The sequence below is a fragment of the Andrographis paniculata genome, unplaced genomic scaffold (assembly GCF_009805555.1).
Source record: "Andrographis paniculata isolate CXL003 unplaced genomic scaffold, ASM980555v1 Contig32END, whole genome shotgun sequence".
Taxonomy (NCBI): domain Eukaryota; kingdom Viridiplantae; phylum Streptophyta; class Magnoliopsida; order Lamiales; family Acanthaceae; genus Andrographis; species Andrographis paniculata.
This window is the reverse complement of record NW_026137565.1, coordinates 1976303-2120481: the sequence shown is the minus strand read 5'-3', so window position 1 is coordinate 2120481 and position 144179 is coordinate 1976303. Positions and strand designations below refer to the sequence as shown.

General features: G+C 33.5%; 5 protein-coding genes, 3 long non-coding RNA genes and 1 pseudogene across 16 annotated transcripts; 3 read left to right on the top strand and 6 right to left on the bottom strand.

Annotated features, from left to right (window-relative positions):
• Positions 1-1282: 1282 nt before the first annotated feature.
• LOC127248114 (zinc transporter 5-like) lies at positions 1283-3977 on the bottom strand. The gene is made up of 2 exons (XM_051270299.1): positions 3289-3977; positions 1283-1880 (listed from the first exon to the last, which is right to left on the bottom strand). Exons 1-2 carry the CDS (start codon positions 3877-3879, stop codon positions 1425-1427), a joined length of 1047 nt encoding a protein of 348 aa, XP_051126256.1. The 5' UTR covers positions 3880-3977; the 3' UTR covers positions 1283-1424.
• A 29360-nt stretch (positions 3978-33337) lies between these two features.
• LOC127247851 (uncharacterized) lies at positions 33338-42281 on the top strand. Of its 3 annotated transcripts, XR_007837938.1 has the most exons (6): positions 33338-33518; positions 35877-35987; positions 40389-40693; positions 40764-40902; positions 41836-41934; positions 42033-42281. It is a non-coding gene; the product is annotated as an uncharacterized LOC127247851 (long non-coding RNA). The 3 variants fall into 3 exon arrangements; XR_007837936.1 differs by lacking the exons at positions 41836-41934; positions 42033-42281 and having other exon boundaries at positions 40764-40982; XR_007837937.1 differs by lacking the exons at positions 35877-35987; positions 41836-41934; positions 42033-42281 and having other exon boundaries at positions 40764-40982.
• A 3087-nt stretch (positions 42282-45368) lies between these two features.
• LOC127247087 (choline-phosphate cytidylyltransferase 2) lies at positions 45369-49656 on the bottom strand. Its single transcript, XM_051268792.1, has 8 exons — positions 49369-49656; positions 48885-48998; positions 48450-48545; positions 47835-47877; positions 47556-47711; positions 47384-47464; positions 46729-46839; positions 45369-45705 (listed from the first exon to the last, which is right to left on the bottom strand). Exons 1-8 carry the CDS (start codon positions 49542-49544, stop codon positions 45508-45510), a joined length of 975 nt encoding a protein of 324 aa, XP_051124749.1. The 5' UTR covers positions 49545-49656; the 3' UTR covers positions 45369-45507.
• A 10466-nt stretch (positions 49657-60122) lies between these two features.
• On the top strand, positions 60123-68115 carry LOC127247534 (cytochrome P450 97B2, chloroplastic). 4 transcript variants are annotated; one of them, XM_051269413.1, is made up of 15 exons: positions 60123-60284; positions 60375-60538; positions 61623-61824; positions 62173-62280; positions 62788-62872; positions 63288-63526; positions 63721-63894; positions 64171-64218; positions 64344-64403; positions 64524-64610; positions 65027-65115; positions 66112-66203; positions 66546-66607; positions 66758-66904; positions 67607-68115. In XM_051269413.1, exons 2-15 carry the CDS (start codon positions 60402-60404, stop codon positions 67838-67840), a joined length of 1764 nt encoding a protein of 587 aa, XP_051125370.1. In that variant the 5' UTR covers positions 60123-60284; positions 60375-60401; the 3' UTR covers positions 67841-68115. The 4 variants fall into 4 exon arrangements, with proteins under 4 accessions (XP_051125370.1, XP_051125369.1, XP_051125368.1 ...); XM_051269412.1 differs by having other exon boundaries at positions 60371-60538; XM_051269411.1 differs by having other exon boundaries at positions 60123-60538.
• A 3182-nt stretch (positions 68116-71297) lies between these two features.
• On the bottom strand, positions 71298-84755 carry LOC127247352 (uncharacterized; annotated as a pseudogene).
• Positions 84756-95790: 11035 nt separating this feature from the next.
• On the bottom strand, positions 95791-99126 carry LOC127247536 (uncharacterized). The gene is made up of 2 exons (XR_007837889.1): positions 97340-99126; positions 95791-97243 (listed from the first exon to the last, which is right to left on the bottom strand). It is a non-coding gene; the product is annotated as an uncharacterized LOC127247536 (long non-coding RNA).
• Positions 99127-115925: 16799 nt separating this feature from the next.
• On the top strand, positions 115926-122963 carry LOC127247281 (protein FAR-RED ELONGATED HYPOCOTYL 3). 4 transcript variants are annotated; one of them, XM_051269072.1, is made up of 9 exons: positions 115926-116169; positions 118602-120821; positions 120898-120954; positions 121650-121718; positions 121803-121871; positions 121972-122034; positions 122132-122179; positions 122263-122336; positions 122664-122963. In XM_051269072.1, the coding sequence occupies exons 2-8, from the start codon at positions 118650-118652 to the stop codon at positions 122317-122319; spliced, it is 2535 nt and encodes an 844-aa protein (XP_051125029.1). In that variant the 5' UTR covers positions 115926-116169; positions 118602-118649; the 3' UTR covers positions 122320-122336; positions 122664-122963. The 4 variants fall into 4 exon arrangements, with proteins under 4 accessions (XP_051125029.1, XP_051125026.1, XP_051125028.1 ...); XM_051269069.1 differs by having other exon boundaries at positions 115927-116169; positions 121966-122034; XM_051269071.1 differs by having other exon boundaries at positions 115927-116169; positions 121966-122034; positions 122263-122340.
• Positions 122964-123906: 943 nt separating this feature from the next.
• Positions 123907-124451, bottom strand: LOC127247815 (uncharacterized). Its single transcript, XR_007837933.1, has 2 exons — positions 124329-124451; positions 123907-124244 (listed from the first exon to the last, which is right to left on the bottom strand). It is a non-coding gene; the product is annotated as an uncharacterized LOC127247815 (long non-coding RNA).
• A 1639-nt stretch (positions 124452-126090) lies between these two features.
• LOC127247675 (glutamate--tRNA ligase, chloroplastic/mitochondrial) lies at positions 126091-134759 on the bottom strand. The gene is made up of 12 exons (XM_051269634.1): positions 134192-134759; positions 133943-134064; positions 133034-133216; positions 131423-131541; positions 131293-131341; positions 131050-131151; positions 130792-130894; positions 130631-130694; positions 130312-130426; positions 129622-129722; positions 127184-127340; positions 126091-126823 (listed from the first exon to the last, which is right to left on the bottom strand). Exons 1-12 carry the CDS (start codon positions 134544-134546, stop codon positions 126575-126577), a joined length of 1719 nt encoding a protein of 572 aa, XP_051125591.1. The 5' UTR covers positions 134547-134759; the 3' UTR covers positions 126091-126574.
• Positions 134760-144179: the final 9420 nt, after the last annotated feature.

Here is a 144179-nt window from a genome sequence, read left to right as displayed (position 1 = left end):
AGTGAATCATTGATGAAATAAAGATATACTAATGATTCTGTTTACCCTTGTGTTTTTATAAAAATGGTACGGATTTGTAATCATAGTTGTTATGTCCACATAAACATCTATGATTACAAATTTTGTATATGCAAAAGGGATACCCTTTGGATATAATAGGCTGAAGAGCTCCAAGAATCCATTGAATACTTAAAGCAGGAATTTGAAATCAAGGATTTCGGAAAAATGAAATTCTGTCTTGGTCTACAAATTGAACATTTATAAAATAGAATTTTGATCCATCAATTTGCATATACTTAAAAGATATTGAAATGGTTTATAATGGATAAAACACATTCATTAAGTATTTCAATAATCGTTAGAACTCTCGACCTATTAAGGATCCGTTAAACCGAAATAAGAGAGCGATGAAACACTTGGTCCTGAAATACTATAGTTAAATGCTATTGGTGCACTAATGTATCTGGCCAACAGTACAAGACCAGACATAGCATTTGTTGTAAATTTATTGGCCAAATTTAGTCCAATGCCAACACAACGACATTAGAAAGGAATCAAACATATTTTTCGTTGTCTCAAATGAACTATCGATCTTGGCCTATTATATCCAAAGGGATCTCGACATAAATTGATCGGATATGCAGATATTGGGTATTTTTCTGACCAGCATAAACCAAGTCTCAAACTGACTATATATTTACTTATGGAGGTACAATGGTATCCTGAAGATCCACTAAACAAAAATTAATTGTCACATCTTCAAATCATGCAAAAATAATAGCAATTCATGAGCCTAGTTGAGAGTATGTTAAGCTGAGATAAATGTTTCACCCCCATTTTACAGAATTGTGGTTTGATATATGAACATAATAATCATTCTACTATTTTATATGAAGATAATGCAGTTTGTATGCTCAACTAAAGTGAAGATATATCAAGGGAAATAGAACTAAACATATTTTACTAAAATTTTTCTTTACACATGATTTTTAGAAAAATGGTGAAATAGATGTGCAGCAAATTCAATCGGATCAGAATATATTCAAAAAATTGGTGAAGAACATCAGGATATATTGACAAGAGACCTAATGACGAGTATTATGAATGAGTCATCTTAATATTATGAGTCATACATTATAGGTGTCATAACCATATAAATTATATTCATGCAAATTGACATGTAATGTGTGCCATATATATTTTTCTTAGTATTATATGTCATGATGATTCATCATTTTCTTCCTATTTATAAGACTATTTTTTAGGACGGAAGGAGTGTATCTTTTAAAACAAATAATAATAAGCATTTGCACCAAAAATAAATACAATGCAAGCTTCTAAAAAAAATAATCCAAAAAGAAAAAAAAAAAAAAAAATTCTGGAATTCCATGGGCATCATTGATCACACATACATGACAACGACATCACGCCCACTTGGCTAACAAAGACATGCAGCCGGCGCCGATCAAAAGGGATACATTCGAACAGAACTGCAGCTTCCCGTTGGCCTGCATTTTGAGGCTCATGAAATCGGCCGATAGAAGATCCACCAACGCCATGTATATTAGTATCCCCGCCGACGCCGAGTTGAACAGCCCTTGCACTATCAACGCCGTCGGGCTCGTCTCGCTGTAGCTGTTGGTTATCCCGATCCCGATGGCGATCCCCGTTGGTGTTGTGCCCGCGAAGAATAGGGCCATGATGGCCACGGTGCGGGCGTTGAACTTCGCTTGAGTGATGCATCCCCCGAGGCCGATACCCTCGAAGAATTGGTGGAATGTTAGCGCCGCGATCAGTGGCCGGATCGTCTTAGGGCTCTCCGAAGCTCCCAATGCTATCCCGATTATCACCGAATGCACGATGATTCCCAGTTCCAGTACCTGTCGTCATAAGTATTTGTTTGCCCAATCAATTTCTTCCTTTCGACACGATTAGTATATACATATATATGATGAGTGGTATTTTTATTCTTTTACGATAAGTCAACATTTAATAAAAAAATATTATTTTTTATATTATCAACGAAATTTTATCACTTATATAAAATATACCTTAAGTACTAAACAAATAAATATATAAAATTAAGTAATGTGTTGAACAACACATAGTATGCTATCGGTGACAGTATCAAGACCGACATCGTGATATACTTTTATACAGTATATTTTAATTATAAACAACCAACACAGTGTTTTATTTAATAACATGTGTTATTTGTGTATATTAAGAAAATTTCTCTGCTAAAGTTAGTATAAGGATTATACTGCTGCTTATTTTATCTAATAAAATATATAAAAATAATAAAATCTATTTCAAGCAAATAATATTCTAATTTTCAGAAACACTTCCATTTGCAGATAAATGATAATAGAATAATAGAAAATAAAATTGAAGAAATAAATTAATTGTTTTATTTATTAAACTAGAGAACTCGATTTTAAAAAGGATAAACAAAAAATTAATTATCATTTATTTATGCATATATGTATATATATATACATAAAATATTAAAAAATTAATAATTTAAAAATATATGGTAATCAATAATAATAATAATAAGAGGAAGTCTATCATAAAACTCTATTATTTATGGGTTGAACCCTCTTATCCACAGAGGATAATGACAACGCCGACGGAGACGGAAGAGAAAATTTTAGGGTAAAAAATAATAAAAATGATTGTTTTTTTTTTTTTTTTTATGAAAAATGAAAATAATTTGAGATAAATTATAAATTTTTTTCTATTATTTCATTCTCTCAAAAATTCAATTATCTTCATTTCTACTTATATGAAAGAAAATAAAAAATAGAGACTAGTAATAAATTATTTCTTAATTTCACAATTTTTAATAAGTAAAAATAAAAAGTGTTTAAAATCTTTAATATTATGCAAAAATATTATATTTTTACTTGAATAAAAATACTTTAATGGAAAAATTGTTTAAAAAATAAACATAATATAACAATTTATAAGTAATATTTAATGTAAAAGAGACATGCATTTAATGGATTAAATGCGAAAGTGATTTTTTCTTTTTATTTTTTTTTTATTTTTTATTTTTTATTTTGAATTAAAAACCACACACAAACAATATTTTAAATAGAAGAAAAAAATATCAATTATTGCTACCCCTAAAACGAAAATATATAGGCATTTTCATTTTCGGGTATCGGCTGCAGGTTTCCATATCATAATTAAAAATAAGATAATAAAAATAATAATAATAACACGATTATGATTAATTATAAAATTTAATTAAAATGAGTGGAGACTGTTTGTATGCCGTACCTGAGAGATCACACGGTGGCGAAGCAGTTCAGATCCCTCAACATCCAAATCCAACGGCCCATGGGAGTGCGCGTGTGTGGCGTGCGTATGGACTTGAACTCCCGGGACTTCCACATCCCCGGAAGTCGCCTTAACGCGGGACCTCCGCCGGTAATACGACGTCGCATAGGTGTCGACCATCAGCGTCCCGATCGCCGCCAGCATCGCGACGAATCCGGCGAACGGAAAATCGCCCCACGGGCTGCCGGCGATGCACGGCGACGTCAGACTGTCGAAGGCGTCGGGGAGGACGTGGATGAACCCCGTCGACAGGATCACGCCGGCGGCGAACGCCTTCACCACGAAGAAGAAGCTCCGCTCGGGGCTGAGCGCCGGCACCACCTTCGACGCCACCGGAAGAAGAACTCCGACGGCGCTCGCCGCGAGGATCGCGGCGATGGCGGCGAGCTTGTATCTGAGCGCCAGGGATTTGTTCACTACGCCGTCGTCATCAGCGTCGCAGGTGCATTCCCCCGAAGCGACGGCGGGTAGGAAGAGGAGGACTGCGGCGGCGGCGGCGGCGGAGGCGGAGGCGCGGTTGAGAATCGTCATCGGCGTGGAGATCAATTTTGGGGGTTGAGAAGCGAGAGAGAGTATTTAATGAGGGAAGTTATTAAGTGAATGAAGACAGAATGACAACACTCTCCTAATTAACTTAAGTTTTATCACTTCATACTCGTTCTACTTCTTTTTATATTTACATTTCTCAATTCATAATAATAATTAATAACCAAAAATTGTTTTAAAATTCTAAACCCAAAAAACAATCTTAGTATAAAAATAATATGATTAAATTGCACAAAATCTATCTTTGATTTCATAAAATTATGGACATAATTTCATAAACTCTACGTCTACAGTCGTACTTGGTATTCGATCTAAATGCGTCCAAACTGCGAATAAACTTTAGAATCTCAATTTCTAAACGCGGCGTTTAGAGATTGAGATTCTAAAATTTATTCGCAGTTTGGGTACATTTAGGTCAAATAGCCTTAAATAAGGACCGTCGAGGGGGTTAGACACAGAGTTTATAAAACTACGAGGGAGTTTGACACAATTTTAAATATATGAAGGATTAGACGCAATTTCGTGAAACCACAAATAAATTTAGTGCAATTTAACCGAATAATATTATTAATTATTATTTAATGCTGTAAACAACTTATAACAAACTATTATTTGAAAACACAAAAACACAAATAGATAATATATGAATGAGTCATCATATAACATATCTTATGGCTGTAGATAAATTTTGCAATGTATTTATATATATACACACATATATAAGCAACCAACATATTTTTATTTATGATTTTCTTTTTTATATTAATTAAGAGTGAGTGTTGTATTTGCATATTAAAAAATAAATAACAGTAACAAATCATAATTTCTACTATTCAATCAAATTGAAAATAAATGGGAACCCTGAACTATAGGCTATCGATCGAAATGGTGTGACACATTTTAATGCTAAAAATAAAATAAGAATGGAGTACAATTTAAATAAATATAAAAATAATTTTGATATACTTATTTTTTTTCAAATCAAACCAAAAATATTTTTAATAACATTGTTATTATTTTAGATAACACATCGTTGAAAATTTAAAATGGATGGTGAAAAAATGTCGACATACTGAAGACTTTGTTATGAATTTATGATAATCTATTTACGATTTGAATATCCTTAGCAAATCAAATATTTTATTAAAACCAAGTCAACCTTAAAAAATGCGTGCAGGATTGTAGCGGATAAAATGTTAGTTGAAACGATAATTTCAATTTATTTTTTCATCTCATTTATTTGTCATTTTTTTAAAGCACACTCATTACAATGCTATATAAATTTATTTAATATTGTACTTGTTAATAAAAAATTTAGGTAAAATTGTTCATAACTCCCTTGTGGTTTCGAAACTCAGCCTAAATTCCTCATCTATTTTTAAAATTGCATGACGTCCCCTTATACTTTAAAAAATGTTGCATGAAACCACTTTGTGGTTTCGAAACTCAGCATAAATCTCCATTTTACTTTAAAAACTTGCATGATGCTCACTTATACTTTCAAAAATATTGTATAAAACCCCATGCTATGTAAAACATACAGATAGAAAATCATCTTCTTATCACACGAGGAAAGTTTTATGGTGGTGGAGTTTCATGCAACGTTTTTTTAAATATAAGGGGATATCATGCAATTTTTAAAGTACAGAACGATTTTACGCTGAATTTCGAAACCACAGTAAAATTATAAACAATTTTACCAAAAATTTACCTAAAAACTATGCTGAAAGATTTTGAAATTGGGCCAGGCCCGGTTGAAAAACCGGGCTATGTCTAACCCGACTTGATTCATCAAAATAATTTTAAGATTATATATGTTATAAATATATTAATCATATATAATAAAATAGAAGTTAATAATAAATTTAATATTCCAATTTTAAATATCAATAATAATTATTCATAATTATATTTACTTATATTAGTATAATTTATTATTAATAAAAAATTATGCAAAATATAATTAAAATTTATTTTTAAAAAATAATCCCTCTATTCCAAACAAGGTGCAACATTTGTTTTTGGCACGGATTTTTAGGTGTATAGTATTAAGTAGGATAATTTAGAAATTAGGTGATGTGATAGAGAGAAAAATATATATTTTATTTTTTTATTTGGACGATGTGAGGGGATAAAGTGTGAGGTAGAGATTAAATATAATTAATTACTTCTTATTTTGGAAATGTTGCCGGGTGTTTGGGACATATAAAAAAGGAAATATTGCAGGGTGTTTGGGACGAAGGGAGTACTAGACTAAGCAGCTCGACAAAATTTGAAACCAAGTTGTGTCCGAGCTCAGGTGGTCAGACTCGATCTAAAACCGGGCTGGCCTATCTTGCGAGAAATCGTAAACGGATCGGATTAGTCCAGGACTAGCATATTTAATTATGTATAAATATATTATTTATTTATATTATATAAAATTTTATTTTTTTTGATAAATTGACATTTATATTAAATATAATTTTTAAAAGTTCAAAATCTATTTTTGATTGAATATATATTAGATCATAATCTAATTTATAATTGAACAAAATTGCATTAGTAAAACTCAACTTTCATCAAGAACTACAACTTCCAACCATATGCATTTCTTTCTCTTATTGTTTAAATAAAAATTCATCAATTATACAAATGTATAAAGTATATTTACATTTGTTTGAAATATTTGGGTGTGTTTGTTTTATGTTTTGTTTGATTTTTTTTTTTTTTTTTTAATGTAAAGTATAGAAATGATATAGATAATATAAAAACGTACATAGTATATTAATTTTTTTTTTAGAGAAATACTCTCTCCGTTTTATAACAAAGTATCCATATTCCCATTTTAGTCTGTCTCATGACAAAATATCAATTTTTGTTAGTAACTGTATTATCTACCTAACATTACAAATACCCTTACAATTTACAATATATTACACAAGTATCATTACATTTATATCACACAATACTAATAAGGTTATTTTAGTCATTTCTACTTTATTCATACTACATTCAAATATAATATTAATATTTCTAAGACTTCGTTTAAAAAACAAATGAATACAAAGTTATGGAATGAAAGGGAGTATCTTGCAATTTTTTCAGAAAGAAAACAAGCCCATTAATAGAAAATAAATACTTTAATAATATAAAAATAATATTTTATAATTAAATTATTACTTTTTTGTAAATATGTAATATTCGATCCATTTCTAAGGTGGATATTTATTTTTGCTACACATTTAAAAACATGTAAATTTAAATGTGAATATAGAAGAGTATTATTAAAGTGTATGTATACATTGGTAGTTGAGATATTTATTGGATAACTCATGGTTTGATTATTATTATTATTTTTTTTATTATTATTTTTTCATGGTTTGATTATTTGTTCGAGCAATGTTGACTGGGTCACGCTTAGAGAACATGTAAATAGTACCAAAATCTGACAATAATTATTTGTTTGGTTGGGAGTGACAAATAATTTCGAAAGTTTTCAGCTTTATTTATCCAATAAATTTAAAAAATTTTGGGATTATTTTTCCTTTTTAAAAGTATAACATCATATATAGTATTTTTTTTTTTTTTTTTTTTTATCACAAAATCAACACTTTTAAAATTCTCTTATCTAAACAATGCCTTCTTTTCTTTTTAAATCAAGAAATTTAATCAATGAATACAGCTGTTCATAGTTGGTAGTTCGTAGATGCCAAATAGTATATCCACATTTAGTTGACTTTTTATTCTTATTTCGTAATTTTCAATTAATAATTTTATTTAATTTTTTTTTTTTTTTATGATCGGAGAATCCGCAGTCGCTACCCGAAAATACGCACCGAAATAAATATAATAATAAATAAATATAATATATTTTTTTTCCAAGGTCACACACCGCGAAACTATTGACTTGAAAATAATAATAGTTGAAACATTAAGCTGAAATTGTATACAACTTTTCACATCGGAAGTCATACTCATTTGATAGGGTATGAGTTTTAAGGAGAATAATAAAAATATATTTTTTTTATAATAAAATAATAGAAAATTAGTTTTTTTCAATATATTATATATATATATATATATTTTAGATAATAGAAGAAATATTTTCTTTTACAATGGTAAAGATTAACATATGTATATGTATTTATATAGCATACAAATCATTTAAATAAATAAGATAAATATCATAATTATAATATTTTTAAACATATATATATATTTTAATATTCATCTCAAACTTAAAAAATAATATCAAATTAGCTTGATCTTATCAAAAGACATTGAAATTAATTTAATCAATATCATCTGCTAAGTCATAATTGGGACATTGCTCCCAACAGAATTCAAAAGAAATATTTTTAACGTAATTAAGGTGGTAATTGAAATATGACTATCAATAAGCAGTTAGTCAAAAGAAGAAGTAAGATTTTCTATAGAGTTTTTTTTTTTTTTTTTTTTTTTTTTTTTTTTTTATATATTTTTATTTTTTATAGAGTTAAAGTAAGAAGGATTTATAAAAAGGGTTTGAATGCAGTTACAATCAACAGCGAATCGAAATATTATCAAAGGAGTTGCTCAATTTTCAAAATTTTCAAATAATACAGTTTAATATGGTTAATTCTCTTAAAATCGCTAGTCTCCAATCCTAATTTTGTTCCATACAACTCATTACATATCGTTGATTACCCCTATTTATAATTTTAATTTGTAAAATTACTTTTATATCATTTTTATATCTTATTTATGTATTTATATTAAATACCTTAGATAAAAATCTCAAATCAATTTAGGGCCAAATGTACCCAGCGACTGTACTCAAATCATTCCACCCAGCGCGACGGCGACAACAATTGAGAAATCGACTTCTCACTTCTCTCCGACGGCGAAGACGATCACGGCAAATGAAAATTGAAAGTGCAGTTTGAACTTCATTTCAACTTATTTATATTCTTCGGGATGGATGATGAATCTCCCCCAAACCAATGCGGGCACCAACACCAATCCAAACGATCACAATCGTGCACACATATCACACGTCAAAGTCGAGTCCATACTCAAGTGACTTATAATATTGATTTAGGTTCAACATCGAGATAAAAAGTTTGATTTTATTTTGACAGTATTAATCGAATTTATTATTATTATTATATTTATGTAAAGTGAGAAATTTGAGCAATTTTAAAGATTCATTATATATTTTTCTAATAAAATACAATTTATCTTTTTTAAAAGTTATTTTGCTTGATATCCATACGAGGGCATTGCAATTCATATTACTTACTCTATGTTCCAAAGTAAACTAAATTGCAGGTAAGAGTGAACATTCGGATTTTCGGTTCGGATTTTGTCAAATTCGAACCGATCCGAAAATTTGAAATTTTTGAAAAAATCAATCCGAATCGAACCGAAATTCGAACTAAAAAATTCGAACCAAACCGAAAAATCCGAAATTTTAAATATTTTTAATTATTTTTTAATTTGTAAATTTCTTTTATATTTTATTATTATTTTATAATATTAAATATATATAATATATAAAAGTAAATATATTAAAATATAATTAATAATTTTGAGTTTTTTAGATTAAAATATAATATTTTCTAATAAAATATTAAATATATATAATAAAAAAATATATTAAAATATTATATTTCGGATTTCGGATTGGTTCGGATTTTAAGTATACCGATCCGATCCGATCCAAAAATCCGAAATTTTTCAAAAATTCAATCCAAACCAATCCCAAAATCCAAAAAATTCGAACCAAATTTTAAATTTCAGTTTGGTTTGGATCAAATTTTCGGATATTTTGCTCACCCCTAATTGCAGGTTTAATTAAAAATTCATTTTAATTGCTTTTATTTAGGCTAAAAATTAGTAGTATGTTCTTTCGTTATTTTTAGAAAAAATATGTGTAATTAAAGGATATAGAGGATAATGTGATTTATTTCCGATTTAATAATAAATTATGTATCCTTATTCTCATGTTGGTTTACTGGAGTTAATTTAATTTTTTAAAATAAAATCTTATTTTGATTTGATTTTCAAATTAAAATTTTTGAATGAATTGGAATCCTTTTATAATTTTACATGTTGCTTCTATACAAATTTTATTACATTTTATTTCTCTTTATTCATTTATACTTTTTTATGTTATTTTTATTATTTTGATGTAATACAATTTTATGTTGTAGAAAATATATTAAGATTCTTATTTTTAAAATTTGTTATTGATTTATATGATTAGTTTTTATTAAAAGAGAGCATTTCTCGGTGTTTAACTATTTTCTTTTGGAAAAAAATAAGTTCTTTGAAAAAGATTATGAAAGAAGTGCATTTTGCTACCATTCGCCAAACCTCATTTAAGCATTTTATGGACATGCCAAAAGACACTATTATGTGGGATCATGTTGAGACGTTAGTGACTCAATTTGATGGGTCAACACAAAAGTTCACATTTGGTAGGAATATTGTTGTACAATTTTCATGTGAAGAGTTTTCAGTCACAATAGGACTTAATTCTAGAGGTCTACATGTAGCTGATAATATCCTATCAACATCTGAATTACTTACAAGCTTGTTCAATGGAAATGTAAGTAACGTCAAATGCAAAATCATTGTTGAACATATGAGGAGTGTTTTAAAAGAAAAAAGTAGTGAATAAAATATTTGAAAATTTGTTTCTTTGTTTATTTTGTTTGTGTTTTGTTGTGTTCTATTTTCAACTGTAAATTACTCGGTTCCTCCATTTTTGCTTCGGCATATTGACAATTTGGATTCCATTGGAGAGTATGCTTTAGAACTGTATATGATTTTTTTAAATACACTATTCATCCCATCTTTCTCCCCAAAAACATCAAATCAAACACCTATTTTTCATTTTTTATATTATACTAAAAATCAATTTTACATTCAAAATATCACATCAACGCCTATTTATATCACATCATACAACTATTCAAATTCAAATTTTTTATTATTCAAATCCCAACTTAAAATCCAAACCCCCAAACAAACATTGCATAGTTAGACTAATGGTATATGCTTTATTTTTTCTAATATTTTTTTAAATTCATAATTTAAATTTCACAATTAGGTAACATTTTAAAAATTAATATTGTAGGGATTGATTTATGAAAGAATTCTCTCTCTAGTAAGACCATGTGATGTACCTATTGTTCCCCAATTCATGAGGTGGATCGAGATAAAGTCTATTGGAGATGGTGAAAGAATTTTGAAGTTACCTGAACAAGTTAAGCAATGGGATATTATTGAATTCACAGTCAGAAAAAGTAGAGGAATCATTGATTAGACCACTGCAACTTGCACAAGAGGTAGTATTTATATTTTATTTAATTTACAATGTAATGTTCTAATATGCATATTTTTATAGGATGCTTACGAGGAATGCATGAGACTAAGAAATGAAGTAATAAAAAATAAGACATTGATTGAGAAGCTTCACACGCTACTACATAAATTCGAGGAGATATGTTGTTGTAGTGAATCGAATAAGGGAAGTGAGGATGAGCGAATTGAAAAGGTTAGGCATGGTGATTCAAAGAAAATAGCTACTGATGAAATAAAAGTTGTTGGACATGAAAATAAAAAGAAAATGACTATTGATGATGTGAAAGTTGTTGAGGGGTTACGGTGCTGTTTGTACTTTTTAAGAAAGAAAATATACTTTCTAAGATTAAAATTTGTACTTTTTTTATTACATTTTTAATACTTTATGGTAAAGCAACAAGTACTTCTACATAAATGTTTATAATACATACTATCTATAAGGTATTGTATAAAAACATTATTATGTCATTTTCCAATTAATTTTTATATGAATAAAAATATAAAATATAAAACATCACAAATACATATAACAAATAGCATATCAAAGAGTCAGTAACATTGATCTAGTGTATAAGTTTCAAAAAGAATCGACAATTTCATTTGGTTCTTTCACAAAACAACTTTCAGAAAATATCCTTAATGAAATTACCATATCACTAATGCAGTGGATGGTGTTTGCATGTTGTTTTGTTATAATCAGACCTTCCACAGTTTTTGCACTTTTGAGATTGAATATCTACCTGTGATGGTATTCTTTTGCTTATTTGACGCCCAGGTTGAGGACAAACATATACGGCATTAAATATGCATTAAAAAAAGATTATTACTCTATTCTTCTCAGAACAGTTGACGTGTTTGGTTAATTATACGACATTTAAGAAAGTGGAGTCTAAACAGTTAATGATAGTGAACTATGATATTGTTTTATTATTGTTGAGAGGTGTTACCCAACAAAGTAAAGTAAAATCCGAAATAAACAAGATTTCAAATTTGATGCTATGTGCCTGAGATTGGGTAATGCCTCAGCACTGATACAAGCAATAGTTTACTTAGGATACAAAAGGAAACAAAAGATAATAAAACAAATTACTGATTGTGGGTTTTCCAGTGATTCCTTCTTCGTTCCAATGAAAATCCATGATATATGCATTTTGAGCAAGCGTAGTTTTTTGGGCGGTTTCATTTTGGTTCTCGCAGTTTTCCTTTGGTTTGTATAGTAACCGTTTGAAAACCTCAACTGCCCCAACTGCATAGGTAGAAATCGTTCTTTGAGTGTCCGAATATTAACCACTTCCGGACCCACCGTATTGCAGGGCTAGTGTTCGATTGGCCCTTGACCTACAATCCCAGTGGGCTACTAGCCCAAATGAACCAGAGCGCTGACCCATCAGACTGTCGACTTTCTAAACCTCTTGGGTTTCGACTAGTTGGCCACTTAGCGGGCTCATGGGCCCAAACCCTAATTTTCATGGCTCAACAACTTGCCGTCTCCAAGTGATTTCAGGGTTATGTCCTACAGGATAGAGGAACGTGGCCATTGACATGACAACTACCATCTTCCCCAGAATGGTAGAGGCATCATTATCACAACAGGGTTTTAGACAAAAACCCCTCAATTAGCCATATGCCCTTTCTTCCTCGTGCTCTCATCTGAGAATTTCTCCTATATTTTCTCTGCAAGTTTCTCTTTGTACTTTGCTTCATTCCTTCGTTAATCAGTGCTCATACTGCCATGGAGACCACAACCATCATTCCGTTTGATGAATCTGCTCCACAACTCACTTTGAATCTGTCTTCCATTACCACTCATGTAGTCGCCAACGAAGCCCTCAGGCTGAATCTCCTTCAGCACAACCGCCGTCTCGCCATTCATGCTGGGGCTTTTAACGCCACCCGTCTCTGGGACGGAATCAAAACCAACCTCCTAGACCTAAAAGATGAATTCCGCACCTGGTATGGAAAGGTGGAGAAGAGCTTCGGGAACCAATGGAAACAACAGGGCCTAGATAAAGCTATCTTGTTGTCCTGCCAAGGCTTCAACATCCAAGATACGATCATCCTGGCAATGACCGCATTACGGGATCCGGAGGTCAGTGCCTTCATGCTGCCCTCGGCGCCTATCGGCCCAACTCTGATGGACGTCTCCATGATGGCCCACATCCCAATTGTAGGGGAGGATCCAGTAGTTGGGACCCTCACTGGTCAGTAACCAGCAACCGACCATCCGGGGTGGAAGATAAAGATTTCCCCCCATACAACAAGCTCGTGGCCTGAGGACCCTATATGGAGATGCACTGTGGGGCGAAAGACACCCTGGTGACCGAAGAAGAGCATGTCGTATTTCTGCTCTACTAGCTCTGCAGGTACGTAGCCCTTCTGAATTTAGTGTTTTGACCTTGCTTTGCACAATTTTCTCAAGTGATTCTATTTTCCGGACCCCACAGATATGTAATCTGCCAGTCCTCCAAATCCATCACCTACACCCATACCAATATCGCCATCCATCTATCCCAGGGCCGATTCCTCTCCGTCAATACCCTATTCCTCACCAGCCTCTTTGAGGACCTTTCCAAACCTGCCCGAAACTGTCCGGTTCCGTCAAACTTGACACAATTTTTCCGGTCCAGTTTCATTTTTAGAAATTTTGTTCTGTTTATACTTCTATCCCCCATTTTTTGGCCGGCCACCCCGCATTCTCGATTCTGATACATCGTTCGGCCAGTACCTACTCTTCTTTTGCTCCGACCGCAACGGCCACAAGGACCCCGAGTCCACTCTCAGAGCCATTTCAACCCTACCGATTCAAATTATTATCCTTACTTTCACTTTACTTCCTTCGCCACTCCACCATTTTATGTTCCTGCTTCTGTCCCTTTTCCATACCCGTTTCCCTCTGATTTGCCGCACCCTACCTTTAAATACTTTTAGGAAGCGTCCTTAAAACCCCGATCCCTTTTCGCTGGTAATAAGATAGAAAAAATAAAAAAGCATATATTGTCTTTCCTTACTATCTGCACTACTTAGTCCGTCAGTTCGGCTGTTGCCAAGGTCTCCCGGACTTGGCCTTCACTCCCCATCTAATCCGAACTCATGCCTAAAACGTCGTAGCCGAATATGCCATCAGACCGTATACCGTCAACTTACCACCTACCTCACCAAACACATCTACACCCCCTCCCGTGATTGCCCTGATATAGTCCAAGCTTTTCGGGGATAATGGTCGGACTTGGTCTGGCCTGTGGTTGGAAAACCTGTGGCCGATTGTCTTCGCCTCATGTTCCCCCCTCAAAAGGCTCAGTCGGGCTCTTAGATGATCCTACTCCCTCAACACTTAATTGGGCAAGTCGCATTAGGACCCCTGCGAGCGAAGCGGACAAAGACCGGGGAGGCCAGTTGCTCCCGAAAAAAGGCGAAGACCGCAGCGCCTGAGCCCCAACCAGTCAACTCAGAAGAAAGCCGAAAGGTCAGAGAGGAGTACATGGTCTCCTTGCCAGTTGACCTGACCCTCTTTCCAGAGTTCGCACACTCTCCACACACTTAGCCATGGCAGGTAAACCATCTTCTTACCCCTTATTTCAAAATTTTCAAATAAGTAACAAAATACATACTTGGTCTCTGACAAACTGCCAGCCGCCGCAAATCCAGCCACCACTCAACCGTCCTGGCAGCAGTCGGGCCACATCTGGCCCCGGCGGGCGAGCCAAACCCAACCCCGTCGGCCAAAGAGCCAGATGCCCCTAAAGTATGTTACAGCCATTCAATTACACTTAGTGGCTTAATGCCACCATGCCTTAATCTGTTTTTTTTTTTTTTTTTTTTTTTTTATCACGAGATCAAAATATCCGAGGGGAGACCCAACCAGCTGACTTGCCCGTGACCGGCCATGAGGCGGGAGCCATGGTCGTGAGGCAACCATCTCCCATAAAAGCTCCCGAACCCCCCGCGGATAACCTGGCTCGGGTCCCGTCTCAGGTACCGCACACTTCACATGATTGTTTTTACCGTTTCCACCCAAGTTTCCTAAATGCCTGACCTCTATCCAAGTAATTGAAGTTTCTAAAGAGGGTTCCGGAATGGTCGACCAATCGATGGTCGGCCGAAGTGTGAAGGCACCGATCCGAAGACCAGTGTCACCGGTGAGTTCCGACACCTTTGCCTCACCAATCCCCACCAAGGGTCCCGGATGAAGAGTCGTTTGTCGTAAGTAGCCGTGCTACCTTCTTAGTTTTATGTACCATTTGATATTTTTACGAATCAATTGCAAGAATCTAACACTTCTGCCCCAGACGACGATGTGGTAGGACCGACCCAGCCAAACCCTGTGCAAGCTCCAATTCGGAAAGAGGTTGCGGTCACTCCCAAAGATTTGGCAAAGACCTTGACGGAAGCTACCCGACCACTAGCTCCTCCAGTCCAACGCATAACCCTAGCACCATCGGCCCTGACGGCCACCCTGGGCCAGGTAAACAACCCACCAATTTTTAAATAAAAGAATTCCATTGTCCAGACTAACTTTGAACCTGTTTTGCAGGACCAAGGGTTTTTGACTCCCCACTCCACTGTCTGTCTCATTTCAGTGATTCGGCAGGCGCTTGTAGCGGTATCGAGAAGACCTCTTAGCAGTGTGACCGAGGCTCAAATAAATGCAGTAATGGATGGCCTCATCGGTCTGCTAGGCAGCCAATCTATTGATTCCTCTGCCTATCAGGTCCTCGATCGGATACTCGAACGCCTATTTGAAATCGTTGTGGACCTGGAATATCTCTATTCGGCGGCAATTCAAGCCCTTCTACCATCCGCCCAGAGCACGATTGATTAAACTTTGGCGGACGTGGATTCGGCGCTAAGTTGGTCGCAGCAATGCGTGGACACCCTCCAGCTCTCCAAGAAATAATTCTCCACAGATATAAAGAGGAATAAGCGAGAGATCGAGTGTTTGCATATCTTGGTTTAGCATTCCTGATCTACGTGCAGTTCATGCCTGGGAACCTCAAATCAATGTTGATGGGTAGTGGTTTCCGATTCCGGTTCCACTTATTTGATGCCTGAGGTTTGCGCATAGATTTATGTCGTACTAATGCTCCATGATTGACCTTGATTTCAAATGTTCAGTCTGAATGGTCCTATTTTTCGGCTACTTTTGTTGGGACTTCGACCATTCACTCTACATTCTTTCTTTCAACCATGCCGACCGTAGCTATAGTCACTTTCGGGAAAGGTTGTTGCTCAACCCCCAGAGTGACATACTTAAATCTATCTTTTCGGATAGTCTGTTGTATTTCTTTTCGAAAGTGGGTGCACTGGTTAGTATTATGGGTGAACGAATTGTGCCATTTGTAGTATGGTCGCCCATTGATCTTTTTTTTTTGTAGCTAACCGCTGCGCTTTCGGAATCCGGACCTGTCTGTCAGCCACAGTATATAAAAAATATCATCTACCTTAGAAGTAGCGAATATAGGATGATCTTTGTTTGGCTCTGTCCCAGGCGTAGTGACGTGAACATCCAAAAGCCTCCCAAACCACTTGGACCAATTACCCGAAGCCGAGCTCGTAAACTTCAAGATCAATTTTCTGGCTTAATACAAGAGCTCGAGATGAAGAATATAAACAAAGATGAAGCATGGAGACCTATCAGCCCAAGCTTAACAGTTATACAAATCAAAATAATTTAAGACATGTGATGATGTCATTGCTTACATCATAGCATTGACATCATCGCTTACATCGCTTTTTGGGAATGTACTACACAATTAAGTACAATCTTGGAAATATATTCTTTTGGGAATGTATTGCCATTATTGTGATATTGGTAATATGCTTTTGGGAACGTGTAGCAATTATGTATATTGGAATATGTTCTCTATGGGAATGTGTTACCAATTTAATTATAGTAAATGCTTTGTTCCCTTTCCATTTGGCCTATAAATAGGCTCTTGTATCCATTCCCATATCAACTTTGGTCATAATATATTTTTTTCCTTTGAAAACTTGTGTTTTTCATTGTATTTATTTCAAAATGTGAGTGAGTGATTCCTTGTACATTATTTTCAAATCGGGTCTTTGGAATTATCCATTGGTTCGTGGCTTCTAAATTCTTGCAGAGGAATTAAGCCTAACAATTTGTTCTCTTTACATAGTTAGGATTTTGGGTCCAAGATTGAATTATTGAGGTTCTTAATCAACTAGGTTGGGTATCAAATTTCTGTCCTATCTTATCTATTTCCTTTCTCGAATTTCTTATATTGATTAAGGTTATTTTTCTTCAACTTGGAAAAAATATACGAACCCACACGGGTTATGTCAATTTGGTATCAGAGCTAGTTAACTCGAGTTTCTACACTTGAGTGTTATTCTTTCTTCTAAAAAAACAAAAAAACAAAGAAACGACAAAAAAAAATTATAAAAGCTTGTGCAAATCAAAAATCTCTTGTTTGTTTGTTCTATTATATCATCATAAGTATTTTCTTTTATTTTTTCTTTTTTATTTCTCAATTTCATTCGAGTTCTTTGTAGTTGCTTTCACTCTTTTGATTTTTTTGGTTACATATTTTGAAATATTTCACCGATCTAATTTTTGCTTTGTGCAAGACGGAGAGGTACAATACGTGAGGAGTGAAACACGAGAGTTGTGAGGGCATATTTTCTAACTAATCTATACATATATTTCCATATTATTTTTCCGAATGGCAAGAGAGGAGGACACACGAATTCAAAATATAGATGTTCAAAACCTCTTGAATTTGGTGATGAACTAAGTGAAGGAGTTACACCATTCTACACTCGAGGTGCTTAATGATCGCATGGATAACTTGGAGTTTAACCAATAGTGGCAAGGAACTCCACATGGTTCTGAAGCCATTGACGAGAAAGGTGTTCGTGAAGGGGGAGTTAGAAATAACGCCTTTTGAGAGAAGTACCAGCTCCGCGACGTAACCTCCGTGAACCAAAGAGGTACGAGCGTGACTATAAGGATAAAGAAGAAGACTTCAATAATGAACTCCCACGACGGGGACCGCATAAACCCCGAAGAAGGTATGATGATGAGGTTGCACCACCTATTAAGTTCCAAATTCCGCCATTCAATGGAAAATATAATCCCAAGGCGTTTCTAGAATGGGAGCGTAAGATGGAGTTGATTTTTTACGTGCAACAACTTTTAGAGCAACAAAAGTTACGTGTTGCTGTGATGGAGTTTTCTGACTATGCTTTATCATGGTGGGACCAGACCAGCCTCTCACGACATAGACACAGAGAGCCTCCCGTGCGCACTTGGAATGAGTTGCGAGGACTCATACGGAGAAAATTTGTGCCGCCACATCATCACCGTGAAGTACTGAGGAAATTAGAAAGTTCGAAGTAAGGATCAAGAACGGTGGATGAATACCATAATGAGTTAGAGATGTTGCTGAAGCAAGTTGATGTTGACGATGATCCTGAATGTATTATGACCCGTTTCTTCAATGGGCTTAATCAAGAAATTTCTGATAGTTTGGAGATGTATCATTACGTGGATTCTGAGGATATGGTACACCAAGCCATCAAATTGGAGAGACAATTGAAAAAAAAAGAAAGGTGCATATACATCAAAGGACGCTGTAGTCGACAAATGTGTCAAAGCCACTAACTTCCTCAACAAGCAAGGGGAAGGGATCCACCGTTCCTGCATCATCACAATGAAATGGTAAATATCTTCTCCAAATAATGGATCCGCTACTCGCACTCGTGAGTTATTTTGTTTTAAGTGTCAAGGATGAGGACATTTTGCCAATCAATGTCCTAACAAGAGGACTATGATCATCACGTCCACCGGAGATTATGTATCCGAATCCAAGGAGGACATGGAGGAGACCGAAGAGATCAATTCGGAGGAAGATGAGTCCATAACCGCTAGTGGACTGTCGTTGGTGACCTTGCAAGCTCTCAGTACCTTGCCCAAAAGTGTCGAGGACACAGAGCAACTGGATAACTTATTCAATGGGAGATGCAAGGTGGGAGAAAAGGTATGTAGCTTGATCATTGATGGAGGTAGTTGCATTAATGTTATGAGTGACCTTGCAGTAACGAAGTTGGGTTTGAAAACCCTTGTCCATCCGAAGACGTATAAGTTACAGTGGTTGAACAACTGTGGCGAGATCAACGTTCTTAAATAAGTGGATTTGGAGTTTGAGATTCAAGGCTACAAAGAAAAAGTGAGATGTGACGTAGCCCCGATGCAAGCTTGTCATGTGTTACTAGGACGTCATTGGCAATTTGACAAGATGGTACTTCATGATGGATATCGTAATAGGTACACTTTCTCCCATCTTGGGAAACCTATTACTTTGAAGCCATTGAGTCCGAGAGAGGTCAACAAGGATCAAAAGTATTTATACAAACAATATGCGGTGGAACAAAGCGAGAAAAGAGCTCAAAAGAATGACAAGAAAGTTCTTGTAAGCAAAGATGATGAGAAAAGTGCATTTCAAACACCCTTGACCCACATAAAATTGTTGAGCAGCTTTCTTTTAAAAAATCTTCCAATCCCTCTTCTTCAAAAGCCAAATACTCAAATTCCAAAAACACGAGTGGTGTGAGTAAGGGAGATGCCGACAGATCTTCTATACACGAGAATGTGATGACTAACTTATTTGTTAGTAGGAAGGAGATCAACCAACTAGAAAAATGGAGTACATTGTTAATATTCACTAAGCCTTCAGATTTGTCTCATCAAGATACTAATGTTCTTCCTTCTAGCATTGCTAACTTGTTGCAGGATTATGAAGATGTGTTTCCCGAAGAAGTACCTTGTGGGTTGCCTTCAATTCAAGGAATTGAGCATCAAATTTACTTTATCCCAGGATCTTCTCTTCCGAATCGACCAGCATCTAAAGCCAATCCGGATGAGATAAACGAAATCAAAAAGCAAGTTGATGAGTTGTTGAGAAAATGATGGGTTCGCGAGAGTCTCAGTCCTTGTGCAGTGCCCATACTTTTGGTGCCAAAGAAAGATGGAGGATGGAGGATGTGCATTGACTGTCGTGCTGTCAATGCAATTACGGAAAAGATGGGATTAGCGTGGATAAAAACAAAGTGAAGACAATTCAAGAATAGCCTACACCGACGAACGTGAAGGATGTTCGGAGCTTCCATGGCCTTGCAAGCTTCTACCGACGATTTGTGTGAAACTTCAGCACCATTTCCGCCCCACTAACTGCCATCACGAAAAAGGATGATAAGTTTGAATGGGAAAGTATTCAACAAGATGCTTTTGATACATTGAAACAAAAAGCTCACACAAGCACCTATCCTTGTTTTACCCAATTTTTCAAAATCTTTCGAAGTTGAATGTGATGTTTCTTGTGTAGGGGTTGGAGCTGTTCTAACTCAAGATAAAAGACCCATGGCCTACTTTAGTGGATGGTGCAGCCCTCAACTACTCTAAATACGACAAGGAACTTTATTCCTTGGTTCCTGTTTTCCAAACATGGCAACATTACTTGCGCCTACATGAGTTTGTTGTCCATACCGACCACGAGTCCTTGAAGCACATCAAATCCCAAAAAGAGTTGAGTCCAAGACACATTCAGTGGATCTCTTTCATCAATACCTTCCCCTACATTGTCTTGTACGAGAAAGGTAAAGATAATGTGGTAGCCGATGCACTCTCCCGAAGGTACACTCTTGTTGCTACCATTGAATCTAAATTGTTAGGATTTTTCATACTTGAAAGAGTTATACGCGAATGATTTGGATTTTTCTGAAATTTTTGCTAGGGGTCTTAAGCATGCTTACGATAAGTATCATTTGCATAATGGGTACATAATGTATGAAAATCGTTTGCGCATTCCAAGATGTTCACTAAGGCATTTATTGATTTTTGAGGCATATTCAGGAGGATTAATGGGTCATTTTGGGATTTCAAAGATCTTGAACTTGTTAAAAGAACATTTTTTTTGGCCAAAAATGAAAGTTGATGTAAAGAAGGCTATTCAAAAAATGCATCATTTGTTTATCTTCCAAGTCAACTTCTCAACCTCATGGTTTGTATACACCCCTCCCAATTCCTGAATCCCCTTGGGTAGATATTTCTATGGATTTCATCTTAGGATTGCCTAGAAGTAGAGGTGGAAAAGACTATTTTTGTGGTTGTTGATTGATTTTCAAAGATGGCTCATTTTATACCATGCACTAAAAGCTCTGATGCCTCACATGTAGCAAATTTGTTTCTCAAAGAATTTCTTAGATTGTGTGGTTTTTTGAAAACCATTGTTTCTGATCGTGACTCAATATTTCTAAGTTACTTTTGGAGAACCTTGTAGGCTAAATTGGGCACAAAATTGCTATTTTCAACTTCACCTCACCTACAAACGGACGGACAAACTGAATCCGTGAATAGAACTATAGGTAGTTTACTGCGTACCTTAGTTCAAGAGCACTTGAAATCTTGGGAAGAATGCTTACCATATGCTGAGTTTGCTTACAATCGTACCATCTATAGGGCTACAAATTGTTCACAATTTGAAATTGTGTATGGCTTTAACGCACTGACACCTCTTGATCTTATGCCATTTCCTCGCAATGAGCAAACCAATCTTGATGGTAGGAAGAAAGCGGAATTTGTGCGGCAATTTCATGATGAAGTCCGCACAAGACTCCAAAGGACGGCTGAGCAATACACAAAGCAAGCAAACAAAGGTAATAAGAAAGTTCAACTCCATCCGGGTGATTAGGTTTGGTTGCACTTGCGTAATGAACACTTTCCTGAGATAAGAAAGTCGAAGTTAACACCACGTGAAGATGGTCCATTCCGTGTTTTGGAGAAAGTGAATTACAACGCTTATCGCATCGAACTCCCAAGTAAGTATCAAGTCCATGGTACCTTTAATGTTGCTGATTTGACTTTGTTGATGTAGGAGACGATGATGTTGTTCCGGAGAAAAAAAAACCTCTTCAAGAAGGGGGGGATGACGTGAACGTCCAAAAGCCTCCCGAACCACTTGGACCAATTACCCGACGTCGAGCTCGTAAACTTCAAGATCAATTCTCCGGTTTAGTACAAGAGCTCGAGACGAAGAATATAAACAAAGATGAAGCATGGAGATCTATCGGCTGAAGCTTTACAATTATACAAATCAAAATAATTTAAGACATGTGATGATGTCATTGCTTACATCATAACATTGACATCATTGCTTACATCATTTTTGGGGAATGTACTACACCATTAATTACAATCTTTGAAATATATTCTTTTGGGAATGTGTTACCATTATTGTGATATTGGTAATATACTTTTGGGAACATGTAGCAATTGTGTATATTGGAATATGTTCTCTATGGGAATATGTTGCCAATTTAATTGTAGTAAGTGCTTTATCCCCCTTCCATTTGACCTATAAATAAGCTCTTGTATCCATTCCCATATCAACTTTGGTCATAATATATTTTTCTTCTTTTAAAAACTTGTTTTTTTCATTGTGTTTACTTTCAAAGTGTGAGTGAGTGATTCCTTGCACATTGTTTTTAAGCCTAACGATTTGTTCCTTTTCCATAATTTGGATTTTGGGTCCAAGAATGAATTTTTGAAGTTCTTAATCAACTAGGTTGGGTATCAAATTTCTGCTCTATCTTATCTATTTCCTTTCTCAAATTTCTTATATTGATTAAGGTTATTCTTCTTCAACCTTGGAAAAATATACGAATCCACGCGGGTTACGTCACGTAGGCTTTAATTTGGAATAGACGTACGGTTTTCCTATAACAATTTCGGCTGCCATTTTCTCTATTCCCTCGCAGTCGGCTGTCTCAGGGATGTACTCGTCCGCTCCCATACTAGCCATTTTGTTGGAATTTTTCTCTCCTTAGATTTTGGTATTTTTCCCTAAATAAAGTTTCCAAACGTGTCCTGCCTTAGATGCAAGTTGTGCCAAATCTCGAATATCGTGGACCGTCAGAGCCTCTCTCAACTTGGTATGCATGTTGTGAACTACCAAATTTGTCATCTTCCTCTCGTCAATGATGGTCGGGCACTTCCGTTTCATCAACCGAATGCATTTTATGAATTGGGACGCACACTATTCGGTCATCTGCTTTGTTTCCAATAAATTTGTTAGTGATACTGTTGAAATAGGATTGAAAAAAACCTGGTATGAAAAACAGCTTCCAAGCCTTCCCAAGTTTGGATTTGTCAAGGCGGCAAATTAGAAAACCATGAAAATGTTGTCCTTATCAGCGAAAGCCCGAATAGTTGTAGCTTATAATATGGATTGTTACCGACCTCGCCAAGTTGAGCCGTAAAACGACCCACGTGCGCAATTGTAGAAAAATTATTTTCTCCCGAAAAGACGTTAAAATCGGGGGATCAGTAATTCCTTGAAGGGGAATGTTCGTCGACAATTCTCTCCGAAAAAAGTCTTTGATACGTTGGACAGTTTGTCATCTCAGGATTCATCCCAAAATGCACCATGAGAACATGGGCGACATCTTAAGGGTCAACCCTATGTGGTGGATTGTCATGTATAGGGAAAGGTCAATCATTGCTCCTAGTGAGATATTATTCGGGTAGGTGAGAGGTGACTTCCCCCTATCAATTCTGCTTGGGACAACAACGCTTGGAATCGTGCTTTCAATATAAAATGTTCTTGCAAAATTTGCTTGAAGTCGAGAGAAGAACATTTCTGATGATGCGGGAACCAATTGGAATGTAACTCATGAAAACGCTTGATCCAACATAATTTTCGACTAGTCGGTCACTTTGCGGGCCCATGAGCCAAAACCCTAATTTTCGTTTTCGTGGCTAAACAATTATTTCTTTTATGTGAGTGATGTTGTTAGTAATTTTAAAATAAAAATTAGTATGAAGTATAAGATTAAAGAAATTTAAAATATATATTTAAAAAATTACATCTAAATAAAATATATACATATATAATTTTGTAGAGAATAAAATTTTACATAATATCAATAAATAAAAATATATTTATTTATAATTAGCATAAACTAATTTTATATAATTTTTTAAAATATAAATAAAAATATTTGTTTATTGAGGAGATAAATAAAATAAAAGAGTTGACTTGTCTTATGTAATATATAATATTATATGTTATAAAGTTAATTAAATTGATTTATATTTATTAAATATATTTTATATTGATATAATTTACTAAAAGTAAAAACGTATCAACAATTATAAGACAAATTAAAATAAAAAATACATAAAATATTATATAAAAAAAGCAAACATACATTTCTCCCCCACCCTCCCGTCTCTCTAATTATTGATATATTATCTATATAATTCTCTATAACTTTTATATATATATATATTCAAACCATTCACAAACATTCACAAAACAAATAAACCTGATAAATATACTAAAAAGACACAAATCTACTAAATTCAATTCTCAAATTTAAAATATATTTTTCATTTCATTATCAATCATTAATTATGAAAATAACGGACGACCCATCATTCAAAAAATTAAATTTAAAATTAAATTCCCATCATTGATTATATAATTTTAATGAGTTGGATGTCTCCAAAAAAGTCTTTCTAAGTAACATTGTTGTCCATGTCATTAATTCAACGTGGGCCAAATGTGACAACTTTTTCTAATTGATTTTTGAAAAGGAAATTTTTATTGCAGAAGCGGACACTACACGTTGAAACATCACTTGGAAAATAAAAATAAGGGGACAAAATTGAATATATATATATATATACAGTGAATTATTTAACATAGCAGACACTTAAAAGAATTATTTAAAATAAATAAATATTATATATAATAATAAGAACTAAAATTATAATAAAATAACACGTATGTTAATTTTTGTAAGTAAATATAAATTATTAATATAAAGTAAATCAAAATCAAAACCAATCAATCTTACAAAGCTAAATAATTATTTACTTGGTGTTTAGAAAATAGTTTATTAAAAAACTTTTAACTTATTAAATAACTTTTAAGTATTTGACCAATTTGTGATATCGCTTAGTGGAATATATATGAATCGGAGAAGATGTGATATCTGCAAAATTGAATAAAAATTAAATCGATTGAATAAACTACTCATATCAACAATGTGTATATTTTATTTCGGAGATCCTGTTAAAACAATTCTAGAATCATACATAGACAGAAGAAGTATATTTTATTCCGTATTCCAATATAAATCAAATGTTGGTACATACTAATATCACGTTATATATATATATATATCAATTTTTATTATATAAATTCAATTTCGATACAGTATACCGTATATTGTAATATAAAAAAATTCATATTCTTAGCATACCAAAATTTACGATATGGTTTGATACTATAGAAGAAATTATACTCCCTCCGTCCGGAAAATTTAGTTCATTTGGGCTTGGCACGCAAATTTAAAAAAATAAATATTATATTGAAAAAGTAGAAAAATAAAAAGATAGTTCGGTGTATTTTTGGAAATTTAATAAAAAATTAAAGAGAATGGAAAGATAATTGAATAAAGTGAGTAATATTTATTATAAATAAGTACTCCCTCCGTCCTAAGCACCCTGCAACATTTCATTTTTAGTACGTCCCAAACACCCTGTAACATTTCCAAAATATGAAATAATTAATTATACTTAATCTCTACCCCCACACTTTATCCCCTCACATTATCCAAATAAAAAAATAAAATATATATTTCTCTCTTCATCACATCACCTAATTTCTAAATTATCCCACTTAATACTACCCACCTAAAAACTTGTGCTAAAATCAAATGTTTCCCCATGTTTGGGACGAAGGAAGTATTAAATGAAGAGAATAATTAGATATTAATTTTTTAACTTTTATAAATATACTAATGAAATAAATTTAAAGGATATGACAAAAAGAAAAAGAAAATAAATTTGAAAAAAAAAAATAATAATATACTAAAAATATATTTCCTCTGACTTTGTTAAAAAAGTTACATTTGCTTTTTCATATAGATATTAAGAATTATATTTTAATAATAATTTTGTAGAATTTTGAATTAAATGATAAATTTATCCTTGTGAATCATTTGTAATAGTATATTTGTATAAATAAATCATTAAAAGATATTAATAATTAGTAAAGTAGGTAATTACTAAATAAAGAAAAATAGAAAATAATATTTTTTATATTTATTTGATATAGTATAAAAAATATATACTGTATCTTTGATATTTCTTTTCTTACTCCTAATATGTCTAATTAAATTTTTGTTGAGCGAGAAAAAATTAATGTATAGAATTTTAGCCTATAAATTGGACTAATGTATAGTCCAATGGGCCTGATAATCGTGGTAGGGTCCTAAATAGGTTCGGATCGAGAGAAATTGTAAATTAAGTGAGTGGTGGATACAGAGGTTGGACAAAATGAAGTCGGACGAAGAAGGATGAGATGGTCTACACGAAATACGGTCTACACGAAATCGGGTAAGATGAAGTCAGGCGAAGAAGGATGAGGCGGCCTATACGAAGTCGCGTAAGATGAAGTCGGGCGAAGAAATGCTGATACGGAGGTCGGACAAGTGGAAGACGGGCAAGAGGAGACGGAGCAGCAGGTGTGCAGGTTGGACGAAAAACAGTTTTAAGACGGTTGAGAGAGGTTACAACCGGCGGGCGGACGTGAAGGCACGACCTGGTTGTGGCGGTTGACATAGGTTTTTGAATAGGTTGTTTCATGACCTAAAGAAACCATTTTTAATCGACATCAAATTCAGTGAATTGCTTTTGGAGATCACCATTTTACTTTTAGAGTCTGTAGCATTTATTTTTCTTACTTTATTTATGTATCTTACGGTGTTTAAGGATTCTTATTCTCAGGCATTTATTTTATCAAATTCGAAGATAATTTCTATTTTCAAATTTTACCTTTTATTGTTGAAAATCGGCATCTAACAATTTTATTATATATATATATTTATTATATTTTTATATAGTACAATAATAATAAAATTAATAAATTTACCATTTTATAAGAAATGTCGTAAGAAAAACAGTAAGTACAAGAAAGGGTATAAATATAATTTCAAATAAATAAAAAAAGTTAATATATATAAACAGTTTATTGTATACATACAACTATACACAATTGTTTGTGTGCTTGTTCTTTTTCTTTTCTGTATGTCATTGTTCTTTTTTGGGGGTCAAATTTGACAAATAGCTTCTTGAAGAGTTTTTAGCTTATTGAATCGTTTTTAGCTGTTTGACCAGTCAAAAAGCTAATTTAGGTGTTTGGTAAATTAGTTTTCTAGAATAGCTTTTTTGACTCAAAAAACTAATTTCTAAAAAACTAACTTACCTAGCGTTTTGAAATAGCTTTTTCTGTAAATTGTTTTTTATTCCTTATATGCCCTTAAAATTTTATTATGCATTTTACACAAATAAATATATTTTGATTATTTATTAATTATATTAGAATATTTTATTATATTATAGTTTTACTTTTATAAATTTACAATAATTAATTTTTATATAAAAATTATTTTAATTGTAAAATATATAAATTTATTAAAATCAACATAAAATAGAAAATATAAATATTAATAATTTATTTTTATAGGAAAATTACATTATATAAATTTTATACAAAAAATAAATTAAATTTATTGAAAATTATAAATATAATGAACTAATTGATAACTAACATAATAAATATATACACAAAAAATTTATTATTTTATATTTTGCATTATTTTCAATAGAAAAAACTATTTATATATTTTAATAAAAAATATATTATTTTTTTAAATCTGTAATAAAAATAAATACTTTTATAACACTTTTACAATTTTCAATAACTAATAACAAAAAATTTTAAACATTCTAAACTCAAAAGAACATAATTGAATATATTAGAAACAAAAATAAAATAGAAATGTCTTCAATTGTCATTTTACGTATAAACAACTAATATCAAACCGTTGTTTTACCAAATATTTTAATACAAATAGCTAATCAAATCAGCTAGTCAAACCAGCTAATTGAATAAGCTAACAGCTATCAGCTAATTGAATCAGCTAACGACTATCAGCTATCAGCTAATTGCCAAACACGCCCTAAATCAAATATTTATTTTAAAATAAAAAATTATATTTGAAATTTTTTATTTAAAAAATATAAAAGAAAAATAAAAACACACAATCTTTTTAGTTAATATATATATATATATTAAATTTTAAATATTATTTTTAATAAATCTAGTCCAGTTAAACACAACTCGATCTTCATTGGCTCGGGCACGATTTATTTTATTGACATGCCAGGCCAGATATGATCCAAAAATCTAAAACTCATTTTTATTTATTTATTTATTTATTATTTATTATTATTTTTTTTAGGGTTTAATGTCCGATTCGGATTAGATTTCGAAATGGTAGCTCTAAACGACAGGGCGACAGACATTACAATAACTTTGGAGTTATTGTAATGCTTTCACAAATATTTATTCCGCGTTTAATGCTTTCACATTAATTATTTAATATGTCGACAAGACCCTTTTTTATTTATTTAAATATTTATAAAAAATAAATTTTTTTATTAAAAAATTACTTAAAACATCCCAAAAGAAATGTGTGTTCACTTTTTTGATTAATATATTTTTTTTATATTAGATACGAAAAATCGTGAAGATAATATAAAAAATAATATTTTATGTGAATTATTAATTTTTGTAGGTAAATAAAAAAATATATAATATCTGTGTAATATTTATAAAAAAATTGTGTCATTAAAAAAGAGAAAAATACAATAAATATATCGCAACTATGACGGATTGTCACCCTTGTCTTTTAATTATCACTCTAAAAAAATATATCTCACATGTGTTACATTTTTGCAATTTTTTTTTTCCGTAGCACAATTTCATTCGCACCGACACCCGCAGGACATGTGTCACGGAGATTGTATCCGACTCGCGACTAGAGGATGAAAATTGCAAAAAAGTAAAACATGTAAAATATGTTTTGCCGGAGTGACAATCAAAAGACTAAAGTAATAATAATTATCCAATTTTGAGTTTAAAAATTAGTTTACATTTTTTTAGCGTTTTGGTTTTTTTGGGTTCTAAACAACTTTAGACTAATAAAAAATTCGTTGATTGGTTCGTATACTTGTTTTGGATGAACCGTGCGAATTTTATTCAATTTCGTGTGTAAAAGTTGATGTATATTTATTTAGAGTACACGGTTTTTAACGCCTAAAATGTACTCGGGTTGACAAAAAAATTATTGATTGGTTCATTTGGTTGTTTCGGATAAATCATACAAATTTCATCTAAATGCAAGTCTAAAAATAGGTTTATGTTTCGTTTGGATATTTTAGATAAATCATGTAAGTTTCGTTCAATTAAGATTCTAAAAATAAATTTATATATTTTTGCGTTTAGGATATTTAGGACCCTAAACAACCTCGAATAGACAAAATATATCGTTGGTTGATTCATTTGGTTGTTTCGGATGAAAAGTTCGAATATTCCCCAGTTCCAAGTCTAAATATGGTTTTACGCTTTTTTAGCGTTTACAATATTTAGGGCTCTAAACGACTTCGGATGAACAAAAAAATATCATTGTTTGGTTTGTTTAGTAATTTCGGATTAACCGTACGAATTTTGTATAATTATGAGTTTGAAAATGGATATACATTTTTTTTAGCATCTAGGGTTTTTGGGCTCTGAATGACCTCAAATGAACAAAACAATATCATTAGTTGGTCGTTTCAAATTAATCGTACGAGTCTTGTATAATCCCGAGTCTAAAAGCAATTATCACACTTGTCTTTCAATCGTCACTCTTATCAAAATATATCCTACAAGTTAATTTTTTCGCGATTTTTGTCATCCGTAGCACAATTCCACTTTGCGCGCGTTAGTGTATCCGTTGTGATCTTCAAGCGCAATCAGAGGACAAAAATCACAAAAAAGTAACATATTGAATATATTATGTCAATGTGACAATTAAAATGCAAAAGTGATAATTAACCATAGATACGTAATTTTATTACAACTTTTCCTGTTAAAAGATAAGTTGGATGAACAACTGTCACAATCATTGGCACATGAAATAAAATTAAAAAAAAAATAATAGAACATAGAATCACATAAAAAGAGTAATAATTTAAAATATGTTAATAAAAAAAGTCTATAGTAAAAATCTATTACAAATTTACACAAACTAGTAGCGAGCTGTTAATTATTTGATTTTTTTTTTTAATAATGATAAAACAATTTTTATTTTATTTTCTATATATTATATATACTATTAATACAATTATTAAATTTTATTATTGTTACTAAAATTAATAAATACTCCTTCGGGTTGTAAGTCTTTAGATTATAGGTGGATTTGCAAGAAGAATATGTAATCAGATTGGACAATCAATAAGTTTAATGTTCGATTGATTATCCAAAGTTTTAGACAAAGGCAAGGAATCAAATACTTTGATATTTATGCTCCAGTAGCTCGTATGACTATTATCATGTTCTTAATTGTTTTGGTATCTATACACACTTTAGTTATCCATCAAATAAATATTAAAACTGCATTCCTAAATAGAGATTTAGGATAAGAGATTTACATAAAACAATTAGAAGGTTTCGTTGCTTCAGTAAACAAGTATTTGATTTGTAAGCTTATTCAATCATTGTATGATTTGAAACAAGACCAAAACAATAACATCAAAAGTTTGATGAAGTGCACGTCTCGTGGATCTATATTGTATCAAGAGGAAAAATCTGTATAGTAGGTTTGATAACAACACAAATAGAGTGATAATTTTTCTTTATGTTGATAATCTGTTAATATTTGGAACGAATCAAGCTCAAATGAAAAAAAAAAAAAAAAAAAAAAACTAAAAGGTTTCTATCATTCAAGTTCTCGATGAAATACATGAGAGAGGAAAATATAATTCACTGAATTAAAATTAACATAGAATCTAAAAAGATTGTGCTTACACAATCACACTATATCAAGAACATTTTCAAGAAGTTTAGCATGGAGAATTGTTTCTCGTTTAGTACTCCATTTGATCCAAATGTGAAGCGTGTTCCCAACGAGGGAATACCTATCTCGAATCTTGAGTATGCAAGTGTCATTGAATGCTTGATGTACACTACAACAAACATCATACCAAATATTGCATACGCAGTCGGAAGGTTGAGTAGGTACTCTAGCAAACCTAGTACTCACCGTTGACATGCTCTTAGAAAGACATTTAAGTACCTGCAAATCGAATGCAGACTATGGTTTATCATATAAAGGATTTCCCTTGGCATTGAAATGATATTTAGATGATAGTTGGACAAACCATGCTGAAGATTCTTCGTCAATTAAAAGTTAGGTGTTAGTTTTAAAGAGGGGTGCCATTTGTTGGGCTTCCAAAAAACAAACATCTATAGTTGAACTATAGAATATTAATTTATCGCATTAACCACAACTGGTAAGGAAGTAGAATGACTTCGTTACTTAATTTATGAGATTCTATTGTGGCAAAAAAACTAATACCACCAATTTTGGTTCACTGGGACAGTAAGGATACTATGTCCAAAGATTAGAGTGAGAATTATAACCGCAAATCTTGGCATATGGGTGTGAGACACAATATGACTAGAGACTTAGTTTACAAATTGTCAATTAGGATGTGATTAAATTTCACCTAAATCCATTTTATGTAAAACACCCAATTCATTCTTAATACAATACTAAGAGCAAAATTCAATGCGGAAAGCTTACGTATAATATATTGAAACGCATACATTTACATAAATTACCAGTAAAACTCTGTGTAAAAAAAAAAAAAATGTAAAATAATATGAGTGTTATATATATTTAATTATATACATTTATTATATTATATATTTTATAGTCAAATTTAGTTAATTAAACTATATATATAATTATATAATTATAATTATAATACTCCCTTCATCCTGATCAGATAGACCGTATTTTAGGCAGTGTAAATGAGTAAGTTATTAATAATAAGTTAATTAATTTTTTATATGAGTATTATTGTTATGATTTAAATATTTTTAACATTATATTTCAATAAAATATATACAATATGAATATTATTTCACAGGTAATAAAATTTATATAATACAAAAAAAATAAAAGATATATTTATTTATTTAGATATAGATTAAAATATTTGTTTATCGATGAAAGATAAAAATAAAGGAGTTTTAAGTGGTCCATGTATACAAAATTAGAAATGTAATTAAATTAGTTTATATTTATTAAATATATTTAAAATAATAAATTTATGAATCATCTTTTATGGAACGAATCAAAATAAAAATGAGTAACTGTAGTGGAACATAAAAACCGTAAAGGAACATAAGAACTGTAAAGTTCTATAAAAATTAAATAAAATTAGTTTCAATCTAATAGTTGAACTAATCCAATAAAAACTCAATTTTAATTAATAAAACAAATTTATATTTATTCTGTTTATTTAGTAATAGTTACTTATCTTGCAATTTACATCTCATAAATAAATTGTCTCAAAGATTGTTTTGTTAATAAATTATTCAATTTTTTGCGTAATTTTATTTTTATGTATATGATATATATAATGGTAAAATCATTTTCTTTTCTTTTGGCACAAATACAATTCCCTCCTGTTTTCTTTACCAAACATACTGTTACTCACAATTAAAAATTTGAGCTTTTGTAAAGGGTTAATGTACCGTAACAAATTATTGTGTCACACAAAGTCATATTGTTACCATTTATATTGACACAGAAAAAAAAAAAAAAAAAGTCAACTTTTTTTGTCTTATAAAAATATATTCGTAACAAATACAATTTTGACGAAAAATCGTCTTATATATATTTTTTACGAAGACACACTGTAACAAAAAGTATCAATATTATAAATTAAAAAATTATTAAAATTCAATCTAAAATTATTTACCAAAAAAATAAGTACATTGCTTTCCATTACACTATCAAAGCTTATTTACAATAATTTTTAAAAATCAAAATAAATCCAATTTAAAAATTATTTACAAAAAATAAAAAAAAATTGAAAAGCGTGAAAACGCTTTATATGACTTACCTATAGGTTAATATATACAATCAAAACACTTAGAAATTTTAAGTAACATTCTTAATTGACGAAATTACAGAGTAGCCTCCGATCCGAGCTGTCATTGCCTTCACCAATTCTCCGCCATCGCCTCCATCCTCGCTCCGCCGTCGTTGGTGGAAGGTAGCCCAAAAATCATCATTAACTGGCAACATTCACCACCTAGGTTCGAAGACGGTCATTCGCGCTGCATTTTAGGGCACAAAATCGACGGGTGAGTTAAAACGATTAGTAAACCTAAGGTATTTGTGTGTTTGAGGTTTTTCTTTTTAGTGTTTTATACTTATCTAGTTGACGCTCATTTGTTCGATTAAGTTTTTGCAACATAATTTTTTGGGTTTAAAACCTAGGTTTCCCATCGACGGCTTAAAATTCAATTTTGTGGCTTTTGGATAACATTATGGTTGAAATTATCTGTTGGTAATACAAAAATCAAATGGGTAGAAAGAAGTGGTATCAGGGCTTTAGATTTTCCCGAGAAGTGGAAATATTACCTAATATTTGCCATTTGTACATGCCTTGTCTTTCCAGTCTTGTAACTCTGAAGTCTCCTAGATTTATAACTTGTTTTTTTGATTGAACTTATTTCATTTCTAGATTAAACAATTTGAAGTTTATGTAATATTCTATGATTTACTTATAAATAGTGCCAAATTAATGCATCAATGGTTTTATTATTATATTAGAGCTTTAGGTTTTCTTAGAGGTTTTTATCCCCTTCTATTTATATTGGTAATGCACTAAATTCTAGTCTCTTGCATTTTTGAAACTGCATTTTAAGATGAAAGTAGTAAACTAAACTATTTTGTTGAACGTAATCTACTCTGCAAAACCTAATTTGAGTGCCTAAATGCCATTTTGCTTATGATAATAACTATTGTGAGAGATTTCATTGGCAGTGTGTGAATCATCAATGACAGATCTCTTACACTCAAGAATTTATGTTGTCTTTTTTCTCCTCCCTGGTGCACTTTATTGCCCAGGTCTGTACTTATCATTATCTTAACATATTTTACTGGCATGCCACTAGTCATCTGGATGCATTAACGCCCCCATTAGAATCGACTTATGGACCTAAGCAACCAAACAAAGGGCAACCTCTAAATGCAGGAAATATCAGATTCTGAATTTACACAGCTGAATTGGTTCACACCGTGAACAACATAAGAGTGAATACTCAATTTTGTATTCTAAACAAACACTGGTATCAAAGTAATTTTGCATTTTCTTTGAAGTATTGCCGAAGCTTGATTCTTCATATTGGATGTTTAGTTGTTGCCAACATAGCTAAAATAGCAATTTTATGGTTCATTATCATGAAATAAGAAGTTTAGATTTCATCATGCTTGATGTGCATTTGTATTTAACTACACTTGGTTACTAATAAATGTGATTGAATCAATCAAATTAGATGTTGAATGGTGTGTTAGCCTACTACATAGAATATATGCTTCATTTTGAAGTATTTGGAACTTGAATATGACTTAGTAAAGCTGTGATAATAAGAAGTCAGACATAATCATATATTATGTGAATAGATTGTTGATTGGTAAATTAACAGGAAACTGAGCTACTACGTTCTTGGGAAAGAACAAAAACCATAGTTGATTAAACGTCAAGTATTATGAAGTGAAGGTGTATGTTTGGTTAATATAGTTTTGTATTAGAATGTTAACCTATGAAATGGTGGCTCATGGTCAAATTTTTCTATTTTATCATTTGGTTTGGGCATCAAATTAAGAGTTGTTCTTTGATTGATCACTTTTTGAAGAATTGAGACTAATGGTGGGAAATTCGGAGATGTACATGAGGAATACTAGGAGTAGTGTTTATTCACTTATTTCAGTGGGGTGATTTAGTTATCTAAGATAAATTACTAATAGGACACTACACACTCATTGTAAATTTTTTTATTCTTACTCTATGTTTAAAATTTATTTACTTTCTCAAATTTATATCTGACTTGCAATTAATTGAATGATTGAGCCAACCAACTAAGAGAGCAAGTACGCTAAATGGCTTGAAATATTTGAACTTGTGATAGTAAATTTGTGTTATTTCAAGTGGAGGGTTATATACACAGCCACATACATGCCAACATAACTTATGTCCGATACAATCTGTTTACAATGTCATAGGCAACTGGGAAACATTATGCTTTAGTTAAAGAAAAAAATAGCCGAATGAGGTTTAGAATGTTGGTCTTATTCTCCTATGCTAGCTCAATTTTATTTTCTCGATCAAGTAACATGTTTGGTTTCAATGTGCAAGTATATAGGACTATAATTGAATTATAGCATCTTTGAGTCCACTATGTGTTTCTTGTTATATATATGTTAATTATGGATATATTTTATAGGATAGTTCAATATATTTCACTAACTGGTTGTTTAATAAGAAAGAGAAAAAATGTGTTGTAACCTTCGTTGTCATTGTATTGGTGGTTTTGATAGTTCATTTGCCTCTTATTTTTTAAAATTGATTTGTCCTATGCTTTTGAGCTTTTGTTTTCTGCAAGTAGTAGATATTTACTTCCTTATGCATTCGCACTATATTTTCTATTCTCCAATAGGAATGGTCTAGCATGGCGAACAATTTGAGCGTGAAGGTGCATAGGGGCTGATATTGTCTTTGGAGATCACTTACGGCTAGAGGACCATCATTTTACCTGTGTCTGCTTATGGTTAACAACTTATCTAAGTTATTCATTCTTCTTATTTTATGGCCTTTAAAAATGTTAATTGAAGTTCATAACAATTTGAGTATTATAGCGGTACAACACCATGCTTAAGACTTATAAAAGATACAGATTTGGAGTTAACTTTCTCTTCGGAGAGATCGAACAAACTTGATTCCGCTATAATTTTTGGTTTGGTGGGGCTGTCTAATGCAAAGTGGTATTTCTCATCATAATGCATTTGTACATATTTTTTGTTCCCAATCCCCACGTGGCTATGTTTCTTATTTGGTTGCTACTACATTACACACTATACATTGTATTACATTACCGGTTGTTTTATTCTAGAACATTATGAACTTTTTAAGGAACATGCAAGTTTTCTTGAAAGGATAGGAATCTTCATGTCCATAAATAGTTGAAAGTGGAAACAGATAAGTCAAATTATTGTAGCATTTGCAATATATATATATATAACTAGCACATAATGCGTTGTCATTTACCGCTAACTATGTTGGTGGCTAGTTGATTGAATTCTTTCCAAAATTGTTTATTAGATGGATAGGACTTGGATAAAAGAAACCAATTACACTTCCAACAAATACTTAGACGGAGTGATCCAATTCTTAAGCTATGCTTTCAATGGAAAAACTTTAGGATCACTTGTACACTGCCTTTGTAAGATTTGTGGCAATCGTCTAAGTTATAGTCATAGGGAGATCTTGCTCCACTATATCAGGAACGGGTTTAACACATCTTACAAGGTGTGGACTTGGCATGGGGATACGGGGGGTGAGACGACCACTAGAAACTTAGTTGACGATGTGATGACTTCTTAACGGGAAGATGAACTAGACCTGCTTCTGCAGTAGTGTTAGAAGATCTGCAAAACAACCTAATACCGGGGTGTAAGAAATTGGGTAGGTTATCATTTATTGCACGCCTATGCATTTGAAGGTTTTGTGTTAATGGTCAAATAAATCATTTGAACTCCTGCTAACCTTGTTAAGGGATGCTCTACCCGATAATGTGGTGTTGCCGAAGAACTACTACGAGGCTAACAAAATAATAGAAGATTTGGGGTTTACTTGTAAGACTATAGATGCATGCATGAACAATTGTATGTTGTTCACCAGAGAGGATACAGATCTTCAGGCTTGCGTTATATGCTGTGAAAGGAGGTATGTCGAAGGTACCTACCTCCACCATGTCAGTGACAAAGATGAGGTACTTTCCGTTAATTCCCCGATTGTAGCGAATGTTCTTATCCTAAAAACCAATAGCATCGATGTGGTGGTACGCTGAATCTTGTGTTGATGGTGGCGTTTTGCGGCACCTAGCTGATAGTTTTGCATGGAAAAGGTTCGATCTTCAAAATCCTTTAGTTTTCGGTGACATTCGAAACATATGATTGGGGTTGGCATCCGATAGCTTCAACCCTTTCGGTAACATGAGTGTTAGTTATAGCATATGGCCAGTGGTGCTCGTGATCTATAATCTACCACCATGGCTATGCATGAAAAAACCATCATTCCTTATTTATACAATAAATGATGATCCTAAAGGGCCAGACAATCGGATCCACATGTCTCTGTAGCCCTTTGTGCCTCAATTGAATGAATTATGGGACATTGGTGTGAGAATGTTTGGTGTAGTAAGTGAAGAGTATTTCCAAATGCGTGCCACCTTATTATGGACAATTAGTGATTTTCCAGCTTATGCTATGTTATCTGGATGGCCAACATGTTGGGGAAATGCATGCCCTAACTGTGGTGTGCGGACGCACTCTACTTATTTAAAGAATGGGCACAAATTTTGCTACTGTGGCCATAGGCGTTTTCTGCCCGACGGGTATAGGATGTGACGTGATCGACATTCCTTTGATGGAACAATGAACTTCGAGGCCCGTATCACATGCATAACAGTTGCTGAGTTACGTGATCAGTTGAGGGATGTTTTTACTGTCTACCTTAAGGAGGATTTGGTTACACAACACGCGGCATAACAATCTAAAAAATAATGTTGGGGTGACCAAAGAGAAACATCGACATGGAAGGAAAAAAAACATATTTTCAAATTACCATATTGGGCTGATCATGATATACGATATAATCTTGACTTGATGCATATTGAAAAGAACGTTTGTGAAAATTTCTTGTATACTTTGTTGGGCACTAAGGGGAAGACAAAGGACAAACTTAGTGTGAGAAAGGACTTCCAATTGATGAATATACGGAATTTCTTGCATCCACTGTCCAAGGCTAATGGTAGAGTTTATTTACCGGTAGCTGCATACCAAGTCGTATTCTAAGAAAAAAAAACCTTGCTATCAGTTTTAAAAAATTTGAGACCTCCGGATGGTTTCAGTTCTAATTTATCTCGTTGATTCAGACTTGAACAACAAACAATATGGGGTTTGAAGAGCCATGATTGCCACATTCTCATGCAGCGAATCCTTGGTGTTGCAGCCCGACGGTATATTGTGCACTTCCTAACCCATTTTTTTTGTACTATTGATACTATAGTTGTATGACTTTGTGGTGACAAATACTTTCTATTCTTGTAAGGCTTTGCCCAAAGACATTGTTGTATTGTTGATGGAACTATGTGCCTTCTTCAATTTAAAGTGTTCAACAAACAACACATTACGTGATCTTGAGAAGCTACAAGATAGAATTGCTCTGAAGCTATGTCACTTAGAAAAACCCACCTTTTTTTTCGACGTTATGGTGCATCTTCCTATTCACCTACCGGAGGAGGCAATGCTTGGAGAACATGTTCAATATAGGTGGATGTATCTAATCGAAAGGTATTTAGGTACTCTCAAAAGATATGTACGGAACCGTGCAAACCCGGAGGGTTCAATTGTGCGATGATACCTCATGGAAGAGTGTATGACATTCTGTTCGAGATATCTTGGAGATTTAGAGGCTAAAGAGAATTGAAGAGTGAGAAATGACAATCTTGGATCAACAAGAGGGCGTGGTCTTTTTGGGACCCGGTGCAACCTTGATTTCATCCCTTTGCAACAAATACATGAATACATATGAGGCAATATGGAATTTACTGGTATTGGTCCACTTAGAAGGTATGTATCTTTAGTTAATACTATATTGGCTTATTATGGGTTACCATGTCTAAACTCTGCGGCGACTCCTATTTCTTCCGTAGTGTGCATTTTGAAAGTATTAAGAGAATGCGACCCAATGCAAGTCCCTGAGAAGTGTAGTAGATCCACGACAAACAATTTCCAGGGTGGTTTTAAACTTATGTGCATACATGAACATCGCAAGTAAACGTTTTGGGGTACAATAAGCATTGAAGACATTTAATGTGGATGGAAACACACTTAAATTGTGTATAGGTAGAGGATACTACCCACAATTTCGATGGCATAATCACTGCCTATATGAAGACATTAGCACAAGGACCTTGCACACATGCAACAAGATTCACATCTTGCATAATCTCTGGAATCCGCTTTCGAGTTAAATCAAGAGATGAAGGAAAAAAAACTCAATGTGTTGGTGTGATGGTCAATGCGGAGACCATGAGCTACGCATATGCAAGAGACCTAAATCCTTGTGCAGGTTCAGTCGCATATTACAGGTTAGTAACTTACATTGTAGAAGTGGAGTACAGTAATGAAATCCGCTTTCTTCTATTAAAATAGGATTGGGTGGACCCAGAGAAGGGTGTTAAGGATGATGAGTATGAGTACAAGATGGTTAACTTCCGACACTTGATGTACAAATCAAATCTACCAACAGATGAACCATATATCTTAGCTACGCAAGCAAGATAGGTTTGATACATCATCGATCCTATAGATGAAAACTGGAGCATTGTTGTTCCGATGACTATGAGAGATATCTATGATGTTTACACAACCACGGATGATAATTTCAGCACAAGGTTTAACGTTGACGATGGTTGCACATCTAAGGGGTGGCTGATTATTGGTTGAGGGAGGATAAGAGGGGCTTGTAGTGGAAGGTGAAACAAATATGAATGTAGGCGCTAGCCTAGCATAGAGGGTTGAAGTGGATTTGTCTAAGGAATCTAACTATGCTTTATTGTAATAGAGTGTGGTCCTTTTCGTAGAAATGACTTTTTGGAACCCTCTCGTATTTTTGGAGTTTTTGTTGCATTATAAAGTGGGGAGGCAATAATTACGTAGTAGGTGTAGGATACCTCAACGTCATAAACCGATATTCAGATACCTTCATGTTTCTTAGTTATATTGATACAATAAATTGTCAATTGTGTTTAATGCCACTCCAGTGTCGCGATATTGGACGTTTCTCTATTTGCATGTTTTATGTGTGTTTTCATTCTGTTTACTCATTGTATATTCACCTATGAACATTCTTTACTTAAAAATACATATACCATCTTTGATTTCAGGAAATGGCGAAATCCAACCGAGGAAAAACAACTGCTTCTCAAGATCTTGTTAGCTCACCACTGCACCATGAAACTAGGGCTCTTGCCTATGCCACTTCATCACCATCGGCTAAGGTTGTTCCAACTAAACCTTCTCCCTTACAAGTACACGAACTGGGGCGCACGTATCACATCTTCTAGACCGTTTACGCATGATTACCAAAGAGTGGGAAAAAGAGCGTGACGCCAGGTCGATATTAGCTACAACTCATTCCATAGTCCGTTGGAGTCTTCTTCAGGGATCGCAAGCAACGGATGAGGAAGAGGTGCACACTTTTTCTCTTCTCTATTTTGAAAACTACGACTATTTAAAATGCTAACTGAAGATTGTCACAGTCGGATCGGAGGATGACGAGACAATTGGTTCAACTGAAGATCAAGTTCCAACTAATTGCAATCTTGATGATGAAGGGGAAACACACCAAGCAGAGGCTGAGAAACTCCGGGAAACATTAGGCAATGACATTCGCGAAGGGTAACAATAGTAGAGGATGATGATACAACTACCTCTATATGTTGTGTTGCTTTGTCTACGGATTTGTTCTCGCATGAATATACAACTAATAAAGTAAATTAGTTGTTGTTGTTGTTTTTTTTTAAATATATATTTTTATATTATAAATATAATTTTAAAAAATATTATTATCACAATAAGTATGTATTATTGTCGTCTTTTCTTTTCAATTATTGAATACACTATATTATCATTACGATAACGGTGAAATAGATATTTAAATATATATTTTTTGTTGAACCATAATTTATATTTATTTATTTATTTTAATATTTTTTCAAAAATCGTAAATTATATTTTTTATTTTATTTATATACGTATTTACTTTTTATTTAAAAAGGTTATATAAATAATAATAATAACTAATAAAGAGATATAAAACTAATTTGATATATTGAATGATAATATAATACTAAAATTATAAAATTAAAATTAATAATTTAGAATATAGTAGTATTACATATGTTACAATACTTCTACATTATTAATACTTATATATTATTTATTAATATTAAATATTATTTTATTAATGATTTATTATTATATTTATAAAATTTTTTGTTTGATATAAATTTATATAATTAATATATATTCAAAAAAAAGTTATTTGACAATCCTACAAAATTCATATAAATCTATAAAGAATTCAATCAAATCCGTAGAAATCCATCTAAATCAATTACTAAAATTCATTAAACTCAACGTAGACTCTGTGGATTTTCTAAATTCATATAAATCCATAGACTTTTTAAAATCCAAAAAAATCCATTAAAATCCCAATTGAATACACCCCTCAGTTTAACATTACCAATCTTGCAGCTTGTATATGCCATTGCTTTTATTTTTTTTGTTGCATAAGCACTATTAGTAAGACAAGGGTAAATGTACTTGTAGATAAAGGCTAAATGTAAAGAACCTGATAGCTTGGAAATTTGGGTGGCATCCCACATTAAGGGACAACAAGCCGACAATGAGATGACGGATGATATTTTGGTAACAACGCCTATTTCATAATAATTACACAGTTTTTTGTGTTGTCATCCCTTGCATGATGTAATTACATTGTTATTCAAACTCATTGCATTTTGCAGAAATATCTCAATTCTGAACTCAACAAAATCCTAGCAGACAAGAGAACACCAGCCATCTGTGAGTCTTTGTACTGACGTGCTCTTGTAGGGAAAAGAAAACGACGATCATCGGTTGATAGTGCAGCAACCTCTGCCAAACCTAAGACTCAGTTCCCTAGCCTTGTCGATAGTGAGGCCATGCAATCACTAGTAGAGAAATTTCACAATGGTATTGTTGAGATGAAGGTACCCTTGTCTGAAATTAAAGCTATTTGGGACGAAGTGGCTATGGACAAGGCAAAAATTTCTTTGTGGATGAATTCCTCCACTGAACCATCTCCACAAGCCCCGGTAAGTATGGTAAATTATCTTTGTAATGTGGGTGGAAAATGTCGACGCTATTATTATGATGTGAATGCAATGTTTATTTTAAGGGGAACTATCCGGTTGGTTGGAAGGAAGGGCAAGATAGTGGAACCTAGTTCACTTGAATCGATGACAGTTTGTGTTATTAATATGATTGATGTCAACAATAATGCCGCATATTGAGTTCATTATAAATTTTAATTTGTTGCATGCTCTTAACACAAATGCATGTTGATGATAGTAAGAAATGTTCTGGCGTAAATTGGAACATGTGTTCGTTTGCTCTCCCAAGGACTAGAGAAACATATGGTTGGCGAATGAGTGATGTTAAGCCTCCCTACACCCAGTTCGTTTTCACTTGATATATTAGTTGTTTATTGTGTAGCTGTAGAGCGTGAAATGGACATAGGATGGATCTTGTGTAAGATTGTTATACCTAACTTCTGATTATATTGATGTAGGGCATGTCTATTTGCATTGAAGATAGTTGTATGGTCGAATGTTATTTTTAGGGCTTAATTGGTGGTTATTTGTTACTATTTGAGAGTCTCTGTTCTTTTTATGCTGAAGGATTGATACTTGGGGTATATTTTTAGTTGCTTAAGGCTAGACCAGCATTTATTGTGATGATTTATAAATATTTGGTTATCGGTGTTAGGAGAGTTGTTTCGTACTTCCTTGTTGTGTTTTGAATTTTCATAATGTTTGTGGATCAACCTACTTTATTAGTACTTTATTCAGGTTTAGACGTTGCTATACTTGTTTTTAAGATAGGGTCCATAGATGTAGTTGAAACGTAACTTTTTTTTTTCTTAGTTTTGAAAGTTCCAATTCCTACGATTTGCTTGATCATATTTATATATTTTATTATATTCATCTGTTTTGTTTATAGAAATGCACATTCCTCGTAACTAGCATTTATTATTGTTAATGTATATGTTACAGTTGTAATGGTCTCGGAGATTGCACTTATCCTCTCAACTAATGTTGGAGTGAAGATCCTCTGTGAGGTACTCGACGGAGATAATATCGAGTGGACTTACAGGGATGTACGAATTATTTATTTATTTTATTTTTTTGGTTATTGGATTACTTTAATTTATGTAATAAATGCTTATATGTCATTGCAAACACATTGCAGTTGGTTCGCCGCCCTTGATTGCCTCTTCCGTGATTCTAGACTCGACGAGCTAGGTCGTTTGTAGTTGTGTTTGTCAGCTGCTCTTAACATCGTACTACCGTATGATATTGGATTTATCTATTTATGTATTACTTAGTTTATTTGGGTATCGTTAGTAAGCAGGTTGTTATGTTTCCGGACGGCTTGGTGTTTTATTGGGATGTTGTAAAGCACTATTGACGCCTAATATTATATTTTTGTCAGGACTATGAACATCATTGGAATGATGTTGTGTATTATGAACATGGATTTAGGAACTATTATGATATGAAAATGCTTTCAATTATTTGTCACACATATTAATCCGTAACAAAACTAGTATTTCACACGGGGACACTTTTTTTTTATCGTATTTTTAGTTATGGACATGGCTGGTGCAAATGGTGTTTTATGGTTGCCTGACTTTTGTACCGAGTTTTTGTTTCGGACATATTTTGTAACTACAAATTTATTTGTTACATGACACTACTTTTGTAATGCATTTTTGTTACGGATAAAGTTTGTAGCAATAAGTCTTTTGACAAGAGTACATATTTGCAACGCATTTTTTATTCCGGACATACATCATAACAAATATTTCTCTGACATGATTCAACTTTTGTTGCGCATTATTTGTTACGGATATATGTCGATCCAAAAACATGATTGGTGCTTTTGTTACATACAAAAAAACGTAGCAAATATAATTAAGATGTGCTTATTTTAAGGGTTGATCATCAGTTATTTGTTATGGAATTTTTCGCAACAAAGACTTTTTGTACCTCAACTTTTCGAAGTGATCAAAATCCGTAACAGAGTTGACACAAAAGACTTGCACGAAAAATGGGTTGTTGATACGAAATTTTGACCGCTACAAAAAGTCTATTTTTTTTTTGGTAATGACTCTCCCATCTCCTTTCTTTTCCTTCAATAAGATTTTTCTGCTCGATTGAACCAAATATACCTTAAGAGTAAAAGAATGTATGAATGTTACAGGTCCACCTCCTTTTGTCATTCTCGAACACTTAACTTGTTATTTGCCTGGGATATAAGAATAGATTTGGAGTTTAAAATACTCTCCCTAGTCCTGTGAAATTATTACTACAAAAACTTAACATATTTGTAATAGAAATTAGGGATGAATGACGTTAGTTACAAAAACTCTAAGGACGGAGTTTAATAAATTTTATCCCTAATACCGTCCCTAGGGTCATTAGTAACAAAAAAAGTAGATTTAAAGACGAAATAATTTCATTACAAAAATATTATTTTCTTATAATATATATAATTTTATTGGAAACAGAAGACTAAGAAATAATGATATATGTCCAGAAAAATTATATAACTTTGTTTGGACACATAAAAGAGTAAAAAAAATAATAATGTTATAATATTAGATTGTGATATGTAATTTTGGTTGAACACATAAGACTAAGATATAGTAATATAAAAATTTTATAGTATTAGAGTGATATTGGTAAAAAGTAAAATGATACTATTAATTTATTAATGAGTTGATAAAAATATTGTAGCAAAATTACTATTACTTATTAAGATAGAAATAATAAAAGAAAAAATGTTGATAATGTGTTTTTATTATAAGTAGAATATACATAAATTTAAGGTAGAATAAAAAAAAATGAATACCAATATAATTTTGGCGGACTGCCTAATAAAAGTTGAATTAAATGTGTACTTAATCAATTAATAAACTAATTTTATGTAGAATATATTAGTGTTAAGCATGAATAACAATAACTACCATAAACTAACCTATTCATCAATGCAATATGATAGCCAAAAAACAATAGCTACTGAGGAAAAAAAAAAAATAAATCAAAAGAAGACACTGAACAACCAAAGTAGAAACTAGAAAGCATCTAAAGGCAAATGATACTATGGGGAATTTACACTCTATGGAACTACTTACTTCAAATATTTGAATCAAGTTGACGGTAAGAAATGAAGCAGTCAGTGAGATTTGTCGCCGCTATCATAATATTCTCCATCCGTGTCGTAAAAGTGTTCCTCATCCTCATCCTCGTCCTCTTCCTCATCGTCCTCCCCATCGTCATCATCATCTTCCTCATTATCACTACTCTCATCTTCATCTTCCGAAGCATGACGTCCTCGAAAGCTCTCTTGAATTCGATCCCTAATGGCCGTTCCCTAAGAAATAGAAGTTCCGTGAGCAAAGGTAAGTTTAGTATAGAGAATGAAATTTTTCAAAAAAAATAAATAAATAAAACAACGGTAGACAGTAGAATTGCAGTAAAAAAATAATTTAATAGAAAATGAAATTTTCTTTTGGTAAAACATATAATTCCGTTTGAGAAATGTAAAAAATATAGCAGACTTGAATATATCAATCAAGAGAAAATGATGAATAAGTAAGAGGGGAATTTAGTGAGTGCAAATCTGTGAAAATATATTGTTGGCGATATTTTTTTTTTCATAATAAATTAAATACAATATTTTCTAACACTAAATTAGCATAATTTAAAAAAACATAAGAATTAAATATTTAAATGATAAATTAAATATGATTTTTTGTAATATAAGAATAGTGTAATTTAAAAAATTATAAAAATTAAATAATAAATAAATGCACAACCATTTCTTATTATTCATTCCTCCCTATTTCTATGAATATGGGCAGAAATAGAAACAAATAAAGATAAATTATTAAATTCTCAAATTTGATTTCTCTAATTCAAACAACAAAAGAAATATTGATATTTTCATCTGTACCAAAAGAGTTGGCTCAACTTAGCATATATCATCAACATATTTAGGTGTATTTGTTTGCATTTTCACAATTATTTTGATACTATGCAACTTCTAACATATGTATATATTTCATTCCCGTCTATACTCCCGCTCATTATATCATATTTAATATTTATTTTTTTATTTAAAACATTATATTCAATATATATGTAAATATTTTTTAAAAGTTTCAAGTTCGAAACACCACTTCAAAATGCTTCGAAACACATGGTCCTAGGTGATTATTATCTCATTGATGATAGGGATACATAATAAGATTAAAGTCCCTCGAGACTCTTGCTAATAAATTGATAGTCCTACTCCATAACTAAGGGATTTCTTAAGCCTAGTATTACGATGGTTAAAATAAATGTAGAGGTTCAAGAAAGCCATGGGAATTATAATAACGAGAGAGTTGCTCACCATTTTATGACAACCTTCCTCAAACATCTCGAGAAATCCAGCAACCCATCGATCGGCATTTTCTACCCAAACATTACGTTGAATGCTGGCCGTTCTTGCAACAGTTTGTATCTGTAAGATGAAGTTCCAAGGATTGAAGAGTGCAGCAAAACATTATAGAAGAAAATTAATGGGTGATTTATTTACAAATGTATACAATATACTATATGATCAGTTATTCAGCTTAATGACAAATCAGAAAAAGGGAATACAATTCAGAATCAAGACTAATGAAAAGGGACAATGAATGCAATTTCTATTAATAAATGACATCAAGACATGTGCAAAAATTTCAATGTAGGTTGTGATATCAAAAAGAAGTGATAAATCTTGGAACTAAAACTATAAACAAGCATGAATTCAAAGGAATAAACAAAGGGTCCGATAGAAATTTTAACATTGTACAAGCTGTGAAAAGGAATATGTAAGAATAGAAATAAAAGGATAAATCATATGGATATTATTGCAACACTCCCAGCTATGCTAGTTTGTATATCTTTTCTTCTTTGCATATGAAATACCTATAAATATTGTGGTTGAAAATTTTGGGTTTGCTCTACCTAGATTTTGTAATGAATCATGATAAGCCGAACATTTCCATGACATAAAGACATACCTTTTCCTCTACCTTTTCTTGCTGCTCCTTGACTTTCTCCTGCAACTTCTTCAGTCGCATGTTTACCCTTAGTCGTTTCTCCTGTAATATGTGAAACAAAAAATATTGGAATGTCAAGCATGCTATTACTAGAAGGTCAATGGATGATGCCACAATGTTTAGGAAATTGTACTTTAACATAGCTAAGATTAAGCTCCTTTCTGGAATATCCACGATCCAAATTGCGCATAACATATTGGTTATAATCCTTCACTATCCTCATAATTATGTCAGATGTTGAAATTCCATCAGTCCTCTTAGTCTCTTTAAATCTTCCCACGGCTTTTACCTATATATCAAATGTGGGGAATATAATCAGGTGTTGAAGAAATGTGAGGTTAAAGATCTTCAACAAAAATATAAAAGGGAAATTAGTGAAAACTGAAGTTCTGAACTTGAATCCCAAGCTTACAAATTCATAAACATCATTTGCAGCTCCACTTGCATCGGCATAACTGCAATTGAAAGTTTACAGCATGTGAGGGAGGTAAATAAGCTAGATGCAAAATCCATCGAAACTACTTTCTCTGGCTGCAAACAACAACCAAAAAAAAAAGAACAAAAGAAAAGGTTGTTTGCATCTCAAAGTACTCAATATTGGTTGCATGAATTTATTCATACATTTACTTGCAAAAGTAAGATTAGTTTGTAACTTCCCATATTAAAGGTTTACTTTTGCAGTAAACAATAAGTATTGAGTAAAAAGGCAAGATTAAGAAAACTAGAGTTGGCAATTGCTAGACAAATTCAATGGAAGAAGAATTTGCTAATTTGAATCAATTTAAGGAGAAGAAATTGTCTAATAGATCTTCCATAAGAGCATATCTAGGAAATTGCTAATTTGAATCAATTTTATTCGTATTTCACTGATCTTTCCATCATCTTCATACAAAAATAACTGGATCAGAAGAAAGTCCTGTTTTTCTAAGCTTCCCATGACCCTCAATTTCCCACTTTCCATGTGAAGTTCATCAGAGGATAGCTTCCCCAGAAAACAAGTAGATGAGTAAATAAATAAACATCTCACGGAAGAGAATCATGAGCCACATAGTCTATTCTGTGCTTGTCCAGAAACTCTTGTGTCACTACCCATGGCGCATCAGGAATGACCTCATCTACCCACCTGCAACAGAGAAAGCCCAAAGATATTCAAACTGTTTAAGATATATATATATATATATGTATGTATGTATCATATGCATGTAAAGGTTTGAAAAGGAACAAGCATTAGCTTCAAAATACAATAATATTAGAATTACTACAACTTCGCTGCACTAACAACCTTTTATTCTGCCACTCATGCTCCATTGAATTTGTCTAGTGAAAAAATAGATTAACATTATTGATTACAAGCAACAAATTTTTATCCAATCCATCCTACTATGATGAAATCAGTAATGTGTAAGAACTTAAATATACGCATTGCCAAGAATCAGACAAAGGCATAGTGAAAAAACCGAACTTGCAATGGCGAAGAGATTCATATCGTTCTGCAGCATTCATAACTGTCTTGCCTTTGAACTTGTGTGTAACCTCATCATTGCAGCAGCCTACCAGCAAATATGCGTTAGGAAACCTACATAGATAAACAGCGTATGTTCACTTTCTCAATAGTAATGAAGGCAAAGGATTTGAAACAAGTTTAAGTCCATTAATTTTGAAAACCGGAATGGAAAGCACTTGATTCATATGTTAAAAGCCAATCCATCAATAATTAAAAATGCACGGCCTCAAACAAGAAGAGTACAACAGAGAGATTCCTCAAACAACATATTAAAATTCCAAAACAATATATTACCTCAAGGAACCTATTAAAAAACACGATGTCTCACACAATTCTCTCATAAATGAAGACAAGAATGAAGAATAACCAAAAAAGTTCCATCGCCAGGCAAAATTCGGAGAGGAAGGGGAAAGTATCAATAGAAAACATTCAGATATCGTACAGCTTTTTCGCTTGTTCAAGTGAGCGCGCATGGCCGAAGTGGAAGAGGTCGTAGATCCCGTCGGCGTAGACTCGAATCGGGCGATCCGACGAATTAGCAGGAGCTCCAACGGCGTCCTTGTTGGTTGAGGTGGCCTGTCGGCGGTCCTCCGATGTTGCAACACTGCTCTCGCCCATCGCAATGGTGGCTGCAATCTTCCTCCTCCTCCTCCCCGCAATAAAATCAATCGCCTTTTTTTTTTCCTTTTTCTCTTTCTGATTCTTCTGCAGAAATAACAGAAAAAAAAAAGAGGGAACCGAATATTGCTCGTTGCCACCGCTGAAATTCCCTTTTATACTCTTTTTTTTTTTTTAAATGTAAAGCATTTATAATTACTGTATTATGGTATCACCCGGTTGAACCGTTGAATGGTTGGAACAAATCTGATTATTATTATAATCTTAATTTTTTTTTCCTAAAATAAGTTTTATTTATAATTTAAAGTTGGGGTGGAATCCAATCCCAATCGTTTATCGAATTTAATATTGAATTAATTGTGTAGATTAAGTCATGTTTGAATTGTCTTTTTGTCTAATTTATTTTATTAAATTCAGATATTTTTTAGGACAGTTCTTCTCAGGATCTCATATTCAACAACACAAAAACTCCATTGCGAACAAAGCTTGAACAGAACAATGAAGAAGCGTTTGTGATCGAAAGATTCTTTTATTAAGTTTATGTGTGTTTCGAAGAAGATCACACAGTTGCACGAATTTTTATTTCATGTATTTGCTTTGTGTAAAATCAAGAATTATTCACGTGGTTCATATTATGAATTATTAGGACTACAAAGTTATTAGGATTACAAAGTTATTTTTGTCCAAATAATTTTGTGGGAAGCATTTGTAATCCATCAAAAAGAAAGGGCCAAGATCACCAGAACGCCCAACGAAGATCTTGTAACCAAAGACCCAAAATTAGTAGACCCTTTCACCTTCGTGGCCTGGCGCAGCCTTACAGCAGCCCATAAGAGTACGTTCGTGTGTGGACTCGATCAAAAATTAACGTGAGGAGTTTTTATGTCGGAGGAAGGTCAAGTATTCGTGGAGAAGGTCCAAAGAAAGGACCAGATCTTTTTACCTTCTCAGCTCGGCCCAACCTTATAGTTGCCCATAAGAGTAGGTCCCGGTATGGACTCGACTAAGAAGGTGATGTGGGAGTTGTTTTGTAAAAGGAAGGTCAAATACTTGTGGAGAATGTCCAAAGAATAGAAAAGACCTAATGTAAAATAACCCAAAGCAAGTGGCCGGTGGCCCAGCAGCTCCTTGGCCCGTTGATCCGCTTGCCCATTGCCTATTGAGGCCCAATCCGGTTTGAAGGCGGCCCAGGTAAGAAGACCCAGTCAGAAGGTGGTTAAAGGAAAGTTGAAGTTGTTGGAGAGAATTTAGGGATAAAACTTTATCCAACAAGATTAAAAACATAACAAGGTTCTAAAGGGAGCACACCAGATTCAGAACACACAAATTCATCTTTCGTCTTTTTATTAATTTTTTTTACTTTTTTCTCTGTAATTTTTTCTTTAAGAACAACCCTACTTTTTACAGTTTTTTTTTTCATCAATTTCAACTTCTTTAATCTATTTGTTTCTTTTTCAACCTTTCCTTTGCATTATTATCTTTATTTTTACCTTCATGCTATGTTAATTATTTGGATATCAGGAAATAGCCCAGATCCTTTCTTGAGGAGGCCGGAGAATCCTACAATTAAATCAATTCCAACAAGCTTTTCCAATTAAGCTGTCGGTGGTGGTTTTTTTACGAAAACAATTTTTCTATATGAATGTTTTTAAGATTTTTCTATAGATAGTAAAATTTCTAATTAAATATCATGCCATTCATTTGTAGCTCAACCAAGCAAGCTCATGAATTTGAATACAACCCACAATTTTCTTTAAAATGTTCATTGTGTGGTTTTATTACTTAAATCCTCCACACAAGCCATATGACTAAGTTGTATGTTGGAGTAAGTTGCTACATTGTTTAGACATGAAAAAAATCTTACCTGTAACACTATACTCAATTGTGTGGGCATCAACACTTGAAAAAATTTGCTAGTCTATATAAATTAAATACATAATTTGCTCTCAATTTTTTTTAACATTAATATAGCGTCACTTACCCTTAAAAAACAAGTTAGGGCTTCCTTCCAATAGCAACAGTGTGCCAAAAGATTCTTGAACCCTCGTTCCAATGGAAGTACCTTTTCATCAGAGCAACACACGAAGATTATGAAACTAATTTCATAAATATTGAATACTCAATTAAAAAAATTAATAATTTAATGTGCTATTTCAGCTACATAAAATCATTTCCATACTAGGAGAATGAGAGTGCATACACAAACCATGGCACAACATATTCAACAAATCATACCACTACTTCAACATATTCAATAGAAAACAAGAGTGCATATATGAATCATGCCATATTCAAAATAAAAAGTTCTACTTAAAGTGTAAAGGGTTTCATTACCCAATATATTCATCATAGAAATTCATTTTAATTTGTACGTACTCTCTAAATGTTCGGATGATGATCTTTTCTTTGAGCACCAATACGAGTAGATTGGACCCATATTCATACAGTATTGAATTAAAATTATGAAAATGAAATTAATATATCCATTTAACATAGAGATGTGTGTTTTTTGTGAGAAATTCTTAAAGTAAATTGTGAAACTCATAGAATAAGTCGGGTCATAGTGGTATTCAGTTTCTATATTTGGCGACAGATTAAGTGGTTGAATCTATGATTTAAAATTTTACATAATTATAACATTATGCTAATAAATCAATGATATGTGTAATATAATTTTGAATTGAAAAAAAAAAAGTAAGGCCGAGTGATCTGATCAGACTGTAACGCAATGTCATGTGGTTGAAGATAAACTTCATTTGTGAATGTCCGCATAATAAATAATATTTTTATACATGTTTTGAACATTTAGAATCTTTATAAAAAAAATGGTAATTATTTAGCATTGAAGTCAATGCTATGTAAAATAAATGTTAAAATGGAATTAAAAAAACTGTTATCGAGGGATTTGATCTGGATGTACGATAAAGCTATGTGGTTGAAGATAAGACCCCGTCATCATTAACTGCATAATGAATATAATCTCATATAAACTTAAACAAGTACATTTTTGTATAGTCATTGTGTCAATAATTATATATATATAAACCTATTGTCGAGGGATTTGATCACGTTGCACCACAAAGCCATGTTGTTGAAGATGAGCCTCATTCATTGGTGACTGCATAATAAATAATATCTTCCTATAACATTTGAACAAGTAAAATCTATATCTAATAATCAATAAGGGTGTGTTTGTTTGGGGGATTCTCCCCCAAATACACTATTTATTCTATTTTTTTTCTCCAAAAACATCAAATTAAACACCTATTTTTTATTTTTTATATTATACTAAAAATCAATTTTACATTCAAAGCATCACATCAACACCTATTTATATCACATCATACAACTATTCAAATTCAATTTTTTTTTTTACTATTCAAATCCCAACTCAAAATCCAAACCCCCAAACAAACACACCCTAAGTAGTTAGAACCTGTGTCTCAGCTAACGCTAACACCTCGTGTGTGTGAACTATAGATTGTTTTTTTCTTCTTAAGTTATTTTCCAATACACTTTTGAATATTTTACCGGAACGGATCCTTGCTTTATTCTTTATCCCTTTCACTTGGACATCAACTTCTTTATTCGAAGCAGACTGGGTGTATACATTCAATTCGACATCCTCGTAATGCAATCTTTCACTATCAACTTTATTATTCAATAACTATTCATTGAAGTTTTTAATTGCCTTTATGAATGTTATTTAACAAACTCATAAGTTTATTTATTCTCTGATGCTCGTGTAACTATTTTATTGAAGAACATACTCGAATCCTTGTATCGGACACTTAAATCTTTCTTCAGGTCATCCATGTTGTGTTCATTGAAAACCATCCCACTATGCGAACCTCCTACCCTTGCACCCTTCATTCACTTTTTCATTATATATCAATCACAAATACTTAAAATATTATTTTCTGTAAGAATTTTAAGACCATGAGAGCATAATATCCCGGGAAATTCAAATTTCTTGCAACCACAACAAATAGTTTCATCGGACGAGTTGTATGTAACAACATGATCGTCCAAGATAACTAACCTGATACTCTGTAACAGTATCATGTATGCTATTTAAGTTTTGAACAATTCATCTTGAAATATCTTAAACACTTCCGGCGTATACAAGCTTGCAGTATGTTTCAACAGTTGAATTGACATACATAGAACTGGAGAATTGGTACTTGCTTTGAAATCAGCCTTCAATTTTTCATAATGGAAAATTTCAAGAAAAATTTCAAACCTTTTAAAAAACTGACGCAAGTTGTTCTTATATTTGAGATACTTTGTGATGACACTATTGATATTATCACTACGTTATGTCGTAATAATATCAGCACAGAAGAAATGTCGACCATATACCAATGCTCATTTTTCTTTAATTTCGTATAGTCCCTTTAACCAATCATTTTCTAACAAATCATATATTATTAACATTTTTTTCCATCCCTCCAAAACTCTTCTTCCTTAAAGTCGTATATACATTTCCTGAAGTCTTGTCCAAAGCTTTTATGTTGGAAAAAAAATACAACTCAAATGTGTGAAATAAGTAACCTGTGATGAGTCTCGGGCCACTTTGAAGCTAATGCATTTGTTATAGCATGATTTTGATCATTCAAAATTGTAATCGGCTTTCTTCTATACATTTTGCTAGCAAAAGTGTCAGACAACCACTCAAATGAGGGAATAGTCTCATTATATGAAAGTGCTACGTCAAAAACTATTGTTTTCTTATGATAATTAACACCAACAAACAAGGCCACTGGACAATTTTCCTTATTTTTTCTATATGTAGTATCGAAACTAACTACATCACCAAAATCATCATAGTCGGCTTTCATCTTGCCATCAACCCAAAATATATTTGTAATTAAGTCATCCTCGTCCACTTGAATCGAATAAGAAAAATTAGGATTTTTACTTTGACATCCTTGCAAATATTCTAGCCCTTCTCCAGTATCCCCAACATCTATGTATTTTGTTCTTTTGGATCGCAAGTAAATTTTATAATCTTGGTGGATGAATCCTAAGCTATCTCGGCTTCCTGTTTCTTTAACCATAAGAACATATGAGATTTTTGGAGCGAATCCCACACATCCAGACATGTCAATTGGAGCAGCATGAACATCATTTGTCCTTATGTGAGACCAAAAGAAATAAGATTTTCAAGGAGTTGTCAAATTATGAGTATGTTTAGACATAAACTTAGATACTTGATATTTCACACCATCTCTCAAACAAAATTTCATCATAGTCTTGTACTCAAATCTTTTTATAGCTCGTGGATTTTTTTTACATTGATATTTCTTTTATGTTTTCCTCTTTTAGATTCGGCACTACAAGAAAATATTCTATCAATTATCTTTCCACTTTTATGTTTATGAAACTTTTGTTTTTTTGTTTTTTTTTAAAAAAAAAATTCCAAAGCCTACTTTCTTAGCATATGATGACTAGAATTGATATGCATCTTTTTCCAAATTGAAATTCATTCCAACTTGAGAATTTTTTTGGAAAGTGACAGGAGGATCATCTGGCTAAGCTATTTGTATACTACTTCGACCAACATTTTCAATCTCATCTTCTATATTCATAAAATCTAATCTACGAGACTATGAAGATTTATTCTTCATTGAAGCATTAACTTCCATAGAATAAAGTAGAATTGCAGACACTACAAATAAAAATACGAGAAGCAAAAAAAATATTAATGAAAATTAAATATAAGTAAATGACTTGGAAAAAAACCACAACTTCATAGATATTTTAAACAATCAAAATATATTTTAAACTAATTGCAAAATAAAGTAAACTAACTCTTAACAATTTTAAGATTTAGGAACATATTACAACTATAACTTGCTTTCTAATATCTTCTATTCCAATAATTTTTATATGAAGATGAAAATGCAATATCATACCTAAAATTTTGTATTATTTGTAATCCATAAGCAAATAATGTAAAAATAGCCGTGAGTATGAAGAAGCAAACAACCCAAAAACATCTATTTTTCTAAGAAAGAAATAGAAAAAAAAAATGGTTTAAACAACTTAATTACATTATAGATTAAAAAATAAAATAAGGTGAAAAGACGAATTCCAATTGAGGATGTAGATCAGTAATAAATTTTAAAAATAACTCAAAATTAACAATATTAAAAAAACCTAAACACTTAATGAATCAAAGCTAACTGAAATTAAAAATTCTCAAAAATTAACAATACAAAATCAAAATCCATAAACTCTAAATCAACAAAATTAATCGAAAATATCATAATATGGCTGAATAATAGCAGGGTAAATAAATTGTTTGAAATAAGAACTCCCGGGAAAGATATCGGTGGCGTGTGCAACTATAAAAAATCACAATGTTAATATTTTGTGGGAGATCTCATTTCAATTTTTAAGAATAAAAAAAAAAAAAACTTACCGAACAGTGAGGAAGAGTTTACACACCGGATACCGTGACCCGACACAAGGTGGGAGATTTCGCGTTGCTGGTTGGCGAAGCAACTTGGCGAGGGTTGAAGAGGGATGGACTTGGGCGAGAAAACAAACTATGAGGACAACAACAAGAAGAATATCAATCGGGCGATGATTCTGTGAGACAACGAGCATATCGGATCGCACACGGTTTTTGAAGAGGATGGATTGAATTGAAATTGCGTGATTTTTAAATAGGATGGATTAAATTGCAGAGTTTCAATTTATTTTATATTATAAAAGTAAAAAAAAATGAAAAAATAAAAAAAATTAAACTAATCTAAGATACGTGTCGATCATCTATTTGAGGAGACAGAGGTACACAAGCCAAACGGTACCGATGACCTTATCTGCTAAATATATTGTCACTAAGGCCATTCCCAATGGGGTCGCTTCCAACCAAGCACCCCACGTCAACATTACTAAAAAAGAAAAATGGAAAAACATGTCTGATATCAAGAGTTGTATATTGAAATATGCGTTTCTTCCTGTGTTTTTTCTGTTGGTGTGGGCCAAATATGTTTTTTTTTTATTTATTTAATAAATATTAAAAGTATATATATTCTATTTATAATAATTTGTTTAATTAATTCAAAGATTGTATTAAATTTTATTACATAAAAAGTTATTCAATATTTAAAATTTTTATAAAAATAATATTTGTAATAATTAAAAATTTAAATATATTATTATTTGTATTTTAAATCTTTTTTAAGAATATTTTTATAAAATATTTAATTTGATATCGATTAATTTAATTTCAATTATTGCTTAAAAGAAATACAATTTTATTAACATATATCACTTAATTAAAATTACACACAATACAAATAATAAATAAAAATTCAATGAATATATTCATAAATTTAAAAGCAAATTTACATAACTTAAAATTATATACAATACTAATATTAATTAAAATACGTTAATATTCATAAATTTAAATGCAAACTCATGCGATTTAATTAAAATTACATACAATACATATAATACTTAAAAATACATAAAAAAAAATACTAATGAATTTGAATGTAAATCTACTAAAAACATTCGCGTGCCAATTTTTTTTTCAATCTTTCTTCAAATTCAGTCAGATTATCACCTTATGTCATTAACATCATTAGCATCTCCATCTTCTTTGAAGTAAGTTCTATTTGTATAGTTTCCTAATCAATCTTCCTCGCCGTTTTGTTCAACCTTTTAGCTTTTAGAAGTGCTTTCATTTTCTCGGATTGTTGCTTCAAATTTTGATTTTGCTCTCGCCATATGTTCTATACTTAAGCTAAATTCATTGTTTTTTCATAAATTTTTCCATAATTTCCAGTAGAACTTGAATTAAATGCCTCATTTTGCACTTGTTTTCCCTCTTCTTACTTGCTTTTATACCAGGGGGACAAGTAGGAGAAGTTAGGTCATCCACATCAAAGGATGGTATCGCCAGGCACAAACCTGAGTAACCACCGTCTTCACTTGCTTTTGTTCGCTTTGAACTTCCACCACTGTTATGAAATGATTCGCAGTAATTGGTCTTCTATTTGGGCTCATTTATGAGTATACGCCAAGCATCTTCATGGATGAAGTTTTTGCTCAAACCGTCATTTGAATATATCTTCTTTGTTACATAGAGGACATCCGTGGTTTATTGTCCACTGCATATATTTCGATTAGCCTCCTCATAACACCCAAAAAACATTTGCACGGACTTACATATTTTACTCAAACGATTTTTACATTGAGTAACACCTCTGCTCGTTGTATTTTTAGGTTTGCACTCCATGTGATACGGTGTGATTCTTTTCAAAAAGCAATACTTGGTTGGTTAGTGTTGGTTATGGCATCCTTACTTGTGTTTAGCCATACACCGATTAAAAGTTCGTCTTCATTTATTGTATTGTCAGGTACATCATCATCATCTTCTAAATTGATGGGTATGAAATATTGTGCAGTGTCCACTGCTTTAATAACTTGCATCATAAATTGAGGAGATTATGAACTTCCAAATGCGTGAAAGTTTGGAGGAATTTGATAATATGATGGAGGATTGAATGGTTGAAATGGGACATTAGATGTAGGGAACATGAGTTAATATCCTAACATGTTCATAAAACTTGGAAATAAAAAAGAATTTTGGGGATCTTGAGAATTTGAAGAATTTTGAGAATTGGGATCCATTCGCGGGAAATTTAGAGGAAAATACAGAGAAAAAAAAATGAAGAGAGAAGAATATAAAAAGATGGTGTAGAGGATATTAAGTGAGAATGTAGTGTATTTATAATGAACATTGCAACGACTATATTCCCTAACGGCTATATTCTCCAATGCTATATTACCAACGACTATATTCCTCAACGGCTAGTTTTTTATTTATATATATGTAATTAATTCACATGCACACAATTCATATGCATAATAGTTAAACATTTCATATCTTAAAACACACTTATATTCTCTCAAAATAATGTCAACACTATCTTTATCTCTGTCTGATTCATCTGACGAAGAGTCGGAAAACATGTGTCAAATGGCAGAAACATATGCTCGATTATATCAAAAGATTGAGCACATCAACAATGAAGATGAGGGAAGCTCACGGCACGTTGACGGAGAACATACATAGAGAGGAATCGTAAAGATGTTCATATTCGATTATTCAATGATTATTTTTCTGATAACCCCGTGTATCCAAGTTCTTATTTTCGTCGTAAATTCTTAATAAGAAAACATGTCTTTCTTCATATCGTAGATCACCTCTTCAATGAAATAGTGTTCTTTCAGAAACGGTGTGATTACTATAAGAAGAGATGGATTGTCACAATTACAAAAATGTATAACAACAACACGTGTATTGGCATATGTCACAACTACTAACACTGTTGACGAATAGTACCACAACGGCATGTCAGAAGCAAATTGTTGAAGAGATATGTTCTGTATTTGGTGAGGAATAACTACGACGACCAAATTTTGCTGATGTACAACTATTATTATTTGTTGCAGAGACACGTGATTTTCCAAGCATGCTAGGAAGTATTGATTGTATGCACCGGGAATGGAAAAATTATCCGACTGCTTGGAAAAGACAATTCGAATATAGAGATCATGGAAAACCTATAGTTATACTGGAAGTTGTAGCGTCGTACAATTTGTGGATTTGACATGCATTTTTTGGTACAATAGGTTCATGCAGCGACATTAAAGTTCTTGATCAATCTCCGGTTTTTAACGATATTTTAAATGGCAGAGCTCCATAAGTTAATTATTTTATCAATAGTCATCAATATAATATGGGATATTATCTTACTGATGGAATTTACCCTCCGTGGGCAATCTTTTGTTCAATCAATTCGTCCGCCTCAAAGTTATAAAACACAATTATTTTTGCAACATAAAGAAGCGGTTCGAAAATATGTGAAACGTGCATTTGGTGTATTACAAGTTCGGTTTACTAGATAAAATAATGAGAACATTCATCATATTACATAATATGATTGTAGAAGATGAAAGAGCCATTTACATGCATTATTACGATACATCTCAATATGATCAAGTGAAGACGAATAATAACTCGAGTTGGTCATTAAACAATACGAGACATGAACTATGGATCAATACTTGCATAATATAATGCGACTCCGAACACCAACAACTCAAGCGGATTTAGTTGAACACATTTGAGAAAAGTTTGGTCATTCAACTAATTAATTTATTTGAAAGTTCATCCAACGTTTTTAGATGAAATATTTTTTTGTGTATAATATTGAGAATTGTATAAAAATATAAAATATATTGTTTTAGATTGAATATTTAACTTTTTATAATAATGCTGGAAGAACATAGAATATGTATTTTTTTTTGTATTAAATATAAATTTAAATTTTAAATTATTATGTGAGTGTAAAATTGTTATTTTTATTTATTTTGTTTATATATACTTAAATAATTATTTTATTTTTATTAAGTATAGCTTTTTTTTTTAAAAAAAAAATATAAAATATTTAATAAGGTAGAAAAAGAAGATTTTAGAGGGTTATTTAATGTGAGTGTAAAATTTAAATACTAAAGTTCTTCGGTGAAAATAGAGAGAAGCTAATCCGGAAGGAAAAAGAATGATGGCCTAAAAAATTATATCCCACTGGGTACTGGTGGGAAGTGGCAATGGAGTACAGTATCAACTCGACTCAACTCAAGTTAGCACGACGCGTGTGCATCCAGTAGTGGATAGATGACGAAATTCTAACCTCGGATTGGGAGCTTCCTTTGGTAGATTCTCCTTCCCTTCAATACATTACTGGTTTTTCCTCTTGGAGTCTCCGCAATTTTCTCCAATTCCAACTCGATTGATTTAGGAAGAGGGGTGAAAATTTGAGCTTGATTTCCATGGCGGCTCCGGTGAGCTGTTGCGCTTGTTCTTCGATCGTTATGGCTCATTATCCGCGTGATTTGTCATGCTCCGGGTATAATTTTCGTCAGGCTACTTCGCTTGGCGGCTATAAGGCGTGGGCTGTTTCAATCAGGTATGTGTTTCGGTTTAATCCTCACTGGTGACTTTGAAGTTCGTACAGGAACTAGTGGGTATACATGGGGGAATTTATAATTGTGGACTCCCCTTAAGACTTGAGGAAGCCTAGCCTTGCTAAATGCTAATGCAATCGATATTGAGGCTTTTTAATTTTTTTATAATCACGAATTTTATTCATAGGATAATGACATTATGTGATGATTGTGAGTATCTGGAACTTCAAGTTATACTCCCTTCATTTTTGTCCCTTTGTTATTTTATTTACCAATGGCTACTAAAACATCGTTCCCTATTCTTGTTGTGTATATATATATATATATTGTTATTGAGGAAGTTTATATCTCTTGTTTAGACTCCAAAAGTGTTATAGTAGTCTAGGGCATAGTCTGAAGTGCAAATATACCAAGTTAAACTGTGCAGGATGAAAACAAAGAGAGAAGGTAAGTTAGATGCTTGATTTCCGAGGTGAAGAATAGTTGTTTTATGATTCCAAAAAATCTCCTCAATCCTTACCAACATATAATTGGATTAAGTTTTGGAAAATTTTCAACTAAAACCAGCAGCTAGTTAAGAAGCTCGTTTTCTCCTATGATGTGAAGTGAAAAGGGGTAATTTATAGGCGTATAATCCAACGAGAGTCAACTATGGCAAAGCTATACTTCCCCGAGGCATACACTAGAATTTCTTTTATTATTTTGATAGGGTGTGAGGGAGGAAATGATGGTCAGTCAGCAGTACTGGCAAGAACCCATATTGTAGGCCCACAATAAATCTAATCCTAGTGTAAGATGCCCCAAAGAAGATGATGTTTCAATCTTTTGACAATGTGGGTTGGAAAGAGATTTTTCGAATTACTCTTTCTTCAACAAACTTTTCATGAACTTGTGGTATATTTATTACTTGACATTTTCTTTGAGTTGCAAGTTTTATTTTGATCATCCTTGGTATAACATAGTTATGATTGGCTGTCAGTGGTTTCATAAACACTCATTTAGGCACTGAAAGGATATTTGTTGGAAGAATAATAAATTAGAAAGTTAATGTTGGTTGGATAATTGGAAGAGGTGATACTTTTGTAGTCCATGTAGGTGCCAATCATCTACAAGCACCGATGAGATAAAAGTCGCCAAAAAAAAGAACTTATTGGACAATGCTAGTAACCTCCTTACAAATTTCTTGAGTGGAAGTAAGATTGGAGCATCCATGCCTACAGCAGAAGGTGCAGTTTCTGATCTCTTTGGCAAGCCGCTTTTCTTCTCCCTCTATGATTGGTTCTTAGAGGTACTTCCTTATGCTTCATTTCTTCTTATGCTTTGGTCGTGTTGGTCACCAATGCTGAAAAAATAAAGAATTCAACATATTGAATTACTTTGGTTCACTAATGTAAATATATCCTTTTTAATTATCATGTCATTTTCTTTTGTTCAAGAAGAATTGTAAACCTTCAGCATGATCATTTTGTGAAACGCTCATTTTGGAATTGGTTCTATAATGTTTTGGCTTCAGATTGATATTGCTCTGCCACCAATCTAATTTTCAGGAGTACTTAGCCTTATATCTTAACTTCTTGTTCATCAATTGTTTCCTTTGTTAGTCTAATTGTCATTTTATTTTGCATGGACTTTGCAGCATGGTTCAGTATACAAGCTGGCTTTTGGGCCAAAAGCCTTTGTTGTTGTTTCAGATCCCATTGTTGCTAGACATATTCTTCGAGAAAATCCATTTGCCTATGACAAGGTATAGTCTCTGATTTATTTTCCAGTTAATCTCACACTATTTTCTACTAATCATAAATGCATGGTAGGTACCGTGTGTTGTATTCTTCTAACCACAATGATGTACAAGAGTGGACCATGAATTGTGTAAAGAATATCTGAATTTTAAATACTATATCTATACATGTCTCATGCCTGTGCATAACATAGAAGTGTTATCTTATCTCAGGAACACTAAGCAAACTGACTTGATCTTAAATTTGAATTTGTACATACAAAATGCATAGGATCTCTGAACTCCGGCCTTGGTAAATGATAGGAAAATTTGTTGGAATCTCTAGAGAATGGAAAATAGTTTCTCACTGAGATACAACAACTTATCAATATGCAGTTTTCTTGACTGATCCTATTGGGTATGTTTTTGTTTTCTTATATGACTATTCTTGTTTGAGATTCTAAGCCTTTGCTTTTTGCTCTTCATTGAGATTTGAAATTTTGTTATCAATGTGATCTCTAATCCATTATCTAGGGAGTTCTTGCTGATATATTGGAACCAATAATGGGAAAAGGACTCATTCCTGCTGACATTGACACTTGGAAGCAAAGGCGAAGAGGTGAGCATTCCCCCTTTCAAATGCACTTTAACATTGCCTGTGAACTCTAATGCAAAATTCTTGGGAGCTTTACATTCTGTGGTCAGAATTTGCTCGATTCATTCAGGTACTTAACTGATCATACAAATAGTTGCAAACATCAGTCCTGGTGTTCTTATAGTTGCATCAACTATTCTTACTTAAACGAACCATAGGAACATCTTTCATTCATGAAAATGTCGATAAAGTTAAGAGATATGGTCCTTCAGTTTGATTTTGGGGAGCTCTAATTTTGAGATGGATATTGAGCTAAAACAGTTTTAAATACTTATGTGTTCCAATATGCTCAAAGTGGATGTGATTCTGTAATTGAGAAAAAAAAGTGGACATCTAAACTGTTAGCTGTCTCACTATTTATGATACGGTATAAATGCAGTTATTGCTCCTGGATTCCACTCACTTTACTTGGAAGCCATGACCAAAGTATTCACCAGCTCTTCTTCTAGAATGACTACGAAGTTTGAAAGGCTTTTGGAACTCAAAGCTTTGAAAGGAGTAGACAAAATAGAGTTGGATCTTGAAGCTGAATTTTCTAGTTTGGCTCTAGACATTATTGGACTTGGTGTCTTCAATTATGACTTTGGCTCAGTTACAAAAGAATCCCCAGTTATTAAGGTATGGTTATAGACTTTTCACTTCATTTGTATTCTATTGCATGTATGCATGCATGATTTGTCAGCTTGTCTGGATAACAGCGATATATAGTAAAATGAAGCAGCTTGTTATCAAACGATCATTGAGTATCATTTTCTTGCAGCAATTTTCTTTTATGTGTTACTGGACAACTGATATGTACATGGGACTTGTAGGCTGTATATGGTACTCTTTTTGAAGCTGAGCATCGTTCCACATTCTACATTCCTTATTGGAAGATCCCTTTGGCAAAATGGCTGGTTCCTCGCCAGCGCAAGTTCCATAGCGACCTTAGAGTCATCAACGATTGTCTCGATGGTTTAATAAGAAACGCAAAGGAGACAAGAGAGGTTAGAAATTATGCAGACTTTATCCTCATCATCACTCCCAAATAGATCATTTGTGATATTTACAACATATTAGTAAACATATCAGTAGATAGTAAGATTAACATATTAAATTCCTTATATAAAGTAGTTCTAAAAAATTATATTGACTTCATTGAACATACGAGTAAAGGCTCCTGAAATTGAATAGGCCTATATTTATGCTGAAAGTACCTATGTCTATTCGAGCACGGATATCCTTTTGAAATTATTATTATATTGTTGTTGTGCGAATACCAGGAAGCCGATGTAGAGAAATTGCAGCAAAGGGACTATTCAAACATCAAGGTATGCTACACCTAACTCCAAAAGGATTTCCTAGTGTCATCAATTCTTCAGAACATTAGAATACATATTGCAGCTCTTGGAGGCTCGAAATATGAATATAGTCACTGTAACTGAAAGGTTTGCAGGATGCTAGTCTGTTGCGATTTTTAGTAGATATGAGAGGTGTAGATGCTGATGATGTTCAGGTAAACAATCCTGGATCAATTATGATCTATTTATGGATGCTGCAACTTTATTATTCACTATGATATATGTATATGCATTTTTTCTAAATTATTTTCTTCTGGTAATTACACATTGAGCAGTTGAGAGATGACCTGATGACTATGCTTATAGCCGGACATGAAACAACAGCAGCTGTCTTGACATGGGCCACTTTTCTTCTTGTACAAGTATAATATTCCACCCTTCATCAACAATTTGTTTATTTTATTACTCCCTCCATCCCATATAATTTGTCCCTACTTGCCATTTTCGTCCGTCCCACATAATTTGACATTTCCTTTTTTGACAATATGATTATACACTTTAATTGCATTTTAAATTTCATAATTTATAATTTTCTTAATCTTAATTAAACTATTTAGTTATTTTAATCTTAATCTATAATTATTTTAACTAATACACTTTTTAATTTCTCACTAATTATACTTTACTTAAATTTCCGTATCACCAACAATGAGGACAAAATATCTGGGCAGGAGGGATTATTATTATTATTATTATTATTAAGACTAGATATTGACTGGTGTTGAGTTGATTTACCTTTTGTAAGTTGCAATGAAAATTTTTTGTATATGTGATGCAGAAACCAGAAAAAATGAAGAAAGCACAAGCAGAGATTGACTCTGTGCTTAGAGGAGAGACTGTGACCTTTGAAGCAATAAAAAAATTAGAGTATTCTTCTTAGCTCATTAAAACTTTATGATATTGCAGCCAGTAGCTCTTTTCAATTCAACAGGGCTATGAGAGTTAAGCAATTTATCAAAATTTTGTTTCTATTTACTTATGGGCTGTGGTGGTTTTACGAAGAGTCAAACGAGCATGAAAATATTTACGATATTTTAGTCATCTCGGTAAGAAAGTGAATGGTTGGATCTTTTCATACTATACAAAAAATAAGCTTTCAGAACAACTTCTATTCTGTTTGAAGCATTGCATGATGATAGGATTATGAGCATCCCATGTAATCATCCTTGTCACGTGAAAGAGAATCCGTAGTTTGAGGTGAAATATGTGGAGCAATTTAATGTCAAATCTTTATTATAATCTAAACACTGCATCAGGACATGTAGGGATCTCTTCAAATATCACTAAGCCATTTTACGTATGTGATTCTTATTTTATCAGGTTAAAATAACGAACATAATATTTCTCCTATTGAAACTAATGAAACGGTGCCTATTTATGGAGACACATTGCAATGAATAAGCCAATCGAATTATAAACCTACCTATAAGTGAAGAGGAAGTGAATAGCTCTTGGTCTGGCTAAATAATACTCCCTCCGTCTCACCTGAGCAGTTTCAAAATAAATTTGTAATAGATTAAGAAATAATAGCATAATATTAGTGAATGAGTATATGTGAGATAAAAAAAACAGTTTTATGTATACTATGTGATTGTATTTTGGTAAAGATATATAAAAGTGGGACAAATTGGTAATTGGAAGGGGACTATATAGACTATAAGTGAAATGGATTCATTAGATGGGACACCCCTAAATGAAAAGTGAGACTATTTAGGTGTGATGGAGGAGTAAATCCGAAAGTGCTTTTTGGTTGAATGTTCTCGCTTGCACATATATGGATTTTCTGACATGTTCATTTTAACTTAATAGTTTTTGTTTAGTTCTCTTAACTTGTTTTTGATCCATTCCCCTATTTTTGTTTAGGTATGTGCGACTTATTGTTGCAGAAGCTCTACGCTTGTACCCACAACCCCCATTGCTTATTAGACGGTCTCTCATCCCCGATAAATTACCTGGTACGTCACAGACCGTGCATCTAGATTCTTTGCAGTTGAATAGAAAGAATGAAATAATCCACATAATTTATGATCAAGTACACCAATTTACTGTGTGTGTGGACAGAATTACATACTATATTAGATTCCTTATGAATTATCAAAAGCAGCCCCTCTATAGTTTATTTCTTCACATTTTTACTAAATTTTCGTAGAAGGCTATAAATGTTGTAAATATTTAGAATGTTTGCAAAGAAGATATACACTATTATAAGAAATACGAAGAAAAATAAAAGAAAAGAAAAACATTTCTGTGCTTGCCTTCCAATGCTAATGCATTTCTTTGAGTGTTCTCATATGTAGGGGGGTATAATGGAGACAAAGACGGATATGCAATCGTGAACGGCACTGACATATTCATTTCAGTATGTATTTTTTTTCTTCTTAATTTATTGCAGTCAATTTTAAACAAAAATCCACCGTTGAGCCATGTTGAAACATTTCTAGACTTCTATTACATATAGATATAGTATAATCCCCATATTATTGGAATAACTTGGAAATTGTTCTCTCAGGTTTATAATCTTCATAGATCTCCATATTTTTGGGATAACCCGAATGAGTTTGAACCTGAGAGATTTCAAGTGCAAAAACAAAGCCATGTTGAAGGTTGGTTGGGCTTTGATCCATCTCGTAGCCCCGGGTCACTGTACCCAAATGAGGTAATCAATCTTACACTCGATCTTGCTTTATGTTGATATATAAATTTTCATAGATAGAATTTAGTGAACACGATCCATTAAATGTTCCTCTGCAAAAGCTTGATGAGTGTACGTAATCGAGTAAGGGGCTACGAAAATTAATTATTGCTACAATCCTTTTCTTTCAAAGAGTTGAGTAGTTATTGTGGTTAAGCGTTTAGAAAGAAATCTGTGAGAATCATAGTTTACAGAGTGAATCATGCCATGCATTTCTTTTTAATGTTTTAGCGGTTAGATCAATTTGAAGTAGAAGCGACAAAATATAGAAAATAATTTACCCCTTAATGCTATCATCTAAGCACGGGAATAAGAAGGAAAAATCAAATATTGCATGTAGTTACATGAGTATTGGATAGTGGATTTTATATCAGTTATGAAGAACAACTCCTTTGGCATATTAGGAAATGAGTCTGAATTTGTAGAAGTTGTAGTTCCTTTAGCTCCCTTGTGATCAAAATCAAAAAGAAAAACTTGTGCTTAAAAATCTATTTTATTGCTTTGAGATTCAATATTTGGGCATGTGGGTTGCTGAGGGTTTGATCTTGTTTATATTTTATGTGTTGCACATCGAAGAATAGTATGCTCAAGTATTTAGGAATCTTCTTCAAGACCATTACCATTTGATACTTATATAATGCAAAATTTATTGTTAAATGTACCTAGATTATGTCGGATCATGCTTTCTTGCCTTTTGGCGGGGGGCCAAGAAAATGCGTTGGCGATCAATTCGCCCTTATGGAATCGACTGTAGCATTGGCAATGCTGTTACAAAAGTTTGATGTCAACTTGAAAGGCCCCCCGGAATCAGTAGAACTAGTTACCGGAGCAACCATTCACACCAAGAATGGAATGTGGTGCCAACTAAAGAGGAGGTCGGAGATTGCTAGTAAGTCGTAATCTAAGTGAAGTAGAGGACATTATCATTCATTTTGTGGCAACATTTTGTCTCGTTGCTTCATCAAAGAAGCGAGTTCAAGAATGCTTTTAGCAGTTTGTGATAATTTGTTTCCATATTCTTATGTGCTTCAACATTCTTCTTCTTTTTCTTGAAGTTCTATTCACTTTTTATGGGGATGTATGTAAGGTTGTATTCTTTTGTGGATTTTAGTATAGCTTTTTGCTATTCAGATTCTTTTTTTCTCAAAAAATATAAAATCAAACATTTATTTTTCTTTTTTATATTATATTATAAATTTATTTTACATTCAAAATATTACATCAATATTTATTTATATCACATTAAATAACTATTCAATTGATTAGCCATTGTCAGTAAATTTTAATGATATACACAATATATGTTGTCGTGTATATCAATATTATGTGATGTGTTAATGTTAGCATCCAATATGCGTAGATATTAATGGTGACATATGCTATGTGAGTTATTGCTATTTATTGTCTGTTAACATGTTATATTTATATTATATTAAGATATCTGATAGTATTTTTGTGTTTAGTCGTTTGATTATATTGAATATATTGATTGTAACAAATATATATATATATATATATAGAGAGAGGTATGTATGCAGTTTAAAGTGTGTTGGAGCTTCTCAATGTCTAATTAACTAATAGTTGCGTGAATGAATTCGATGTTGGGAACTTAGATTGGCAAATATGGGGCTGAATTGGACACGTGGTAGCCTCGATGCTTCCAATAAAATTACTCTAACACTACATGTAGCAAGTGATGCCAAGGTCGATCCACAGGGACTGTGAAGTTCAATTTTTGTTTTGTCACAATTTTAAATATTGGGGGATGGATTAGCAATTCACTAAAATAATTAAAATAAACGATGGAAAATAAAATTTTGATTTCAAAGAGATTAACTTCTAGCCCAAGGAGTGAATAAGAAACCGGATTAAAGATTCGATCATTGATTTTAAATAATCTTGTTATTCAACTGATAAATTGGTCATAGGCATTAAATACGATCATAACACTCAATTTTTCCTTACTTTATTGACAGCAATGGTACGACCGATTAACCGCACCCCTAATCAAAGAAATAATCTAGGTACGACCATAAATTAATTTCTCCAATTGAAAATAGTATGAGAAAAACCCAATTCAAATATTTAATCAATTACGAAAAGATTAAATTATTTGATCATGCGATTCCTAGGCTAAGCTTGTTAACCTATTTACCACTTTATGAAACACATACACAATTACGGATGTAAATGTTCAATTGGCATACAATTGTTAAACCAATCTAAGATTCGGCCACGATAAAAGATTAAATAAAACAATTGCAGACATGAATCACAGAAATCACACAAATATCAATTTACTTAAACAAGATTCAAATTAACTCATAACACAATCTCACAAATCTCAATCCAAAATCTACATTCAACCTTGGACTAGACTAGGAATTTAACTACTCATACTTATAAATAAATAAATAAAACAATAAACTTGATGATCATCCAAAAGTGCTTCCTCTTTAAACGGCCTTATCAATCCTCCACTTAGACTATGAAAAGTGAGTATGAACTGTGATACCACATCCAATGTCTTGGCTCCCCTTTTATAGATGACCGGGTCCTCAATCACTCCCTTAATTGCTCCTTATTAATCACGACGCCAATAATCAAGCTTTAATTCCGTAATCCACCTCTTTCCTTACCATTGGAGCTTAATTCAAGTCTTTCCAAAATTCTTTGATCGAAAATATGGCATGGACGTGAATCGCTCAATTACCTCGCACAAATCAATACATGCCAAAAGTGAGTATGAATCTATCCAAAACATTAATTAAATCTTATAATTTATTTCTAGAAAATATATAATAATATATTTTTATCAATTCCCCCTCACCCAAACCATGCTTGCCCTCAAGCATAAACCAAATAAGCACACGAAAGAACTTGATGCAATCATAATCTCCACAAACAAATTCATATTATCATTACCTCAGTGAAACTCAAAACATACCAAGCGCAACATAACCTCACTAGGAATAAAGTGTATACACTCAACACTCAAATATATATGGGTTAACAAGTCACTCGTGTCGCATCGTAAAAATGATTATCCCATAGGCTTGCATATTGATCACATCTCTTTATTCTTCGAATTCTAATGCAAATAATCAAAGGGTCTTTAAATAAGGTTGTAACGGGGCTTTAGGTTGGGGTAGGATATAGGGTATTATTTGGCTAAATAAGTCAAAAAGAAAAAATATTCCAAGCTCATTTTGTAATATATAGACTCCGTGTAAAACTTCTCATTCCTCATTTATTCCTTCATTAGCATGTATACTCAAAACTTTATTTTTGCAATTTAAGTAAGAAGAATGTGCACCAAGATAACCCGTAGTACACCCAACTCAACCGACAAGTTAGCTTTATTCCTTCATTTTTTTAATTTTTTTTTTCAAACTTTCTTCTCTCATAAGCAATAAACAACAATAAATAGACATAACTTCTCATTCCCTTGGAGACTTTAAAATAATATGAGCTCGAAACATTTTCCTTTAACTATAGGTTCAAATAAATTTTGGCTTTAGAAAGAAATGTTATAGGTTAAAATACAACTCTTTAAACAATAAAAATAGGATATTCAAGCTCAACGAGGCTCACTAATTGATTAATTTTTTAGGTAGGAGATATATAAGGCTAAATAGTTTATTCTAATGCCCTTATCACATTAATCGCATAGACTTCTCAGAAATAAAATTCGACATGCATCGCTACGCAAGTTCTAGAAAACCAAGTTTAGAGCAACAATCACACACAAAAAAAAATATATAGCATTTAAAATGAATGCTTTATTAGGCTCAAATCTCGCATAGGGTAAAGCATGTCGTGCTCGGCATATTTATTGTTTACTTCATCGGCAAGTCATCTAATTAAAACATGTTATGTTGAAAAGAAATACACAAGTCTTTAGCACACAAGTCAATCATGCAATCGGGCAAACAATGGATATTTATGATATTCACCCCCCACACCTATTATGCACATTGTCCTCAATGTAGCGCATCGCGGAAAGTAAAAAGTTTAAGAAATAGTAGACTTCCTTGAAGCTTAGGCATGCTTGCGTCCGGCATGAGCATGCCGAAATTCGCATCACCTTCTTGAATGCCAAATAAATGCTCGAATCAAGGCCCTGGGCATTGGAAGAATCATCATCACCTACGGAAAGCAAAGACAAGCAAATAATCACACCAAACAAAAATAATAATAATAAAATGCAAGAGAAAACAGGAAATAAAATAAGATTGGGTTGCCTCCCAAAAGCGCTTTTCTTTAACGTCTTCGGCTAGACATTATTATTAATTGCGAAATTAAATTAAGGGATCCTCAATGGCCATCCAAACCATGTCCTCAGCTTCAACGCCCTCTAGATAGGTTTCAATCGATGGCCATTCACCACAAATTTCTTTTCAGTCTTTGAGCTTTGAATTTCAACTGCACCATAAGGCAAAACATTAGTAATAACAAAAGGACCAATCCATCTGGAACGTAACTTACCGGGAAAAAGCTTGAGCTTAGAATTATAAAGGAGCACTTTCTGACCGACATCAAAATTTTTCCTTAATATTCGTTGGTCATGAAAGGCTTTCGTTTTTGCTTTGTACGTTAAGGCACTCTCATATGCCTCATTCCGAATCTCCTCCAATTCCTGCAACTGTAACTTTCTATGTGTTCCCGCTTCGTCAATAATCATGTTGCATTTTTTTACTGCCCAGAAAGCACGGTGCTCAAATTCAACAGGAAAATGACACGGCTTACCGAATACTAACCTATATGGCGACATTCCGATAGGCGTCTTGTAAGCGGTGCGGTAAGCCCATAGTGCATCTAGGAGGCGGAGACTCCAGTCCTTCCTATCCGGTCGAACAGTCTTTTCAAGAATAGATTTGATTTCTCGATTCGACACCTCCGCTTGACCATTTGTTTGAGGATGGTATGAGGTCGAAACTTTATGCAACACGCCATACTTCTTGAAGAGAGCGGCGATGGTTTTTTTGCAAAAATGGGTTCCCCTATCGCTCACCATAGCCCTAGGCATTCCAAAACGAGTGAATATAGTGGACTTAATAAAATCTGCAACCACTTTAGAATCGTTAGTCCGGGTGGCTTTTGCTTCCACCCATTTCGAAGCATAATCAACGGCGATAATGATATATGAAAATCCATGGGACATGGGAAATGGGCCCATAAAGTCGATACCCCATACATCAAAAATTTCAACAAATAACATTGGTACCTGAGGCATCTCGGCTCGAGAGGAAAGATTACCTACACGTTGGCAATTGTCGCATGACTTGCAAAAGGTGTAGGCATCCTTGAACAATGTTGGCCAATAGAACCCGCTATCCAAAACTTTCTTTGCCGTTCGTTGGGAACCAAAGTGTCCCCACAATTAAGGGTATGACAAAATCGAAGAATGGATTGGTGCTCACCTTCTTGCACGCATCTTCGCAAAATTTGATCCGAGCAACACTTCCACAAGTAAGGGTCATCCCAGATGTAGTACTTTGCGTCGCTTTTGAGTTTGTCCCTCTTAGCTTTTGGCCAACCTGCAGGAAACGCTTTAGTTACTATATAATTAACTAAATCAGCATACCATGGAATACAATAATAAACTTGAAGGAGCAATTGTTCGTCCGGGGCTGTCTCCTTTAGTGGTAAATCGTCATTGTTGGCACAAGGGAGACGACTCAAATGATCGGCGACAAGGTTCTCCGACCCCTTTTTGTCCCGAATCTCCAAATCAAATTCCTGTAAAAGCAATAGCCATCTGATAAGTCTTGGTTTCGCTTCCTTTTTCGCCACTAAATATCATAATGCTGCATGATCAGAAAAAATTACTACTTTAGTACCCAACAAGTAAGAACGAAATTTTTCTAATGCAAAAACTACTGCTAATAACTCCTTTTCGGTAACAGTGTAGTTCAATTGAGCTCCATTCAAGGCTTTTGAGGCGTAGTAAATGGCGTAGGGACTTTTTCCTTCCCGTTGTCCTAACACCGCTCCAACCGCAACATCGCTTGCATCGCACATTACCTCAAATGGTAGCTCCCAATTAGGGGGGCGCACGATTGACGGCGATGACAAAGACTCCTTAAGTGTGTCAAATGCTTTCTTGCACGCCTCGGTGAAATCGAACACCGCTCCTTTTTGTAGTAGCTCAAATAATGGGCATGCTATTTTTGAAAAATCCTTGATGAACCTTCGGTAGAAACCTGCATGACCCAGAAAGGAACGTACCTCTCGAACGCAAGTAGGATATGGTAACATGGAAATTAGATCAACCTTCGCCTTGTCCACCTCGATGCCTTGTGATGATACAACATGGCCCAAAACTACTCCTTGTTCTACCATAAACTGACATTTCTCCCAATTGAGTACTAAATTCACTTCACAACATCTTTCCAAAATCAAAGATAGATTAGCAAGACAACTATCGAAGCTATCCCCGTAAACACTAAAATCGTCCATGAATACTTCAATAATTTTCTCAATATATTCAGAAAAAATACTTAACATGCACCTTTGAAATGTCACCGGGGCATTGCAAAGACCGAATGGCATTCGTCTATAGGCAAACACTCCGAATGGGCATGTGAATGATGTTTTCTCTTGATCTTCCGGGGCGATAGCAATTTGAAAATATCCTGAAAAACCATCTAGAAAACAATAGTGAGCTCGACCAACTAATCTTTCAATCATTTGGTCAATAAATGGGAGAGGAAAATGATCTTTCTTTTTCACGGCATTAAGCTTACGATAATCGATGTATTGCCGCCAACCAGTTTGCTTTCTTACCGGAATTAACTCACCATTTTTATTTGTCTCTACGGTTACCCCGGACTTCTTAGGAACAACTTGGATTGGACTTATCCAAGGACTATTGGCAATAGGAAATATGATTCCTGCATCCCGGAGTTTGAGGACCTCCTTCTTAACAACTTTTGTCATGATTGGATTCAACTTTCTTTGGCCCTGCCTCACCGGCTTTGCGCCTTCCTCAAGTGTAATCTTATGCGTGCAAAATAAGGGGCTTATACCTTTGATATCCGCTATCGTCCATCCTATCGTTTGTTTGTGTTTTTTTAGCACTTGAATCAATTTTTCCTCTTGTTCCGTCGTCAACTTCGATGAAATGATCACCGGAAGGGTCTCATTTTCTCCCAAATACTTCAAATGGCTCAGCAGTGGTTTCAATTCCAACTCCAGCGGCTGCACAATCGAAGGCAATAAATGTATATTAGTCTCGGGTAAGAATATAGGAGCAAGGGCATAACTGTGTTAAACTAAAGTTGTAGCTTCTAAGGCTTGCATCACTTCCAACAAATCTGGACTCAATCCTCGAGTAGGCATGCTTTGAACCTCCAAGTGTTTCGTGAGCACCACTTCGAGCGCATCGTCACCCCTCAACTCAAAAGCATCATGTACTTCAAGGTCAATAACATCTAACGAGAAAACAGAGTGAGGATCCAGGGGATACTTAATCGCATCAAAAATTTTGAATTCAATTTTTTCCCCATCAAATTCCATCGTCAAAATTCCATTCTTTACATCAATCTTAGTATCCGCCGTACACATAAAAGGTCTTCCTAAAAGTAGTGGTGATGGGTTGGGCGAATGTTCATCATGCATTTCTAAGACATAGAAGTCAACTGGGAAAATTAATTCATTGACTTTGACAAGGACATCCTCTATAATTCCTTCGGGATATGCATGCGTCCTATTAGCAAGTTGAATAATAATCCCGGTTTTCTTTAGCGGTGCAAGATTCAAACAGTTATAGATTGATTTTGGCATGACATTAATTGCCGCACCCAAATCTAACATAGCATGCTTGACTTCTAGTTGCCCTATTTTACATGGGATTGTGAACATACCCGGGTCTCCGCACTTCGGTGGAGTCTTTCTTTGGAGGAGGGCCGACACATTTTCGCTTGCGATGATGCATTCATCGCCTTTCAACTTCCGCTTGTTGGTACACAACTCCTTTAAGAACTTTGCATACTTTGGAATTTGGTGGATTGCGTCCAATAGGGGTATATTGAGCTCGACCTTTCGAAAAATCTCCAGAATCTCATTATCCCTTTTTTGGCTTTATCGGCTTTGCCAACCTGGACGGAAAAGGGGCAAGATTAGTATTTAATTTAGTGACAGTTTTATCAATTACCTCATTTTTCTTTGCATCTTCCTTCTCGATTCCCTTTTCAATGGTGCTCTCGTCTTTGTCCTTCGGGATGATTGGTTCCGGAGTCCCCACCATCTTCCCGGTTCGCAAAGTCATGGCACTAACATTCTTTGGGTTCCTTTCCGGTTGTGATGGCCATTTCCCCGTCTCCCTTTCCTTAACATGGCGAAGATCCACCGCTATTTGCTCCACACGAGATTCAAGATTTTGAATGCTCGCCCTCGTATCTTGCTGGAATTGGATTGTGTTAGCGGCCATGGTCTTCATCATTTCCTCCAGTGAAGTATTGGATTTGGAAGGCGGTGGTGGTGGTTGGGCAAATTGTTGCGGAGGTGCTTGTGGCAGGAACCCTTGATGGTGTGAATTTCCATACCTGAGATTCGGATGATCCTTCCACCCTGGGTTGTAGGTGTTTGAATAGGGATCATATTGTGGGCGTCTTGGTTGGTTGAAACCTGCTGCGTTCACATCGGCATGACTGTCCACATGCATGGTAGGGCATGCATTGGTGTGATGCTCTGAACTCGTGCAAATTCCACACGCTTTCACATGGCGTGTGTTTCCTGTAGCCAATTGATGAACAGCTTTTGTAAGTTCAGATATTTGTTGTCGAAGAGAATCGTTCCCTTCCGAATATTCGACTCCTCTTGTTCCGAATTGTTGCGAATTCTCTGTCATCCTTGCGATCAACTCCCATGCACCTTTCGGGGTTTTATCCGCCAGTGCTCCTTGGCTAGCGGCATCAATGTTGTTCCGGTCTCGCATGCCCAGTCCTTCATAAAAGTATTGGAGCAAAAGTTGGTTAGTGATTTGGTGTTGCGGGCATCGCACACAAAGCCTGTTGAACCTCTCTAGGTATTCGTGCAACGTCTCTCCTTGTTGTTGCTTGATTCCGCAAATTTCTTAGCGTAATGTCGCCGCCCGCGATGCCGGAAAATACTTCTCCAGAAATTTCTTTTTCATGTCCCTCCAAGTAGTCACGCTTCCCGCCGGTAGAAAAAATAGCCATTCCTTCGCCGCATCCTTCAATGAGAAAGGGAATGCCCGTAGCTTTACTTGCTCTTCTGTAACCATTGGTGGTTTCATGCTCGAGCAAACCACATCGAATTCCTGCAAATGTTTATGTGGTTCTTCTCCTGCAAGGCCATGAAACGAGGGCAAAAAGTGTATTAGTCCGGATCGTAATTCGAAACTAGCATTGCCTTCAATTTCCGGCAAAATAATGCATAGAGGTTGTAAATTTAAATTAGGCGCAGCCAACTCCCTGAGCGTGCGGGTATCCTCTTCCGCCATATCGGGCTCTTGCTTGATCGATTCCCTCAGTTGAAAACTCGATGCCTTTTCAAAATCCAGCTTTCTTTTTGCTTCCTTTCGTAATTTCCTCGCCAATCTCTCGATTTCCGCTTCGTATATTAAATTTTGCCAGTCCCCGGCAACGGCGCCAAAAATTGGTAGCCTCGATGCTTCCAATAAAATTACTCTAACACCACGTGTAGCAAGTCATGCCAAGGTCGATCCACAGGGACTGTGAAGTTCAATTTTTGTTTTGTCACAATTTTAAATATTGGGGATGGATTAGCAATTCACTAAAATAACTAAAATAAACGATGGAAAATAAAATTTTGATTTCAAAGAGATTAACTTCTAGCCCAAGGAGTGAATAAGAAACCGGATTAAAGATTCGATCATTGATTTTAAATAATCTTGTTATTCAACTGATAAATTGGTTATAGGCATTAGATACGATCATAACACCCAATTTTTCCTTACTTTATTGACGGCAATGGTACGACCGATTAACCGCACCCCTAATCAAAGAAATAATCTAGGTACGACCATAAATTAATTTCTCCAATTGAAAATAGCATGAGAAAAACCCAATTCAAATATTTAATCAATTACGAAAAGATTAAATTATTTGATCATGTGATTCCTAGGCTAAGCTTATTAACCTATTTACCACTTTATGAAACACATACACAATTACGGATGTAAATGTTCAATTGGCATACAATTGCTAAACCAATCTAAGATCCGGCCACGATAAAAGATTAAATAAAACAATTGCATACATGAATCACAGAAATCACACAAATATCAATTTACTTAAACAAGATTCAAATTAACTCATAACACAATCTCACAAATCTCAATCCAAAATCTACATTCAACCTTAGACTAGACTAGAAATTTAACTACTCATACTTATAAATAAATAAATAAAACAATAAACTTGATGATCATCCAAAAGTGCTTCATCTCTAAACGGCCTTCTCAATCCTCCACTTAGACTATGAAAAGTGAGTATAAATTGTGATACCACATCCAATGTCTTGGCCCCCCTTTTATAGATGACCGGGTCCTCAATCACTCCCTTAATTGCTCCTTATTAATCACGATGCCAATAATCGAGCTTTAATTCCATAATCCACCTCTTTCCTTACCATTGGAGCTTAATTCAAGTCTTTCCAAAATTCTTTGATCGAAAATATGGCATGGACGTGAATCGCTCAATTACCTCGCACAAATCAATACATGCCAAAAGTGAGTATGAATCTATCCAAAACATTAATTAAATCTTATAATTTATTTCTAGAAAATATATAATAATATATTTTTATCAACACGTAATATAATGTTAGAATGAAAAAAGGATTGAAAAGATTGCATTCAATGGGTTGAATTTACACTATTTATTCCATTTTTTTCTCCCGAAAATATCAAATCAAACACTTATTTTTTATTTTTTATATTATACTAAAAATCAATTTTACATTCAAAACATCATATCAACACATATTTATATCACATCATACAACTATTCAAATTCAAAATTTTTATTATTCCAATCCCAAACTCAAAATCCAAACCCCCAAACAAACAGGGTTCATGAACAAGTACAATGAAAAAATTGACCAAGAAGCAAAGGAAATAACTAAAATTTTAGAATGGAGAATTTCAAGAAACTAAAGCACGGTGAACTTTTGGAATTGATCGGGTTTGCTACTTTTGTTCTTTTTCCAAAGGGTGGAGTAACAACCATATCTAATACACCAAATCCTCTTTATTTTTGCTCAACTGTGCAATCTTAATTTGATCTTTATTTTTGCTCAATGAATTTGGTTACTAATTAATTTTTATCTCAAAAGTAATTTTGAAATTTCTGAATTGTTTGATGCTTTTGGTAAAACTTTCGAATAACTTCATCCATCAATGAATCTCACGCCTCACATTGCTCGAACTAAGTGAAAAGGCTTAGCTACTTGATCTATCACCAAAGCGTAAAATGTACAAGAAAAATTCTAAGGAAGTGAGTCACGACGCGCATGGCAAGACGTTGATACTTTTTTTTATCATCCTAGGCGCATAATTCCAATATAAAGCCTTGGATCCAAGAAGCTCGACCTCGGAAGTGACTTTCTTCGCACCGACACTGCATTTGGGATTACGCTTGGTAGTCGTGGATGTCTTGCAGCAAGAGATCCACTGCATTTACTGTAAAAAGACATTGATATTGGAGTGCTAGTTCCAAGTCTTGACCGCAGACAATGGTATCGAGGCTAGCTTTGGAGAACTCGTCGTCTTTTAGTGTTGCTAACTTAAGCATATGTTCGCATATCTTCACTGTGCTTTTTATTTCTTGCACACAAACTACTCTCCGTGTGCGAGTCGCTTCCCGGGTGCAAACTGCTCTATGTGTGCAAGCTGCTCCCTGCGGGTGAGCTGCTTATTGCGCGCAAGCTACCTCCTGCGTGCAAGCTGCTCCCTGTATGCAAGTCGCTTCCAGGCTTTTCTTCGATCGCCTTTCCCTTTGGCCGTTAAATCGGTGCCAAACCCTTTGAGATGTCGAGCTCATCAGTTCAGTTGTGAACATGGTTCGCCGGATCGGCCGAGTCCAGTCCGGTTCGTCAAAAATATCCGATATTTGCCCAAAATTTTCCCATCCATTCATATCTTATCTATAAAACCCATTATAAATCTTATTCTTACCGATTTTCTACTTTTTATTCATATTATTCGAACAATTCATCTCAATTCGATCAGATCGGAGAAGAAAACATTTACCAGTGCGCTGAAGAAGAATCGTGGAGGAAAGACCTCTGTTCTGCGTTCGCGTCTGAAGAAGAATTGTGGGGGAGGGGAAGAAGAAGTGGGAGGATTCTGCGTTCGCGTCGGTGAAGAAAATCGTGGGAGAGGGGAAGTTGTTCGCGTCTGAACGAAATCGTGGGGAGGGGGAAAGTTCTGCGTTCTGCGTTCTGGGTTCTGCGTTCTGGGGGAGGGGAAGAGTTCTGGGTTCTGCGTTATGGGGGAGGGGAAGAAAGGAGGAAGGTAAATTTAATTATTATATTATTTTAATTAATTTAAATATTTATAAATTTGAATTATTTTTTATTAATTTGTTTATTTAATTTATAGGTTTAATTATTTTAGATTTAATTATTTAGAATAATTTGTTTAATTTATTGATAAATTTAGTTTAATTGTGTTGGATTGTATTTAATTTTTATTTAATCTATATAAATTGAGTTCATTAAAATTAATATTTTAGAATAACTTATAATCTTATTATTTAAAATTAATATTATTTTAGACAAAATTTGTATTAATTGTAAATTTATTGTAAAAAATTAATATTTTAACTATATTTTTTATATAAACAAATTAGTTATCTACTTAAATTTTTGTATAAGTTTGATATATTAATAAACTAATATATAATTTGTCTATTTAATTAATGAATTACTATTTATAAATATTTTAACAATTGTATTATTCAATTACAGAGTTTGGGTAAAATGGCACCGCACAGAGATATTGGTTGGGATCATGCTACTCCTATCAGCAATGATAGAAAACAAGCAAAATGCAATTATTGTGGTAAAATTGTTCACGGCGGAATTACTAGGATGAAACAACATATAGCACATGTTACAAGTCAAGTTGAAGCATGCACGAGAGCTCCAAAAGAAATAAGAGAGTTATTAAAAAAACACTTGATCCAAGGAAAAAGTATGCGAGCAGCACATAAAAAAAAGTTAGAAGCATTGCAAAATTCCATTCGTTTGGAAGATGATTCTGATGAGGAAGAAGATGAAGTTTTTGAAATAAATGAAGATGAGATAGATGCTCTTGAAAGAAAACACTTAAAAAGAGCAATGGCTGAAAGCAGAAATATGGAATTTATGGAGCAGCACCGTAGACATTCTGTTTCCGGAGATCTACCAAGCTTGAATTTTAAAGCCGGTATATTTATTAAATTTATAAAATATATTTAAATATTAGTATATTTTTTTGAGATAACAACCATATATGATCATATGCTTTTTTTTTTTTTTTTTTATCTTTGTAGGAGGAAGCAGCTCGAATACAAAAGGAAGTAAAAGAAATTTTTTCGAAAGCTCTATGAAAAAGACAGAAGGTTTGCATCAAAAAAAACTTGATCCATACATGTTTCAATCGAAGAATAAGTCTTTGAAAAATATGTTTTCAAAAGATAATGCAAAAAAAGTGGGTAGAGCAATTTCGAAATTTTTTCATTTTAATGCAATACCATTTCACGCTGCCGATAGTGGTCCTTACTACCAAACGATGATTGACACGATTGCATCGGTTGGACCTGGAGTTAAAGGACCTACCGGTAAACAAATTGGTGGTGAATATTTAAACGAGGAGATGCAAGAAGTTGTACAGTATGTTGATTCTTTAAAGCAGAAATGGAAAACATACGGATGTACAATTATGTGTGATGGTTGGAGTACTCATACAAAACATCCAATCATAAACTTTATGGTGTACTGTGATAGAGATATGATATATCACAGTTCGGTTGATTGTACAAATAAGGCGAAGACTGCGGACTTTGTCTACACCCTAATGGATAAGGTGGTGGAATCAGTAGGGGTTGACAATATTGTACAAATTGTAACTGATAGTGAAGCTAGTATGAAGGCGGCTGGGAAAAAACTGATGAGGAAAAGGAAGCACATTTTTTGGTCTCCATGCGCAGCGCATTGCATTGATTTGATGTTAGAAGACATCGGAGATATATTGTCAGTGAAAGATACGATAAAAGAAGCCAGAAGAATTACAGGATTTATATACAACAGTGATAAAGTGGTTAATTTGATGAAAACATATACGAATGGCCGAGATCTGTTGCGACCAGGCATAACAAGATTTGCAACCGAGTTTGTTGCAATGGAAAGTCTTCTGAGATATGCAACCGATTTGAAAAGAATGTGTACTTCTAGAGAATGGGTTGAGTACAATAATACCTCGAGGAGAAGACATGAAGCCGGAGATATATCAGACTTGATTTTGAATGAAAGATTTTGGAAACGGATACGCCGAGTCTGTGGGGTCATGGAACCCTTAGTGAAGCCGATGCTTCAAATTTTTCAGATACTAGGAGATATTCTGGAGTTCACGAACATATGCAAGACTTGAATATAGGTTATTCCTATGGAGATTCTTCTCATAGCTCGAGTAATAGATTGGGGAGACAGGAGTGGGACCAACCAAATGCATATCATAATCCCTATTACTCAGTATACGGTTTATCTAATCTACCCAGACATCTTCAGGATTCAGCCAATCTTCCTATATTTGGATCCAACCAACCAGTTGGAACATATTACGGAGGGATTACATCTGGTTCGGGTAGTATTGATGATCGTAGACAAAATTATGGTTCATCAAGCAGAAGCAATGATAATAGAGAATATCGAGGTTTTGATGTATATGGAAGGGGTTCATTCAGAGAAAATCAATATGGTTCGAACATCTCTCCTTATCCAAGCAATATGAATCCAGAACAAGGATATTCGTAATATAATCGATCAGCAGATGAAAATGATTTTGAACCTCCACGACATTCCACATGGTATTGAATGGTAAGTATAAATATTTAGTATAAACGTAGTTTGAACATTTTATAAAATTTTATTTGTATTTTTTTTCTAATTATTTTTATTTATATAATGCAGATGATAAAGATGAAATCTTGACATTGACGGACACAAGGTACATCATTTTGTTATTAAAATAAATTTATTAGTATAATGACAATATGCAAAACATAAAATTTAGCATTTACATTTATATATATATATCCGCTAATTTAGTTGAAATATTATTCATTTTAAATTTTGATCTATTATAAATTATAATATATTTTTTCAATAATATATATTTTTAAATTAATTATATTTATAATTTGATGTATTTTAATTAATTATTTATTATTTTTTTGAAAAAATATAAATTTTATATAAAAAAATCATATAGGCCGATATTTGACCGATACGCCGCGACCGATACGCCGCGACCGATACGCCGCGACGTATCTGGAACGGTAAAGGCCGATCCGCGACGCGGATCCGCGACGGCGAACCATGGTTGTGAATGTTCTTGCTTTCCTCGGATCATTCGCCTCTTGTCTCATCTCCGATCTTGTTTCCAACTCTGCCAATGTCTCGTTTGTGAGCGAGACAGCAACGTCGACTTCTCGGGAGATTGATTGACTGCGCAGCTATCGTCTTTCAGTTGAGGAAATGCCTTGGCAGTGGCTGCGGTGGGCTGTGATACGGCCGGTAGCGTTGCATGCTATTTTTGCACACGCCTTGAGGGTTTCTGTTAGCGATAGTCATGATCATTAATTTTGTATCTTCTATGTTTAGCTCCTTAAACGTCTCTCGTAGATGACTCTTGTCATTATTTATTTTCCATAGATTACTCTTGAATCTTCACATGGTGTAAGGCAATTAGGTGTGAAATCCTTTTTTTTTTTTTTTGGTTCACTGTTGTTGGCGTGCGTCATGCTGTTGCCTCTCTTCCTCATTTTCTATGGCAGAACAAGATCCTCCTACCCTTCCCCCCACTACTATGATTCATACGATGAATATCAAATTAACCTCTACCAATATTCATTCTAGAATATCCAAATCGAGCCTCTCCTCGTCAGTCAAAAATTCTTGTCTCTCGTCGATGGCTCTTCTTCTCCACCTTCTGCCAAAATCACCACAGTTGATGGCCAACAACACACCAATCCTGAATACACACATTGGCACTACTGTGATCAACTATTGAAGTTGTTTCTCATCTCGGCACTTACCGAGGACTCGATGGTCGTCGTGATCGGATGTAAAACATGTAAGTATGTTTGAGAGGCCCTATTTTGTGCATATAGTTATGAATCTAAGGCTTGTAAAATTAGCGTTAAAGATGATTTTTTGTTTGCAAAGTGCGACAGTCTTACGGTGACTGAATATTGTCGAAACTTCAAATCCATGTGTGATCAACTCGTGGCTATAGGGAGGTCAATTGACGAGTCCGACAAGTCCCACTGGTTTTTACGGGGTCTCGGCGCGACCTTCTCCAGCTTTACCACCGCCTAGCTTGCTCAAGATCCTCTTCCTGATTTTACAACACTCTTGGCTTTAGCACAAAGTTATGAACTGTTTCAGAGATCTTTTGATGACTTCTCATTCTTGCAAGCTACTGCCTTCTTTGTCATTAATAAAGGACAGAGGCGCACTGCCACCACCAACAATGGCAGACAAGGCCGATCATCTAATAGTCAGGGTCATGGCATACGCACTGGTGGTGTTCGGGTCATCGCAACTTCAGACCGTGGTGTTACTTCTGTCGAAAAACTGACCATCATGCTTTTGATTTTCATAAGCTCTTCGATCGATCCTATGATTGCTCATGCCGGTTGTCCTCCACAGTGAACCTTGCCAAAGCCTTCTCGTCAGGATGTTCTTTCGCTGCACCGGCTATTTCGAACTGGTATTTAGATATTGGGGCGTCGACTCACATCACCTCCGATGTCACCCAGCTTGACATCTCTTCCCATTATTCAGGCACTGCTCGCGTGACTGTTGGTAATGGTCCAAGTCTTTCAGTTTTTCATACTGACCCTTACATCTTTCTTCCGATCTTAATTTGCATAATGTTCTTGTCGTGCCTTACATCACTAAAAAAATTTGTTGTCTGTTAACAAGCTAACTCAAGACAGTCCTGTTCAAGTTCCTTTCACTGACTCCATATTTCAAATTCAGAATCGGGATACATGACAGGTCCTCGTGATAAGAAACCATGATCGTGGATTTTATCGGCTGGATTAACAAGATGCTGTCATTTCTGCAATAGTTCATAATAAACAATTGCATGCTTGCTTTGAACTGTGGCATTCTCGTAACGGCCATGTGTCACATTCTTCATTAAATTATTACATAAATTGAGACTGGTTTATGTTACTTCTTTACTGCCTATGCCTGGATTATGCTTCTTTATTTTCCGATCGCCTGGAAGGGACAAAAGAAAGATCTTGTTGTTTCTTCAAGAATTTCTGATCTCTAGTGGACCTCTCAGTAGGATTCGAACCTAGATGAAGTTCTGACCATCTATCAGAGAAAAAAGAACGAACCGATCTTGTAGGATTCCCAAGAAATGCTTCGATTTCTTCCGGAAGCAGATGATTAATCATATGCTTCTCACGTTCCGTGAATAGCCGGGACATTGAGGAATATCCAGAAAGGCATTTCGGGAATCAACTCATGCCAATTAGCTAAAAATTCCCGATTACCATTTCCTATAAATGATAGTCGGGATTCCGTGCTTCTGGACTTGATCCATTGTAATTTACAGAGTCCTACACCATCACTTCATTTTCTAGTTTTTGGTGCTATGTTGTTCTTGTGAATGATCATTCCAGATTCTCTTGGTTACACCCGTTACGCGCAAAGTCTGATTTGTTGATGTGTTTTTTTCATTTTCAATCATTTGTTGAAAATCAATTTTCTCATCGGATTAAAATTTTTTAGAGTGATAGTAGTACATAATTACAAACTATCGTCTGCAATCCCAATTTGCAAGATGTGGCAAAGCTGAATGTAAACACCAGAATATAACTGAGATGGACCTTATTTTTCTATTTCATTCTCTTGTTCCCTTGCATTTCTAAGTGGAAGCTTTTAGTACGGTCATTTACACTATTAATCATCTTACCACTAACATTCTTGGTGATAGGTCACTCTTTGAGATTGTTTATGGGCATCCTCCCTCTTATGCTTTCTTTCATATTTCTTTTATTGTTGTGTATATCCTTGTCTCCGGGACTATGCCAAAACTAAATTTGAATTGTGGAGTCTTCCACGTATTTTTTTCAGATACAACACAAGCCCATAAAGGTTTTTGATGTTTGGGTCCTACCTCCATTCAAGTTTTCATCACTCTCTATGCAAAGTTCAATAAATTCCGCTTTCTATTCTCGAAATCCAGCTCCTCCAAAAATATCTCTCGTCTAGCCATGTCTAAATTTTTAGAGAGCCCATCTGTCTTGGTTCCCTTGCCACCACCACATCATCCATGTCATATTTGTTCCCTTGAGTTTCTAGAGCCGTTTGCTCCTCCGTTCCCTGCGTACCACCAAGGGCCTTCTCCATTGTCGGCTCCAGCTGATCCACCTCATTCTCCACCGTTGTTTTCGGCTCCACCTATCATGGCTAATGCTGCTCCTCCTATCCGCACTCACCCAATGCAAACACGGGCTTAGTCAGGTATATTCAAACCATGTTATCCGGTGGACATTGCTCTTGTTGATTCTAATCCTTTATTCGGCTTTCACTATCATATCTGAACCTCGGGGAATCAAATATGCTCTTAAGATTCCTCATTAGGTGAACACCATGCATGAGGAAATGGATGCCTTGCAAGCAAATAACACTTGGGATCTTGTCCCTAGACCACCTAATTCCAATGTAGTTGGCTCAAAACAGGTCCATCGCACAAAATTCTTGGTAGACGGTTCTATTGATAGATATAAGGCGCACCTCGTTGCTCAGGGTTTCAGCCAACTTCCCGGGTTTGATTTCGCTTATACCTTTAGCCCTGTCGTAAAAGCATCCACGGTCCACATTCTCTTACACCTTCCTATCATGCATTCTTGGCCCCTACATCAACTTAATGTTAAAAACGCTTTCCTCAATGGCTATTTATTTAAGCCATTCCTTATGGAGCAACCACCTGGCTTCATTGATCCCTTGTATCTGAATCATGTTTGTTGTCTTAAGAAAACTCTTTATGGTATTCGTTTGGCCTCTCTGGCTAGGTATCATCGCCTCTGGCACTTTTTCTTCACTCTTGGTTTTTTCTTGCAGTGCTGGTGACATATCATTATTTGTTATTTATTGAAAGTTTGTACTCATCTATCTATTAGTATATGTTAATGATATAGTTGTCATAGGAAACTACAATGTTGTGGTTTCTACTCTATTGTTGAAGTTTTGAGGTGCTACTCTACTTGGAGAAAAAAAGCCATATCATCTTTGAAAGTAGTACGCTAGCGACCGGAAGCACTACCGGAGTACTACTTTATAGAGAGAATACCCTCGACTCATCTAATATGGTCTATTTGATTTTTAATTATTCGCACATTATTTTATAATAGGAATAGTGTGAATAGTAGAATTTGAATCAGGATACTACAAACAAACACGTCTTATAGACTCTTCCCCGTCTATAACACAAAAAGTTGTGCTAATTTACAACTAGATTATTTTTTAAATTTAGTACAGTCTAAGACCTATTCATATAGTGTATGTACATTGAGCATTTAATTACCTATTGTGCACTTGATTTTCTTTTTTTCTTCTAAAAAAATTCACCTATCTTGACGAAAATATTTATTTTGTGGTAGGAAACATTGGTAGCAATCAAAGTAGTATCACTTTCTCCCATAGTTCATACAAAAAGCTAGGTTGTTCTCCATACATCTTATGGATGCATCTCAACTAGGTTGGTCTATTTCACCGTGAGGTTATGGAGAATCATGTCATGTTTTTTTTTATTTTTTTAGCTTAAACTTACCATGCAACTAGTTGTACATGTACATGTTTTATGTCTCAGCAGTATACAACCCTCAAAATTTCTATCTACATATGCTAAGAGAAGTTTGTACCAAGTAACTCCCAAATGTTCCAATGCTGCCAAATAATGTAGCTGAACACTTTATTCAATTTGTATGTCCAACTTGCATTGTCATCTCACCTACCTAAAGATGGATTGCATCGAACTGACGATTTGCTACCATATTGAGGTGGAGCCATTAAGTAGCATAGAACTTGATGGGTGTAGTTTCTTTATTTTTCACTGAAAGTACCCAAAAAGATATTTAAAGCATAATACTAAATTAAGTGGGTAGAAATTGTAGGGTATAAGATAGTTGACATCTACTTTTTCTCTATTTGGTTGGTGTGCTACTTCATATAGAACTTATGATGCCAAACACTTGTGATGAGTCTTGTTTTGTTTCTTTTCATTTTGCTTCCACAATAGGAAAAGGAGAAATGAAAGGTATGTTATTGCAACAATATAGGGATAGGGTTAATTACAATGCACAACAAACAAAGTAGTACAACTCATAAAATCATAGCAAAGACCTTAAACTTATGTGTATGTTTTATCTTTCTACAACTTAGTATTCTATTATATATAGTTGAACTCCTACTTCATTCACCACTATTTTCTTTGAAATTTTTTCATCTTTCATCTCTATTTGTCAATAGCACATAACTTATGGAAACACACAACCCACAACCATTGAAGACATTGAGTATCATATCAAAATTGAAGCAATTAAACATATAGTAGTATAGTGCAAAATATACTTATAAAATGTTCTACTGTGCGCTTGTTTAAAAAAGTGTCTTAAATTTTTATATTTCAATTATCTTACCTACATTACTTATATCAAGTTTTAGACAACTTTAATTGTAGATTAGCATAGCACGCATGAGTATTTAATTTAGGTAAGAATTCGTATGAAAAACGAAAATTAGAGGTACATAAATATCCATATCAACTTACAATTAGATTATTTATACAAAACATTTCCACCATATTATTGAACAAAATGAGCACTTCTACTATTTCTCGACTTCTTGATTGAATAAAAACTCAAATATATTAAATCACATAAACATGAGATAAACTAGAAAAAAAAAATGCAAAATAAAACCAAAAATACGATAACAATATATTAGAAAAAAAAATGGTGCTATATTAGAAAAATAAATATATAAGACAATCAGTGCCGGAGCCAAGACCATCTGATTGGGGGGCTGAAGGTTGAAAAAAATTCGAGTGAATGTACTAAATTTTATTATGTTAATTATTTTAAATAGTCTATTATTTATTTTTAATTGTTATATAATAATATAATTATATAAAAAAAAATTGGATTGTGGGTTTAAAAATAGAAAATTTTAAATTTAAATATTTGCATGATACAACATAAATATGTATTGATATAATTTTTTTAATATAAAAATAATATTTTAATTTAATACTCTCCCGTCCCAAATACCATGTCCACGTTGTCATTTTCATCCATCCCACTTAATTTGTCATTTTCCATTTTTGGCAAAACATTACACACTTCGATATTGGACTTAGAGGAGCCCTTTGATCTCATACTTGATCTCGACGTCAGTCCTCCAATTTTCGAAACCATGCCTGCAACTGTTCTTTATCCTCGAAGTTCGTTGGTAAAGGACTAGAGGCAGGAAGGGGGTGTCGGAGTCATTACCGGAGCTAGCGATATCTAGTTTGTGCTCGAGTTTGTCCCCGACTCAGAGGATGAGGACGAGCACGAGTACGATGTGGAACCTACCACTTACCTATTTCGACCGTCCCTACGAACACATCCCTTTAGAGGAAGTTTGTGAGATCTAAATCAAACTTTTGTCATATCTGTGGGTTGTTGGATTAAAATATAAGTATATTGCAATTCTTGTCTGAATAAGTTGTTAGAGCTTGATTTTGCTTTCGATTGGCTTTGATTAGAATTACCGATATTTTCACATGCTCGTTAATGCCTTATATGTCTTGTTATTGTCGATTGCCTTGATTTTCAACATTCTAAGTGTTCTATTATTTTCGGATTGGATTGTGCATGTGATTTTGGACAATGATTCTTTTACATATACTCAAAGTGAATATGTTTTCATTTATGAAATCAATTTATTAAGCATGAACTCGAGTTAAATTTTGGAAAACAAACATTTTTTGGCTTTCATTTCATCATATAAAATTCACATTATGTGGCTAATTACATACTGCTTCATCATTTCAAAAATCATTCTTACAAAACATTTACAAAATAACTTACTTTGATCTATTTTCACAGGTGTAGTAACCTTTGGGTAGTTACAAAAGTTTTATCATTCATATATTGCTATATCTAATAACCTAGGCCATATATAACATTTTCAATTCCATTGGCAGCCCCCTTTTTCCATTAGATATTGAATATATTCATGCACTAATTGCATTAGAACAATTAGTTGATTTGGGAGATTCCCAACTATCAACAAACTCTTTTTTTTCATATGCGGGAGCTTGTAAGAGTTTCCTACTTTTACTTTCATTACTTCAATCATGAAATTTGGTAAACTTAAAAACATCTTATTTGAATATTGTGGTGTCAATTCTTTGAAGCTGGAATCCATAGCATCCAGTAGTTCGGTGACATTCTTGCATGATTTTTCCGTTTGAAAGCTTTGAATTGCACGAAACCATTCTAGATCATTTTAATTCATGTCTGGAGAGTTCGGTGGTTGTTGGATAAGAACTATGTTGAAACCATCTGCATTTGATGCACGAACAATATGTGGTTTTGCATTGTCTTGTTGTATCAATATGTGTTTTGAAAATTTTGGTGGCCACTTCTATTTTATGGCTGGGATAATCCGCATATAGAAAATAGACCAATAAATTGCATACATAAGCCTACGTACATTCTGTTATTTTGAAATGCAACAGTGAATTAGATAAACCAGTTATCTTCTATTCTAATGAAGAGAATATAAGATATCGACGTTATGTTTTCTCACATTCCATATCTCTTATATTGGCAAATAAAGTTTACCTAGTTAATCAAACAGCTTTTTGTAACCTGCTTTGTCACAGATTGAATTGGTTTAGTCTTTAAAGTGCCGGCCACTCAATTTTTGCTTGATCTTTTGGCTAGAACTTGTTCTGCGAATGAAAATTTCCCAATTTTGCCATCAAACAATAAATTCCCATCTTGATCATGAACATCACTTTTGTGATGATTTTTTTACTTTTGTAAGCTCTATGTGGATCATGTTCCATAGGGGTCAAGTAATATCGATGTGTGGCTTTTGTCATATGGAACCCTTTCTCATCAATATGCATTACATTATGCATATTTTGAAATGATGCGTTTTAATACACCTATGAACATCTAGGGCTTGTATTGAAAAACACAACCTTGCGAGTTTGTTAGCATCACTCAACTCTGGCCTGATTGCACTTGTACGCGGTCTGATATGCTTCACTTTTATCCATATGTGAACAGTTGATTTTGATGTTTGTAGGCCATTTTCCATATTTTTAATAGAAGATCTTTGTATCAACGGTAAACTTTCTATTTCATTCAAATTTAGTATCATCTTATCTTTCCAGACCACATGTTTCGTCCTATATATACTAACAGCGTCACCTTTTTCAATTTGCTATTTTGCAGTTTTCCAATGTCTTCACACTGTCTGTACGGAGAAGTTGAATAATTTCTTTATTTCGGTTAATCTTCCATTGGCCAGCTTCAATCCTTCGACGCATGTTCCGAGCAAAAATTTAACCATCTTGTTCAATTCTATAGTGGTAAGAACTTTTTTGGTCATTGAGGTAAGAAGTGTTTAGTGATTTAACGTGGCTTGATTGTGTTAAGTAGAAATGGTGTAAAAATTCATATTGATTGTTGTATTTATTGGCTTTTAATTCAAGCAATATGTGACATGGATTGGAGAGAAAATTTTAGCGTGTTTTTTCATGGTTTGAAGGGAATATTTTATCTTAAATTTTGGCATATTTTTTATGTATTGAAATAGAATATGTGTTAAGTTGTAGCTATGTGAGATTGTGGTATCTAAATGTATAAGTGTACTATTTTTTATTACACTTCTGTCATTTTCTACTTTTGGACTGCACAACCACGTGGGTCTCTATAAGTTTATGGGTAATTTATGCTTTTTTTTTTTTTTTTTTAAATTCATTTTCTAATAATATAATTACACTAACTAGTTATTCTTGACATAAATATAAATTTTAGTATCTACAAGAATGTGGACACAATTTCTAGGACGGAGGGACTATAAAAAACTAAATATTTAATTGATATTTTTTAAATAATAAAAAATCTCACCATCAAACACAATCATAAATATATTAATCACTATTTATTTTATATATAAACCATTATTAATTATTTAAAAATTAATTGATGTAACTTTAAATTTCCAGTTACCGCCGCTCCATGCGCTTTCTCTCTTTTCTTCTCCTACTTTTTCTTCTTTCTTCTTTCTTTCATCCTTTTCTTTTTTCTTCCATATTAGTTCTTTCTCTTTTTTCTATATTAGTTCTTTCTTTCTCTTTTATTCGTTCTTGCTGCAACTCTCATCCTCTTATTCTTTTTTTTGCCATTCTTTTCTTTTCTTATTTTCGGTTCTTTCTTTTTCCTTTGTCTTTGTTGTTTTAGCATTGTAGTTAGGGGGCCTGCAATTTATTTTTTCTTCTCCCAGCTGCAGTTGACTTTGAGATTCACCAGAAACCACCGGTGTCAAGGGGCAACGGACCTCCCGGGTCCCCACGTAGCTCCGCCCCTGAAGACAATATTACTTATACTTCTTCAATTGTTCAAAGCTTTATATATATATATATATATATATTGTTTTAGGGAAAAAGTAGATATGGTACACTACTTATTCCAATATTATGTAACTTGAACAACTATAAGTTTTAATCATGAGTTTTGGTCAAAATAAGAATGTAAATCCAACATGGTAGTCTAAATCGATAAATGAAAGGCAAATATTGAAAAATACTATCGAACATTTTCAGGTTAGCATCAGAGTTCTGTTGGGTTAATTTTTCCCAACATGCCACCGAGAATTATAACTCTTATGCCTGCACGGTTTCATCTTGCTCGTAAATAATAAATAATTGAAGTAATAGATAAAATTTTACTCCATTCAAAATTAAACTCCCCCATTTTATAAGTATCTAAACTATAAATATATAAAATTTCATACAATTGTTGTTGCTTTCACTTTGAAAAATTGTAATAGCATGTGGAGTATAAAGTAACAATAACCGCAAGCACAAAACATTCAGATTTATGCACATGCTATTCAATTTACATTTGCTATATAAACTATCTTTCATTAAGTATTCTAATGTAATAATTGTAAAATTCCGGTGAACATAGATTTAAGTAGGCTAAAAATTGCACAATATAGACAAAATGCAACAATATATATGTAAGAAATAGGGTGGGGAGTAGGGAAGTCTTGTGTTTGGTTTGAAAGTAAAGAAGAGCAAAATTGATCACTTAAGAAAAGAACTCGTTGGCCTTAAATAGGAACTTCCGTCCCTCGTTGATGGCTTGTAGTGCTCAGTGGTCAAATTTGCTCTTTCAGACCATAGTTTCGCAACTTTGTTAGAGTAGCTGGTTGTGTAAACTTATAAATATATATATTTTTTTATTTTAGCAAGAATGTTATGGGACACATAGATTTAGGGAAAATTATACTTCATCCATCCGATTATCAGTCTGTTTTAGTGTATACACGACAATTTATAAGGAGTATAGTTAGTAAATAATTAAGAATATATTAGTGAAAATAATTATTGTATAATAAACACTACAAAAAAATATCAATTTTATAACAGGATTTTTTCGTTTTTAAATCCATTTTTTCCGCTACTAATGATATTAGAGACGGAATTAGGAATGAAATTACGTTAGCTACGTGAACTTTAGGAACAAAATTCCGTTACAAATATACTATTTTTTTGTAGTGAAAAATAATTATAGATCAATATTAAGATAATAAATTAGTCTAATTAAAATTTAAAAAATTATAAATTTAAAATCTTAAAATAAGATTAAAGTGTATAATTCTTTTCCAAAAAAAAGAGTGACAAAATAAATAGGATGGAAAGAAATGGAAAAGTGAACATGGTAAATGGGACGGAGGGAGTAATAAATATCTCTTACATAGGACCAATTTTCACTCTTGTCTTTTAAATATTATCCTGAAAAAATATATCCCCACGTGTTTCACTTTTTTGGGATTTTTATCATGCAGACGCGCACTACAAGAAAAAAACATTTTTGTAACAAAACTATTTTTGTCTCTAAATTTACTTTTTCCGTTACTAATGACATTAGAGACGGAATTAGGAATGAAATTACGTTAGCTACGTGAATTTTAGGGACGGAATTCTGTTACAAATATATTATTTTTTTGTAGTGGCGCGTCAAGTTCATGACTAATACAATCTCACACATGCGGAGTGGGATTGTGCTATGGATGATGAAAATCATAAAAAAGTAAAATTTATGGAATATATTTTTCTTGAGTTATAATTAAAAGACAATAATGATAATTACTCACTTCTGACCCTAAAATACCAAAACGATAAAAAATGTAAATCCATTTTTAGACTTGAAATTTGAGAAAATTCGCACGGTTCATCCAAACTGACCAAACAAATAAACCAGTGATATTGTTTTGTCCATCTAAGGTTGATGATTGAAATTTATGTTTTGATTCTAAAATGTGATTCTTGTGTGTGTTGCGTTGTAGCCGAAAACTTCTCATCAAATAATAGAATTTTCTCATTTCAACCGGTGAGTGTCAGGTCAGACTCAGGCATAAGTGTAAGGGAAATTTTGAATAAAAATGGTAGATGAAGGTTAATGCGATATATTATATACTTTGTACGATGGAGTGTTGCGTGAAAATGAACACGAGAAATATCTGCTTGCTAATACACCTCACAATTTAGAGATTATTAGATCTATAGGTACTCTAGAAAGTTGTACTAGTTATTGATTATTGAGCCGATGATCTATCGCTAGATACATGTGTTATTGTTCTGCAAGCCATTCTCTTCAATACTCCCGACTGATGAATCAATTAACTAGCTTGCCACCTACCTTTTATTATATTTTTCTAAGTCAAATTGCACGCGAGGTGCTCACGTGAGCACCTTAAGTCTATCTAGCAGTGCATTTTCTTTTCAGATTCATCTAACTAGATTCGATTGTGTAACTTATATATGTTTCAAATCTCATTATCTTAAGGTGTGTCGCGAGTTGATATTCCGCATTTATGTCATCCATGAGTGAGAGTTCGATGGAAAAATATGATATTTTATTACTTAAGTATTAAAGGAAATTAAACATTGCGAGTAATTGGGAATTGACCCTTGCGAGTTTAACTACTAATTGAATGTGCGTTACACTAAAAAGCTTACAAATTTATCTAAGTGCAGAATTTAAATGGAACAGGTGGCTAGCACGTGACTCCTGTCATGAGTGCTATCAACCACCCGCGTCTAGCGTCTAGAGCTCCTTACAACTTAAGCTCTCTTCCAACGAAATACGATTTTTAGATTATGAATTTTGATAAATGAGCTCCGAGTTGGGTCCTATTTATAGGCGTTGACTTAACTTCTAGAAGGTGATATATGCCACTGACAGCTGGTGAATTAACTCTCCACCGTCCAATCCTGTAGATGTTGATTTGTAATCAATCGCTAAGATGGCTTTTGACACGGAGTAAGACTGAGGTCATGGTCAATTATGTTCTCTTCTATCATACAGTTGACTTCGCCTTTCTTTATTTTCTTTCCTTGTGACGCAGCTAAGTGATCTAGCACCCGGCTTGTTTTTTTCGCATGTATCCTCTTTGGAATACATAATATTTTTCTTATTTTCACATTTGAAATACTCCAAAATTATCCTGGCACATCAAGTCGTACTAGAAAGGACACAACACATATTTACCAGGAAATTTTAGTACAAATTATATCAATTTCAGTCCCAAATCACGAGAAATGCTTATAGAAATTGCTAGGAAAATATGTCCAAAATTAGTGTTATCAAACTTTCTCACACTAGCCTTTGTTCGTCCCTAAATAAAGTAAATCAAAAGTATAATTAACGAAATATTCGTGCTAGTAAGAGATTTTCTAGAAAAGTTTTACGATGGTGCTTAGGAAGAATCTTAGTGAATCAACACGATCCTTAAAACTTTTACCTCGCTAGACTAATCAAACTGTGTATCAAATACTCTCGAGTCTTGGAACTCATTTCGCCAAAGGGGATTTTTACAAGCATTTTTAGCTTAGCGGTGGCAACACCTTTCAGACATCATTTTCAATGATAATATTTTTATTTAAGCTTTGATGTTTATTTTCTTTCTTTATCGCTTATTATATTTCAAAATTGATTGGAGTGCGACATTGCGCATTTCTCTCAATCTGATTGCTTTCTTCAGTTTTTGGCCACATAAGACAAATCCCATGTCGTGTTCCTTGTCTATTGATCTCATTTTTAAAAAAAGAAAAGATGCTATGTTTTCTCAAAACAACTCAGTAGATGCAAAAAAAAAGGTCACATGCAATTCAACTAAGTGTGGATAAAATGAAACGATGGGCCATTGATTATTCAATCACTCAAGTAATTACTTACATTGAAAATTATCCTAATTATTGAACAATTTCAGCTTCTAATTACTTAGTTCATGCTTGCAAGTTTTTAAAAACTAATCTCTAACATGTTCGTGAGACAACATCATAAGGATTAAATGCGATTAAAGTCATAGACACACAGTTAAGATAGGACAATTAGATACACTGTCAAAAAGATCAATCTAGTCATACAAAAAGACATGTGTGGTACTTCGAAAATTCAATTTAAGGATTACTATCAATCATTGGGGATACCCAAGCCAAGTCCGGAAATATTGGACTAGCATGGAGAGGTCTATTTTCATCATCCTCAGCCTGGTGTTCACACCATTCTTTCAATCATTGACCTCGCCTCTGAGTCCCTCCAGTTGAGCCTACAATGATACATCACATGGGTTAGCGCATGTGTTGTAGTCTTTGGTTGCGAGCCAGTAATATCCACATCTATGTCCGTTCCTTGAGTTAGTTGCGAGGAATAGGGGAATGTTGTCTGCATTTTTTGAGTTTCATCAGTTGGCGAAATGATGATGGGCATAGAAATGTAAGTAGCAGCCGCTTCCTCTTCTTCGCGCACGCGCTGATATGCTTCCTTGGTGCGAATATCTTGCACGACTTGTTCATAGGCGCTTGCCAACCAATCTTTCTCCTCCCACCAAGCAAAGAATTCTTCCATTATTTCAAAGGTAGCCACGATTTGAGCTTCAATCATCAGGACTTCATCTCAATTTCAAATTTTCTTCTCTTCTCGGCCTCGCATCTCTCTTCCTCTTTCTTTTTTTTTTATTTCCTTTCTTTGGCCTCCTTCTTCTTTTGCATAATCAATCGTTTTTTGGCCTCCAACTCCTCCTTCTTTCTTAATTCTGCAAGGTGTGTTGCTTCTTGCTCCTGGCGCTTGGCTTCCTCCTCAAGCCTTCTTGCCTCTACCACAAAATCATCCAAGGAATCTCCATGTTCAGATGGTGATTGTGATGTTTCTTCCTAAGTGTCATGGCTAATGGTTTGCATGGGCAGTGAAATGGTAACTATTTCCTGCTGAGCTGGTGGTGGCTAGAGATCCTTGTCGTCCATCCCCAGTTGTTTGAAGGTCAACATATCATCCTATTCCTAGGATTAATATTGGTGCTTTGGACGAACAGGCTCTAGGAATGGCTGACTGAGGGGTTGTAATGATGGCTCTTGAATAACTATTCTTTTTTTACGTTGGGTGGCTACTGCTACAAGTTCGGAAATACGGGTGGCGGCTTCTATCATCTTTCCCTTTCCTTTTTCCTTGGGCTGCAACGACGATGGTTTTTCAACTACTGCAAATTCATCATCCGATTATGTTTCTGAACTTTCTCCCATTTCCTTACTACTCAGCCTTCGCAATAGAGAGGGAAGAACAAGTGGTAAATCAGCCTTTTTCGCCTTCTTTTTCCTTAGCTACATAGCTTGTCCTGAAGTTGGTGTTTTTCTTTTCAGCATCAGTGGGAAGTTCATCGATAAGAGCCATCGGTGGTGGAATTCCAGGGGTGATGATGTTGGCAGATCAACTAGTGCTTGTTCAACTGGGATTTCGACTACAACGTAGGAAAGTTCTATAATCAGGTGGCCGTGCACTAGGGCGACTATAAATGAATCCAGACGCGTAGAGATGTCATGGCAAATTAGCTCACCAATGGTTACTGGTTGATTGCATGAGTTTCGCCACCACGAATAGGTTTTTTGCTCCAATCTTTATGAAATGCGACATGCAGTAGTTCCTGGTGGCAGCCCATTTGATCAATGGCTTGTATTCTCCCTTGATGATTTTCCAAGATAATTTATTGTTGGCTCAATGGTGCAGCTCCTTGCAAAAACAGAAAATAGTCACATTAATTGTTCATCGATTGCGGAATCCAGTGATTCACAGGACTCCAGGGACTTTTTGTATGGGAGGTCTAGCATCTCTCTCAGTGATAAATGTTTGTTATTGCCTTTGGACTAGCATCTATTCTCTTGACTCGCACGTAGACACTATCAATTCATTTCTCGGTATGTAGGTTGGCGTAAAACTCTGAGAATCTCCACATTTTATATACTCCACTAGATTCGCGAGCAGTTGCAGCAATCCTTTCTTTGATGCCTAGCTGATTAGCTCTTCGTTAAAAAATTGAGTCGAACCCCTTTCTATTATATGGCTCTTGGATCTGAGGAGTTCGTGCTGCGCAAAAGGGGCTACATTCACAAAACATGCTGGGTCAAAAGCATTAACCTCCATCGCCAGCTTTGCGGCTTTTTCTGCATCTCCCCTGGTTAATTCAGCCTTCATAGTTTCCATTTCAATCTCGCCGTAAATATTTTTTTTCTGCTCCTCCAACTCCAATTCACACTCGCCTGGTAACTCAAACTTGGATCGCACGCGGTCAAATTGTTCTTCCATGTACTTAACCAAAATATCAGGTGAAATCCATCAATACACAAGCGGCAGCTGGTTGCGTTCAATTTCCACCAAAGGATGATAGTCCTCTGAGAACTTGTTTGGCTCCTCGTGATAAAGGTCGGCAGACAGCCCTTATAGCGCCGCTCAATTCTAAGTCACACGCAAGCACTGTTTTCTTTTGTAGAACGCAGCTGGTGGCAAAGGTTCTAATAAAACCGTACGAGACGTGGTAATACCTTTTTCCAGCTGCTAGATCTGCTAACTTCGCGACCTTCGTTTCAAATTCTTTGTCAAGTTCCTCAAATTTCTTCTGTGGTTTCTTTTTCCTTTCCTCCTTATAAATCGCTACAGCTCTCCTTAGATTATGTACATCCTTCCGCATGTTTGCAAACGCCACAACTAGTAAATTGTGCGAATAGCCTGGTTGCTTTTGGATTTGTTATTCTATTGCTTTAAACTATGGTGTGCAAACCCCTACAAAATAATCGGGACAGAAATTCTTAATACTATCAATAGATTCTAAAGGGGTGGTGTTAAAATCGTAAGGTTGCGAGAGAGGGGTTAGGTCCAAAGCTTTGGTTCTGAATTTCTTAGGACACCAACGCTTCCCTCTTCATAGCGCAAAACCCAAGTAGGCTAGGGCTTCCTCAGAGCGAAGGAATCTCGCATATTCTAACAAGGATCCTATAGGAACTTTAGAAATAGCTAAGTATGGGAATCTAAATCCTTCCCAAATAGAATGAAGTTTCTTAGGACAAAACAAATAAACCTTAATAGGTTTAACTTGCAAAAGAATATAATAGGCAGTTCAAATGCACATTGAGCACAGAGTTTGAGAAAAAACTATTCGATCGACATGAAAAATACTAGGATCGAAAACATGTAGTTTAATGCAAATTTGATCCATGAAATTGAGTGATCGTACCTTGTTATGCATGAATGAAGTGTAGTTTTTTTATTGGGCATAACGAACTCACTCAATTTACAGAGTTTGAAAAGATGTCGTACAAAGGAAGTTTTACAGAGAGAGAAAATTGTAGGTTTTTTGTCACGGGTGGAGGGAAATGAAAGGTTGTAGGCTTGTAAGGGGCTTGGCAGCATTTTTAGAAATTCAGGGAGTTCATGGGTCAAAAAAATAATTTCCAAAGCTTTAGTTATGATGATCGTGTCGCGAGGATAGCCTCATGATTCGTGCAAGTTAGGATCTTAGATTATATTCTACAAAGTTGTAAATTTACTCTAGAATGCGATAAATTCATTCTACGCACACGATAAACTAAAGAAAAACATGTAACTGAATTTAAAATTTGAAAAGTTTAAGGATACTGAGAAGGATACTCTTTGATCAGTGTCAGCCTTCCTTTCTTGCACTGAATGTTCGTGCGTCTTCATGCAACTTAAATGGATGGATTTGTGGATATTGGTGGTAATTCTTGTTAATCGCGAACCATCCTTCCAGAAAATTCTTTAAACACGTTCTATTTTCTAAGAAACCATCATGATCATCTGCGAAATTTGGATTGTAGATCCACACCTCACTATTGATCAAGACTTCCTTCACAACAAAAAGGTCAGTCCATCATGACTTTAATTTCCCAGGGAACAAATGTAGGCGCGAATTGTAGATGCATTCCAAGTGTTTGTGACGAATCATCTTGTCCGGGTAGAATTGAATGCGTTCTTTATAAATCTTTGTGTTTTTATATGCAAAGAAATGAAACTCATCCAAATCCATCAAAAATTTCTTTATCTTTTCTTGCGTGGGTAAAATGTCAAAATTCAAGAACTGAATTGCCCAATATGCGCGACGTTCTATTTCCAGAGGTAAATGGCAAGATATTCCATAAACTAATCTGTATGGCGACATCCCAATTGGAATTTTGAATGTTGTGCGATATGTCCATAGCGCATCATCCAGTTTCAGAGACCAATCTTTTCAGTTTTTTCCAAAAATTATCTGCAAAATTGGCTTTAACTCGTGGTTACTAACTTCGACTTGGCCATTGAATGTGGATGGTAAGGGATCGCGAGGTTGTGGCGAACTTTTTACTTTGAGAGAAGTGCAACGAATCGCTTGTTGACAAAATGTGTACCCACATCGCTAATAAAAGTCCTGGGAACGCCAAAATTCGAGAAAATATATTTTTGAAAGAACTTGTTACTTAACCCCTGTCATTTGTGGAAAGAGCAATTGCCTCAACCCATTTGCTGATGTAATCCACCATGACTAGGATGTAAGTATTCCCATGATACTTTGGGAATGGTCCCAAAAAATCAATCCCCCACACATCGAAGATATCTACTTCTAAAAAATTTTTTTGTGGCATTTCATCACATTTTGTAATGGTACCCAATCTCTGGCATGCATCGCATTGCTTGACAAACGTCTGGACATCGAGGTGTATTATTGGCCAGTAAATCCAAATTGGAGTACCTTAGTAGCAGCGCGTTGCATCGCAAAATGACCACCTACAAATAAGTCATGGCATTCAGGAAAAATGCGAGGTATCTCAGAATTGGACACGCAACACCTTATGATTCCATTTTTTCCAAAATAAAATAAGTATGGTTCTTCTCAGAAATAATGATTGACAAGACTTAGAAAATTCTTCCTTCCTTTGTAATCCAAATGCTAAGGCATAATACCGTTTGCATGAAAATTAGCATAATCTGCGCACCAGGGTGTGGTACCTTGCAAAAAATACAACTTTCATCAGGAAAAAATTCATTTATACTTGATGGTGACGTCTCTGCAAGTAGCCTGCTAAGATGATCGGCTACTTGATTATCACTTTCTTTTATGTCTTTGATTACTATATCAATTTCTTGAAATAACAATACGCATTGAATCAGATGTGGTTTAGAATCTTTCTTGTCCATTAGATACCTGAGTGTTGCATGATCAGTGTACACAATTGTCCTAGATCCAACCAAGTAAGGTTTGAACTTTTCAAACGCAAAGACAATTGCTAAGATTTCCTTTTCTGTAGTAGTGTAATTGCGTTGAGCACCATCCAAGGTCCTACTTGAGTAATGGATAACATAGTGCTTCTGTTCCAGTTTCTGGCCTAACACAACGCCTACTACATTATCACTTGGATCATATATAAGCTCAAAAGGTCGACTTCAATCAGGCGCTTCAACAATAGGTGAAGAAATTAATCTCTCATTGAGGCATTGAAATGCGTATCGCACTTTTATGTCCATATAAAATGAGTATCCTTACACAATAAAGCAGTGATAGGTTGTGAGATTTTGATGAAATCCTGAATAAATCTTCGATAAAATCCAGCATGTCCCAGAAAACTTCTGCAACTTTCTTGCAGTTCAGAGCTGGCATTTTTTCAATCACACTTTGATGCGAACGCAACCGAATGATTCAGAAACTCGCAAACCACAGAAAATAAAGAAATAGAAAGATGCGGAATTTGATGGAAGAAAGAGAGATGAAGAGGATATAGATAGAAGGATACTTTGGTTTCTCAATTCACAAGGTTGGTCAAATGAGCACCACATGAGAACTAAGCAACACGCAACACAAAATCTCTAAACCAAATAAAGAATAAAGAAGGATAATCTGGATTCTCGATCCACATGGTTGGTCGGATTAGCACTGCGTGAGAACTAAGCAGCACGCAACACAAAATTTCTAAACCAATCAAGGAATAAAGAAGGATAATCTGGATTCTCGATCCACATGGTTGGTCGGATGAGCACCACGTGAAAACTAAGCAGCACGCAATACAAAATCTCTAAACCAATCAAGGAATGGAGTTCACATAACAAGCGGTCCAACACCGATTGAGAGGCGACGAATTGTCTCGAATCACTAAAAAACAACCCAATTTTGAAAGATTACCGAGGATTGCATCACATAATCTCGAGTAACCAAGCAAACAAGAATCACTCTTGAAAGCAAAGAAATTTTATAAGAAATATCATGGTTGTCTTTTTACAATGATAAACAAGGCCTTTATATATAGGTCCTTGAGGATAGAAGAAATGAAACATTGAAAAAGGAAACATATTAAAATGCAACATATAAACTAGGAAATATAAAAATAAGGAAACAACATATTAGGAAATATAGTAAAAGGAAACTTATACTATAAGGTAATAGGTAATATGGAAACCTGGATTCCTTCCATAATTATTGATATTATTTGTTGGCAGTCTTGGTTGGTAGTCTCGAATCTTATAATGATGATCACGGAATGATTAAGTGATCGGGGAATCAAACTTATAATACTCCATAGCTGGTCTATCTTTGGCAGTCTCTTCGATAATGGAATTCATGGTACGATTGTCCAAGAAAAACATAGCCATTTGAATCTTTCGTACTCGGCTCCGGGTATTCACTTCAGCTAGGAAAATTGATGATTTAGTAGCTCTCATGGTGGTCACATCATATTTACTTTTGACTTATATATTTCTATGCCCTCGATGGAGAATTTGTGGTCCAAAACAATACCCTCTGTGACCATGAAAGGGCATTTCTCCCAATTTAAAACAAAGTTAGATTTGGTGTAGCAAATCAACATTTGTTCCAGATTCGCGAGGCATGCAGAAAATGTTTTTCTATATATAGAAAAGTCATCCATGAATACTTACACACATAAATCTAACAAATTTATGAAAATGTGACACATACACCTTTGAAAAGTTGCAGACACGTTACATTACCCAAATGGCATCTTCGATATGGGAAAGTTACATAGGGGCATGTAAACGTGGTTTTTTCAACATCAGCAAGATTAAGTGGGATTTTATGATATCCAGAGTAACGATCTAGGAAGCAATGAAACTCGTGACCACTCAATTTTTCAAAACATTGATCCAAAAAGGGTAGTAAAAACGATCTTTGCATGCAACTGCATTCAACTTCCTATAATCGATACATACGCGTCATCTAGTTACTGGCCTTGTCATGACTAATTCACTTTTCTCATTTTTTTTCTATGCAAATCCTCCCGTTTTTGGAACCAATTGGGTAGGGCTTACTCAGTCACTGTCTGAGATCGTCATTATGATTCCTGCATGAAAAAGTTTTGTTACCTTTCTCTTTAGGGCCTCTTGCATAATCTCATGGAGTCTATGTTGTGGTTGACGACATGGTTTTGTGTTCTCCTCCAGATAAATGTTGTGCATGAAAACTGTGGGGCTTATTCCCTTGATGTCACCTATTGACCACGCGATGGCTTCCTTATATTCTCTTAAAATTGAGAGCAATTGTTCTTCCTGATCATCACGAAGACTGCTAAAAGTAAAAACTGGATATTCATTGTGTTCTTTCAAAAATGCATACTTTAAATGATCAAGGAGCTTCTTAAATTCAAATTTTGGCTTAGCCATGTTATTCTAGGTTTCTCTTGGATGTGCTCGTGAGGATCTGCATCGTGATCATGCTCAAATGCTTCAAATATTTATATTGATTGAGGTTGATCGCGTTCAAATTTCTAAAATGAATTATTTATTAAATTATAGTCGATTGTCGATATACAATTTATTTCCATTGGATCAAAGTCAATATTGTCATTTTGTGGATGCAGCATGGCATTTTGCATTCAAATGTGACTTTGTCATCGTTAAGTTGCAATGTTAGTTCACCTTTGGCAAACGTTGATATTTACTTGCGCAATGGCAAGAAAAGGTCTCCCTAATGTAAGCGGAGTGTCCTTATCCTTTGATATTTCCATGATAATAAAATCAGCTAGAAAAATGAAATCATGCATCAAATATGATTCTTTTGGAATTTTGACAGATTTATCGGCTAGTTGAATCACAGTTCTACAAAGTATTAGATTATACAATCCTAATTGTGTGTACAAGGAAAATGACATTAGATTGATACTTGCTCCTAAATCGCATAATGTCTGTTTTAGTTCTAAGTTTTCTAATGTACATGCTATTATGAAACTCCCAGGGTCTCCCATTTTCTAGGTAGTTCTCCTTTAAAAATAGCACTACATGTTTCTATTAGTGAAATTTGTGTCTTATTCTCAGGAAGTGTGTGCTTCTTTGCCAAAATGCCTTATAAAAATTTGGAGTATACTGGTATCTGCAATAACACATCAGCAAAAGGAATTGTAATTTGTAATTGTTGAAACATTCTAGCAAACTTAATTAACTGCTTCTTTGTTTCCTTTTGCTTCAGTGGTTTGGGATACAGAATTCGTGAGATTGTTTTTTAAAGTATTTTTGAATTTTCAACCTCGTCTTTTCTCACTCCTCTTGGTAGTTCCTCTGTAGGTGTGCGATTCATCCCTATAGCAGGAGAATGCTTTATGATATTAGGAGTAGAGGAAAATTTTTTACCATGATAACGATAAGAGAGTTTTCGTCTGTTTCTTGTCTTGATTGCCTTCGCCTCCTTAGAATTTTTGTCCACCGTGCTGGGCAACTGGCCTGGCATTTTTACTTTCAGTTGTTCTATGATCTAGCCTAGTTGATTTTCCAATAATTTGATTGTGGTGGTAGTATTTTTTTTGGAACTGCATGTTCTTCTGCATTTGTTTCTTCATCATTTCTTCTAGAGCAGCTAGTGATTGCACGGATGGAGTGGAGGGCTGCTGCGCGTGATGTGGCATATGTTGAGAAGGATGATATGGAAGTTGTTGGTGTTTAGGTGGATGTGGTTTAGTGAGGTTGTGGTGGACAAGGTCCTCTTGGTCTGTGCGAGAGGTGCCCTTGATGACACAGTTGTTGAGGGTGATATTGTGGATGATTCTGATGCTAAAAGTTCTGATATTGAGACCTTTTTTGTTGAAAGGGGGTTGTTGATTAAACGCTCATGCATAGGATACAGTTTCTATGTTATGTTCGCATTTCAGTGATTGCTCGCCTTTTTCATCTTCTGCTTGTTCTATATTTACTATTTCCATCACTTGATCCTTCTTCAGGGCGAGTTGGCTTTTCTTTATCAACTTTTTTAATTCTTTGGCCTGCATGCTAAGATTTTCAAATCTAGCCTCATTAGCAATCATTTTTGGTACCTCGTATAATCTTTTCCCAGTTGGGGGACTTGTTTCTTGCCAATTACTATGACTGTCGGACATTTTCTCAATGATATATCATGCATTTGTTGCACCTCTACTCATTAGTGACTGGCCAGCAGCTAAATCTAGCATGGCTTTTGAGCTGAACATCTATCCAAGTGTAAAATATTTGAATCTGAAGATGGTTTGGGAGCTCGTGGTGCCGGAAGTTGCGTAGCATAGTCTTGAATCATGACCAAGCCTGAGGTAAAGTCTCATATGACCCTTGCTTGAATTGAGATATTTCCAATCTTGTTGTGCAGTCTTGCTCGCCGGATGGAAGCGGAACAAAAATTGTTGAATATGTTCTGTGAAAGTGGTTGGCATCGGCACAGAGTTTATCCACTTGCGGGCTTCTCTGTGAAGAGAGAATGAGAATAAGGTGAGCTTAGCTTCATCATCTGATACTTTATTGAATTTGAAAGTTGAACAAACTTTGGAAAAACTTTTCAGATGATCATAGGGGCCTCATTCTTCAACCCACTACATGAATCTTGATTAACGAATGAGATCAGTGCTGGCTTGAATTCAAAATTTCCGTGGATGTGGGGTGCGTCATTGAGGACCAGGGTTGCATATAGCAACGCCTCATAGTGCGCATCCATTGGTATATTATCTCACGGTGCTTGCGATTTTCTAGCTCTGTTGATTGGTTGTTGCACATTATTATTCCCATTGGCATTTGCAGGCCGGGCTAGCCCCTACTGAAACGCCTGATTTTGAAGTACTTGTGCTTGCTCAACCCTATGCACGTGATCCTTTAATTCACTTCATTCCATATTGCATCGTCTAGAGTGTTTGGATCAGGATGTTGTTAATCGCAGGTGATTCCGGCAAAGCCTCCAGCTGAGGTACATGTATTTTAGGAAAATCAGCATTCAATTCTCTGACACTTCTTGTTTCATCAAATTTCTTTTTAATTTTTTTTTGGTACAGGCACTTATTCTTAAAGCAGTGTTTTTGTCTTAGTCCCTGCCAAAGTAAACAAAATACAATTAGACTTTGATATAGATTGAAAGACATAATTATCATAAAACTCTTCATCTCATCCAAATACATCCTTAAAAAATATGCCGGCAACAGCGCCAAAATTTTGATAATTGAAATTTAGATTTTTTTTTCTAAAATGTGATTCTTGTGTGTGTTCGCGTTGTAGCCCAATATTTCTCATCAAATAAAATATTTTTCTTACGTTAACCGGTGAGTGTTGGGTCGGACTCAGGGCATAAGTGTAAGGAAAATTTGAATAGAAATGTGGAATTATTGAATCGAATTGAATTGAATACATTATATGTTATTGAATTTAAGCACGACTGCGAAAAAAGTAAATGGTGTGAGGTAAAGATTGAATATATTTACTAACTATGGGTGCGAAAATAGAATGAGATGTCCGCCAGGTGAATGAAGGTGAATGCGTATATCCTTCGTGAGATGGGGTGCTGCATGAAAATAAACACGACAAATATCCACTTGCTAATACACCTCGCGATTTAGAGATTATTTGATCTATAGGTACTCTGGAAAGTTATATTCCCCACAATTTTTTAATAAAAAATATATTATTTTCTCTCATAAAATATCTCATCAAAATGCTATTTAAACAAAAAAACCAAATCAATATTTTATTTCAAATCATAACTACAAAGCCATAATTTTTAGTTCTTTATTTTAATTTTTTAATTATATAATTGCTTCGTCTAAAAAACGTTTATAGTTTTGAGCAAAATTTTTAATATAGATGTGTACTTATGCTAACTTTTATTTTTTATAAAAATAAAATAAAATTATATTATTTTTTACTTTAGAAAAAGAATTTTTTTAAGAAAAATAAAAGAAAAGCCTATTTTTTAAATAGGAAATGAGTAATTTTTAATTTTTTTAAAAATAGTACTCCCTCTATCCTAAACACCGTGCAACATTTGTCTTTGGCACGAGAATTTAGGTGGAGAGTATTAAGTATCGTAATTGAAGATAATTTGGATATTAAGTGATGAGATTGGATAGATAAATAATTATTTTTTTTTATTTGAGTGATGTGATGGGATAAAGTGAAGTGTATATTAATATATGTATATAAATATTATTAATTATTTCTAAATTTGAAAATGTTGCAGTAAGTTTAGAACAAACCAAAAATGAAATATTGCAGGGTGTTTGGGACGAAGGGAATATATATCAAATACTTATACTTTTATAGAAAATATTAAGGTTTGTTTGAATTATTTCAAATTAAAATTATTATTCAACTAAAATATAGTACCACCTCCGTCCCAAGTATAATGTCAAGTTTACTATAAATACAGAAATTTAGAAGGGATAATTATTAATAATTAAGAATGTATTAGTAAAAATAATTACCATATAATAAAAATAATTATAGATTTAGATAACTAAGTAGTCTAATAAAATTAAAAATATATATAAATTTTAAAAATTAAAATAAGATTAAAGTGTATAATTTTTTTTCCAATAAAAGAAAGTAATAAAATAAGTTGGACGAACGAAAACGAAAAAATAGACACGATAAGTAGGACGGAAAAAATACTATTTATTTTCATAAATATTATGTTAAAACATTATTTAAATCAATACTTAAAATAAAATAAACTCAAGTAAAAAAACAAACAAACTCTTACTCCCTCGGTAAGGAAAAAAAAAAAGAAAAAAAACAATCTTTTGCCTTTTACATACAAATTAATAAATAATTCTTTCTTTGTTCATTATAATTATGCCATTTTTTTTAATTTATATAAGAGAGTAATACTTAATGGGTAAAAGTAAATGCATTGGATGAAAAAATCCAAAATATTCTTTGTAGGATATTAATTATATGGTCAAACAGCTAACTTCACTTGAACCATTAAAATTAAATAAAAAAGTATTAAACATAATTTTATTTTTTGAAAAAAAAAATTGTAAATAAACAAGTATTAAACATAATTTTATTTTTTGAAAAAAAAATTGTAATTATTTTGTTTACTCACACAGGTATGATTAGTGACGGAATCAGTATTAAAAGTCCATAGGGCAAAATTAACTTTTTTTTTATCAATTCAATATTTTTTTTTTATTTATTACACCCTGACAAAAAAAAAATGAAAAATCTAAATGTTTTAGAAAAAATTCAACAAAATTACATAAAATTTAATATTTTTTTTACTTTAAAAAATAAAATTTAAAGACTAAAAATATAAATCAACAAACGGATAAAAATTTTATGATTTTTTTCTATTACAAAATAAAAATAAAATTAGAAAGGGCAAATTACTATAAAATATATAATTTTATTATCTTCTACATCAAAAAAATACATATATTTTGAGGGTTGGGGGGTCAACTGACCACCTTAGCCTCCGTGTAGTTCCGCCCCTGGGTATGACGTACCCACCTAATCTCGAGCCGTAAAAAAATTTTGACATGTAGAGTATTTTATTGTGGACTTGAAGTTGAGAATAGTAAAAATTATTAGTTAAAATATTTAGTTGACATGATATAAATATGTATTGATATAATATTTTTTATTATATTATTATTTTTACTATAATATAAAAAGGAAATATTAATATTTAATATAATGTTTTTAAAAAATAATAAAATTCAACGTTGAAATCCACAAACAAATACAATAATACATTTTAAAAATTGTAGATTTTAAGTTTACGATCATTATATTGTTTTTAAATAAGTTTTCTAAATTAAATAATAATTTTTTAAAAATAAATATTAATAAAAATATATCTAAAGAAAAAAATAATACACATAGATATCAATAGTCTCAATAAAATAATCAAAATTCAAAATAAAATTAAAACTGAATAATTAGATAATAAATTATAAATAGATGAATGAAGTAATAAACCCCCAAAACCAAATTTGAACAAAAAAATGTAGAAATTAAGATGAGAATTAAATCAAAATAGTAATTTGAAAATTCCATTTGATTCTAACCGGCACCTATTGAGAAATGTCAATCCAAAAATTTAGAAGTCAAATAAAGTTAAATGAGGAATAATACTTATATTCATTGACGTTTTATAACATCAATTGGTATACAACTCGACGTAAAGCAATAGATAAAAAAAACAACTATCACATAGGATTAAATAACAATATCAACATATGATTCAACGAGGAGCAACTATATCATTATTACGAGCCATGAAACACCGAGAAGAAACCTGTGGAGAGACTAATAATAGAAAAACAAAAAAGGAAAAACATGAATGTGATAAATAATTGATGAATGAGAGAATGTTGACTGGGAGAAGGTAGGGAGAAGATATGAGCGGCGCGAAGCAATTAAAGTGATTGCGAGAAAAACCCTAAACAAGGTATTTATACGAGTCTTGGTGGGTCGAGTCAACATATAGCCCAAGCCCAACATCAACACAAAAGCCCAACAATTTTGGAGCTAGACGCAATAACAATATAGCCCACCAAGTTGAAGTGCAGAGCTAACTTGATATGAGACCCAAATTTTTTATGGAGAAAATTATTACAATAAATTTTCCGTAGTTATGACTAATTATCATTCTTACGTTTTAATTATCACTCTAAAAAATATATCTTACAAGTGTTCACTTTTTTGCGATTTTTGTCATTTGTAGCACAATCTCACTCGCACCGATACCATCATGAACTTGACGCACGACTAAAGGATAAAAATTACGAAAAAATAATGCGTGTGGGATATAATTTTTCAAAATGACAATTAAAAAGAAAGACTGATAACTTTATAATTTCGATTCTAAAACTTACTTCATACTATTAAATATGTATTTTGGCTTTTCTGAGCTCTAAATAACATCGGACTAATAAAAAATTTCGCCGGTTAGTTTGTATGCTCGTTTGGGATGAATAGTGTGAATTTCGTTCAATTCCTTGTCTAAAATGTGATTTATAATTTTTCTAGTATTTAGGGTTGTTAAGGTCCAAAATGACCTCTAATTGATAAGAAAATATTGTTTGTTGCTTTGTTTGGTCGCTTCAAATAAACCGTGCAAATTTCATCAATTGCGAGTCTAAAAATGAGTTTATGTTTCGTTTGGCCATTTCGGATAAACCGTGTAAATTTCGTTCAATTCAAATTCTAAAAATGAATTTATATTTTTTTGGTTTAGAATTTTTAGGGCCCTAAACGACCTCAGGTGGACAAAATAATGTCGGTAATTGGTTCATTTGGTCGTTTCGCATGATGCAAATTTCTTCCAATCTAAAAATGGATTTACGTTTTTTTAGCATTTACAATTTTTCAGGTCTTAAATGGATAAAATAATATCACTGGTTGATTAATTTGGTCATTTCGGATTAATTGTGCGAGTTTTGTGTAATTTTGAGTCTGAAAATAGGTGTGCATTTTTTTTATAGTTTAGAATTTTTGGGGCCCTAAATGACCTCAGATGAACAAAAAAAAATATCGTTGGTTGGTTTGTTTGATTATTTCAGATTAATCATACGAGTTTCATGTAATTCTGAATCTAAATATGGGCGTACGTTTAATTGTCTAGAGCTTTTGGGCCCTAAATGACCTTTGATAACACTAATTTTAAACATATTTTCCTAGCAATTTCTATAAGCATTTCTCGCGATTCTTGGCTGAAATTATTATTATTTGTGCTAACATTGTCCGGTGAATGTGTGTTGTGTCTTTCCAGTACGAATTGATGTGCCTGGGTAATTTTGGAGTATTTTAGATGCGAAAATATGATATATTTTGTGTTCCAAAGAGGACGTGAGTGAAGCAAACAAGCCACGTGCTAAATCACTTAACCACGTTGCAAGGAAAGAAAATGAAGAAAGGTGAATCCAATTATATGATAGAAGGGAACTGAATTGACCCAGATCCTAGTCTTAATCGGTGTCAAAAGTCATCTCGACCGTTTACTACAAATTAGCATCTGCAGATTGAACGGTGGGGAGTTAATTCGCCAACTGTCAGTGGTATATGTCACCTTCTAGAAGCTGAGCCGGAGCCTATAAATAGGACCCAATTCAGAGCTCATTTACCAAGATTTTATAATATGAAAATTGCATTTCGTTTGAAGAGAGCTCAAGTTGTAAAGAGCTATAGACGCTAGACGTGGGTCGTTGGTAGCACTAGTGACAAGAGTCGCATGCTAGCCACCCAATTCCGTTTAAATTCTGCACTTAGATAAATTTTCAAGTTTTCTAGTGTAACACACATTCAATTAGTAGTTAACTCGCAAGGTTAAACTCTCAATTACTCACAATGTTTAACTTTCTTTAATACTTAAGTAATAAAATATCATATTTCTCCTTCGCACTCTCACTCATGGATGACATAAATGCGGAACATCAACTCATGACACACCTTAAGATAATGAGATTTGAATATATAAGCCACTTAATCGAATCTAGTTAGAAGAATCCGAAAGGAAATCACGGTACTAGATAGACCTAAGGTACTCGCGAGAGAAGCACCTCGCACACAATTTGGTTTAGAAAATATAATAAAAAGGTAGGTGGCAAGCTAGTTAATTGATTCATCAGTCACAAGATTCGAAAAGAACAGCTTGCAGAACAATAAAACATGTATTAATTATTGAGTCGATGATCTATTTCTAGATACATGTTTTATTGTTCTACAAGTTGTTCTCTTTGACACTCGCGACTGATGAATCAATTAACTAACTTGTCACCTACCTTTTTATTACGTTTTCTAAATCAAATTGCGTGCAAGGCACTGCTCTCGCGAGCGCCTTAGGTCTATCTAGTAGCGTGATTTCTTTTCGGATTCATCTAACTAGATTCGATTAAATGACTTATATACGTTTTAAATCTCATTATCTTAAGGTGCATCGTGAATTAATATTCCGTGTTTATGTCATCCATGAGTGAGAGTGCGATGGAGAAATATGATATTTTATTACTTAGGTATTGACGAGGTCGTCAAAAGCGACGATGAATCTGCACTACCACTAGGTCCGATTACTTGAAACCATGCCAAGAAGTTTCAAACTAATATTATGGCATTAGTTCTACACTTGGAAGAAGAGAACATGCATAAAGTTAAGCATGGAGGCTAATGTGAAGAGCGTTGTCAACATTGGAGTGCATCCATGATTCATGCACTTCATTCCCTTGAAGACCACAATTTATAACACCCGTTAGAGTTGCTACTCACATCATTACCTACCCATGTGGGATAAGAGGTGTTTTATTTTATTTAATAAGGTGAGCCCCTTCAATATAATTAATTAGACCTCTCTTTTTTACTTAATTAGTGGGATATAAATAATGTATATTTTTGTCCCACATTGGTTGTAGAGTCTTTTGCCAAGCTAGCCTCCCCTATAAATAAGGCACTTGGTTTCACTTGTTATACCTTGAAACTTATATCAATTAAAGTTTTTCTCTTTATTCTATTATATTGAAATCAGTGTGTGAGCGAGGGTTACCCTTGCATACGCGTATCATTCTCAAATCGGGTCCTTGGGTTGATTCCTTGGGTTCGTGGCTTCCGAAACCGACCGGAGTTTCTAGCCAAATCGTTTGAGTCTCCATTGGTTTACAGGTGTTGGGTCTAGACAACGCTTGAGTTCACATCCGATCGATTGACGAATCGGACACCGGTAATATCTTTTTTTTTTGTTTTACTTAGTTTTCATTTGAATTTAGTTTTAAGTTTTGGTTAGTATTGTATAGTTACTTGGGCTGCGTCAGGTATTAAAGAAAATTAAACATTGCGAGTAATTGAGAATTGAACCTTGCGAATTAACTACTAATTGAGAAATATGATATTTTTAGACTTGAAATTAGAAGAAATTCGCACGTTTCATATGAAACAACCAAATGAACCAACTACCGACTTTATGTTGTCCATCTAATGTCATTTAGGGCCCCAAAAATTTTAAACAAAAAAAATGTAAATTCATTTTTAGAATTTGAATTGAATGAAACTTGCACGGTTTATCCAAAACAATAAAACATAAACCCATTTTTAGACTCGCAATTAGACGAAATTTGCACGGTTAATTCGAAACGACCAAACGAACCAACCAACAATATTTTCTTGTCAATCATAGGTCATTTTGGGTCTTAAAAACCCTAAATACTAAAAAAGTATAATCACTTTTTAGACAAGGAATTGAACGAAATTCGCACTGTTCATCAGAAACGAGCATACGAACCAACCAACAAAATTTTTTTATTAGTTCTAGGTTGTTTAGAGCTCAAAAAAGCCAAAATGATAAATATATATATAAATTAATTTTTAGACTCGAAATTGAAAAATTATTAGTCTTACCTTTTCATTCATTTTAGAAAAATAGATCTCACATGCGTTATTTTTTTGCAATTTTCATCCTCTACTCGCACGTCAAGTTAATGATGGTGTCGGTGCGAGTGAGCTTGTGCTACAAATGACGAAAATCGCAAAATAATGACACTTGTAAAATATATTTTGTCAGAGTGATAATTAAAACGTAAGAATGATAATTAGTCTTAACTACAGGAAATTTATTGTAATTTTCTCCATAAATTTATCTTATCAGACCACATTAAAAACATAATAGCATTATTGTAAGTAGTTCATATTAAATTTGGATCGCTTATCTGCACTTCAACTTGGTGGGTCCAATTGTTACTGCATCTAACTCCAAAATTGTTGGGCTTTTGTGTCGATGTTGGACTTGGGCTATACGTTGACTCGACCCACCAAGATTCGTATAAATACTTTTTTTAGGGTTTTTCTCACAATCGCTTTAATTGTTTTGCGCCGCTCATACCTCCTTCCTATTAATATTCTCTCATTCATCAATTATTCATCACATCCATGTTTTTTTCTTTTTGTTTTTCTATTCTTTGTCTCTCCACAAGTTTCTTCTCGGTGTTACATGGCTCGTAATGATGTGTTCTACACTCTGGTATGCAATCTCTATTTCGAGCAATAAAATAATATTTGTGTTCCTAATTTATTGTAACAAGTAAGATTGTATTATTATTATCTGTGGTTATAGTTTTATGTTTGTAGTATTTGTTAATTTTGCTATTGTTCTATATAACATTATTGTTGCTTTCATATTTGATATTGCTATTTAATCCTATGTGATAGCTAGTGATTTTATCTATTGTTTTACGTCAAGTTGTATATCAATTAATGTTGAATAAAACGTCAATGAATATAAGTACTATTCTTCATTCAATTTTATTCAACTTGTAAATTTTTAGATTGACATTTTTCAATAGTTTTCGATTAGAATCAAATCGAAATTTCAAATTACTATTTTTATTTGATTCTGATCTTAGTTTCTACATTTTTCGTTCAAATTTTTTATTTTGGCTGTTCATTACTTTATTCATCTATATATGTGTTTATTATTCAATTTTAATTTTATTTTGAATTTTGATTATTTTTATTGAGACTATAGATACATATTTGTATATTTTTTTCTTTGATATATTTTTATTCATATGTTATTACATACGGTTAAAAAATTATTATATAATTTTGTAAACTTAAATAAAACTATATAATGATAGTAAACTTAAAATTCTACAATTTTTAAAATGTATTATTGTATTTGTTCGTGGATTTCAACGTTAAATCTCATTTTTAAAAAAAATAATTTATATCAAATTTTATTTTTATTTTTATATTATACTAAAAATAATTATATATTAAAAAAATATCAAATTAATATATATTTATATCATATAAAAATAATTATTTTAATTTACTCATTTCGTCCTAATTTAAAGTACAATTTTTACCATTTTCGTCCGTCCCACTCAAAATTATCTTTTTTTACTTTTAGTAAAATTAATCGTACCAAAATACTCTTAAAATTTATTTAAATTACAAACATATCATTACTCAAGTCAACTAATCAATAAAATAATATTTTTTAATTTACTACTAAATCTCAAAAGACCCTTTCAAAAAGGGCCAGAAGAAGTATATTTTTACTATTATCAACTTCAAGTCTATAATAAAAAACTTCACATGTCAAAATCTTTTTAACGGATGGGTGCTTTTTCAAACAAACCTCAATATTTTATATAAAAGTATAAGTATTTGATATATACTATTAAAAAAAATTACTCTTTTCCTATTTAAATTTTTTTTATTTTTTTATTTTTACATTTTTTAAAGATATTCTTATTTTTATTTAGTAAAAAGTAATATAATCTTATTTATTTTTTATTATAAAAAATAAAAGATAATGTAAACTACATATTTATATTCTCAAAATTCTAAATGTAATTTTTTTGGCGAAGCATATATATAATAATAATAATAAAACAAATTTAAATATACAGAACTAAAAATATAAGTTTATTTGGTTATAATTTAAAAATAAAATATAATTTGATTTTTTATTTAAATAATAATTTGATGAGATATTTTATAAAAAAATAATATATTTTTATTACAAAATTATAAAAATATAAATTGTATTTATTTCAGTTCGAAATAAGAAAAAAAACATACCTTATTAAAAAAACTAAATAAATAAAAATAATCACAATATATGAATACTATAGAAATGATATTTTTATTTTTATTTTTATTTTTAGATAGAAATAATTTTTTATATTATATACGAATTGTTTGTATGATAATATAAGAATTCTTTATATTGAATTATTAATAATTATAAAAATATAAAATATATATTATACACGTTATGTAAGAATATATAAATAATTATTTAATAATATTAATAAAAAATATGCCATAATTATTTGTAATTAATAAACATATTTTTTATTATTATAATAATAATTATTATTATTATTATTATTGTTAAGAATATATATATATATATATATATATGCAGGAGAAAAGTTAGGGCAGGGAAGGAAAGGAGTGGAAGAGAAGGTCACAGCACGCGCTAGAGAGAGAAAGAGTTTGAGAGCGAGTGAAGGGGACTGTTGAAGAAGAGCGAGTGGAACAAACAAAACAAACCCTAATCTCCCTCCCAATTTGGGGCTCGACTCGCCCCAACCCTCGCGTGGATTTGCAGCTCCCTCTCTCTCTCTCTCTCTCCCTCACGATCCCATTTAAATTTCCATTCAAATCTCACAGGTATGTATGTTTGTGTATATGTATATATGCTTTCTTCCTACTCAACGACCGCCCCCTTCATCTCTCTCGTCCTTTGACCCTTCCCCGTTGAATTCGATGGATTCTTGCCTGGATTGTTTGTTGTTTTAAGAGGGTTTTTTTTATTCATCCCTGTTGGCGATTATTTGGGGGTTTTCAGATTAACTGTAGTCGGAATTATTTTTGTCGCTCTCTTATCTAGATTGAATCGATTTGTTTTTGTTTTTCTGTTTCTTGTTTCTGTGTATTTTTCATGAGGAGGCATATCGCCCTTGGTTTTTCTTTTGAGGTGTTAGTATTAAGAAACATTTGTTTATAGTGTAGTGCTTGTTGCTCTTTCAATTTTTGTGGGTTATTGGTGAAAAAGGTGGTGCTGATTGATATTTGTATTGATTTTGTGTTGGAGTGTGTTTGGAATTGAGGATTATCAATGGACAAACGATCAATTTCAAACTAATCAATCACATGTTTGTGGGGTGGATATTTAGTAAGCAAACTATTAATGTCAAAGAGAGGTCACCATATCCTTGATGCTGAATTTCTCCAGTCCTTAATGTTGCTGCTACGATGAATTTGAAAAAATGAATGGAAAAACCAAATTGTTGTGTGGTGTGAGTGGAAGTTGAGGGACACAGATTACTTCTTTTTGAGAGTTGGCTTTAAGATCAATCCATGTACATGTGGATAGATGACAGTAGAAAATCTTGTTTTGTTCTCATTAACAAATAATCTTTATTTTGTTATCTTGTTATTGATAGTTAAGTGACAAGAATTTACAGCTATGCTTTGCATGACTAAAGTAGTTGTTTGTTGCTACTATTCCTTGCTTTTTACAAATCAGTTAGTAAATGAAAATTAAATAAAGGCAGTTGTTATCTTGTCATTGATAGTTAAATGACAAGAATTTACAGCTATGCCTTGCATGACTAATATAGTTGTTTGTTGCTACTATTCCTTGCTTTTTGCAAATCAGTTAGTAAAAACAAATTAAATAAAGACAGTGTAATTGAATGAGTCCCAGTTAAGTTTTTACATACCAAATTTTTATAAACGCATTTTCTAGTAGAGACAAACTAAGATGTTATTTTCTTATATGGACACAACCCTTGTGTCAAGGATAACTTTACAGTTAAAAGTAGTTATGTATCTAATTTTCAACAATGCTTTAAGTGGTGGAATGAAGCTGGAAAAAGTTATACCAGACTCAATTCCTTGAAGTTAGAACCAGATAGTTTGTGGTAGTTGGTTGGGAAACTGTGAATACAAAGGGAGATCATGAGTTCTGTTCTTAACTGTGGGTGGTGGGACCACTTTAAAAGATCTATGTCAGAACTGCATCTAAGTAAGAGTTTAGACTGTGTGGGGTGCAGCTTGGCTGAATTCGATTAAGTATGGGTTATGGGTTGTGATAGGTTCAACACCAATTACTAGATCTGAAAAATAAATGAAAGTTTAGTAGACACCTCTTTGTAAATATTTTATCTTGTTAATGTGCGGGTTGTGATGTATCATATATGATATAAAGGTTTCCTGAAATGGCATACATGGCTTAAATATACTATTCATCCCATTTCTTCCCCCCCCCCCAATATCAAATCAAACACCTATTTTTCATTTTTTATATTATACTAAAAATCAATTTTACATTCAAAACATCACATCAACACATATTTATATCACATCATACAACTATTCAAATTCAAAATTTTTACTATTCAAATCCCAATTCAAAATCCAAGAAACAATAAAAGGGGAAGGATATTTAAATCTCTGCTATTCATAATGCAGATGGAGTTAATAATATATTTCTAAGTTATAACAATTGAATGTGAATTGGGATTGGAGGGCTACACATCTAAGAAGAACAAAACTTTGAGTCTTTACAGCTCTGGGGTACTTTGTCCTAAATATTACGTTTGTGTTTCCAGTATTCGCTTTTGGTAGATGCTTCCAACGCCTATGTTTTTAACATGTTTTGGGAAAATTGATTCACTATTGTTGTTATCATGTAAAACATGAGTAGTTTGAGAAAGATGAATGGATCCATTACCATATTGATTTTTATTATTAGGAGGAATGCTATCATCATGGATTTCATGGCATAGCTAAGGTAACTAATGTGAGCCGGTTTTTACTTAGAAGATACATTTTGTTAAAAAGTATTCAAAAGTAATTCTTAAACCCAAATGCCAAATCCTCTGGACATTATGTAAATAGGCTTGGAAATTGCCTAATTTTGGGTTAAGATCTAAAATGAAAAATGAGTAATTGACTATCTCACTAAAAACTTTAGCTAGTAGGGATATGCATAATTAATTTACATATGTCATACAACAAAAAACAATTTAAATTTCTGTGAAAGCAACTTCTATTTCTTGTGCATAGGAGCTGATATCCTTGTTTTTCTATTTCAGTTAGAAGTTGGAATATAAAAAAAGGCTGAAAGAAAATAGATTGCTTCCATGGATATAGATCTTAGGTTACCTTCTGGAGAACATGACAAAGAAATAGAAGAATCTAATGGACTAGTCAATATGCTAGATGGTGAAGAGAAACCCCTCACTGTAGATGCAGTTGGTGTAAGTATGGTGGCCGTCGAGGATAAGTTACACCTTGACGATGGAGAGGATGACAACTCTCTCCTACATGATATCGATTTCAAGGATGTGACAATTCTTGAGCCACTCCCTGGAATGGAATTCGGATCTCATGGAGATGCTTATGCTTTCTATCAGGAATATGCTAGGTCTGTTGGGTTCAATACTGCAATACAGAACAGTCGGCGCTCCAAGACATCGAGGGAGTTCATTGATGCTAAATTTGCATGCTCAAGATATGGTACAAAACGTGAGTATGAGAAATCTCTAAACCGTCCACGGAGTAGGCAAGGAAGCAACCAGGATGCCGAGAATGCTACTGGTCGGCGGGCATGTGCAAAGACAGACTGCAAAGCAAGCATGCATGTCAAGAGAAGATCTGATGGGAAATGGATAATACATAGATTTGAGAAAGAGCATAACCATGAGTTGTTACCTGCCCAAGCTGTAAGTGAGCAGACAAGAAGGATGTATGCTGCAATGGCCAGACAGTTTGCCGAATATAAAAGTGCTGTTGGTCTTACACACGACTGCAGAGGTCAATTTGAGAAGGGAAGGAACATGGCGATGGATGTGGGTGAGACTAGCGTTATGCTAGATTTTTTTGTCCACATGCAGAGTCTGAATTCGAACTTTTTTTATGCTGTTGATGTTGGTGAGGATCAGTGCATTAAAAATCTCTTGTGGGTGGACGCCAAAAGCAGGCATGATTACCCCAACTTTAGCGATGTAGTGTCTTTTGATACCACTTACGTGCGAAACAAGTATAAAATGCCTCTTGCTCTTTTTGTTGGGGTCAATCAACACTGTCAGTTCATGCTTCTCGGATGCGCTTTGTTGTCTGATGACAGTGCGCCTACTTATTCGTGGGTTATGCAAACGTGGCTGAAAGCAATGGGCAGTCAAGCTCCGAAAATTATAATCACTGATCATGATTATGATATGAAGACTGCAATAGTGGAGGTTTTTCCATCAGCTCTTCATTTTTTCAATCTGTGGCACATTATGGGAAAGGTTTCAGAAACATTGAGTCATGTGATCAAACAGAACGAACAATTTATGCCTAAATTTGAGAAATGTGTCTACCGGTCATGGACAGATGAGGAGTTTGAAAAGAGGTGGCATAAGCTGGTGGACCGCTTTGGACTAAAAGATAATGAGCTGTTCCAAATTTTGTATGAAGATCGTTTTAAATGGGTGCCCACCTTTATGAAAGATGGATTTTTTGCTGGAATGTCTACAGGTCAACGGTCAGATAGTGTGAACTCTTTCTTCGACAAGTATGTGCATAAGAAGACGACTGTGCAAGAGTTTGTAAAGCAGTATGATGTAATTCTGCAAGATAGGTATGAAGAGGAAGCCAAGGCATCTTCCGATACTTGGAACAAACAGCCCGCTTTGAAGTCTCCATCACCATTTGAGAAGCACATGGCCGGGCTCTATACTCATGCGGTGTTCAGGAAATTTCAAGTCGAAGTTTTGGGTGCTGTAGCTTGCATTCCCAAGAAGGAGGAAGAAGTTGATGCAGTAGTCACCTTTAGAGTTGAAGATTTCGAAAGGAATCAAGAATTCATGGTCACATTGAATGAACTGAAATCTGAAGTTTCCTGCATATGCCGGTTGTTTGAGTTTAAAGGCTTCCTTTGTAGACATGCTATGATTGTTCTTCAAATTTGGGGCATCTCTGCAATCCCGTCCCAATATATTTTGAAACGGTGGACAAAAGATGCAAAGAGCAGATATATGATGATTGAAGGCTCTGAACAGATGCCATCAAGGCTTCAAAGATACAACGAGCTTTGTCAAAGAGCATTGAAGTTGGGGGAAGAAGGATCCTTGTCACAGGATAGTTACAATCTTGCTGTCCGTGCACTTGATGATGCCTTTGAGAATTGCTTGAATGCTAACAACTCCAATAAGAATCTTCTAGAAGTTGGCCCTTCTGCCTCTCCGGGCATTCTGTGCATCGAAGACGACATTCAGAGTGGAAGTTTGAGCAAGACAAATAAAAAGAAGAACCCAACCAAGAAAAGAAAGGTTTCCATGAGTCTAAGTGAGAACCCCTTTTCTTTTCCGATCCATGGATTTAGAAACTGCAATATTTATTTTGTAGGTGAGCATGGAACAAGAGGTTATGACTGTCGGCACGCCAGAGAGCTTGCAACAAATGGTTCGTTCTTTATAAAAGTTTGGATTTACTTTATGACTGTCCTTTACTACTCAGTTTTTGCGTACATAGTTTGAGTTGTTTCTTTCCCTGAAGTTAATGTTTTGATTTCAAAAAGTATTCAGTTATATATCAGCTAATGATACACAAAATTTAGTCTGAAGTCTGTTGATTTAGGCTGTTAAAATTAATGCAGACTGTTTCTTGAGACTACATATTCCTAAGCATCTATGTCTGTTATGTTCCTAAGCAAAAACTTCAATGATTGTGAAATCATAGGACAAACTTTGTATATTATTGCAACTAATTTCTTAGTGTAACCGAAATAGTAGTTAACACGTTTTGTGGGACTAGGAGTGCAATCTGCTTAACCCCGCATGGGTGACTTAGTGGTGTGAGGATTGGACCCGTGACCGTGAAGTTCTAGGTTCAAATCCTCTACACACTACTTGATTTTATCTGCCCCACATGGTTTGCGAAGTGTGACTTTTCTTACTGGCTTGGGTTCCCATATAAAAATGCTATTAGCCTCTACTTAGATTTGTGAGCGAAAACTTGAACTATAGTTTAATACTAGCTATGATGCACAAAGTAAGGAGTATTATATTATGGAATATGTTTTGCCAATAATTACAGTTTCTTTCCAAACTACACTGACACTGCAGTTTGTTGTTCTAATCATTCATTTAAACGTGTAGGAGAAACTAAGTTCCCGGCCTATGAATCTTGATGGATTTTTTGCTCCACAACAAGGCGTGCAAGGAATGGTAAGGGCCATAAACATGATCATGCTAAAACAAACATATTCCAATTTCCAACTATGTTAGTAACTTGCCCTGTATTTTTGGTAGGTCCAGTTGAACCTAATGGCTCCTACTCGCGATAATTATTACGGGAACCAGCAGACTATACAGGGACTAGTACGTCACTAATCATGAGTATAAGAAATATTACATATCTGTTTTATGGATTCTGTTGTGTTAAAGTGGTACCTGATGTGATGGTCTTCCTTAGGGCCAGCTGAACTCTATTGCGCCGACACATGATGGTTATTACAACACTCAACAAGCCATGCAGGGATTGGTTGGATTTTATTTTTTTTTAGTTTATATCTTCACCATTACATTTCCTATGTTCATTGCACAATTGTTTATTTGTGTTTGCACGTTTGATCCTGCAGGGACAAATGGACTTTTTCCGCACTCCAAGTTTCAGCTTTGGTCTTCGGGTTAGTTTTTTCTGGATGACTTACTGATTATTCAGTTTCTGCATTTTCACCTACAACTTATCGGCATTATGCTGCCCCATTAGGATGATCCAAATGTGAGATCAGCGCAGTTGCATGACGATGTGCCAAGACATGCTTGAACTTTATTGCCGTTAAGGTGGGTATGTTGCGATACATGGCTATTGTTATAATTTTTAAGCCTAGTGATCAAGCAACGTGATTATTTTTTTGTCGAGTCAATGTAGTTGTAGTGTTGGAATCTACCCAGCTGGCTAGAGCTACGACAATTTATCACATATACTCTTTACTTAAGTAGTTTTGCGTGGTTTTCTCGCGTCATTAAAATTTTGTTTGCTATCTAGTGTTGGAATTTGGGATTTTTCTGGCTGTTTTGTTTGGTTCGGGTAAGGTATTATTGCAATTGCCTTGAATTTAGTTCTCTCGAAGCATCCACTCACGCATCTTGCTCGGCTATTGCTTGCAGGGGAGTGGCTAAGATCCTTGTTGTCAGACTTGCATTTGTTGATACAAAGCACTACTACTGTGATGTGGCTGGTTAAAATATACCGAAGAGACGAGAAGAAAAATCGTGTGTTTATTGATTGTAAAGTCGCTCTTCTTTTATACAACTTTATTTGTTTGTTCGCTGGCTGGCTCGCCCGATACGCTTGCTTTGCTTGTCTTGATCTTTTTTATGATGGTTTTGCTGTTGTAGTTGATCATGATCAGTGTATTGCTAGTTAAAAATGTAACTACAGTTCTAGGGAAATCCTTTGCACCGTTTTGTCCTCTGGCCAATATGTTGATGTTTTGCTTGTTTGTTTGTTTAGACTTTTAGGATTGATTGGTTGCTGAAAAAGATCAACTAAGTACCGTGTGTAAATTAGTATTTGATAGAGTTGTTAACGAGCCAAACTGAATAGAATTATAAGTGTTTATGTTTGTTCGTTGATATTTGCGAACAAGGTTTGTGTTCTATCGTGAAAGCATTCAAGCTCGTTCTTGTTCGAGTTTGGTTCATTAAGTAATTATGTTATTCGAGATCGTGTTCGTGTTCAACTCGAATAAGTTCGATTGGGTCTGTTTGAGTTCATTTGTATAGGTGATATTTTAACATTTTAAAAATTCATATATATAATATTTTATTTTATTTTATTATTTTAATTATAATTTTATATGTTTATTTTTTAACGAACATTCGTCAACAAAATTCAGATTCATTCGTTAACAAAATGAATTTATTTATATTGGTCGGTTCGATTTATTTACTTTCGCAAATTTTTCATATCAAATTGACCCAAAATATCGGGAGGGGATCCTCAGTATCACCCAGGGGATGATGCCGAGGATCCCCTCCCGATCCGGCCCAGTATCAACTTCATCATCTATCTTTCGAAACAATTTTCTTCTCAAGTTATTGAAATTTAAAAAATGGTGATAAAAGTCGACATTGGTCATTGAAATGGCATCGTCAGTTGATTGTCCTGACCACTTAACCAGAAGTTGGTCATCATGCGCAACCTGTTCGTCGCTAACATTTCCTCCGGCTTGAGTCTCTCTCTACCTAATGGTCCTCTACGATACGGCACAGCTAAGAGACATGGGGTCGTCCCAAGAGCGGTTGTATACCGGGATGTAATCGAAGAAGACCAGCTCAAACTTTATGTTATATATTTTGAAAAAATAAAAGTAGATTGATAAGAAAACGTATTTATGCATACGTAGAGTTGTTAAACGAATTAATCTTATTTAACTCGATTCAACTCAGTTTGAGATCGTTCACAAATATAAACAAATCGAATCTAATAACATAAAAAATAGGTTTATTTCATTAACGAACAAGTCCGAGTCTTGTTCGTGAATATCCAGTAAAAAAAAATATATATATATATGTAAACTAAAATTAAATATCATGCGCATCTAAATCAAATTTTTACGTTGGAAAGAGTGGGGGTTAATTCTGGGACTTTTTGGCCTTCCTTTGGGCCCTCTTCTCTCTTGAGGTCATGAATCTACCATTGTTATTGTTTCCTTCTTCCCTTTCCTCATACTCCTTCACTGATTTCTGCATACACACATTATATATATATATATAGATAATAGATATAGAGAGAGAGAGGAGAGAGAGAGAGTAGAGAGAGAGAGGTACCTCTCTGAGCTCATTAAAACTAACAGCATAGAAAGTAAGAGCAGCAGCTGCAACAATTCCCAGCAATGGCACACCTATCTGCTCAATTCCATCCATCCTCTCTTTTCGCTCTCAGTCTCTCTCTAACCAGATAAGATAAGATACACGATATATATATATGGATGGATATTTATATTTACGCCCCTCTAATTCTGCCTAATTACAAGATGCCCCATTTATTTTATTCATCACCTAAAATTATATTCCTCCCTCTTTCCTGTTAAAAGGTTACAATTTTCTAATTGTAGTACCTATCTAACATAATAAATACTCTTTCAATAGGGTATTTTTTTTTTTTTTTACTATAATCCAATATAATATTAATATTCAAAAATCTATGCAAAAACAAATATTACCCTCCCAATGGAAATGTGGGAGTATTATTTTTTATTATTGTCCACTAAATTTATTTATAGTAAATAATTTTATTTATTCAAAGTTTTATCATTTTTATTTTAACTAATAATAATTAATTTGATACTATTTTTTTATTGACTCCATTACATTTTTATTAATATTTTAATAAATTTTTCATAATATTCTCATTTTATTTATTTTTTTTATAATTTTAATATTAAAATATTATTTTTTTTTAATTTTTGTTTCAAACAAATCTATATAATTTTCTCAGAAGACGGAGTAAAATTATTCATCTTCAACCAGTGTAGGTGAATGAAGTAGGGGTTGAGGGTAGAACCTTATTTGAACTGAGTCGTGTTAGAATATCATATTTTCAAATTTAGTTTTTTTTTTTTTTTTTTTTTCCAAATCTTTTTAATAGTTATTTTCAAATTTAGTTTGAGTTAAGCTTTTATCAACTTGTTAGATTTTTTTTTTTTACGAGGGTGTTTAGGAAATAGCTTTAGACCCAAAAGCTAATTTTTGAAAATATATTTTTAAATAGCTTTTTCACTTTAATTTTATTTATTTTTTATTTATCTTTAAAAATTATTTATTTATTTTATGCATATAAATATATTTTAATTGTAGTATTTATTAATAATTTTTAATATATTTAATTTATTAAATTATAAATTATGTTTGTAAATTTAAAATAATTAGTATTATTAATTATTACATATAAATTTTTTTATTTGTAAAATATATAAATTTACTAATATTAAATCAAATAGAAAAGACAAATATTTAATTTATTTATAAATTTTTTATTATATAAATTTTACGTTAAGATTTAATAAACAATAATTATCAAAATAAATATATATATACATAAAATTTATTGTTTTATATTTACACAATTTTAATAAAAAACTATAATTGTTTTTTAATAAAAATAATTTTTTCAAATCTAAAATATAAAAATAAAAATTTTAGAATATTTTTATGATTTTCAATAATAATAACAAAAATTCTTATAATTTTTAAATTAAAATGAAAAAAAATTAAATATTTTAATAAATAATATATCAATGTCAAACCAGCTAATTGTTAAACAGACCCTAACACAAATTAATATAGCTTATGTGAAAATATGTTCGCTTTTTGTTTTTAAATTAATGTATTATTTATCTTAGATATAAAAAAAATTATCGATAATCTTTTTATTTAATTTTAACTTTTCTAATTATAAATTATGTATTGTATTAGTATATTATATTTTTATAATATTTACCAAGAAATATAATAACCAAAAAATATAAGAGGACAAAAAAAAAAGAAAAAAAAATGAAACAGAAAAACACCAAAATAAATAATAATAAAATTACAAATCAAACACATCCTCCATAATTTATTTTCCATGTACACAATCTCATTATTTCATAGCATAATAAAATCAAACATACGAAACACACCACACCCATTATCTTCTCATCTGCCGTCCACAAAACTCTCCATCCAACAAAATTTCAACTTCTCAATATTTTCCCTTGGACAATTTGTAACTCTTCGTCCAAAAGAATACTCGGTAACAATTCATAAAATATTTATTATAATGAAATGAAAGCCAATACTTGTATACCTCAAGAGATGTAGGGAAATTATTCAACCAAGCCTTGGATTAGAATCTCTAGAATTTGATACTAGCCGAGCCCACGAATCATCACCGAATCGAATAACACAAGCCTGGATGCAAACACACCAAAGTATGTCGGCACCCAAGCAAATGATATAGGGGATTCATCTCATACTGCTTCCTACCAAACCAAAACTGAGTCGAAATAGATATAGAAAACCGGAGGTTGATCTCAACTAGGTATGCTGCCGGCCACAGCAGTGGCCGACTCCTTCGGAGAAACATCACCTTTGTCAAGGGATTCCCAATCCAATTCCCCGAGAATTTTGAACCTCTCATCCAATGGCACAAACCCAGTGTGATGTGCTGCTATGGCATCACATTTTCCAGCTTTATAGATCAGAAGCAAACTCTCTCCCATTTCAGGACCGTGGAGTTTTCCAGTCAGCAAAACTCGAAGTGGCATGAACAGAGATTTTCCCTGCAACCAGACACACATATATATATATATATATATCAGATGTCGCAATAATAATCCTTTCATCCTTTAAGTATATATCCGTTTGGTTTTTGCATGGAATTTAAGGTATATTAATATTATATTGAAATATACTAGGAATAAAGTAGAAATAACTAAAATAACCTTATTAGTATTATGTGATATAAAGGTAACGACATTTGTCTAATATAAGTTGTAAGGGTATTCGTAATGTTAGGTAGATAGTACAGTTACTTTAAAAAATAGATATTTTGTTATGGAACGGACCAAAATGAAAAGATGGATAGTTTGTTAAGGAACGGAGAGAGTATATGTTATGGATGCTTTATCAATGGAACAAACCTTGCGTTTCTGTGCTTTGCCGAAGCTTTTCACCCATTTCTGCCATCCAGCGCTACCTTCCTCAAGGGCACTAATAAACTCGCCACTATCGTAAGCAGCAAGTAAATATGCAGCAACTTCTGACAGCTTATCTTCTAATATAGCTTTACCTTCAGGACTGCAATTACAAAACATCTCATTCTGCTTGCTACAAACTACTGTGATTTACAGGAATAATTCCAATTATGATTTCCAAGGACCTTCCAGGACTTGTGTATCCAATAGTAACAAGAAAACTACATTGTCGTGACCAGCTAAAGATGATTGTTGGATAAAAAGCAATAACTACACTCATATTACAGGGAACTCCATGTCCCAAGCTGTACTGTCTAAATCCTAATGATCCAAAATAGTCGAAACAAAATGCTTGGTCAAGTATTAAAACCAAGATCATAGTGTAAATACAAAGAATTTGAGGACTCGTACTAAAATGCATAATAACATGAAATCATAGAACGCTTGAATGCCCTCATGTATAAGCCCTTCAGAGTAATATACTATTCCCTCTATCAACCAAATCTATGTCTGTTTCTCTCTTTTTAAGTATGAACTTTCTATTTATAGCAATAAGTCTTACATATTTCTTAATATATACTCTTCCAAGTTACACTTATTTAAAAATAAGTGTAGTGGTCAACATCTAAAATGCTATAGCAGGATAACGGTATGACCGTTTATTAACTTACTCGTATAATTTCTAAAATATTATTACTTCATATCACAATCCATAGTTGTCACTCCCCGATAGCAATGTGCAGTGGTCAATATCTAAAATGCTATAGCAGGATAGCAGTATGACCGCTATTTTAATATTTACGAATATGTATATAAATTATTATATATACAAAATTACAATAAAAATACATAAAAAAAACCTATAAATTAGTCTTATAATTATCATTCAAACCAATAAAATGTCAAAAAAAAAAAAATGATTATAACTGTTAGATAGTTACATAAGAAAAAATTATTAGATAACTATTGTGTGATAGATACATATGTCAAAGCTAATCGGATTCAAAGTTTGATAAGAATTTTCTCATTTTCGTCATCCTCACTATTTAATTACTATCATCTATATATTCTTCCTCCTCTTCTTCATTCTCATCCATTTATTCTATTGTATCTCTGTCACCTTACATAGTATTATTTCCCTTTTTAGAGCTAGAAGTACCTATAGCTTTCTTTTTCATTGATGTATTGACGTTTGCATCTCAGTGTAGGAAACAGGCCCGTTAGTTCCAGAAGCATTAACAACTCCACCAGTCAAATTATCACACTAATCCATCATCTGCAATTATCAACTTCTTTAACTAACCACTCATTAGAATCATCAATATCGTTCAAAATAATAGGACCAATCACATTATTGCTACCATAAAGATCTAACAAATTTTTATTATAATTGATATAAACTAAATCTTGAAACTTTTGGCTTTCTAATTTGTTTCTTTTCTTGAAATAAATCTAAAGATTTAGTTAAGATTTAAGATTAAAAAAAAAAAAGTACATTTTATAAGTTAAAATTGAATTTCAATTATTTATGTAAAAATAACCCAATGAGCTACAATAGCGGTGTGGTGTAGCGTAGCAGAATGTCGCTATAGGTCGCTATGTCACTATCGCGGAATTGCAGAGCCGTAGCAGCAGACTGCCTCTCCGCTACGCTACGTTGCTATTGCGGCGCTATAGCGCGCTATTGACAACTATGTCACAATCAACTAGTATAATACTCCATCGATTCAAAGTATCAATTATATCATTTTCGCTCGTACTACTCAAAAATATTATTTTCTTATTTTAGTAAAAGTAATCATACATTAGTATCAAAATACCTTAACTTTTTACCTAAATTACAAACATGCCATTACATATACAATTAATTTATATATAAAATTAAGCAAGCGCAAAAATATAAAAACTTCTTACACCCTTATACTAACCAATAAAATACTATTATTTTCTAATCTACTACAAAATCCCAAAGAGCCCCTTTAAAGTGGAACGGAGGGAGTAATATATTCATTAAATCCTGTGTCTAGCTCAAATAATTCATTAATAAAAGTAATCATACACTAATACTAAAATACCCTTAACTTTTTACAAAAATTACAAATATACCATTACATATACAATTACTTTATATATAAAATCAAGGACAAAAATATAAAAACTTCTTACACCCTTATACTGACCAATAAAATACTATTATTTCTTAGTCTACTATAAAATCCCAAAGAGCCCCTTTAAAGTGGAACGAAGAGAGTAATATATTCATTAAAATCTGTGTCTAGCTCAAATAAGTGGGTAAAACCATCGCATATAACATGGGAGTAGAAATAAGAGAATTGACGAGACCCATTTAAGATCAAACAGCTAACTAATGGGTTCCAAATTACCTAGTGAGTGTTGTGTGTAAAGGATAAGACAATAGGTTTGAGATAGCTTTGTCCGCATCTGTTATCACATCAATCCCATCCTTTAGTAGATGGACAGCCTCCTGGTCACAGAAATTAAGAATGGTATATATGAATGATTTAATGTCATTTCTTAAAGCAAAAAAAAAAAAAAAAAAAAAGAAAAAAAAGGAAAAAGATGTCGTTGAAAGTGAATCATATGGCTGGTTTATGTGATAATCTCATAATACAGTGGCAGCTTTTCAAGAAGTGAAGGACGCTGAACATCAGTTTAATCAAGAAATGCTCTCCCTGAATTTTCTTGGTACCTTTAGGCTTTATAAGTTTCATGTACAGGTTAATACCCATAGGTTTAAATGGCACAAGGTGCGCCCTATAAATAAAAAACAAATAAATACAAAATTATTATATAAATATAATATGCAATTAATATGATATACTTTCAACAAACAAAAAAATCAGTCAAATTTAAGATCAAATATATCAGAAAGGACAATAGTATTAAACTAAAGCTAATATGCCAATATCCAAAACATAAAAAGTCGTAAACATTAGAATCTATATAATCATCTAATACCATCAAGATAGATGCCTATTTATCAGCAACAAAACAATTGCTTGTCACTATATACATGAAAGAAGCATAACAGTAGTTTGCAGAGATATATGTACCTCTATGAAGCTCCCTCCCGACTCAGTGACCACACCAGTGCTCTTCCAGCGGTTACCAATCATTTCTGTTAGATTTTCGGGCGGAAGAGATCTCAAATATTGGCCATTCATCCACCTTTATCATAAGTACATGTTGAGTATACAGTAATAGAAAACAAAACAGGCTCAAAATATATATGCATGAAAGAGGATAAAAAACAACATTATTACTGAAAAATGTCACAATTAACAAAACAATCCCACAAAAAGTTATAGGCATGGCTCAATGCACAAATATCAAGAACCATCAAGTAAACTTTAACTAAAGATGTACAAATACCTTAACTTGGTAGAATCAAAAACAGCTCCAGTTTTATTAACACGCTCAATTGTAAACTTCGAAACTGCAAATAATTTCAGAAGTTGTGCAGTGTTACAAAATAACAACATTACAACCTAAATTAGGATGAAAATCCCATAAAAATAAGGATATTAACTAACCAAGTTCTTCAAGTGTAAAAAATTCATTCTCAGTACCATCACCCCAACCCAACAATGCAAGATAATTCATCAATGCTTGAGGAAGGAATCCCATCTCTTTGAACTGGAAAAAGGGTTTCATAACAAAGAAGGTAGTTCAGGAGAAACTGAATAAATCATGCTACTCTAGACCCAAAATGAAATTTCACAATTATACAAGTCTATCTAAAAATTAAGGAAATGAATGAATGAATGAAGCAAACTCTGCAGTGGATTTACCTGGCCCACTGAAGTTGCCCCGTGTCGTTTTGAAAGTTTGCTTCTATCAGGTGCAAGAATCAAAGAAACATGTGCAAATCTAGGCATTGGAAAGCCCAGAGCCTGGTTTGGGGTAAAACATTTTCTATCTGTGTAAGTTTAATCCTCGGGCCAACATTCTTGGCTCAGATAAGAAAAAAATTATGTCGCAGTTCATAGAACATTACAAAGAGGAAAACAATAATAAACATATTTCAAAGGTACCTTGTATATTAAAGCCTGCCTCAGAGTATTTGGCAAGTGTTCCTCTGCTCTGAAATATTAAACGAAGTCAGGACAGAAACAGCAAGGGCAATTATAGGGGAAATCATAAGTCACGGAATGACCTACACACCTTATAACATGTGAAATAGCCATAGTGGCATCGTCAACCGTTACACAGAAATTGTAAACTGGTTGTCCATTACTTCTCATGATTACAAAATCTCCAAGTGTGTCCAAATTCCAACTTACCTTCATGACACTATCAGCAAAGTTAGTACTGATTCAATGTGATGGTACTGAGATAGTCACAAGCACCGATTAACAGTCAAAAATGTTTAGAAACTGTAATCAATCTAGCACCGAATTAAATATCAAAAAGTATTGGCCATCAAAAGAATCCCAAGGTCAGAACTACTATTTTACATTCATCAAATTTCCCTTTTGCTTGAACACAAGTAGGTTACACTTGTGTCTCAATATCAACTTGGCAGTTGTCATTCTCATTTTCATATGGGTGCACATTGAAATATTTAAATACAAAATTAATATCGCTAAGTGCAAAATGCAATATAAAGCTTTAAAAACCAAATCCCATAACATGACAGTTCACATCAACCACTTGGTCAAAATGCTTCTTATTTTTTTGACAAAATTCACTTGAAACGCATCTCTTTGGGGCATGGCATATAGTATGGTTAAATATGGATTAAAAAATAAGGATTCACTTAAAACGTATAGCTGGAAACTGTTATCTTTCGCAATAAAAATCAATCATATAAATTTGGAAAGGCCAAAGGGTGAAACTCTCATTCACACAAAACTACCGTAAATTGTTTTGCACATTGAAAAAGAAGAGCAAAAATTTCAATGGTAAAGATAAAACAAAAATTTCAAGCAGATTCAAGTAGATTTATAGATTTCACACACTATTAGGGAGTGTTTGTTTGGGGGATTGAATTTTGAATACACTATCCATCCCATTTTTTCCCCCAAAAAAAACATCAAATCAAACATTTATTTTTCATCTTTTATATTATAGTAAAAATCAATTTTACATTCAAAACATTACATCAACACCTATTTATATCACATCATACAACTATTCAAATTCAAAATTTTTACTATTCAAATCCCAACTCAAAATCCAAACCCCCAAACAAACACACCAACTACTGTGTAGATGCAACATTGATAGTTAGCAAAAGGACCTCTCCAAGTTCTCCAAGGAAAATGTCGCATTCCAGCAGTTTCATACTCAACTAATAACAAAAGTAGTATATTGTTTTTACAGAAAAGCACATTCATCCTATGACGAATGAACAGTCTTCCAATGCAACTCCCTTGTAACGAGTCCTCTTCCAAGACAACATGGTTTGAAACATGGTCAGGCAAAAGCATAATCCAATTCACTATCACTACTTTTTGGTGAACAAATCCAACATTCAGACAGTCTTTTATACCTGTAGTTCATTAATAACAAATTGACTAGTAATCATAAACCTATAATAACATATGCACATAAGATATTACATGTTATCATATCTGAACAAACTCAAATCAGATGCATAGAAAATTGGCAGGTATCTTGTTCGCACAGAAGTCCCAAATTATATATCTTGAAGCTATACAAAAAAAGTATTAATTTATTAACAATATGGTTTACTAGCAAAGTAGCAATAAACTGAAAAAGGAAATAAACAAAACAACATTTATAAACACTGTCAAATCTGCCAATCTATACCTCACCACGAATGAGATCACTGATACTCAAACTTCCAGTCTTTGGAACTCTAAACCGATAAGTATATGGTGTTCCCTTTGATAACTCCTCTTCTACTTCCAAATCTGAGGCACTGGCCCACTTGCCAGAGTAGACAGGAGGCAGTTGCTTCATTTTGGCAATTTCTTTCATCTTTTCCAGCTCCTGAAAATAATAAACGATTTGACTCACCAATATGCTGTATACGATAGAATGAGCTTTCATACCATATAATAAAAGAGGTTTATAATAATTAAAACAAGATTAAAAATCAATAAGAATTTCGAGCCACATAGCCTTTACATTCATCAGTATAATTGACTCTAAAATATTAAATACAAATATTTGAAGTATATAGGTTCCTGCAGCAACATTACACAGAATAAACCCTGTCTTGAATATAATATAATAACTTGATTAAAACAAGAAAATACTTCATCCTAAACCAATGTATATATGCAATTCTTGAGGTGCGGACCAATAATTAAATATAGGGAACATTTCTACAAAATCTCAAAAATCATAAAGAGCACCTCTGGGCACCAAAGAATCCATATAGCTATATTTTTTATGTAAAACTTAAACAACCAACTTTCAATAAAACAATAAAAACTTGGCAACATTGCTTTAACTAGCCTGTAAACTTTGAAACTGATAACTTAGTTATGGAAGCAATCATTGAATCGAGTACTTCCAATGTTTAGATTCCGTCGCCAACTTGATGCTCTGAGATATTAATTTTAATGGAAAATTGAAAGGTCTGTAAAGTGGATTAGCTAACAGTAGATGAAAGTGTAACAATCACTCAAGGCATGACACTGAAAGATTACATCAACAAAACTCTTTGGAGAAGCCTTTTGTTTTCATGAATAAAAAACAGGCTGTTGTTACCTCGTTCGAGCAAAAACAGCGGTAAACATGACCACTTTGCAGCAGTTTATCAGCATACTGCTTGTAGAGGTCATTTCTTTCAGACTGGCGGTAAGGACCATATTTCCCACCAACATCAGGACCTGTATCGAATAAGTTTAAAAGCAATGTCAATAAGAAGAATAATATATACGAATTGTAGGAAGGGTTTGGTTTTTCAACGACTAGGGTTTAACAAAAATCTGAGAGGTATTAAGAGGAAGGAGAAACCTTCATCCCAATCGAAACCAAGCCAGGAAAGATCCCGAAGCAAGGCATCTTCAGACTCCTTCGTCGACCTTTCTAAGTCGGTGTCTTCAATTCGAAGCACAAATCTGCCGCCTCGGGACCTGGCGAACAAGTAGTTGAAGAGGGCGGTACGCGCGCCACCTACGTGAAGATTACCGGTTGGGGAAGGCGCGAACCGCACTCGAATTGATTCTGCGGACGACGGCGGGGATGATACTGAAGCTCTGAAGCGTCTTCTGAACATCCTTCCTCGGAAAAACAGCCTGGACGGAACCGCCGCTTCTGGAATTACATTCAAAGAGATTCCAAGACTCGATGCGCCGAGTAGACAACCCATTGCAGCTGCAGAGGCAGAGGCAGAGGCACCGGCGCTGCTGCTTCTCCGACTGTTATAGATAATGAACAGATTCGATACAAGACGATGAATGTGACGTTTCTTTCAAACGGACCGGTGAAACCCGGCCCGACCGGAGACCAGTCCCATCCGGCCGTAGTTCAAATTGAAAAAACCGGTCGTTAATGGGCGCGCGCTTCTTCTCTGCATCACCATGGATTTGGACCTCTCAGATCGGTGCAGATTCTAATTTTATTTTGACCTTTTTTACAAAAGTAGAAGAAGTGGTTAAATATGACCCTGGCGTTCCTCGAGCTCCTCCCTAAGCATGTCCTCGCAGTCATTTTGATTCGACATTCCTTAAGAATTTTGCTTTGAAACCCCTTATAGAAGATCGGATGATTCCTTTTCGAAATTCTTTCAATTAGTCAAGCCATTAAACACCATCGAAAATCTCGATATTACAATTTCACAATACTAATGAATGTTTGACGAACTCACTTACAATGTAAATAATATACTTCTCCCTCCCATAACAAAGTATCAATTTTTCTATTTTAGTTCGTCCTATAACAAAGTATTCATTTCCTTTTTTTTAGTAACTGTACTATCTACCTAACATTACAAATATCCTTACAACTTACAATATATTACACAAATGTCATTACATTTATATCACACATACTAATAAGGTTATTTTACTCATTTTTATTTTATTCCTACTATATCCCAATATAATACTAATATTTCTAAAACTACGTGCAAAAAACAAATTATTACTTCTTTATGGGACGGAGGAAGTATTAGTTTCAAGTTAAAGTGACATACCCATAAGGAATATGTTTCCTATATACAGTCTTTACCAAAGGATTGAAGTTCTTTTCTTTCTCAGGCATCTTTTGAAATTTATTTGCAATTTTTCGATTGTATTATACGAAAACTAAATCGTTTAATCTCTTATGCTCCAATCTATTTCGTTTTTTCGTATGAATCTAAAAATAAATAAATTATAATATATTAGTATATAACTTCAATAGTAATAATGTTTAATATATTATTATATAAGTAATTAAATACTTACAAATTCGAATGAGTTCCAATTGCATTCATATCCGGAGGACGAACAACAAAGACTAATTATACTGAAGGCAAGTGATTGGAGCACGAAATGAAGGCCTACAAAACATTCCACCAATCAACTAAAATTGTAAAATATTAAAAAAATATAAAGAAAATTGAAAAAATAAATAAAAAAAATATAAATTATAAAAATTAAGTACTTACAAGGAATTTTTGTCTTTTGTTGCTTAATAGCCAATTGTTTTCGGAAGCTTTCCCGATGGGTCTATCGAATTAAATCCTATAAATATTTTTATATCAATATGTCAAAATAATACAAAATAAATAAAAAGATTTTTTCCATAAAATGAGAAAATATAAAAAAATATGATACAAAATAAAATAAATAATATTAGAATATTAACAAATAATATATATATATAAATAATTAAATAAATATCACTAAACAGTCGATTCTTCTATCACTCTTTCGCAACCTTGCCGAAATCTAACTTGAACAATTCAAATTGAACATAGAATTTTTTTGGGTGAAGGTGAAGTGGAATTCTACTAACTAAAATAATACGCTGAAATTAAAAGAAAATGAGGAGAAAATAGGGATGTCAACGGGGCGGATTCGGGACGGGTTTTGCAGGCCCCGAGACCCGCCCCGCTAGAAAATATTAGGCTCCGAGACCCGCCCTGCCCCGCTTCCACCCGGCCCCAGTACCCGCCCCGAACCGTCCGGGGCCAACCCGGCAAACCCGTTTTTTAAAAAAAATATATAATAATAAATATTTTTTTAACAATCGAATACTAAAACAAATAGCATTAAAAGCACAAAAAAATTATTGATCCATAAAATAAGATAAATAAATAAATAATATATTTTTATTATATAAATATAAATATATTAGGTATAATAATTTTAAAAAATTATTTGGAGCATGCGACTAATTGAATTTTATATTTAAAATTATTTAAGTAAATAAATAATATATTTTTATTATATAAATGTACATATATATTAGTTATAATAATTTTAAAAAATATCCGAATTCGGGTCCGAGTCCGGGTCTGGGTTGGGGCGGGTTTTTAGTAAAACCCGTAACCCGCCCCATTAAGAGCGGGTCCTGGGCTAACCCGCCCCATTTGACATCCCTATGAGAAAATCAGTTTACTCGCGACACAAAACCGAAAATCTCGTATTATTAAATTAGATAAAAATATGGGAGAAAAGAAATGAAGAAAATAGAGTGTATAGAATGTATATTATTGTGTAAATATGGGTGTATATATGGTACAATTAAAGGGGATATTTATAAGGGAAAAATTTCTAGAAATTTGGCGGTTACAACCGCCAATAAATAACTACTTTTAAAACTAACTACTAACTACCTCTAAAAGTAACCATAAATAATTAACTCTAAAAATAGCTATTAATATAACTATTAATAACTACTTATTTTTTCGAAGGTTTTATAATAAAAATTACATAAAAATAGCCAAAAATTGACTAAAAAGTAGTGCAAAAATTTAATTAAGGGAGCTGTGATAGTGTAATAAATGCAGGAGCTGAGGGAGCCTCGACAATAAATGGTGCAATAATTGCTACACAGAATTAATGCAGCCGCCGCTTGCCTTCCGCGCTCGCGCACTCCTATGCAACCGTCGTTCATATTATGTGCCAGCCGATGTTCAAATTTCGCACAGCTGCCGTTCACGGAGTCAGCACCAGCTGCCATCGCTTACCGCGCTCATAAATGCAGCCGTCGCTCAAATTCCGCACAGCCGCCACTCACGGAATCCGCATCAGCCGTCGCTACGCTCACTTTCATGTATGGTCTTTCGCGCTCATAAATGCAGCCGCCGCTCACGGATTAATGAACATAGAATTCCGCTTCGCTCAAATTTCCGTGCAGCCGCCATCGCTTTCCGTACGGCCGTCACGCTTTCCGTGCGGTCTCGATGCTTTTCGCACGTCCGTCATCGCTTTCCGCGCTCGCTCACTTTTGTGCAGCCGCCGCTCACTTTCCGCGTCAGCCGCTGCTCAGATTCCGTGCTCGCTCACTTTCCACGCTAGCCGCCGCTCAGATTCCGCGCTCGCTTGCTTTCCGTGCGGCCGCTGCTTGAATTTCCACGCAGCGGTTGATTTTGACTTTCCCGCATTAACTTTTATGCGTTGACTACTGACTTTTGTTGACTTTCGTGCCGGTAACTATTTTTTCGCTCCTGAAGCCATTTTTTTCGTTTTTTAAAGCCAATTTTAAACTCCCAAACCAATTTTCAAACATTATTTCACTTGTATAAATAATAAATATCTTATAAATATTTATTTAAATAAATAATAAATAAAATTAATTTAGCCAAAATTAAATACTTAAATAGCACATAAATAATGTCTAAAAATATAATTCAAAAAATATATCAATTAATTTAATTTATACACCAAAATAATTATAAATTACACCTAAAAACTAATAAATTAATATTATACAAACAAGATGAAATGAATACAATTATTAGAATAAATTAACATAAATAATACCAAAATTCGACATAAATAAATAAATAATAAAATATGGCAAAATCAAGAGGCAACAAAACAATACGAATCGAAAAGATTTTATAAGGGTTTTATATTTAGACCGGTTCAGGTAGGTTTAAGCCTAGAATCGGATTAGGGCTTGGTTTCGTCTAAGGATTACCCGCCACGACGTTGCCATGGCGGCGCCGTGACAACCATGGTCTTTAGAGCAACAGTAATGACCTCCTTTTGGAGGCACTTCCCTTAATTTTAGATTTTTTTTTTTTTTTTCCATTCATTGAAAATTGAATTCCGCATTGAACTTATTCTCTAGGTTATATTTTTGATCCGCCGTTGATGTTACCTTTACAATCAAGGCAACATCTGAGCTAAAAATTTTCTCTCTTCACTCCTCTCTTTCCACCTCGCTATCTCCTTTTTCTAGTCCCGTCGATGTCTCCGTCAAACCATTTTCCTTCTTCTTCTTCTTCTCCTTCCACCGTGACTATCAGCTTGCCTCTGCCGAAGCCTTCTCTAGCCACCATCAAAGTCGATTTTTTTCTCCAAGCAGAAATTGTCTCTTTTCGTCTCCTCTGATAAGTTCTCTAAATTTTTTTTATTTAAAATCGCAATTGATTTGAAAATTCAAGGATATGTGTCAAGTTAGAGCTTTGCTTTGAATAGGAAGTTAAACACTTTGAGTATCTTCACATTTTATTTTTATGATTATATATTGGTTGAAGATACATTTAATCTCTGGGAAAATTGTATTAGAACTTGTCATTGTGAATCGATTTGATTTTGGTTGTTACGATTAATAAGTTACTTGTGCATATTGAAAGTTTAACAAGTTCATGTTGTTTTTAATTGTTCATTGCATTTAACTTGAACCCTTTTTTTTAAAAAAATTTTTATATGCTCTAATATTGTTGTTGTTCATAGATGTTCATTGCAATTTTTTTGCATGTTAGTTGTAATCCTACTGATAAAGGTATAAATTACATTTTTAATTTTTACTCTCACTTACCTCATTCGAACATATGATGGTGACTTGTTTGTTTATCACTTAATTTGTTTTATTTTTGGGGAGACGATCGCAATATGGTTATCGTTTTGGGGTTTTTGGGGTTAGTTATGTTCGGTTGTTCATGCATGATAGAATGAGGTGTAGTCATCCCAAGCTTCAGCTTCATATATATGCAATGTTAGTTATGTTCGGTTGTTCAATGAATAGCAGTAAGTGGTTGTTCACAATTTATATAGATGAAGTAGATGCTAGATTATTATAGTATTTGTGAAGAGAGTTTCTCTCTTCGTTGTGGCAATACTAGTGCGATAAATATCTTCAAGCATCTAGTTCAACATTATTGCACAAAACACATTGATGTCTAATATTATTTTATCCACAAGTTGTTGGAAGATGGAATATGTAATATGTAGTATATCCAAACGACCGTGTAGTAGGCTGACATTTTAACTAAAGCTTTTGATTTGGACCGGTTTGTAACATTGAGAAGGAGTTTGGGTATGTGTATTCATCACTAAAATGTCTATAATTTTTCCACTCTCCATATCATGTATTGAATAATTTGATGAATATTGTATGAATAAGTTTTACTTGTTGATTTTTCTTTTAAAATATACAGAGAGAGAGAGAGAGAAAAAAAAAAAAAAAAACAAGAAAATAGAATGAAAAATAAGAAAAAAAAAATGTAAAAAAATCATCTTGATTTGGATAATTTCTATGTACTTCACTTTTGTAAAATCGAGATAAATTGGTTAATGTCCAAACTATTGATAAACACATTGACGAGGAAATATAGATTTCCGATGCCTTTGCACTTTCCGGAAATAGAGTGAGTGTTACTACGAATACTGATCAGTAGCAAAATTTGTTGTTGTTGAATGTGCACTATAAAAAAAAAAATGTGTTTTACATATATAAATTAGTGACGGATTTTTTTTGTAAGTATTACCGACGGAATTATGAACAGATTATATTTTTGTGGTTATTTACGACGGAATTACTCACAGGTATTACGGACGAATTTTAACTCTTTCTGTAATTCCAAAAAAATCTGAAATCCTATAAAATTTTAATAGAATACGCCCATGTAAATCTAACCTATAGAATAAACACAAACTCAATCAAAGTGTTCTAGTTCCTTCCATATGTTATAATGCTCTAGAAGGTCCTATTAGCCTCCGCGGTACTCTTTTGTCCTTTTCAACCAAAATTTCGGTCTAAAATATGAATCGTACGTATTGAATAATATTAATTTTAATTTAAAATAAGCCAAACAAACAAAATAAATGTCTATTCATTAGGAATTGTTACTGAGTCAACACATAGAAAATAATCAAATAGCATAGATAGAACATGTAGACATTACATGTTGTGTGAAATAAAATCGTGTGCTTTCTATTTATAGTTGTAGGTGTGCGGTAATAAATACTCCCTCCGTCATTCAAATCTATGCTCACTTTCATTTTTGGGTTGTCATTGAAAAATATTCTCGTTTCTTTTTTAAGTAAAAAATTATTATATTTTTGTACTTTTTTTTACTATAAAAGGAAAAAAATCATTATTACTCAATTTTATTAAAATTTGTGCCCGGTCAAATGAGCATACATTTGCATGACGGAGGAAGTATGTAATAAGCTATAATTAACAGTAGCATGTATTACACAAAACTATATAATATACTCTCCGTCCACAAACTAATATCCTATTTTTTTTATTTGGACGTCCAATAAATATTGTCATATTTCCCTTTTTAAACACAAATTTTAGTTTTTTTTACCCTTCATTTATTTACTACTTTTAATCTCTATTGCTATTAGAGCCCCAATTGATCAATCGATTGCGAAATTGAAAGAAAATTTTATTCGAATTTGGTAGGACTTCAATCGTGGTAAAAGGCTAAACCTTTCACTCTTTATTTTCGGTATATTATATTTCTTGGTGAAATTTTGATTGATAATATGCTGAAATTTCTTTGTATTGTTTGGCTATGCTTACTTGGTGATTGAGTGAATAATTTTGGGATTTTTCGTAATTTCTTGTATTTCTTAGTGAAATTTTTTGGAAATTGTTTTATATTCTTTGGTTATTTTTATTGTTTAGTTTCTTGGGCTATGTTTGTGTTAGTCTTGAGAAGTTGAGCTGCTATAGCCAATTGTTGGAGGCATGTTGATATTTCCGTGTAAGATATAAAATGCATGTTAGGTATTATTTGAAAAATGTTTAAAAAGAATTGTAAATTGGAGAATAATCAAGAATAAAAATAATTTTGTTACATTATGCGTTTCCTTGGTGAAATAATTGAAATGGATGTATGAGATTCTTGATTCGTATGCTATGTGATTGACTAAGTTTTTCCTCTATAAGTTCTTTGTGAAAATAATAAAATGCCAAGTGTGAAAATCAAATTGCATGTTTCTTGTGGGAAATTAGTTGAAAATAAGCATGAGAGGCTAAAATCAGAACTAATTGTAGAAACTTAGGAATACTTTGATGAGTCGCATGTATTCGTTGAGATCTTTGCGATTTGATTGTTTAGTTGGTATTACGTAGATTGCCTTCCTGATGTGATCCTATTATGTGGATTGTCTTGTTGATGTGATCCTAAAGTGTTTTATATGTTAGAATGTAGCATTGATATTTGATGATCATGCTTGTTACTTGGATTGCATGTTTTGTGCTCTAGTTGCTTTTGTTTGATTAAAACATGTTGTTTTCTTATTTGATTGTTTGTGGTTATCGAGTCTGTATATTTGCGCTTAGGCTGTGAGTTCTTTGTGCTTAGACGGTAAGACTTTGTGCTTAGGCTATAGGACTTAGTGCTTAGACTATTGGATTTTGTGCTTGGGCTGTAGGACTTTATGCTTAGGTTGTAAGACTTCGCGCTTAGGCTGTAGAACTTTATGCTTAGGCTGTAAGACTTCGCGCTTAGGCTGTAGAACTTTATGCTTAGGCTTTATGACTTTGCACTTAGGCTGTAGGACTTTATACTTAGACTGTAGGATTCCGTGCTTAGGTTGTAGGCCTGCATGTTTGAATTGTAGGGTCGTGCACTTAAGTTGTAGAGTAGTGTGTCTAAGTTTGTAAAGTAGTGTGCCTGAGTCATAGAGTAGTGTATCTAAACTGTAGAGTAGTATATCTAAGTTGTAAACTAGTGTGTGTAAGTTATAAATTAGTGTCTCTAAGCTGAAGAGTTGTGTGTCTAAGGTATAAAGTTATATGTCTATGTTGTTTTGTGTGCCTATACGTTCTCTAGTTGATATCAAATAAGATGGAGTTTTTGTTATGTGATTCTAAGTTTTGTATTCAACATGTTGTTGCGTTCCATTTGTAAATGTGCATGTATATTGTTGGATTATGTAGTTGTTTGTTTGCTCGCTTAGAATCTGTAGGTCATTATGTTGAATCTATTTAAACTTGCTTATATGCTTGTTTTCGTAGTAGCTTCTGTGTACTACGTGCTAGGTTGTTGAGTGATCAATTTAGGTGCATATTAGGACTTGTGTGTTCTATGTGCGATATATGTTTTCTGCATAACGTTTGTTCGTGGATACATCAAGGTACAAAAGGTGATGAGAAATCTGTTGGTGCAAGGTAAGTCTATATGTAGTAAATATGTATTTGGGATTTGGTTAAATCACGACCAAAATAGGTGAAGATTGTTGAGAATTTTGGTTGTTCGAGGCCTAACCCAACGAGTTCATCGGTGAATTAAATAAATTGGCCCACTCCTTAGCTCGACCCACCGGATCGGCCCAATCATTTTAACCAAAACCCAATTTCTTAAACCCCAAATCCTAAACCCATATATTCCAAAACATAAATCCTTTTTATCTTAAGCCCAATTAATTGTGGGTTTATTATAGGGGAAGTTTTGGGGGGAGTTTCTAGATATATAGATATAGAAAAAGGGTTTAGAGAGTTGGTTGCAGAGGGAAAAAAACCCGTGAGACATAGAAAGAGAGGGATGGAGAGGGAGAGGGAGAGGGAAATGTTTCTTGGGTGAGTTCCAATAAGTTTTTCCGATGAGTGAGAAGCTTTTTTTAGTGCTGATTTTGGTGGGTGTCGAGGTTTGGAGTGTGTTCGAGGCCTAACCCAACGAGTTCATCGGTAAATTAAATAAATTGGCCCACTCCTTAGCTCGACCCACCGGATCGGCCCAATCATTTTAACCAAAACCCAATTTCTTAAACCCCAAATCCTAAACCCTTATATTCCAAAACATAAATCCTTTTTATCTTAAGCCCAATTAATTGTGGGTTTATTATAGGGGAAGTTTTGGGGGGAGTTTCTAGATATATAGATATAGAAAGAGGGTTTAGAGAGTTGGTTGCAGAGGGAAATGTTTCTTGGGTGAGTTCCAATGAGTTTTTCCGATGAGTGAGAAGCTTTTTTTAGTGCTGATTTTGGTGGGTGTCGAGGTTTGGAGTGACGAGTCGACCTCCAACCTTGAGGAGTGATTACCTCACGTCATTTTGCACCATGGACTAAGCCGAACATTGCGTCTCTAACACCGGTGAAAGAAGATCAACAAGATCGGAAGAGTTTGGAGAATGTGATCGGAATACCTGCTGTCCAGTCCGTCCGATTTTGTTTCGGTGCAGATCGTCGGAGTCCGGAGCTGCTCATTCGGGTCCGATCGCCGCTGGAGTTCCGCTGTTCAGCTGCCCTCTGTTGTTCGCTACCGACCGCCGCCGCGTTCACTGGTGTCGTCGTCATCCGATTTAGAAACCGACAAGCAGGAAACTTAATTTTCTTGGATGGAATCTGTTGGAGAAGTGATTTATCGAACAAACACATTCGAACACTTTAAAGGCCAACTCCCTAAGCGTGGGCAGTTCACAGTTATAACAATGTTTTACCAATGAAAGATAATGCAGGACATAAAACAACAATGAGACAAGGTGTTTGTTGACCCGGTTCGATTATCAACAAATCTACATCCGGGGGATACCAATCCAGGAGGAATTCCACTAACCAGTGTTGATTAAGGACACAAACAACCACAACTTATTTAACTCTAATG

Bases quoted from the DNA above. Each gene is read 5' to 3' on its own strand.
- LOC127248114 (XM_051270299.1), bottom strand. From the start codon at position 3,879: ATGACGATTCTCAACCGCGCCTCCGCCTCCGCCGCCGCCGCCGCCGCA. The intron at 1,881-3,288 runs GTACGGCATACA...TTATGACGACAG, and splicing joins GCCACCGTGTGATCTCTCAG to GTACTGGAACTGGGAATCAT.
- LOC127247087 (XM_051268792.1), bottom strand. From the start codon at position 49,544: ATGGGCGAGAGCAGTGTTGCAACATCGGAGGACCGCCGACAGGCCACC. The intron at 48,999-49,368 runs GTACGATATCTG...TTATCTATGTAG, and splicing joins CTTGAACAAGCGAAAAAGCT to GTTTCCTAACGCATATTTGC. The intron at 47,465-47,555 runs GTACAATTTCCT...CACATATTACAG, and splicing joins TTAATCTTAGCTATGTTAAA to GAGAAACGACTAAGGGTAAA.
- LOC127247534 (XM_051269413.1), top strand. From the start codon at position 60,402: ATGGCGGCTCCGGTGAGCTGTTGCGCTTGTTCTTCGATCGTTATGGCT. The intron at 64,219-64,343 runs GTATGCTACACC...AAAGGTTTGCAG, and splicing joins GGGACTATTCAAACATCAAG to GATGCTAGTCTGTTGCGATT. The intron at 64,611-65,026 runs GTATAATATTCC...TATGTGATGCAG, and splicing joins CCACTTTTCTTCTTGTACAA to AAACCAGAAAAAATGAAGAA.
- LOC127247281 (XM_051269069.1), top strand. From the start codon at position 118,650: ATGGATATAGATCTTAGGTTACCTTCTGGAGAACATGACAAAGAAATA. The intron at 120,955-121,649 runs GTTCGTTCTTTA...TTAAACGTGTAG, and splicing joins CAGAGAGCTTGCAACAAATG to GAGAAACTAAGTTCCCGGCC. The intron at 122,180-122,262 runs GTTAGTTTTTTC...CTGCCCCATTAG, and splicing joins GTTTCAGCTTTGGTCTTCGG to GATGATCCAAATGTGAGATC.
- LOC127247675 (XM_051269634.1), bottom strand. From the start codon at position 134,546: ATGGGTTGTCTACTCGGCGCATCGAGTCTTGGAATCTCTTTGAATGTA. The intron at 130,427-130,630 runs GTATTTGTACAT...CTTATGATAAAG, and splicing joins TTTGATTCTACCAAGTTAAG to GTGGATGAATGGCCAATATT. The intron at 127,341-129,621 runs GTAATTTGGAAC...TTGTAATTGCAG, and splicing joins TTACACACAACACTCACTAG to TCCTGAAGGTAAAGCTATAT.